Raw genomic sequence first — 124,004 nt, 5'->3', positions numbered from 1 at the left:
TCTTTCCCACCCAAAACACACACATACACACCCATCATTCAGGTTTGACAAAACGCCACACTCATGCAGAACGGGAAAATGACTATGTCACCCAGACAAAACAAACAATTGAACTCATTTCTTCAACGGTATTAAGAGCCTACTGTTCCAGAGCTTTGGGTAAAGCAACAATCAAAACAGACTGAGCCTCACACTGCCACAGCCCCTGTTCACAGGGCTTGACTCTGAAAGGTCTTGGGTGGGAGGGGCTCTGGCTCCGAGCAGCCTGCTAAGCCAGTAAGGAAGCAAGGGGAACTAAACCACACTTTCACCAGGTTCTGATCCCTTTCACATTAACAACTCTGACCATTAAACGGAGGAGAGAGTGGCCTTGGCTATGGCACAAGGCCTCTCCAGCAAGGCAGAAACAAACCTCTGAGCTGAAGTGCTCAAGGGACAGGTAACCACCACTCCTAACTCAGGAACGTGCTTTTCCTATCGCAGTCAGCAAGCAGGATTAATTCACCAACAATAACCCCTCCGTTCCAAGCTCATTCTGCCAGGTACTGGGCTGAACTCAGGATCAAGCACGACTTAGCTGTTCTGGCTGAGCCTTCAGAACAGCTTCTGATTCAGCAAGAGGGAAAGGCAAGGGAATGTGTTTTTACCAAAGCCCCGAGTTACTGGAGGAACCAGTGGTGTCCTAACTGGACAAGGTGGACTAAGTGGGCAGCTCCCTGCGATGACTGTTGGTGGGAGGAGGCCACCCTGGTTCCAGGAACTCTGCTCTTTCGTCCTGGAACCAGGGCTGGAGGAAACATGGTTCTCCAAGGAAAACAAGAGGATAAAATAAGCCCAGAAGCAATGACATGGAGACTGAGCTGGACTTACGTGAACTGTTAATACTTAGCCCTGAATCTTACTCACACTCTCACACACAAGTAAAGACTCTCTTGGCGTAAATAATCAACCCACCAAGCCATCACTAGCACAGGGCAAATCCAAGGCCTGCTGATTTCTTTCTTCCATCTGATGTTTCCAGGTTTGAGTCAGGGCCCAGTAGCTTTCTGCCTAGATCTGCCCGCTCAGTCTAAGCTGGCCCTCTTGCTTCCAGAGATATATGTTCCTCTACTTACACTAACACCATCTGTCTTTTTCCTCTGTCCCCAGTGTTTATGATGTCTTCCTCCACCACCATCCCGCCCCAGATTCTGCAAGATGGGATCCCCTTGTTCATGACATTAGGACAGACACCAGCCTCTCTTGGGTGATACAAAGAAGCACCTCCAGTTTGCAAATCACGTTGAAACACATCACGTGTAGGCGCACATGGAAAACCACACCATCACACAATACCAAAGACAGGGGAGACTTAGAGACCCCCCCTCCCTATGGAGAGGCTGACTCTTTCAATACATAAACGAGGAACCTGAAGCCCAAGCAAAGCATATTGACCGAAATCTCATGGCTAAATAGTAATGGAATTGGAATAAAAATTCCTAGTTCACTTCATTTTTTCAGATATTTTGCTTTTCTAATGGTAAATTTTAAAACATCTTACAAAGGAACAGGAAATAAATACACTGAACTTCTCAGAGCATTCGGGTCATGCCGCAGGGCCAGTCTATATCTTCAGTGCCTGGACTCCTCCGTGTTGGCACTAGGCTTTGGAATCTCCACCCTGTGATAGAGGTAAGGGCCACCTGAGGCTTGGGGCACAGGTGTGAAAGCAGACTCAGCTGGGGTTACCCTATTCTATGCCGGCAAGCAGGACAGTTAAGAGGCAATCATAGACCAATACGAAGTTCAAAGACAGGCCAAACTAAACCTTCTATTGAGACACACGCTCTGTCACACAAGATTCACTTAGAACAGCAGAACTGAATTTCTGAAAAGGAGAAGGGATTTGTTACAGGGATCTGACTGTAGCACTTGGGAGCTGGTTCAGTAGTCTAGAGTAGCTATTGACTTTGCTTCTGGTGCTGGGACGTGAAAGTGACAGGACAGGCAGGTGAGAAGGAAAGATGCACGTTAAGGCGCAAGGAGCAAGGACAGACTGAAAGATGAGTGGCAAGCTCTGGCTGTGGATGGCCCGCCTGCTGAATGTCGGTTGGTGTCTGCATCACAAAGGTCGCCTCCCGGGTGACTCAGTGGTAAAGAACTCGCCTGCCAAGGCAGGAGACACAGGTTGGATCCCTAGTCCGGGAAGATCCCCTGGAGAAGGAATGGCAACCCACTCCAGTATTCTTGCCTGAAGAACCCCATAGACAGAGGAATCTGGCAGGCTACAGTCATGGGGTCACAAAGAGTCAGATACAACTTAGTGACAGAACAACAACAGCGTGACAAAGGTCAGCACACTCCACTCAGGACCACTCAGAGCTGCAGACCCACTGCCAACCACGAAAGCAAGAGCAGCCAGAAGATAAGTGCCAGTGATGTCACAGCAGCGCTGACTTTCCAGCACATGAAATATGCAGCTTCTGGCCAACACTAACTTGGAATGATTCAAGGAAGGCAACTGTAGTTCCAGCTGAACTAAAAGGAAAGTGAAAAGTGAAAGTCACTCAGTTATGTTGGACTCTTTGTGACCCCCATGGACTGCAGCCCACTAGGCTCCTCTGCCCCTGGAATTCTCCAGGTGAGAATACTAGTGTTCCCTTCTCCAGGGGATCTTCCCAGCCCCAGAGATCAAACCCAGGTCTCCCACATTGCAGGTGGATTCCATTCAAATCTTTTGCATGAATATAGGTTACCTATGAATAGAACTCTAGAGAAAAAGGAATGGTTACCACAAAGGGTTGGATTATGCTTTTTGAAGTTTCAGTCCATCAGAGAGGAGCACACTGGGGTATTTGAGGGTCCTGATCAAATTTTCTTTACCTAGATCTTGGACACCTAGGGTTCATTGTACTCTCATTCTTTAAACTATAAACATAAGTTTTCTGCAAGCTGTTCACAATAAAAATACTTTCAATCATTAAAAATAAAAGAAAAAGCTATGAAGAAAGTCATCAAAACCACAAGCGGACATCTCCAGTCATTTCAAGGAGCCCCTACAGGGTGTTGGGCGGAGGTGTCTATTGCTCTGGGGTCCAGATTCAGCAGAGTAGAAGACAGTATCATCATCCACTACTTCGAGGAGAGTAAAGAGGTGAAACCTTTAGAGAAGGTAATTTGATCAAACCTACTTCAGTGTACATACCCTGTGATCCAGGAATGACACTTCCAGAAATGCACCCTATAGAAATACCCACATAAGTGGACAAATGTATGCAAGCTATTTGTTACAGCTTTGTTTATAAAATGCAAAGCTTAGAAACAACCTAAATGTCTATCAGTAGGGAAGTGACTAGTTCAACTGTGAAGGTCCATCCATACCATGGGCTGTACTGATGACAGTTGTTTAAACATAAGGTTACAAACATGATGTTAAGTGGTAGAAACCAGAACAAAAGATCACATATTGTACAAATCCATTGACATAAAATGTCTGGAAAAGGTAAATCTACAGAGGAAGAAAGCAGATGAGTGATTGCCTGGGGCTGGGAGTGGGAGCAGGGCATGATTGCAAACAGACACTATGGTTCTGTTAGGGGCAATGGAAATATTCTAAGTCTGGATTGTGGTAATAGTTGTATAACTCTGTTAATTTACTAAAAATAATTATATTGTGTACTTAAAGCAGCTGAATTTTATATTAAACAAATTATACTTCAATAAAACTATTTTTAAAAACCTTAAAAAATAATAATGTAGTTACAGTCAGCCCTCCACATTCACAGGTCCTGCATCTGTGGATTCAAACAACCATGGATTGAAAACATTTGAAAAAAATATTCCAGAAAGTTCCAAAAGGCCAAAAAATGAATGTCCCATGCATTAACAAATATTTTCATAGCATTTACATTGTGTTAAGTATTACAAGGAGTCTGGAGATAATTTAAAGTATATAAAAGTATGCCCAGAGATTATATGCAAAGACAATGCTATTTAATTAAGTTTCATATAAGAACTCAAACATCTATGGATTTTGGTACCCAAGAGCAGGGGATGGGTTCCTAGAACCAATACCCTGTGATGCTAAGTGTTGGTTGTATATGAATGGACATGGAAAGTTCTTCAAAAAACCATATTGAATGAAAAAGGAAAGTAGAACAGCATGTGTAGTAAACAGTTTATCCATTTGTGTAAAAACATTATAATTATATGGCTTTATAAGTGTTCAGAAAAACATCTGGGAGGAAATACACCAAGTTGTTCAAAGGAGTTCTTGTTAAAGAGAACTTTATTCTCTTTAGTCGTATTCATGATTAATTCATACGGTTTTGCATTGTTCTAATTTCTTTGGTTGGATCAGAGTTTTTGCAGAAACGAAGGAATGGAGGCTTGGTGTTTATGGATGAGACCCATGGGCTAGCAAGCACGGATATAGGCCTCCTTAGGGACAAAGAAGCTGAATTTTGTCGATGTGCCTGTTTCTGTCCCTTTATATTTTCTCATTGAGTAGTATTAGTCTTTTTTTTTTTTAACTTCATTTCCTGATAAAGCTGCTTTTTGAAAAACATCACCTTAAGTTGATGCTTTCATTTGAGATAAAGTTATCATCTCAAATAAGTTAAACACTAAGGGGCCAAAAAAGAACTAAGGAGCATTATAGTCCAGTGGAGCAGTATTTCTAATTTCCATCTCCGTGTTTAAAATGGGCTGTTTGCTTAAAATGCAGCTTTATGGACAAGCCCAGACTGGATCAGCATCCTGGCAGGAACCTGATGGCATAGTGGACTAGGCAAAGAGATAGAGTTTCATCAAACTTGTGAGAACTCAACACAAAGAGCTTTAACAAAAGTGTGGGAAGGATTTGGGGAAAGTAATGAGCAACGGTGCAAGCACCCCAAGGCCAGTAACTACTGGGAGCTGTTACTATCCCTAAGCCTAAGGAGTGAGGTAGGGGAGCTATTGCAGGAGCCCAGAAGGAAAGCTGTATGATAAGGCCTGTCTGACAAGAGTCAATTCTAGTATCCAAGGAAGAGAGCTAGGAGTATAAATGCCCTGACTTGTAGTTTTGCCCACAGATCTCCAACCAGGGCTCCCGTTAGACAAGCTCAGAAATCAGAGTATGGGGAACCCACTAAAGTCAGTATCCCAGGGCATAGAGTGTGGTAGAAAAAGGCAGAGAGTGGATCTGAAAGCACAAACAGAAGGTATTCAGCTTATGGTTAAGGTAAGGTGACAGTCCCAGGCCTAAGGAATGTGAAGATGGGTCCCTGGGAATCTGCAGCTAAGGTAAGTCTGATCAAGACTCAAGTTTATGTTGATGAGAATGTAAACTGGTTCAGCCACTATGAAGAACAGTATGGAGGTTCCTCAGAAAACCAAAAATAGAGTTACCATATAATCCAGCAATCCCACTCCTGGGTACATACCCGGACAAAACTATAACTGAAAAAGATACGGGTGCTACCATGTTCATAGCAGTGCTATTCACGATAGCTGAGACATGGAAACAACCTGTCTATCAACAGATGAGTGGGTAAAGAAGGTGTGGTGATATATGCAGTGTAATACTATTCAGACATAGGAAAAGAATGAAGTAAAGTCATTTTCAGCAATGTCGATACACCTAGAGATTATCATACCAAGTGAAGTAAGTCAGAAAGAGAAAGACAAATACTATATGATATCACTTATATGTGGGATATAAAAGTTGGGTGAAAATAAACCTATCTACAAAACCAAAAAAACTCACAGACTTGTGGTTACGAAAAAGGAGGGACTGTGGGGGAGGGAAGGACTGGGAGTTTGAGGTTAGTAGATGGAAACTATCACATATACAGCAGATAAACCACAAGTTCCTACTGGACACAAGGTACTATATTCAATATCCTGTGATAAATCTTAATGGAAAAAAAGATTTTAAAAGATACATGTGTGTAACTGAGTCACTTTGCTGTATAGCAGAAATTAACACAACCTTGTACATCATCACTACTTCAATAAAAAATAAATTTTATTAAAGTCATGCTATTAAGAAAAAGATTCAAGTTTAAAACCCATTGACCCAGAATCTATGGGGCAAATCTGCTCAAACTGGAGATGAGACGTGTCCTGTTGGAATTAAAACTGTCTGTGAGGATGAATCTGTTGTAATTAAAACTGTCTGTGAGGATGATTCTTTCCCTTCCAGATATGTGTTCTCCTTCCTCTCTCTCTCCTTGTACACTTCTGGTCTCTAAGACCCCCACAGCTCCCCTTAGCTGGCCTCTAGCCAAAAGCAAGGTGGCCTTGCAGGGAGTCTCCTCCTGACCATTTCATCCGTCCAAGGTGGGACAGATGTAGGGGTGGGGAGGGGGTGCAGAGAGGTGCAGACATCACTGCCCCAACCTAAGGCCCCTCCTTCAGCAGCTTCATAGCCATGAGCATCTTCCCAGAAAAGACAGATGCGTCACTGATTTCTCAACAGAGCCTTGCAAAGTGTGATGTCAGACACGTCCCCTTGGCCATAACAATGGGGTTGGTTTCCTAGCAAAGCTGGCTCTGTGCCAAGCTACCCAGAAGTTTGGTCAAACTCTTGATTCTCCCAAGGTGTCCTGTCCCATGTTTGTTTTCTATTCCCACCAGAGCAATAATTCCCACCAGCTAGCATTTCTAGAGGACTGGCTTGGAGATCCAGCATGGTGCTAAGGGATTTACTTCTAGAGTATGCAGTTGGCTATGGCACTTGGATACCTCTTGCTTCCCAGGTGACTCAATGATAAAGAATCCGCCTGCAATGCAGGAGATGCAAGTTCAGTCCCTGGGTTGGGAAGATCCCTTGGAGAAGGAAATGCAACATGCTCCAGTATTCTTACCTGGAAAATCCCATGGAGAGAGGAGCCTGGCAGATTACAGTCCGTGGGGTCGCAAAGAGTCAGACACGATTGAATGACTGAGCACAGACACACACACACACACACACACACACTCACATGCCCCCTGCCTAACTCCCTTGCCCAAGGATCCAGCTCAACTGCCAAAAATGAAAAGCATGACTCCCAGGGAGCTTCGAAACGCTTCCAGGGTCTCAGTGTCATAGCAGCTCCCAGGGAACAGGGTCAAGGTTGTACAAAATCCATCAGTTTATGGGAAGATTTTACTAATTCCACTTAAGATATACATGCAATGAGTGTGTTAGTCACGTTGTACTCTCTGCAATTGGCACTCCTTTAGGGCTGTGCATGTCAAACCTGCCCATCTATCAGTGGTGGCCTTGAACTGCTTTGCCTAAATCTAGACTGTCAGGATGGAAGGGAACTTAAAAGATTCACTTCTAGACTGAGCTCCCCTTTTCTCAGGTGAGCTCCTTGTTGCCCAGAACAGGTGAACACTTGCCAAAGGTCTTGAACTGTGAGTGACAGAGGCAGTGTTCGGCCCTGATCTCCAGAGTCCGCATTCATTCTCCTCTTTGCCATGTTGGGAAAAGTGAAGTCGCTCAGTCATGTCCCACTCTTTGCGACCCCGTGGACTATAGCCCACCAGGCTTCTCCGTCCATGGGATTCTCCAGGCAAAAGTACTGGAGTGGGTTGCTATTTCCTTCTTCAGTGGATCTTCCCAATCCAGGGATCAAACCCAGGTCTCCTGCATTGTAGGCAGACGCTTTACCATCTGAGCGAAGTCCTCCCCACAAGTTGCTGGGAAACCTAATTCCCACAGGATGAATGGCAGGACTCAAGACTGTGCTATGATATTTTACTTCCAAACCTGTAGATAAAGATTCAGGGAGAAAGAAAAAAATTTTTTGAGAAAGATTCAGAGGGCAGTTTCAAAGTTCCTCTGTCACTTATTCACTTATTTCCATCCATCATGTGAAGCAGGTAAACATTTGGAGCTTATTCAGTGGTAAACATTAACATGATTAAAGCTTCTTGCAAGAGATTTGAATGCCAAGAAGACTTACACTCACACAGAGAAGGTTTTTTGTCTTGTTTTGTTTTTTCACTTTTTTAACAGTTTGGCTGAAGTGTAACTGACATATCCAAAAAAAAACTGCAGGTGTTTATAATCAAGGTACTAAACATATCCATCCCCTCCATAAGTTTCCTTGCATCCCTTTGTGCTTTTGCTTTTTTGTTGTTTTGCTTTGGCTTGATTTTTTTGAATGTTTTCAGAGGTTTTGTTGTTGCTGTTTGTGATGAGAACACATTTGAGACCTACCCACTTAAAAAAAAATTTAAGTGCATGATATCGTATGGCTTAGTATAGGCACCATGTGCCCAGTCGTGTCCAACTCTTTGCAACCCCGTGGACTGTAGCCCAGCAGGTTTTTCTGTCCCTGGGATTCTCCAGGCAAAAATGCTGGAGTGGGTTGCTATGCCCTCTTCCCAGGGATCTTCCAGACCCGGGGATTGAATCCACGTCTCCTGCAATGCAGGCAGATTTTTTACCTCTGAGCCACTGGGGAAGCCCTCTAGGTACTATTTTGCACAGCAAATCTCTGTAAGTAATTCATCTTTGGGATACATTTTTTTAACCCAGCAGATTACAAAAGGTTAATTTTTTTTATTATGCCAATGTTAGTAAGAAAAGCAGGAAATTTAATTCCAAACATGATTTTTGTAAGGCACAGAGAGTTTTTTTAACCTAAAAGAATGAATACAAAAGATATTTTAAAAGAAAAATTCTAAAAAACAAAAAAGAAAAATTCCACTACAGCATGGTGAAATAAGGCATAATTAAGTAACCACCATTAACAGATAAGTATTGGAAGAGAGGTACCATACTGTACCTTGAAGGGGTTTAGCAGAGTGGTTGAGGGTGTAGGCCCTGGAGTCAGATCCCCGAATGCACATTCCAATTCTAGTTTAACTCTGTGCCTCTTTAACTCTTCCTCTGTAAAATGGACTAATAAGTAATTAATAAGAACCAACCTCATGGGATAGTCTAGTAATTAAATTAGCTAGTCAATACATATAAAGCACTTAACCCAGCAATAGACTATAGTAAGCTTCCAATAAATGTTAGCTATTAGGGAATTCCTTAGCTGTCCAGTGGTTTGGACTCAGCGGTTTCACTGCAGAGAGCACGGGTTCAATCCTTGGTTGGGGAACTAGGATTCCACAAGTCACACAGCTTGGCCAAAAAAAAAGTTAGCTATTAATATTTATGTAACTCTTTAATTTTGTTCCACTTTGTGGATGTAGTAATTTGGACTGAACTTTATGTATAGCAATTTTGATATAAAGTCCAAATGAGTTCCTAACTGGTGTTTATATAAAATACACACAGCACCATTGACATGCCTGTCGTATAAAGGTAGTGATGTTTTTCAAGTCTGTTCTAAATCTGATCGGTTCCACTTTTAGCCATTCATTTATTTGCATCAGCTACTCAGTCAAGTTAGGCAGTTTACATCTAGGAAGTCACAACCCTGTAAACTTGCAGAAAGCTAACCCTAAATTACGCAGTTTCCTGAGGGCAAGTAACTCATGGGACTCCAATGAACAGTGAGAAACATGCTGCCATCAGAGTCAGCCAACTGGGGTATTTTCTTTTTTCCCATCTTACACCTGAATCCAGTCCACCAAATTATCCGCAGGTGGTAAATGAAGGCTAATGGACTGTCCCATTCATTCATTTAAAAGCTGAATCTATCCTCATTTTAGACCTAGTTCTTCCTCCAAATCTAATGAGAGAGGTGAATAGATTTAGCAACCTCATGATGTAGTTTGAGATAGACCAGTAATCAATTAAAAAACCCAAATGTGATAAGCGTTAGAGATAAGTCATGCAGTGGTCTTATGTGAACATGTAGAGAGGGACTCATAACTCTGCCTGGGGAGGCTTTCTGGAAGTTCTAATTCTTAAGCTAACTTTTTTTTTTTTTTTGGTTGAGCTGAGTCTTTGTCAATCCTAAAGGAAATCAGTCATGAATATTCATTGGAAGGACTGATACTGAAGCTGAAACTCCAATACTCTGGGCAACTGATGCGAAGAACTGACTCATTGGAAAAGACCCTAGTGCTGGGAAAGATTGAAGGCAGGAGGAGAAGGGGGCAAGAGAGGTTGAGATGGTTGGATGGCATCACCGACTCAATGGACATGAGTTTGAGCAAGCTCCGGGAGTTGGTGATGGACAGAGAAGCCTGGCGTGCTGCAGTCCATGGGGTCGAAAAGAGTCGGACACGACTGAGTGACTGAACTGACTGATGACTGAGTCTTTGTTGCTGTGCATGGGCTTTCTCTAGCTGCCATGAGTAAGGGCTACTCTTGGCTGTGGTGTGTGGGCTTCTCGTTGCGGTGGCTTCTCTTGTGGAGCACAGGCTCTAGGCGGGCGGGCTTCAGTAGTTGTGACACGTGGACTCAGCAGTTGCAGCTCACAGGCTCTAGAGTTGAGGGCTCAGTACAGTAGTTCTGGCACATGGGTTTAGGTGCTCTGTGGCATGTGAGATCTTCCCGGACCAGGGATGGAACCCCTGTCTCCTGCATTGGCAAACGGTTTCTTATCCACTGCATCTCCAAGAAAGACCTTGAGCTAACTTTTGAGAGATTAATAGAATTGATCTAACTGGAGATGCAGAGAAGGACATACAGTAAAGGAGAATAGTACATGCAAAGGTTCAGCAACAGACCAAGACTCAGCCTGACTCAAAGCCGCCTGGGGCTATCACTCCACCCTAGGGCTTCTCCGTGTATAATAAGGAACTGAGAGCCCAGACTCTGAAAGCATTGATTCCTTCATTCGAACTCTGATTTGTGGCTTCTCTGCTGCTGTGCTACCATGGGCAAGATGCTTAATCTCCTTGAACCAGGTATTTAATCTCCTTGGACTTTATTTTCCTCATCTATAAAATGAGGATAATAATAATTACTACCATAAGGTCTTGGTAAGCATTCAATGAAGTAATCTCACGTAAAAAGTGCTTTTCACCGGTCTGGCCCATCTTAGGTCTGCAGTTACTAGCAGACACATCTGTTAGTAAGAGGCTAAGCTGATGTTTTGGACTGTAGTGTGCAAGTTTGCTCATGACCTTGAAGGTGCAGAAAGAGAGATTCTTCTGTTCAAGAGAATGGTTTCAAAAACCCATTATTTTTCTAAGCTAAATGACTGAAAGAAATGTAGTCCCCTCACCAGGGGTATTTGCTGTTTTTCCGAAGGACCTGCCTACCCCAAAGGAATGAACTGCTGACAGTTGAGGGAGGAAGGCGTTGGAGGGGAATGAGGGTGGATGGAAGAAGGAGGAAAGAGAGGGGGAAGGAGGAAGGTCTCTCTAGAACTTTTCATGTCATTCCTGGGCAGCAGCTGCACAGAAAGCACACACTAAATGGTCTTCTACGAAGCACCTAATTACTAAGCTTCATGTTCTGAGCAAAGATGGAAGTTTCATATCAAGTTCACTAAACATATAGATTCTCCAATTTAGAACATCTATACTTCAAACAAAAAAGGAGCTTACCTAATTCAACCTCATTTCATGAAAGAGGAAACTGAGATTCAGAAAGGTTTTTTGTTTTGTTTGTTTGTTTGTTTTTACCCCTAAAAGAGCAGACATTTATTGAGCTCCTATGTGCCAGCAGAAAGCTTAAATTAATATTCAAAGTCATACACCTACTAAGTTTTTCTTTCTCTATTTAATTAGAAACATTTTTTCCCCAAATTTTCAGATTAAGTTTGTGGTTCTCTAGGACCTCCAGATAATTCTGTTTGTTCTGATCACCTTGACACTACAGGAAATTTCATGAACTCTTTCATGAACTCAAGTTTCCTTGTGTCCTAAATTTCATTTCTATAGTACCCACCCTTATTTTAAGGGTCTAGCCCAAAGTTGGCTGCATAAGAGGCGTTTGATACATAATCAGCTAACTGGCTCTCTGATTCTTACTTATGAACACACATTTTCTACAACACCTTGGGGAATGGGCACATGGGCCTACAGAGTAGGATCCCAGCTAACAGGAGTGTGGAGTGTACAAGGATGCTGGTAAAAAGAGGAACCCTGTACTGTCTGGCCCTTAGACCTTACTTGCTTAGTCTCCCTCCACCTTCAGTGTTCTCAAAGTTGGAACAAAGCCAGCTCTTTCAGGAAAAGAGTCTTGTTTACGACATGGGAACCAAGAGAAGTACGGATGTGTCCTCATAGGTTTCTGTTGGGCAATACGATTTCTTCCCACGTCGGAAGTGACTAGATTTCTTCAGAAGCACCTCCCCACTTACCTTCTGTATCTCAATCCTTTCACCCTGCTGACTTGAACCTGGCTGAAAGAAGGGGTGATAATCCTGAGATACTGCTGGTCATTCACCTCCAATGCACATGTACACATGCACACATAAGTATGCAGCATACGCATCCGTGCTGTGAGTTAACTGGACATTTGGCCAACGTGTCCTCCAGACTGGCTATAAAATTCACTGGGAGAAAGTTTCAACAATAGCTGTCTTTAAGGAAAGGAAAGAAATAATGAAAAGAGACTGATCTATTTTATGAGCTATTTGAATTTTTACTGATATCCTGTTATGACAGCGCTCTGAGGATGCATGGGAAGATGTATGGGAACAACACACACACACACGCAAACACACACATCGAAATGCTAGATAACATATATTTTTAAAATTTTAAATAAATATCCGAGATCAAAAGCAAAAGGAGAGGGGTTCTCTGAAGGTCAGGCATGAAAAGAAAACTCAGAGATGTACATGCTTATCAAGAAGCAGAAGTTGAAGCCATGGGAATCCAGAAGGATGCTAGAACTGGTCGTACATCTTAAGGATGAGAATGATAACACCAGTGGGTCTACAGACCCTGTGTATGGATTCCCTGCAAAACACCAGGAACCAGGGAAGAACTGGTCCAGGCTTTCCTGGAGATAGAAAAACATTTGCCAGCTCTGAGACATGACCCCAAAGTGAGAGGCCTGCCCTAGCTATGGATAAAGAGGGCCACCTGAGGGACAATTCAGACTTACAAATCTTGAGTTAAAAATGATGAGGATCCAAATATGCCCTTTGTAATGATGTGGAAACAAGGGATCAAGCAATAACAGCAAAAATTACCAAAAATGCTATGAACCATACGACCCAGTAGGGCCCCAGCAAGGACAGCCACCTGGTTCCCAACAAAATGATTGAGAAAAGAACCGCCAACAAGGCACATCATCATGCATTCTAAAACTGAAAAGATGAAGAGAATATCCTAAATGTTTCTAAGAGAAAATTTGGTCACATACAATAGGTCAAGAATAAAATAACATCAGAAGTATTGACTGTAACCCTACAAGATAGAAAAAATTAAGAAAAGCCTGCAAAACTCTGAAGGAAAAGAAAGGCTAATCTAGAATTCAATACTCTGTCAAAATACTAATCACATGGGGGAATAGAATAAAGCCTTTTTTGAAAACTCAGGATCTCTAAAAGTTATCTACTATATGTATTTTCTCAGCAAAATCCAGTAGTAAAATGAAATAAGGGAGTAAACCAAAATTATAATGCCTCACATTTAAATAGCACCTTACACCTGTGGTATGGTAGGCATTCTTCTAGTGCAGTGTGTATGTGTAGTCATTTAATTTAATCCTCATGGGAAATAGTTAAACATCATCATTATCCACATTTTACAAAGTGCTAGAGGGAACTCAAATGATCTGCCACTAGTCATGAAGACGGTAAGCAGCAGTAATCTGGCTTCAGCAGAAAGAGGAAGATTTAATACCATTCACGAAAGGAACTTCCTCAACCTGAAAAGGGCCTCCATGAAAAATCTTTAGCTAACACCATATTATTAAAAGACTGAATGCTTTACCCCTAAGACTAGGAATTGAGCAAACTCTTACAACTTCTATTCATCATCATACTGGAGGTTGTAGTCAGTGAAATAAGGCAAGAAAAATAAATAAAAGGAAGAAATAAGATTGTCTTTATTCTCAGGTGACAAGATTGGGTACATACAAAGTCCAAAAGAATCTTTAAAATGAAACTACTAGAACTAATAAGTGAATTTACCAAGGTCCCAGAATATAAGGTCAATATAGATAAATCAATTGTATTTCTCTATAGTAAGAAAAAACTGGAAATTTTTTAAAAACTAAATACCACTTATGTGCTGTGCTGTACTTAGTCACTCAGTTGTGTCTGACTCTTTGAGACCCCATGGACAGCAGCCCACCAGTTTCCTCTGTCCATGGGGATTTGCCAGGTAAAAATACTGGAGTGGGTTGTCATGCCCTTCTCCAGGGAATCTTCCTGCCCCAGGGATTAAACACAGGTCTCTCGCATTGCAAGTGGATTCTTTACCATCTGAACCACCAGGGAAGCCCAAATACCACTTACAAAGCATTCAAATAACCATAAAGTACTTAGGGATAAATTTAACTTTAGGGATAAAATATGTACAAGATCTATGTACTGAAAGCTATGAAACATTGCCAAAACAAATTAGAAAAGACCTAGTAGTTGGGAAAAGATGCCAAGGTCATGGATTGGAAGACTCAATGTTATTGAGATGTCAACATTTTCCAAATTGATCTATAAATTCAATGTAATTCAGATAAAAATCCCAGCAGGACATTTTATTGAAATTAGCAATCAGATTCTAAAATTTATCTGGTAATTAAAGCTATTTAGAAAAAAGAACCAGGCATGAAGAATAACCTATCCAGATTGGAACAGGGGTATAAAGGGCTCCAGAGAAGGGGTCTCCAAAAAAGAAAAAATAATTATGGATTATCTCAAATTTATTATGTTTATTATCTGATTAATGTGAGTGTATTGAGGGAGACATTTGAGAGTGATGTAATGAAAAGTACATGGAAAAATTCTGTCATTAATTCTAAAGAAAAGAAAACTTGGAGGCCGGAAGCGGGCCTCCGCGCGCCGGTTCTCTGTAAAGACGCCCGTCTGGGCGGCCGCAAGCGAAGTTGGCCCAGGGCCCCGGCCTGGGTCGGACGGCGAAAGTGACGGACCTGTGCCGGTCCCAGTGACGATGGCGGTATTTCACGACGACGTGGAGATCGAGGACTTCCAATACAACGAGGACTCGGAGACCTACTTCTACCCCTGCCCGTGTGGGGATAACTTCTGCATCACCAAGGAAGATTTGGAGAACGGGGAAGACGTGGCAACGTGCCCTAGCTGCTCTCTCATTATAAAAGCGATTTATGACAAGGATCAGTTCACGTGTGGAGAGACAGTCCCAGCCCCTTCCACCAGCAAAGAACTAGTTAAATGCTGAAGAAGACTTTTAGATTCTAAAACCTGAACTTGGGGAATGAGGCAAGCTGGAAAAGTCTAACGCAGAGTCACCGGCTTCTTCACGGGGACAATCATTTTGTGGTTTGCTGTTCATGAGAGCCGATTCCTTCCATTGGGCGCCAAGTTCATCTCCTGTTGAAGAAGCAAGTCCACCACATGGCATACCTGGATTTTGTGCTTAAACTTTGAACTGGAAGTGTTTGCATCCAAACATAAAAGAAGATAATTTGAAATCAGTGCTTTTTTCCCTCAGTTTTATTTTTATATCTTTATGACTTTGTTATCTGACCACAGCATCATCTACCTCAAAGCATTAGTTTTCTTTAACTTAAAGATTTTTATTTTGGTCACTTACGAAGATTTTTAAAATCAGCCCTTTCTTTGCAGTTTAACATCAGCTTTGCTGCTGTAAGCTAAAGGAAGTCAGTTGCCTCTGGTCCGTTGGGACTGCACCTTCTAGTCGCTCACCACACGGACCTTCATCAGGGATATGTGTTCTGTTAAATATGCCATTTCATTAGGCTTCATATACTGGGTCCTGGTCGTGGTGCAAAGGAAGAATATACTGAGCTCACAAAGTTAGTGAGTTAAGAAGAAAAGTCAAAAAACAAAATGGTCAAAGAATATGGACTTTGCTTATCAATATTCTGTGTTTTCCTTGAAAATCAGGACATGATAAAAAACAGCCAAAGGAAGTGAAACTGGTAACAGAATGATAGGAGAAAACTGTGCCTACTTAGTTATTTAATTAAATGCTTGAGTGGTTTTGTGAAAAAAAAAAAAAAGAAAACTTGTACCAAAAAAGGAAGTATAAACATTGTACCCAACCGTGAATTATTTTTTATATAGTCATTTTAACTGAAACACTGAATGCTGATTTAACCAAAAAGTACAGATCTATGTCCTGGAAGAACAGAAGAGGCAATATTTGTATTTTCTGGGACAGGAATAAAAGCAAGAGAAAATGTGAAAGAGTGTTAAATCTTCAGAAGCCAAGATAGAAAGTCAATAGATGATATCCAAAACTCAGAAAAAAACTTTCACGAGCTAGCAGAATAAGCATAATATTTAGAAATATGTAGACCACTGTTGAGGATTCCCTGGTGGCTGAGTAGTAAAGAATATGCCTGCATTGCAGGAGACATGGGTTTGATTCCTGGCCCAGGAAGATCCCCTGGAGAAGGAAATGGCAACCCACTCCAGTATTCTTGCCTGGGAAATCCCATGGACAGAGAAGCCTGGCAGGCTACAGTCCATGGGGTCACAAAATAGTTGGACAAGACATCATGACTAAACAACAACAACAGACCACTACTGAATGAAACAGCTATGTGAGTTAAAAGTCACAGACTTTGACGTGGGGAAGTGGGACAGGAGGGCTGCTATTGGTTTTCATTATAAGCTTTGTAAAGCTATTTCACTTTTATAAACAATGTCAGTGAAATATTTTGATTAAAAAAAAACTAATTTTAGAAAGTTTGCGTTAACATATTCTGCTTTTTTTTTTTAATTTTCCAATTCATTTCTACTCTCAAGGTTGGAAGAATCTTGAGTTTAAAAACAAAAACCAGAATTTCCCTGGTGATTCAGTGGATAAGAATCAGACTGACAATGCAGGGGGCACAGGTTCCAATCCTGGCCCTGGAAGATTCCACATGCCTCAGAGCAACAACTACTGAAGCCCATGTAACACAACTACTGAAGCCTGCATGGCCTAGAGCCCGAGCTCCACAAGAGAAGCCACCACAATGAGAAGCCCACGTGCCACAACAAAGAGGAGCCCCCACTCGCTGCAATGAAAACTCATGCAAAGCAATGAAGACCCAGTGCAGCCAAAAATAAATACATAAAATACCAGGATGGAAAAACCAGCCCAGATATTAGCCACTTGCAGGTTTCTGGGTCAAACCCAGAGATCTTTGGCCCCTCCAGTCTCTGCATGGAAACAACAGCTGTACAGGCATATCTTCTCAGTTCATCGCACTTCACTTTGTTGTCCTTTGCAGATACTGTGGGTTTTTTTTTTTACAAATTGAAGGTTGGTGGCAACCCTTACCTGGAGCAAGTCTATTGGTGCCATTTTTCCAACAGTATTTGCTCAGTAGTGATCTTCAATGTTACCGTTGCAAAAAGATTATGACTCACTGAAGGCTCAGATGATGGTTAGCATTGTTTTGTGATAAAGTATTTTTAATTAAGGTATGTACACTTTTTAGACATAATGCTATTGCACACCTGATACACTACAGTATAAACAACTTTTATACGCACGGGAAAACCAAAAAAAAAAAAAAGCAGATGACCCACTTTATTTCTGTATTTGCTTTATTGTGGTGGTCTGGAACCAAACTTTCAATGTCTCCAAATTACACCAGTACTCTTTATGACTTCTTGATTAGTGGTCATGTCTGGGAAGACCTTTAGACCAAAGAGGATTTGGTCATTTAATTTCATCTTCATCCATAAGACTTCTCAGCCTCTGAAAGATCCTATAAAACACAAATTGCTGGAAAAGAAGCGATCTTAAACCCCTATGGAATAAAATACAGATTATCAATTAATATTTTTGCTAGAATCACTATGAATGGGCTACTAGATAGGGAAACAAGGGCTGTTGAGGAGGCTGTGGTTGGTCAGAAATGTAGGGGGAAATAGTATTATTCAACATTGTAATTTGAAGGCTGAAAACTTTTAACTAAACCCACAGAACAAATATTCAAAATTTAAAATCAGCAAGTGTTGGGACTTCCCTGGAAGTCCAGTAAGACTTCGTCCTTCCACTACTACAGGGACAGTGGGTTCTATTCCTGGTCAGGGAACTAAGGTCCTGCATGTCACACAGTGCAGCCAAAAAAATTAAAAATAATTTTAAAGTTTTAAACATCAGCAAGCATTGCGCAAAATATACATTCACATACCAATCTCTATCCCCCGTCTAATCCTTGGTGTTTGCCCCATCGCTAATGTCAATTCCATCCCTGACTCTCTCCCATCCCTGACCACTTCCTGCTTCCCTTGATCTTAAGATGCAACCCATCCTGGATGCCAGCTCCATTCTGGATACTGAGCTCCTCCCCAAGGTAAACGTCTCCCTAACCTTGAAAGTGAAAGTGAAGTTGCTCAGTCATGTCTGACTCTTTGCAACCCCATGGATTGCAGCCTACCAGGCTCTTCCATCCATGGGATTTTCCAGGCAAGAATACTGGAGTGGGTTGCCATTTCCTTCTCCATTTCCCTAACCTTGACCAGATAGCTAATCCTTACATTATCCAATTATTAGAACACCAGTTTCTGATATTTTCATACATTGTGTTACTTAAGTACCAACATCTTCCAAATTATTTTTGCTCTTTGCTTTCCACTTTGCAGGTTACTAGTGAGAGCAAGCATTTTTTCAAACGTGTATTAGTCATCTGTATATTTCCCCAGACCCAATATGTTTCCTTATTTACTTACTGAAGCCTCTGACGGAGTTGTCTTTAGGGCAGCAGAGGATGAAGGAAGGTGAACATTGAGTTACACAGTAGGTGAGGTGGAGAGAGGACTAGAGGAGGGAGGGAGAAGAAAGGGAGGTTTCCAGGCCCATTTCCTGCTTTCCTCCCTAGATTCTTTCTACATTCTTCTATCCTCTCCCCTGAATCAGAGGTATTTCTTAGGGCCTGAGCCCCTAACTCCTTCCTCACCAACCTACTTTTGGAGTCTCAAGCTGGACAGGCCAAGGTGTCTCCATCTTGGCCCCTGAGAGAGCATCATAGGCAACACTCCAGAGAAGATGGTGACCTTACTGGTGATGCCTTTTGTAGCAGTCTCTAACTAGATTAAATCCTAGTGGCCACTATTGTAGCCACTAACTCATCCTTGACATTCACTCTAACACCCCTCCCACACCCCCACATTCATCCCATTCCCAACACTTACTCCATACCTGGTCCCAACCCCATCTCCAACCTCCCTGAATCTCACCCTATCCCCAGCCTCAGTCTATTTGTGGATCTCTCCCTATTTCTGACACTCATTCTTCTCTGATCATATCACGAACTACAATCCCATCCCTGGTTTCCCTACACTTCATCTCTGACTCCAACCTCAACCCCTGATCCCAATCTCAACCTTGATCTAAATCCCATCTCTGAGCCTCACTCCATACCCAACCTCAGACCAAGTTATGCATTTTCCTTAAGTTTTTTCCCTAGGAGTGTTTTATAGTTTTAGCTCTAATTGTAGGTATTTGATCCATCCTAAATTAATTTTTGTATGTGATGTAAGGTAGGGGCCCAGATTCATTCTTTTGTATGTGGATATCTAATTTTCCCAGCACAATTGGTTGAAAGACTATCCTTTCCCCCTTAAATAGTCTTGACACCCTTGTTGAAACTCATTTGACCATTTATGCTTAGGTTTATTCTGGACCTTTTATTCTCAGGTCCTTGTTATCCCTTGGCTCCATCAGCCTAAGGCTTTTCCCCTCATTGTCACAAAGTGGCTGCTTCAGCTCCACACATCATATCCTGTAACCATAGTCAAAGTCAAGAACCAAGGATGTGTGTGTGTGTGTGTGTGTGTGTTTTAAACTAAGAATATTTCCCAGGAGTCCCCTGGCCCCATTAGACTTCCTCTTGAGCAACAGTGTGCTGAAGCCAGTTTGCACAAGCTTGTGAAAGCACATTATCACATTTTTTAGATTTTGTGAGCTTGTTGTTAAACACCACCATCCTTGAAATTGGCCATGATGGTAGCATTTATTTATACCATAGAACATAGCAAATGCTACAAATCAGAACTTCCCTCCCCCCACCCCCCAACCAGGAGAGTGATTTACCAGCACATCATTGTTTTTAAGTTTTACAAATCAGAACAAGATGATATGGCCACTCCTGTCTTAAGGGAATCTTGGAAAGACAGTGTCTGTCATTTTCAGCCTCTCTCAAGGGAAGGAGACTTTGCTGGCCGACAAGGAAAGGGAGAGCTAGGCAAGTAACCAACGATGTTTTACATTAATGGTTCTCATTAATGGGAACTTTTTGTAATCACTGAAAAGAATATCTTCAAAGGATGTCTGCCAGAAGATAGAGCACTGTGGGCTCAGTGGTAGGATGCACCAAGCTCTATCAGTTGACATGGCAATTACAGCAAGAGGCGGGGCCCAGGACAGGCTGTCTAATCCATGTGATGGGGGCCTAAGAGGGACGTGGCCTCAGCAACTTCCTGCAGCCACAGTGGGGAGCTGCCCTGACACGGGACTGTGCCTGGCCAGAGGACATGGGGCTTGGGATGATGCTGAGGGGAAGCGAGGAGCCTGCTGAGGGGTCTCAGAGGGTAGTAGACGTGTTCCCTGAAGAAGAGCCAACAAAGGAAGGCCTGCTGTCCTTGGCCAAGAACTCCTTGCTGATCAGGCCATGGATGGCCATGATCTTGAGGAGTCCGTGGCGAAACTTCTGGCCAATGAAGACGTAGATGAGAGGGTTGAGGCAGCTGTGCAGGAAGCCCAGGATCTCGGTGGCGTCCAGGGCCCGGCCAATGTCTTTGCGGCGCTGACAGGTCTCGGGGATCACCTGGGCCCTCATGAGGGTGTCTACAACCAGGACCAGGTTGTAGGGCAGCCAGCAGAGCAGGAAGACGAGCACGACCGCAAAGATGACCCGCATGGCCCGGTGCTTCTGCCCCATTTGGGCTGAAAACAGCGTGCGCAGGGTGAGTCCATAGCAGAACAGCATGACCAGCAGGGGCAGGAGGAAGCCAAAGGTTTGGGGCAGGACACGCATTATCATCCGCCATTTCGTTGTATTGGCACCCAGGTCCTCATAGCAGACTAGGTTGGAGGAGGGTGGTTGATAGGCCTCACGGAAGATGGAGATGGGCAGGGCCAGGATCACGGACAGGACCCAGATGCCTAAACATATGAACTTGACCCAGTGGCGCTTCTGGGTCAGCGTGCGTGTGGCATGGACAATAGCCAGGTAGCGGTCCATGCTGATGCAGGCCAGCAGTAGAATACCACTGTAGAAGTTGACTTCCTTCAGGAGTGAGACCACCTTGCACAGGGGTGTGCCGAAGATCCAGCCCTTTGCCTTGGAGGCGGCCCAGATAGGCAAGGTCATGGCGAAGAGCAGGTCAGCCATGGCCAGGTTCAGCAGGTAGACATCAGTGACAGAGCGACCGACCCGGCTGTATAAGATGACCAGCATCACCAGGGAGTTTCCCAGGAGGCTTAGCAGGAAGACCAGGGCATAGATGACGACCACAGCATGCTTGTTGAGTGTCTCAGTGCTTACATCACAGATATAATCATCATCTTCTGTGGGTGGTGTGCCGGTGTAATTTCCAAACTCATCCTCAAACCCCTCCCACAAATAACTGCTATTATAGAAATCGTTCAGGATGATTGTCATGGTGTGATCTGGTTGAAAGACTAGAAGGAAAGAAAGGTGATTTAGTAACTCAGATCCAAGTCACTCTCATCAAGGATGTGATAACCGTTACTAGGTTATCTTCTGCTTATCTGCTAGCTTGGTAACTGAAGATCCCTTCCTTCATCTCTGTCACGGGCTGCTTTAAGGATCAGCTTCATCGTGTTGTCAGCTTTCCAGAACCCCGAGGCCTAAATGTGGGATAAGATGAACACACACACAGGGAAAAGCATCTGCTGTTGGTTGGCCCCACGGTGGCATCAGCTCTACCTATAATACTGCCTCTGTGCTCTCTTTGACTTTCTCCATCCTCAGCCATGTCTAGGCATTCAGATGGGAGGACTAAGTTGTTCTACACATTCAGGGAAGAGCCAGCATCAGGCAAAATGGAAGAAGGCAAACCTGCTCTAGGGTTTCCCAGGTGGCTCAGTGGTAAAGAAACCGCCTACTGATGCAGCAGACGTGGGTCTGATCCCTGGACTGGGAAGATGCCCTGGAGAAGGAAATGACAACCCACTCCAGTATTCTTGCCTGGAGAATTCCATGGAGCCTGGTGGCCTACTGTCCATGGGGTGGCAAAGACAAAACCTGCTCTCAGATGCCCCTTCCTACACTATTTCCCCTCCATGGTCTTCCTGGTGTTTTGTTTGTTTGTTTGTTTGTTTGTTTTTTGCTGTGTTATGCAGCCTGCAAGGCCCCAGCAGTCAAAGTGCTGAATCCTAACCACTGGACTACTAGGGAATTCCCTTACCGATTCTTATTTAACCTTCTTAAAATCCACTGAGGGAAGAAAATAATAGTAATAAATTGCATTAAAGTGTATGTCAAGGGACTTCTCTGATGGTCCAGTGGTTAAGACTCCCGCTTCCACTGCAGGGGGCATAGGTTCAGTCCTTGGTTGGGGAACGGAGATAACACATGCCATGCAGCATGGCCGAAAAAAAAAAAGTGTATTTTAAGCCTTTTCTCTAAAGGAGCAATAAATGTTTGGGTCCTCTGTCTAAAGAAAGGGTAAGCATTTAAGAGAAACCCCCATTGTGGTCACCACTTAAATATCCACAGAATCATTCAGCACTTTTCAAATAACTTTTAAGGTTGTTAAACATTTATTGAAGCAAAATCTTACCAGAAGAAACAGGCGTGAAACAGATAAAAACCTCTTCTGCTGAGGAGGGTGGGTGTGCCCCTCTCTCCATCTAAGTAGTCACTACAGAAGAGGTTCCCGCAAAACCTCCAGGGCTCTTCAGAGAACAATCTGAAAACCTACAAACGGTTACCAAGACTGGAAATAAGGATATCTGGTATCCAGTGCTCATTCTCTCCTGATTCTGTCATTAATAAGCTATGTGACCTTGAGTGAGTCCTTTTACCTCTCCAGATTTCCATTTCCTCATCCAAATTGAGGGAGACAGAATAAATAACCCCTGAGATGCTTCCAAATCTGAGGTTCTATGAGTTCATTCAAACCCACACATTTTAATCTCTCTGACAGGACTGCATTTTCACAAAAGACTAAGACTCAGGGCAAAGCAATACACGTCAGATCAGAGAAAGCCATCCTCTTCCCTAAAAAAGGAGAGACGTGGAACTTCCCTGGTGGCACAGTGGTTAAGAATCTGTCTGCCAATATAGGAGACACAGGCTTGATCGCTGCTCTGGGAAGATCCCACATACCATGGAGCAGTTAGGCCCATGAGCCACAACTACTACTGAGCTCATGCTCTAGAGTCTGCAAGCTGCAACTACTAAGCCCCTGTTCCACAACTGCTGAAGCCTATATGTGCCTAGAGCCCGTGCACCTCAACTAGAGAGTAGCCCCCACTCTCTGCAACTAGAGAAAGGCCCCGTGCAGCAACAAAGACCAGCGCAGCCAAAAAAAGATTTTTTTTAATAAATAAATATTTTTAAAAGGAGAGGAGAGGTATGAAAGGTGAAGGTGAGAAGACTGTGGCCCCCTGGTCACCATCTGTAGCCATGTATAAAAACAGAACTGAATACACGGTCATGAGGAAGGAGGCAGGGAGTCAATGGAGTACAAATCACAGATCCCAGACAACCAGATGCATTTTCTGAAATACAGTCAAACTAAGTCACCCTGCCCCAGAAAAAGTCCTGGCAATCAGAGGTGGCTTCCTACCTGAGTCACCAACCATGTATGTCCAGCCGTAAGAGCCTGGAACTCAGAGACCAGAGTGCCTTAACACTGAGAGGAAACTTGATGAATAAAGAATAGGGAAGCCTCGTCACAGCACAGCTCCTCCCTGGGCCTTGCCCATGTCTATATTTGGAGAACAGGTTAAGTCAGGGGGTCACAGGGTATCAGAGACTCCCAGGGTCCCTGTGTCCAAGCAGGGGAACCCGGGATGAAGATGGAGTTAAGGATCCATTATCTGCAATCTCCATTCTGTGGATGGCTATTGTCATTCTCTTCCTTTTCTTGCTTTTATTTCCATTTGAAAGCTTCCAACTTGCCTGACCTGAATAAAGGGGAAAGAATTTGACTTTATATAGTACAGACTCTAGCAGTCCACAGTAGGAGGGCCTTGTAGGAACCCTCCACCAGCGGGGTGGGGTTGACGGCCAGAGGACAACCCAGTGGGAAGGAGGTAGAAGACTGAGTTGTGTTTGGACAGCAAACACACAGTGTTTACTTAAACTCTAGACTTCTTTGGGATGGAGATGTTGATGGAGCTTCAGAGGAAGAACTAATCCTCCTCCACCACCAACGAAGAACTGGTTGATTAGAATGGCCCTGATTCTGGGGGCCACTCCTGGAGTCTGGCTGGGCCACAGGGAGACCAGCAGAGCTGGGGCCGCTGGTGGTGAATGGAGGAGTGGTGGTAATGTCATTCTCCCAGCTCTCAGTCTTGACAGATGGCATCTCTGGGAACCTGCCTCAGCTGCTCCCAACAGCTAATGTCTGTCCCTTAGCTTTACCTCTGGTAAAGCTGGTACTTCAATCACTTCTTCCTTATAACAGGAACCCTATTGTCCTGTAATGATGCATTTACAAGTCAGTCTGCCCCACTAGACCGTGGGCTGCTAGACACCACTCCAATTCACCTTCAGAGCCTCTGCCAGGATACAGAGTAAGTGCTCACTTAATGGTTATAGGGTAAACAACATTAGTCATATCTCCTTGGATTGATGTGTCGTGGATCCTCCCCCATCCCGTTCCTGCGATTCAGGGTGTCTATCACTTTAAGGAACAGAGTCTATGTAAGCTGTGCCTGAAAGCTGCACTTCCATATAGCCGAGCTGGACTGTCTGTCCTTTCCAAACTATCTGCTACTGTTTAGAGCTGGTGCTAATCTGTGTTCTGCCTCTACCATGCATGCCGAATGTAGCATGGCACTGGTGCCTACAATTCTGCCCCTGGCAAGCATATTTCTTAAACTAAGTCATGCTCTCCTCCTCGGTTCTCTTATCCTTTGTAAGTAATAGCAGGAAGTGTAAGGAGACAAATGCCCTGGGGCTACCCATGCCTTGCTTTTACAGGTGTTGACCAATTGCGACCTGATGCCTAGACTAGAAAGGACTTGAAGAGAGGGTAGTCCCTGGAGAGAGCAGACATGTCTCCTATTAATCATCTAGGGAAAAGGTAGCTCCTGGGGCAGAAAATAGGGAACAAGGGAGAAAACAGACTGGGGTCTGGACTGCGCAAGTCAGTATGTACTCCAGGGCAAACAGAATATTCGCCACAAGGGGGCAGCAGTCACTGAGCGAGGAAGTCTGCAAGGAAGAGACCCACAGAGAAAGACCAAGAAAAGTCTCATCTAATCCTTGGCTTTAAGCTCCTCTTTGTGAATAATTCCCTTCTGCTTTCCCAGGCCCTCACTCAAGTTGGTTCGGGATTCCAGTATGTTTCAACTAATCACTGGAGTACTAGGGAAGAGTCCTCCCTCAAACCCAAGGAACAAAAAAGAATCAGCCCCTTGGGATGAGCATGGGGGTGGCAACAGTGGTAGCTTAGGTCTCCAGTGGAAAAACAATATGGGGAAAAGAGTTGAAAAGGACTTTCCCTTCATGGTAGGAAAGGGCATTTCACTGAAGGAGGGGAAAAGGCACACACAGATGAGCTTGGAATAAAATTCTACCCACTTGAAAAGGTTCCAGCAAGTTCGCCCACAGTACGTATCTTCTGTACGTCACTTTGCATTTATCACGGCTCCACCTTAAATGGCTCTATGATGTTCCTAATGGGAGAGCATGTTTCCATTCTGTGTAGAACATCCAGTGCCACAAAGACTGCTGTGACATGTGCAGCCCAAATGCCAGTCCTTGGCAAGATGCCAAGGCCTATTCTTGCCATTCTGTTCTAGAAGCGGCAGCTTCTATGCAGGACCATGTGGACGACACAATATGGCTATAAGGATATCTATTTTGTCCCCCTGTCAGCTTTGATACCGGCCTTAACATCTCTGCACAGCCCTGCAGAAGAATCCACTCAGACCTGGGGACCAAAGTAGAGGCAAGGGAGGTGGAGGGAGAGGGTTCAACCCTCTCCCTGAAGATGGTCCCTGTTGCCATCGTGACAGGTTCAAGGGTAAGTATGTGACCTAAGACGATCCCACTCAGAGCCAGGCTCAGGGTGGTTGTTTAATGACTGTGGAAAAGCAAGTATGTAGCTTTGTGGCTGCTGCAAGCCATTTTGCTACCATATATGGCAAACCAGTCCAAAGACAAAAACTAACACTTGGAGGAGACAGAACCGAGAGAATTGCAAAGAAATAGATCCAGGGTCCTGAACATACTATGCCCAGAGTTCATCTTCTCTGTGTATTTTTCAGTTATGTGAGCCAGTAAATTGTTTTTATTGTTGAAGACCAGTTCAAGTGGAGTGGTCTGGTGGTGGTGGTTTAGTAACTAAGTCGTGTCCGACTCTTTGTAAACCCATAGACTGTACCTGCCAGGTTCTTCTGTCCATGGGATTTCCCAGGCAAGAATACTGGAGTGGGTTGCCATTCCCTTCTCCAGGAGTTGTCTGTACACACAACCAAAACTGGGCCTGACCAAGACAGTTCTGGAAACCAACAGTGATCCAGGATGAAAGGAGAAGGGAGAGAATGTGTCTCACATGCAAACAGGTAACGGCAGGATGTGACAGGGGTGTAACCCAGGGATGCAGCTATGGTTGGACCTCCCAGCCCTGGTTATTATCAGCCTCTGGTGGAAGTTGGAGAGGAAACTTGGAGAGCAAGCAGATGAGATTCCTACTGAGGACACTCTCCTGAATGAACTCAGAAATCCTCACGAGGAACCCAGAAACCGCTGCTTTGGATATAGACAGCATGTGTGTGTGATAAGTTGCTCAGTCGCATCTGACTCTGTGTGACCCCATGGGCTGTAGCCCACCAGGCTCCTCTGTCCATGGGGATTCTCCAGGCAAGAATACTGGACTGAGTTGCCATGCCCATCAGATAGACCATGATTCAAATATTGGCTTTCCTTTAACAGTTTAGAACCTTGGACACGTTTCTTCAGTACAGTTCAGTTCAGTCACTCAGTCATGTCCGACTCTTTGCGAGCCCATGGACTGCAGCACGCCAGGCCTCCCTGTCTATCACCAACTCCTGGAGTTTAACCAAACTCACGTCCATTGAGTCGGTGATGCCATCCAACCACCTGTCGTCCCCTTCTCCTCCCACCTTCAATCTTTCCCAGCATCAGGGTCTTTTCCAATGAGTCAGTTCTTTGCATCAGGTGGCCAAAGTACTGGAGTTGCAGCTTCAACATCAATGAACACTCAGGACTGATCTCCTTTAGGATGGACTGGTTGCTGTCCATCTTGCAGTCCAAGGGACTCTCAAGAGTCTTCTCCAACACCATAGCTCAAAAGCATCAATTCTTCAGCACTCAGCTTTCTTTATAGTCCAACTCTCACATCCATACATGACCACTGGAAAAACCATAGCCTTGACCAGACGGACCTTTGTTCGCAAAGTAATGTCTCTGCTTTTTAATGTGCTGTCTAGGTTGGTCATAACTTTCCTTCCAAGGAGCAAGTGTCTTTTAATTTCATGGCTGCAGTCACCATCCGCAGTGATTTTGGAGCCCAGAAAAATAAAGTCTGACACTGTTTCCACTGTTTCCCCATCTATTTGCCATGAAGTGATGGGACCAGATGCCATGATCTTAGTTTTCTGAATGTTGAGCTTTAAGCCAACTTTTTCACTCTCCTCTTTCACTTTCATCAAGAGGCTCTTTAGTTCTTCTTTACTTTCTGCCATAAGGGTGTTGTCATCTGCATATCTGAGGTTATTGATATCTCTCCCGGCCATCTGGATTCCAGCTTGTGCTTCATCCAGCCCAGCGTTTCTCATGATGTACTCTGCATATAAGTTAAATAAGCAGGATGACAATATACAGTCTTGACGTACTCCTTTTCCTATTTGGAACCAGTCTGTTGTTCCATGTTCAGTTCTAACTGTTGCTTCCTGACCTGCATACAGATTTCTCAAGAGGCAGATCAGATGGTCTGGTATTCCCATCTCTTTCAGAATTTTCTACAGTTTATTGTGACCCACACAATCAAAGGCTTTGGCATAGTCAATAAAGCAGAAATAGAGGTTTTTCTGGAACTCTCTTGCTTTTGTGATGATCCAGCGGATATTGGCAATTTGATCTCTGGTTCCTCTGCCTTTTTTAAAACCAACTTGAACATCTGGAAGCTCACGGTTCATGTATTGTTGAAGCCTGGCTTGGAGGATTTTGAGCATTACTTCACTAGCATATGAGATGAGTGCAATTGTGCGGTAGTTTGAGCATTCTTTGGCATTGTCTTTCTTTGGGATTGGAATGAAAACTGACCTTTTCCAGTCCTGTGGCCACTGCTGAGTTTCCCAAATTCCCTGGCATATTGAGTGCAGCACTTTCACAGCATCATCTTTCAGGATTTGAAATAGCTCAACTGGAATTCCATCACCTCCACTAGCTTTGTTCATAGTGATGTTTCCTAAGGCCCACTTGACTTCACAGTCCAGGATGTCTGGCTCTAGGTGAGTGATCACACCATCATGATTATCTGAGTCATGAAGATCTTTTTTGTACAGTTCTGTGTATTCTTGCCACCTCTTCTTAATATCTTCTGCTTCTGTTAGGTCCATACCATTTCTGTCCTTTATTGAGCCCATCTTTGCATGAAATGTTCCCTTGATATCTCTAATTTTCTTGAAGAGATCTCTAGTTTTTCCCATTCTGTTGTTTTCCTCTATTTCTTTGCACTGATCACTGAGAAAGGCTTTCTTATCTCTCCTTGCTATTCTCTGGCAGACCTAAATTGAAGAAAGTAGGGAAAACCACTAGACCATTCGGGTATGACATAAATCAAATCCCTTATGATTATACAGTGGAAGTGAGAAATAGATTTAAGGGACTAGATCTGATAGACAGAGAGCCTGATGAACTGTGGACAGAGGTTCGTGACATTGTACAGGACACTGCTTTTAACCTATATCAAAATATCCTTATCCATCAAAGTGGGGCTACTTGCCTCATGCAGCTGTGTGAGGATGAACTGGGGTAAGATCATGGGCTCGAGAACCAAGCTGTGTGTACTTGCATGTTAAGTCACCTCAGTCATGTCTGATTTTGCTACCCCATGAACTGTAGCCCTCTAGGCTCCTCTGTCCATGGGGATTCTCCAAGCAAGAATACTGGAGTAGGTTGCCATTTCCTCCTCCGGGGATCTTGCCGACACAGGGATCGAACTCACGTCTCTCACATCCCTTGTGTTGGCAAGCAGGTTCTTTACCACTAGCGCCAACCAATCCACCTTGGTGCAAATCCCATCTCTGTCCCTGGCCAGCTCTGTGCCTTGGGAAGCTTAGATACACACTCTGCCCCTCAGTTTCCTCCTCTGTAAAATGAGATTAAAAGTGGGAGCTAACTCATAGGGCTGATATGAGGATCGCTGAGTTAATGAATGTAGGGCTTAGTATAGTATCTGGCAGATGATAAATGTTCGTGACTTGTAACTGTCTGTACACAATCCTGTTCAGTGATTGTGAACAGACTCACTAAACAATGCAAACCTTCTGACCCTGTGAGCCCACTTAACGTGAGGGAAGGAAGGAAGGAAAGAAATAGGAACAGGGAGGAAGAGGGGAAAGGGAGGGAGGATAAACTTTGTCTCAGAGTCATTTATAGCAATAAAATTTGGTAATATTTCAATGCCCTTCAAAACACTTAATTTACAAATTATAGTTGATCTGTAAAATGGAACACTGTTTCCACTAAACATAAGGTATAGCTACAATTAATGCTGTGACAAGGTATCTATAATAGAACCGCTGAGTAGAAAGAAACGTCAACAAGCAGAATGCACCAGATGATAAGATTCTGTAATAAATCTATGGATGTATGTGCACAGGGAGGAGAGGAGAGAGAGGGGAAATGTTAACAGTGGTTATCTTTGGATGTGGGATTATGGATATTTGCTTTCTTGCTTATATCCTTTGATGTGGCCCAACTGCTAAAATGAGCACTAATTTTGCAGTCAGAAAAAAAATATGCATTTAGCCATTTTCACTCAAAAGTAAATAAATAACACTCTGATGGTCATTTCCCTCTCCTCTCTCAGATCAGCCTGTCCAGCTAGGTCGGTGAGCAGATGTCCAAGACACTGAGATTCCCCCTTTCCTCAACCCTTCAATCTGCCACAGTCTCCTTCCCCTCGGGGCCCCGTGCCACCCATCCTGCTCTCGACTGTTGTACTTTTTAGACTGGATTCCATTTTCAGAACTCTGTCTCTCCCACTGAACTGTGAATAGGCGAGATTCTGATACAGAGTAATGATTAACAAAGCCTCTCTTCCTTTCCTCTTTGCCCCTCTGTAAAGGATTTTCTATTTTGCATCCTCAGTGCCCAGCAAAGTGTGTGACACACACTAGCAGAGGACACACGGGGAGTGGGCGTGTAACTGTGCAGTGTCCAGGGCCGCATGCTGGGAAGAGCACTGTGCTCAGGGTGGAATGCTCTGCACCCAGTACCATGAGACTCCTTATAAATTTATTTTAGAATTGGTGTTTTTTAAGTGAGGTCTGAAGAGACAATGGAACACACACAGGGCTTTGAGCTCAGCTCTAGTGTAGTCCCACCTCTTGTTGCCTCCCTGGAAGGGGAGAGCTCAGCCTGCTACTCCCCCACCCCCAAATATCCCAAGCCTCAGGGAGTGCAGCATTAGATAGACAATAAAAAACACTCTGTCTCCCCCACACACTTTTTTTTGCCACACCATGCAGCTTGTAGTATCTTAGTTCCCCAACCAGGGATCAAATCCAGGTCCCTTGCAGTGGAATTTCAGAGACCTAATCACTGGAAGGCCAGGAAATCCCCACTCTGTACCCTTAAGAGAAAGGCCATAAAAGAAAGAAACAAGCTTTTTCCTGCTTTCTGAACAAGGGACTCTGCATTTTCATTTTGCACTGGGTCCTGCAAATTATGCAACCAGCCTGGACACCAGATAAATATCTCCTGGGTGGGTGAAATATTGAAGGAATGGAGAGGACATAAATGCCAGACTGGACTTTTTACCTGAGCTCACTCAAGATGGCAACTCCATCCTTCCAACTGAGCTGGCCAGAATTCAGTGACACGTCTTTATCTGTTACACCCAAAATTCAATCTATCAGAAAATTCCACTGACTCTACCAAAAGAAATTCCAACTTGTACTTTCTCATCTCCCCTACTGCTATTGCGCTGGCACCTGCCACCAATCCTTCTCACCTGAATTACTAAGGCAACCTCCCAGTCTTCCCTGTGTCTACCAGGTTTCTCCTACTGTATGTTCTCATCACACCAGCCGGAGAGATCTGTTTATGTTTTAAGTCAGATCGTGTCATGCCTTCTTACTACCCTCCAAAGTTTCCAAAAGATGAATTTTACTGCTTTCATTTCCTGGGTGCATTTTAAGTGACTTCACAGTGTGGAAACCAGACAAACACCACCTTGACCTAGTGAAAAGGGCTGATGCTACCAGGGATGTTTGTGGGTTTCACAAACCCACGGGATGATGTGAAGAGAAGGGCACCTCACCTCTGGGGTAGTGTCTCTGAAAACCCATCACCCTGACTAGTCATGAGGAAAACATCAGACAAGCCTAGCCTGGGGCCCACTCTACATAACACCTGGCCAGCACTCCTCAACACTGTCGGGGTCATGAAAAGCGAGGAAAGAGTGAGCAAAACCAACACAGACTAAGAAGACTGGGGAGTTATGCCAACTGAAAGCCTTGGGGAACCCTGCATTGGATCCTGGTACAGAAAGAGAACAAGTGGAAAAACTGGAAAAATCCAGATAAAATCTGGAGTTTAGTTAACACTTGCTTTTAAAGTTGTTACCTATTTTATTTTATTGAGTTTTATTTTTTAAATCAAGAATAAGTATTGAATTTTGTCAAAGGCCTATGAAGATAATTATGTTTTTTTTTCTTCTTAGCTATATTAGCATAAGAATTATATTCATGGCTTTCTAACACTGAGTAATGTTTGCATGGGGGGGATATAGCCCACCTAATCATGAAAAAAAAAGTGAATTTGATAAAAGTAAAAGTTCTCAAGGGGCTTCCCTGGTTGTCCAGTGGATAAGACTCCCACTTTTAGTACAAGGGGTGCAGGTTCGACCTCTGGTTGGGAAACTAAGATCCCACATGCTACACAGTCAAGAAAATTTTAAAAAATATATATGGCTAGATTTTTTTAAATAAAAAATGCCTTCTCCATCACTCCTCCACCCCTTTCCCCCTGGACCACAAACTGGGGGGATTAACCAACAGAAAAGCATTTTCTCACAGTTCTGGAGGCTGGAAAGCCAAGATTAGGGTGTGAGCAGAGCTGCTTCCTTCCGAGGGCTACGAGGGCGAATCTGTGCCCAGCTTCTCCCCCAGCTTCCGGTGGTGTGCTAACAACTGTTGGCGTTCCTTGGTTGTGGAAACACCACTTCAGTCTCTACCTTCGTCTTCACATTGGTGTTCTCCTGATATGTCTGCATCCAAATTTCCCCTTTTTATAACGACGCCAGTTTGTTAAACTAGAGCTCCCTCTAATGACCGCGTCTTAATAACCTCTGCAAGGACTCTATTTCCAAATAAGGTCCCGTTTTGATGTAATGGACTTCAACATATGAATCTGGGGGGGAAGGGACACAATTCAGCCCATAACATCCTCTAATCGAATCCTCCTTTGTCTCTTAGAGCTCTGCTCTACCACACTGACCTCTTGGCTCGGCTCCTGTCTGGGGGCATCGCCTCTGCTGTTCAGGCTTCTGGGAATGGTCTTGTGTAGATGGTCCCCCAGGTAACCCCTCACCTCTTTAGTATTTGCTCAGATGCTGCCGTTTCACTGGGTCCCACCCTGTCCACCTATTTACAGTTGTATCTCCCTTAGCATTGCTGGTTATCCCTTTCCCCACTTTTTTGGGAGGATGACATATTTATTTATTTATTGCGATATTTATTGTTATTGGATTTTTTCCCCCAAAGATAATCACAAGCCTGGGGCTACATGGTGAGTGCCAGGCTAATAATATGAAAATGTTCCCTTTTTTACTTTACACATTTTTCTCTCCCCACAGCACTTATCACTTCCTAACATAATACTATACAATCCACTTGTTTACTATAGACACTATTACTTATCGTCTCTCTCTCCTCTCTAGAACATAAGCCTCACAGGGGCAGTGATCGTTATCTATTTTGATCGCTGTATCCCAAGAGCCTAGGAGACAGCTTGGCCTTTAGGGTGCCATAAAAAGTTGTTGACCAAAGCAAAGGAAAGAAAGATGGATTATATTTCTAGAGACTGGGAGACCCACAGAGGGTTTGTCTTCTGTTTAACTCGCCTCTGGCCTCTGGGAAATTACATTGGAGGGAAAGTTGACCGCACCACGGCTTCGGAAATCATGAGACCCCTAGCAATGCTGACAGCCCCTGAGCTCTAGCAGGAGAGGAAAAAAGAATCTACTCCTGGCGGCCAGGATCTCTGCAGTTGCAAGGTCAATCCAGCAGAGGGAAGCATTACCTTCAAATCAAACCAAATACAGGGAGGGGGAGGGCAGGCGGGGTGGAGAGGGGCGGGGCAGGCAGAAAAATAATCTCGGTAAAAATACTCTACCCGCTGGAAGTTGGGTTAGGCAGTCAACGTCTAGACCGTAACACCGTCCATTAAGGTGAGCAAGCCCTTTCACATGCATTCATTCTCCCCTTAACGTCCTCCCAGATGAGAGTTCTGGGGCTTCCCAAGTGGCGCTAGTGGTAAAGAGCCCGGTCTGCCAATGCGAGAGACTGAAGAGACGCGGGTTCGATCGCTGGATCAAGAAGATTCCCTGAAGGAGGGCATGGCAACCCTACTCCAGTAATCTTGCCTGGAGAATCCCCATGCACAGAGGAGCTTGGCGGGTACAGTCCATGAGGTCACAAAGAGTCGGACACGACTTGGCATGCGTGCAGATGAGAGTTTAGCAGTTCCCAGAGGGGCAGCGCGGCTTCGGATGAGCAGTTGAGATTTATCACCCATTTGGTCGTATCACACTCAACTTGTCACAGGCTTCATGAATAGTCCTGTCCCTGTGGCCATCCCCCTTCCTCCACAGACCCTTCCTCCACACCACCGGTTCTTGGCCTCTCTGTGTGAATTCACACTTTTATATTTTTTTTCCATTTATTTTTATTAGTTGGAGGCTAATTACTTCACAATATTATAGTGGTTTTTGTCATACATTGACCTGAATCAGCCATGGATTTACATGTGCTCCCCATCCTGAATTCACACTTTTAAACACAACATGTTGGCAAGGCAATTAAAAGGTATATTTCAGAGAACTGGAAATCTTTTCCCAGCTTCCTTACAGCTCACTTTTTGGTCCTCCAAAATTATCTTAGCTCAGGCTCCCATCACAAAATACTGTGGATTCAGTGGTTTAAACAACAGATTATTTATTTCTCACAGTTTTGGAGACTGGAAGTCTGAGATCACGGAGCCGGCTGCATGGATTCTCGGTGAGAGCTGTCTTTCTGGCTTTCAGACCGTTGCCTTTCATGCAAAGAGAGAAAGAGCTCTGGCTTCTTCCTCTTCTTCAGTTCAGTTCAGTTGCTCAGTCGTGGCCGACCCTTTGCGACCCCATGGACTGCAGCACACCAGGCTTCCCTGTCCTTATGAGGAAGCTAATCCCACCATGGGGAGGGCCTCACCGTCATGACCTCATGTAAACCTAACTCCCTCCCAAAGATACCCTCCCACCCCCAAAATACCACCACATTGGAAGTCAGGGCTTCAGCCAGTGAATTTTTTTTTTAATAATTATGTTTGGTTGTGCTGGGTCTTTGTTGCTGCATGGACTTTCTCCAGTTGCGGTGAGCAGGGGCTACTTTTCGTTGAGGTGCTCAGGCTTCTTTATTGTGGTGGCTTTTCATGTTGTGAAAAGGGCACCAGCTCTAGGGCACTCGGTCTTCAGTAACTGAGGTTCACGAGCCCTAGAGCACAGGCTCAATAGCTGTGACAGTCAGACTGGGGATGGAACCCGCGTCTCCTGCATTGGCACGTGGATTCTTTACCACTGAACCACCAAGGAAGCCCCAGCCCGTGAATTTTGATGGTCCTGACAGATTCTGGGTCTGGGGAGGACCTCCTGGTTTATTAGGACCTCCTTTTGTTATTTTTTTCTACTTCTACTAAAATGTAGTCATAGGAAGTGATAACCATTACAGTGATTTTTGGATTTTCTTCCAAAAAAAAAGAATTTTGCAGGGATACAGACATTATTCAGCCTATAACAAGCACCACGTCCCAGTTTGGGGAGAATGCCCTCCCTCCCTGATAGCACTCTCTTACATATTCATGAGACAAGATTCTAGCAAGTGTTAACAAACTTCTGTCTTTCCTGCAGCCTGGCTCGTTTTCTTTTACATGCCGCCCTCCACACCAAGCTCTCCCTGGTGTGGCTCAGTCAGCATAATCAACATTTTGCCTGACAGACGGGGCTGCCAAAGTGGTATCCTTGGTTGCGGTACAAATAAACAGCACAAATGTTTACCTGGGGGTGGAGGACTTGGAGATGGGAATTGGGCAGATGGGAGGCAGTTGGGAAGAAGACTTTTCATTAATCGCTTTTAATATTTTTTTTTAATTTTTGAAACATGTGACGTGGTTCCCATTATGTTTTAGATGTGAAATGTAGTCTTAGCATGTTTAGAACGAATAGCTTCATCATGGGGGTGGGAAGCACGCGGTGCTGCCAGGAGCCATCCTTGAAGCTCTGGGGCCCACACTTGTACTGTCTTCAGGCTACCAGCTCACCTTCCCCTTGACAAGCTGAAAAAGCCTCAGACCGCTCCAGGAAGCATTTTCCTGGGCCCCGGGGCCTAGCCGCCTGTCATTTCTCTAAGTCACTTCAGACCCCTCACTTCCAGTCAGGTCACCCTGGACTCTCTCAGTCCTTGCCTATTTCTTGTCCCGTCTGTCTGGCTGCCTGCACTCTCTCCTCGGCTGCAGTCCAGGACGTCCTGGCCTCTCCACATCTCCCACTAGGCCCTCTTGGTCTGTACGGCCCTTCCTGGCTCTCCTAGACGCCAAAGAAACCTTAGGCCCTGGGACTTTTTTTTATTAAAATATAGTTGATTTACACTGTTGTGTTAGTTCCTGTTGTACATCAAAGTGATTCAGTGATATATATCTATACATTCTTTTTTTTAATATTCTTTTCCATTGTGGTTTATCATAGGATATTGAATATGGTTCTCTGTGCTGTAGAGTAGGACCTTGTTGTTTCAAGACCTGGGTTTTAAACTCACACTGGCAGTAAATTCTCATTGACTTTCCCGGTCTATTGAAATCCATGTACTTACTCTGGCAACAGTCTCATTTTCCTTCACTTAAAACAAGGCCCTTGAGACTTCCCTGGCAGACCAAGTGGTTGAGACTTTGTCCCAGTGCAGGCGGCTGGGGAGCAAGTTTGATTCCTAGTCAGGGAGCTAAGATTCTGCATGCCTCACGGCCAAAAAACCAAAACATAGAACAGAAACAAAATTGTAGAAAATTCAATAAAGATTTTAAAAATGATCCACATCAAAAAGATCTTTTAAAAAATAAACAAACAAAAATTTCTAAAATAATATTTGACGGAAAATTGTCAGAAAATTAAATATCTTGATATACAAATTTCATAATAGCATATTTCCATATCTAAACTTTAAATATTATCATAACAGTTATTAATATCTTAAAGAAATAATAGTCACACAAACTTATACTACCTTGATTTATTCAAAATATAGTCAACTCTAAAAAAAATTAGTAATAAGGCCCTTGATTTATATTTGAGCATAAATAGTAGAACCAGCTTCCTGCTGAAATTACCTCTCCCAGTCCACATGCCACAGACCCAATCAGTCTGCAGATGACTTTCCTTGGCTACCTAGATTTGGTTTACTTGTTTGTTTATTTAAAGTAGAATTGATATTCAACTTATTAAAATTTAAACTTTTTCGCATTAAAAGAAATCTGGATTTCTATCCTCTCTCCTAACATTTGGAAGATGGGGCAATACTGAGCCCATGGCAAAAATCAGCTGAAGTTGATACATAAATGAGATGCTAGAAATAGAACCATGCTACCACCATCACTTGATTTTCATCAAAAGTGCCAAAGCAATCAAATGGGAAAAGGAAAATTCCATCCATAAAATGGTGGTGAAATAACTAGATATAGGAAAAATATGAACTTTGATCCATGCCTTATACACAAATATTATGTTGATGACTCATAGGTCTAAATGTAAAAGCTAAAACTGCAGAGCTTTTAGAGAAAAATGTGAATGAATATCATGACTTGGGGGTAAGCAAACTATTTGTTATAAATAAAAGGCTACAGTCCATAGGGTCACATAGAGTCCGACACAACTGAGCGACTGATCATGCTCACATCAAGTGCTGGTGAGGATGTAAAGCAACTGGAATTCTCATAGGTTATTGGTAGGAATGTAAAGTGGTACAACCGTTTTGGTAAATGACCTGGCAGTTTCTTGTAAAACTAAACATACTCTTCCTCTCCTAAGAATATACCCAAGAGAGGTAAAAATATATGTCCACAAACATATTTGTCCAAAAATATTAGTAGCTTTATTCATAATAGACAAAAACTAGAAACAGCCCAGGTGTCCATCCATAGGAGGATGGATAAACAACATGTGGTATATTCATACAGTCAAATACAATGGAACACCTCTCAGCAACAAAAAGGAAAGAGCTGCTTATACACTCAACAACATGAATGTATCTTTAAAACTTTATGATGAGTGGAAAGAAGCCTTATACAAAAGAGTATATACTGTATAATTCAGCTTTTACAAAGTTCTAAAATAGGCAAAACTAATCTCCCCTGATGCAATACTTTGGCCAGCTGATGCGAAGAACTGACTCATTGGAAAAGACTCTGATGCTGGGAAAGACTGAAGGCAGGAGGAGAAGGGGACAACAAAGGACGAGATGGCATCACTGACTCGATGGACATGAGTTTGAGCGAGCTCCGGGAGTTGGTGATGGACAGGGAAGCCTGGAATGCTGCAGTCCGTGGGGCTGCAAAGAGTCAGACACAACTGAGTGACTGAACTGAACAGAATCTGTACTGAAAAATAATCAGAACAGTGGTTACCTCATGGGGGATGGAAGCAGAGATAGTTAGGAGGAACATGGGGAGTTTAAGGGATAATGGTGATGTTTTCTAGACTGGGGGTTTATTCCACAATGGAAATTGAGATGACAGGAGCACATATTTTGTCAAAACTTAGTGAATATACACTGAAGATCTATGCATTTCATTGTATTAATACATAAATATTACATCAAAAGAAAAACTATTTTGATCTCCAGTTAATGTTGTACATACTGATGTATTCATATTTAGGAAGATATCGTACTGCTATCTGTAATTTCCCTTTAAATACATTTTTAAAAATAAAATGCATTAATGAATATAAGGATAGTCAAATGGATAGGTACGAGATAAAACAAGTAAAATGCTTGTAGTAGAAGCTAGGTAGTAGGTAGACATACACTATAAAATTTTCAACTTTGCTATATGTTTGAAATTTTTCACAATAAAATGCTGGGTAGTCAAATCAGCATTTGTAGGTCTCAGCTACACCTTTTTTTTTTTTTTTTTTTTTAGTTCTACCACTTTATTGCTACCAACCCATTTCCCTCCACCCTCGTGCACACATGCTCAGTCATGTAATCCCATGGACTTCAGCCCGCCAGACTCCTCCGTCCATGGACTTTTCCAGGCAAGAATACTGGAGTGGGTTGCCATTTCCTTCTCCATCAGCTACACCTTTATTCAGAGTGTACACCCTCCAATTGCCACACTCCTCAGCCCTCTTTATTGCATCACACCCACACTGCTTCACTCACTGATACTACCAACACAATACATGGATGTTTTATCCTAGACATATAGGCATATCCAGGGATGTGGTTATTATATACATTCCTGAAAGAGGCAGAATAGCGTTGTACCAATCCCACCACTTACTGGTTTTGCAATCTTGGGCAAATTAATTCACCTCTTGAGCCTCAGTTTTTTAAACTGTAGGATAAGTGAAGTGAAAGTTTCTAGAACACAGTGGGCACCAGGTAAATGTTGACTATTATTACATGTTTAATATTTTGACTTTGTAAATGTAAACAGAATAAGGACTGTTTTTCACAGTAAGAAACACTATTGAGTTTAAACTGACAGGAGAAAAAGCGGGAAGACTATTTTCATGGACATAGCCTTATTTGCTTTCACAAAAGTTCCTCTCACAGAGGAAAAGCTATTTATTCAGTAGTTGTTTACCAAGAACCTACAACTATTACAAATACAATCTGTAGCTGTGGGCTAACCACAGACTCTGCCGCAAAGATTTCAGTGAGTTAACTGCAATAATAAACATATGCTCAAGTTCTAAAGAGGGCAAGGAAAGCTTCAGGGAAGGGAGAACACTTGAGTTGGGTCTTGTAGGATGGAAAGGAATTTTCCAGGTAGACCTGGGGAAGAAAGGCTGTCCAGGCAGAAGGAACAGCATAAGCAAAGGTGGCAGTGAGCAATGAAAAAACAATGGGATCCTCAAATTAGATGAACAATTTGTATTATTAGAGCTCAGGAAGACAGGAAATGAGACTAGATAGAGCAGGAGGTAGTGACCACATCACACCCTGTTTATGATGTTACAGAGTTTGAGTTCTGTGTGACATAAGAGACTCTGGTACATTTCAGGAAGACACTTCTGCAGCAGAGCAGGGCTAGATTGATAAGGGAGAGATCTGAGGCAGGGAGACCAGCGAGGTCCCAGCAATGCCCACTGCTTGGAAAAATTGCCAGGAATGTCTGTTAAGCATACAGATTCCAGGCCTATTGACTCAGAGTCTAGGGGAAGAACCTGAGCATTTAGCTAATTAGCAAGCACCCCAGGTTTTCCAAAGAGCTTGGGAAATACCAAATCCAGGAGATGGCAGCCACCATCCTCTGAAAGGGAATGAAGAAGGTCTGAACTGAGACATTCGGGGAAGGAAAGAGGGGGCGTATTACAGTGTGATTCAGAGGAAAGAATCTGCATAATGTGGCAAGGGTTTGCATGTGGGGGTGATGACTTCCTGGCATGACTGTGTAGATGGCTGTACCACTTACCAAGACAGGAAATGCAAGAAAAAAGTCAAGTTTAGGGAGAAGAGGTGATGACTTCTGCTTGACCAGGCTGAATCAGGATCTTGAGAGCCACCTTTGTCTTGCTGGTGGTTAAAGTCATGGTCAGTTAAGGTCACGCACGTAGCTCCCAAACACACTTGCTTTCTCTTGTGCTTTTCACACAGACCTGGAACTTAAATGCCCCACATCCTCCAAATATGTTAAATTACAACCGGGACAAAAAATTACATGCATAAAGTTTGGAAATAGACTAGCAGAAAGCTAAACATCCCCTAGGTCTCTGAAACCCAGGTGTGTGACAGGGTCAGGCTGCCTCCTGCCTTCTGACTTAAGCCAGGTACAGACCTGATGGGTGATACTGAATAGCCCCAAAGGAAACTCCATCACTCATGTATTTTATTCCTTTGTCCTCCTGATACTACTTAAGGAATAAATACTTCCCTTTAAAGATGGTCCTCCAGAAGGAAAATAAATAAATAAATAAAAATAAAAAATAAAGATGGTCCTCCAAAAAATACAAAGATGGCATAAAGAATATGTTAGTTGTCAGAAAACCTAGGTTAAATTCACATGATGTTGAGCAACTTAACCTGAGTTTCTTTTTCCTCTTATGTAAAATAAGGATTCTAATAGCTGCTATAAAGAACAAACTAGAACACACACACTTTAACACATGTCAGAAACTCTGCTTGGAGCACGAGAAACTATACTCAGTATCTTGTAACAAACTATAACGGAAAAGAAAAAAATATGTGTATATGTATATAAAACTGAATCACTTGGCTGTACGCATGAAACTAACATAGCGTTGTAAATTTAACTGCTGCTGTTTAGTTGCTAAGTCATGTCTGACTCTTTCACAACCCCATAGACTGTTGCTCACCAGGCACCTCTGTCTGCGGGATTTCCCAGACTACTGGAGTGGGTTGCCATTTCCTCCTCCAGGGGATCTTCCCAACTCAAGGATCAAACCCGCATCTCCTGCATTGCAGGCAGATTCTTTACCCTCTGAGCCACCAGGGTACTTCAATTTAAAAAAAAAAAAAGAAGAAAAAAATTCTGCTTGGGGCTAGAATGAATAGAAACCCACTCTCACTAGCTCAAGTCAAAGGATGATTTATGGAAATGATAAAACAGGCAATCTTGCCAACTTGCAAGAACATGAAATGAAGTACAGTTTGTTACTTAGGGATTGGAGCTGAGAGCCTGACATTACTCCCACTGTAGCATCTCTTTGGGGCCAGATGGATTCCCATTTCTGCGTCTCTCTGCAGGTCCACGCATCCACACATGGCAGATACTGCAGTTTTCTACCTACCCATTGCCCTTCCTTCCTCACTAAGAGGACCTCAGTTTTATGAGGATGGTCTAAGCCAATTACAACAATCTATGGTCCACTTTCCCAGCCTCCTTTACACCTCACAGTGACCAGGTATATTCAGGCAAATGAGGCTGAAGAAGACTGCTGGGAACTCTGGAAAAGCTCTTACTTCTCCTGACAAAGGTCAAAGACACTGCTTGGTCCCACCTTCCTTTTCTTCCTTTCGGTTGTGATAGCCAGAGCAGCAGCAGCCATCATGGGACCATGAGAAAAAGGCCAAAAGAATCACAAAGAGGTCTTTCACCCTTGGACATCACTGAGTGCCTGAACCAACATAGTCCAACAAGTGAACATTATGTGTAAAATAACAAAACCAAAAAAAAAAAAAAAGACAAAGACAAAACAAAAAAAACCTCACCCCCTTGCTTTTAAGCCACTATGAGTTATTAATAGGTTTTTGTTACTTGCATCTGAGGGCTTCCCTGGTGGCTCAGCTGGTAAAGAATCTGCCTGCAATGTGGGATACCTGGGTTTGATCCCTGGGTTGGCAATATCCCCTGGAGAAGGGAAAGGCTACCCACTCCAGTATTCTGGCCTGGAGAATTCCATGGATTATCCACGGGGTCAGAAACAGTCAGACACGACTGAGTGACTTTCACTTCACTTCCATCTGAGGACACTCTTTTTTTTTTTTTTGTCACATCATTTGGCTTGTAGGATCTTAGCTTCTGGACCAGGGATCGAAACCGGGCCCTTGGTAGTGAGAGAATGGAGTCTAACCACTGGACGGCCAGGGGAAGGCACCTGGTGGCACTCTTGACTGATAACACTGTCATCTAACTTGAGATTTTCCAAACCTTCAACCATCCTCAAACCTTCTATAGCATTTTATCATGTCCACTCAAATACAGTATTCTTTAGAATGATTCACTTCTGTTAACTTACATACCTATTTTAAGCCTTGCGCTCTCATGTGTGTCTTATTTTTTTCTAATACTGATTAAAATAAATAAATAAATGTAACAATTATCATTAAAGCAGTTTCCAGATCGCTGAGTACATTCCCCTGCTGTGAGGGTGGTGCACCCCAACTCCACAGGGAAGCTCCTGTTCTCAGGATCCTTCTAGAAGTTGCCTGTTCATCTGGCTGTTCACTTGTATCCTTTACAAGGTAAGTAAAAAAGAATAATACTTTTAAATTTTAATTAAATTAAAACAAATTCACCCCCAAATGATCTCGTTTTTGTTTTTTGTTTGTTTTGCTTTACTAATGGAGCATTTTGTGAAAGTAAAGCCAGCTGGCTCGACATTCCTGTTCTAGATATACAGGAGGGAATATTACAGATAAGGGTGTTCCCCTGAACTGCATAGTACATAAGGCCTTACACACCTCAAGTCACTCAGGGGAGGTGGAAATAGGTGGCAGGTTTACCACAACCTTAAACAGGATGATGATGAAGGAGAAATGGCTACTAAGCTAAGATTTCTCTGTACACGGGGATAAAACAACTAGGGAATATTGGTTAACCCTGTATGTCTTTGCAGAGCAAGCTACATGGCCGGGGAGAAATAAGAATACCAGGCCAGCTGGTACATCAGAAACAGGAAGGCCTTCAAATGCCCCTGAATACTTAACTATGCCCATCTCCCAAAATTCTCAATCTGGTATTCATTCAACATATATAAAATAACATTTTAGGGCTTCCCCAGTGGTCCAGTGGTTAAGACTCTGAGTTCTCAATGCAGGGGATATGGGTTTGATCCCTTGTTGAGAAACTAAGATCCCACATGCTGCACAGTGAGGCCTAAATTTAAAAAGTAAAAAAAAATTTTTTTTAACTATAACTATAAAGTAACACTTCAAGTCAGTAGAGGAAAGATGGGTTATTCAATGCATGGTGTTAAGATAATTGGAAAATTATTGGGAAAAATTAAGTTATATCTCTAACTCACTACACAAACACACATTTTCAGATGAAGACAAATATCTTAACAGACCACAATTTATGGTACATTCATATAGTAAATTCATACAATAAACTATCATTCAGCAATAAGAAAAGAAAGAAATCAATACATAGGCACTGACAAGGAAATATTTAACCACTGTTCAATGAGAGAACAAGTTATAAATAACACATGCAAATGATGCCATTTATGTTGAATATGTCTGGGTATCTTCACATGAACAAGTAAGAGTCTAAAAGGATATCCCTTAATCAAATAGCAGTGACTACTTCCAAGGAAGTTACTAGAATGTAATCACATATTGCTCTTCCGATTAAAAACAAGCAGAAACAAACAAACAAAAAAAAAAGCAGAAACAAATAAAATTTTAACTAAAAAGTGGTAAACCTCAAAGTCATAGAGAAAACATAAGAATTTTTCAATAATTCTGATGTGACAATAAAGCTGATGTGATAATCAGCTTTATTAGCACTGTGCCAATGACAAAAACCATTTTTTTTAAAAAGATTGAGAAAACTGACATAAAACTGTAAAATCTCTGAGGTAGGTGGGAAAGAAGCTCAAGAGGGAGGGAATATATGTATACGTAGAGCTAATTCATGTTGAACAGCAGAAACCAACACAACATTGTAAAGCAATTATCCTCCAATTAGAAATAAACTTTTAAAAAATGCAAAATTGCTATATTGCAAAGCAAATCAACAGCAGAGCTAAACAACAAAGTGGAAAAAGCATTTGCAACATGCTGGAAAAAGAAGAGTATTACTAAAGTATGAAAAGTGAAAGTTAAGTTGCTCGTTCATGTCCAACTCTTTGCAACCCCATGGACTGTAGCCCACCAGGCTCCTCTGGGATTTTCCAGGCAAGAGTACTGGAGTGGGTTGCCATTTCCTTCTTCAAGGGATCTTCCCAACCCAGGGATCGAACCTGGGTCTTCCGCATTGTAGGCAGACGCTTTACCATCTGAGCCACCAGGGAAGTCACATTATTATTAAAGTATGGATTGTGCTTAATCGCTCAGTCATGTTCAACTCTTTGTGACCCTATGGACTGTAGCCTGCCAGGCTCCTCTGTCCACGGGGATTTCCAGGCAAGAATACTGGAGTGGGTAGCCTATCCTTCCTCCAGGGGATCTTCCCAACCCAGGAACTGAACTGAGGTTTCCTGCATTGTAGACGGATTCTTCACCAACTGAGCTACCAGGGAAACTCAGTTTCTGCAGAGGTAGAGGTAGATGGTTGTTACTGCTGTTTAGTCACTGGCAAATGCTCTTGGCAAGTGCCAAGTTGTAGTTGACAGGGCCCCCTTGTGGTCATAAATCCAACAATACTTTGGGGGGGCATTTCATGACCATTTTGTCCCGAGTTGCTAGGAAGGCTCATTCCCAGTTCTGAAGGTTTTTGCTGATAGGCCATTCAATGTTTATTCACTTTCTATCTGACTTGTAATTTAACAAGTCAGATAGAAAGTGAGTAAATGGCACAAAGAAGCACTCCATAAAAGAAGACTTGAAAATGGCCCAAATTCATATTTAAGATGTAGAACCTCACTAATGATTACAGACAAGCAAATTAAAACAAGATTAATTTTTTCCTTAGATGGACAGGATTAAAAAGATTTCTAACAGCCAATTGTTGACAAGAGTATGTGGAGACAGGTAACCTGACATCTTGTTGATGGAAGCTTAAATTGGCACAGTCCTTTGGAGAGCAATTTGGAGAAGGATATCAAAATTTGAAATGTACATATGTGCTGCCCTCCTTTAAATTTATTTTATTTTATTTATTTTTTGGGGAGTAGGGATTTACTCCACACGGCATGTGGGATCTTAGTTCCCACATCAGGGATCAAACCCATGCCCCCTGCATTGGGAGGGCAGAGTCTGAATCACTGGAACACCAGGGAAGTCCCTAAATTTATTTTAATAAAATAATGGTACAAGTATGCAAAGCTGTATTGAAAAATTAGCAACAACCTAAATGATTATCAAAAGAGGTTTTTGTTAATAAATGTACCAGACTAAAAGGTGTCATGGATACCAAGCAGGTGTTATGAAAGATAAGGAAGGTCTTTACATATTGACACAAAGGATACAATGTTAAAGTGAGAAAAACAGCTTACACAATTCCAGGTATAAGGTGATCTTTAGTTAATATGTAACCCACTGGGGCAAGGTGGATGCTCACCGTTAGCAGTTGTTATCTCTGTGGGGGAAAATTTCAAGGGAAATTTTCTGTATTATTTACATTTTTTGTAAGGAGCATGTGTTACTTGTATGATAACTAAAGTCAATAAGTATTTCGTTTTGAAAAATCAAGGAAGACGTACACTATTTATGCTGTTCTTTAAAGGATTTCTGCACCTATTCTTTTATTCAACAAAATTATTAAGTTTATTATATGAAAAACCAGTGTCTCAGGGATAGGGGTGGACACAAAAAATACTTGGACCTGAACCCTGGAAACCTCCCTCTACTTCCTGACACCAAACCAATACTCTAACTGGGCCCCCTGCACACCTTCCTCCTTGCTTGTGCATCAGAGTATTTGCATCCCTCAGCCAACTCAAAGCCAGTCTGTTTCCTAGAGTCCATTTCCCCATCATTTTCTCAGAAGCCTCACACTATTAATTACCATCTTTGCTTTATTTTCACCTTCTCCTTCTCTCTTGCAGTCTACTTGTCCTCAATGAAACTGGTCAAGTCTCTTCCATACTAATTTTGGAAGGAAGGGAGGGAGGGAGGAAATACATTCTGGACAGAATGATTTAGGAGGAGGAAGAGCGAGGGAAGAGGAGAAAAGGAGAGGAAAGAGACTTCTTGAGTGTATTTTCCAACCTTAACATTCTTAAAGAAAGGTGTTAGCTTGACTATAATAAAAACATGATAGAGAAAGCAGTATAAAGACAAGATCAAGAAATCAGCAGAGAAGATGTTCTCTTCCCCTTTGACCGAGAAGGCTGGTCCCGTCCCAGTGCCTGCCTCGAGCTGCCCTCTCTCGGCATCAGAATGTGGCTGATCTCTACAGTGGATGACTCATCTGTCTCCAGGTATCACTCAGTCTTTCCTCCCCTACGGCCAGATTTCTAGAAAACAAGGGTTGGCTTGCCCGCCCTTTCTTTATCTCCTGTCCACTCCTTAGCCCCGCCACTCCGCCAAAACCGGTTCTCCCCACGGACCCCTCTCAGTACTGACTTGGATTCTCAGGAGCATTTGACAACAGCCTCTCATGTCTGTCCTTTCTTGGTATCCTTTGACAGTGTTTCCTCCTCAGCCTGACCTGTTGGTGCTGCGGGTCCCAGCACTCAATCCTGAGACCCTTGCCTTCCTCTCTCTACCCTCTTTTCAAGGCAGTCTCATCCAAGGTGGTATGTTAATCAGTGTACAAACACCAGTGACCTCCCGGAGATATTGGCTCATTGCTGTCTACATTTGGATGTCTCATAGAAGCATTTGTTCATCCATTCATTCTATTAGCACTGACTGACTATATGTTAGGAATTACATGAGGTATTGGATAAAGAGTGAAGAACAGACTAGGCATGCTCCATGCCCTGAGCTCAGGAGCTGCCCTCAACCAACGTGCTCCTCCATGTTTTCATCCCAATAAACAGCACAATAGCCACCCACCTGCTCAAGGCAGAAATCTGAGAGTTAGGGCTGACTCTTTGCTTTCCCTTATCCTTCCTGTGGGGGACACACTCTAAACTGATAACCCCCCTCCACAGAGTTATGTTTTTGTATAATCCCTTCTCCTTGAGGCAGAATCTGTGACCTGCTTTCTAGTCAGTAAAATATAGCCAAGATGACCGATGCCAGCCTCTTGTTTAGGTTGTGTTATATGGCAAGGGTGACAGGATGTCAGCTCCATAGTTACATTCTAAGACTCCATCCTGCAGGCTGAAGTGAGAAAGACATCCTTCCTGGTTTTAAAGAATTAAGCGGTCATATTTGTCAAGGGAGTTGTGGGGATAAGGTGGTTTTGACGGCCAGAAAGAAAATGGAGGGCTTCCCTGGCAGGCTCAATGGTAAAGAATCCATCTGTCAATGCAGGAGACATGGGTTCAATCCCTGGTCCAGGAAGATCCCACATGCTGCAGAGCAACAAAGCCCGTGAGCTACTACTATTGAGCCTGTGCCCTAGAGCCTGTGCTCTGCCACAAGGGAAGCCACGGAGATGGATTCTGCCAATCACTTTGGAAGTGGATCTTTTCCCAGTTGAACCTCTGACGAGACCACAGTCCCAGTCAGCACCTGGGCTGAAGTCTGCTGAGATCCTGAGCAGACGACCCAGTCAAGCTATGCCTGAACTTCTGACCTATAGAAACTGTGAGCTAATAAATGGGTATTATTTTAGGTTGCTAAGTTTCTGGTAGCTTGATACTCAGCATAAAAAAACGAATGCAGCACCTATTCAATCCACCACCAGAACTTTTTGATTCCTTCACTGCAATAACTCTAAAAACATCTAATTCTCTCCATCTTCCCTAGTCCACCCAGAGCAGACTGTCATCCTCTCCAACCCAGACAAATAGAATAGCCTCCTGATCTCCCCTGTCACATTTGCGCATCCTATCAAAACAGGGCCAAGACATGAGAGAATCCAAGGCAAGTGAATAATTTGGCTTTCCTTCAATTCAACCTTTATTCACCAGAGATGAGGAGATATTGTCTATTAATAAGAGTAGTATGTCTCTCTTTTTATGCTAAAATGAGAGGCTCAATATATGTGATTTTTTTAAAGCAGATAACTTCTTGGGAGGCATATGAAACCACTCAAAATTTAAATAAAGCACTAATTTCCTGTGAATAGCACAACCTATTGCATTATTCATATTTAGCAGTTCAGCTAACTTTACTTAAATGACAGTCCTTGGCTGACTTATCTCAGGTTTAGAGGTACGGCTTGTGTATGTCTATCACAAGTTTTTAATTTTGGGAAACAATTTATTTTTCCTTTGTTGCTTCTGCTGTTAGTGTCAAGTCTAAGAATCTATTCATAAATCTGAGGTCATAAAGATTTTACACCTATGTTTTCTTCTAATAGTTTTATAGTTTTGACATTTATATTTAGGTTGTTGATCCAGTCTGAATTAATTTCTGTATAAATAGTGAGATAAGGGTACAACTCTCTTCTTTTGCATAAGGTTATCCAGTTGTCCCAGCATAATTTGTTAAAGAGACTCTTGTTTCCCCCACTGAATAGTCTTGGCCCCCTTGTCAAAAGTTAGTTGGCCATAGACGTTGGGTTTATTGGTGAATTCTCAGTTCTATTCCATTGGTCTATATATGTCTGTTTTTATGTCAGTACCGCACTGTTTTGATTGCTATAGCTTTGTAGCAAGTTTTTATTTTTGTTTGCTTTTGGTCATACTGCCTGGCATAAAGGATCTTAGTTCCCCAACCAGAGATCAAACCTGTGCCCCCTGTAGTGGAAGCAAGAAATCTTAACCACTGGAGCACTAGCAAAGTCCCACTTTGTAGTAAGTTTTGAAACCTCAAAGTGTGAGTCCTCCAATTTTGCTTTTTAAAAATCTCATTTTGGCTATTTAGAGGCACTTGCAGTTCTCTCTAACTTTGAAGATCAACTTCTTCATTTAGGCAGAAAGGCTACTGGAATTTTGCCAGGGATTATGTTGAATCTGTAAGTTGCTTTGGAGAATATTGCCAACTTAACAACATCAGGTCTTTCAGTTTGTGAACACTGGGATGTTTTTTCAATAATTCAGGTCTTCTTTAAATTCTTCTTTTAGCCAAGCTTTGTAGTTTTTAGTGTATGAATCTTTCACCTCCTTGGTTATTCTTATTCCTGGGTAATTTATTCTTTTAGATGCTATTGGAAGTAAAACTGTTTTAACTTCCTTTTCAGATTGTATATAGAAATGCAACTGATTTTTGTGTTGATATGGTTCCCAAAAGTTTTACTGAATTCTTTAATTAGCTCTAGCAGGGGTGTGTGTGTGTGTGTGTGTGTGTGTGTGTGTGTGTGTGTGTGTATTCTATGTGATTTTCTTTATATAGAATCATGTCATTCACAAATAAGGGTAGTTTAATTCTTGTGTTCCATTGTGGATGTTTTTCCTTTATTTTTATTGCCTAATTGGTCTGCTAGGACTTCCAGTACAATGCCAAAAACAATGGTGAAGGTAGACATCTTTGTCTTGTTCCTGGTGTGAGGGACAATGTTTTAAGTCTTTTAAAATTGTGAATGATGTTAGTTGTGGGTTTTTTCATAAATATCCATTATAATGTTAAGGAAATCCCCTTTTGTTCCTAGCTTCCTGAGTATTTGTATCATTAAAAAGTGCTCTACTAAAAAAAAAAAAAAAAGCGCTGCATTACATCAAATGCCTTTTCTGCATCTATTGAGATGTTCTTTTTTTTTTTTTTTTGCTGTTAATATGATGTATCACATTGATTGATTTTCTTACATTAAGCCACTCTGCATTCTTGGAGTAAATTCCACTCAGTCATGATATTCTTTATTCACTAAGTCGGGTCTGACTCTTTTGTGACCCCTGGACTGTAGCTTCTCAGTCCATGGGATTTCCAGGTAAGAATACTGGAGTGGGTTGCCATTTCCTCCTCCAGGAGATCTTCCCAACCCAGGGATGTAACCCACATCTTCTGCATTGGCAGGCAGATCAGTTACCACTGAGCCACCAGGGAAGCCCCGCTGGTGGTATACAATCTTTTTAATGTGCTGTTTGGCTTGGCTTGCTACCATTTTGTTCAAGATTTTTTCATATATATTCATAAAAGATAGAGTAGTTTGCTTTTCTTGAGGTATCTGTGTCTGGCTTTGGTATCAAGGCAATGCTGGCTTCACAGAATGTGTTAGGAAGTTTTCCCTTCCTCTTCTGTTTCTTGGAAGAGTTTGGATAGAGTTGGTATTAATTATTCTTTACACAGGGGGCTTCCCAAGTAGCTCACTAGTAAAGAATCCACCTGCAATGCAGGAGACGTGTGTTTGATCCCTGGGCCAGGAAGATCCCATGGAGGAGGGCATGGCAACCCACTCCAGTATTCTTGCATGAATACTGCAAGAATTGCATACTTCATGCATATGAATACTGCATGAATCCACGAACAGAGGATCCTGGCAGGCTACAGTCCATCGAGTCGCAGAGTCGGATACAATTGAAGAAACTACACACACAGATATTCTTTACATGGTTAGTATAATTCACTAGTTAAATCACCTGGGCCTGGACATTTCTTTTTTTATTTTTTTCATGATTTATTAGGTTCTTTATTAGGTTCTATTTGTTTTTTTTTCTCTTATTTTTTTTCCATTTATTTTTATTAGTTGGAGACTACTTTACAATATTGTAGTGGCTGGACATTTCTTTCTTGGGAGGTTTTTGATTATTGATTTAATATCTTTTTCTGGTTAGAAGTCTGTTGATATTTTCCATTCCTTCTTAAGTTTTGGTCATTTCCACATATCTAAAAATTGTTCATCTACATTATCTAATTAATGGGCATACAATTATTCATAATATTCTCTTACAATCCTTTTAATTTCTGTAAGGGCTTCACTTGTCTGATTTTAGTTACTTGTATCTTCTCTTTTTTCTCTTAGTTAAAAGTTTTTCAATTTTGTTGGATCTTTTTAAAGAAAAGAATTCTCCTTTTGGTTTTATTGGTACTCTGTTGTTTCTCTATCCTCTATTTAACTATGCTCTAGAGTTAGTTATGGGCTTTCCTTTCTTTGCCAGCTTTGGGTTTAGTTTGCTCTGTTTTCTAGTTTCTTAAGGTATGAACTTAAGGTGTTGATCTGTAAATATCCCCCTGAGGACTGCTTTCACTGCATCCCATAAGGTTTGGTATATTTTAATTTTCATTCATATCAAAGTATTTTCTAATTTCCCTAGTGACTTCTTCTTTGATGTATTTGTAGTTAGAGTATGTTGCTCAATTTCCATGCATTTGTGAATTTTTCAGTTTTCTTCTGTTACTGATTTCTAGTTTCATTCTCAAGTGGTTGAAGAAAATGTTTTGTATGATTTTGATCTTTTAAAATTCATTGAGATTTCTTATGGCCTAACATACGGCTTATCCTAGAGAATGTTGCATGTACACTTGAGGAGAATGTGTATCTGCTGTTGTTGAGTGGGATGTTCTGTATGTGTTAGGCTTACTTGATTTGTAATATTCTTCAAGTCCTCTGTTTCCTTACTGATCTTCTGCCTAGATATTCAATACACTGTTTAAAGTGAGATATTGAAAGCGAACTGCAATTATTATTGTAGAATTATCTATTTCTCCCTTTAATTCTATCAGTATTTGCTTCTTATATTTTGGGACTCTGTTGTTTGGTGTGTATACGTTTGTAATGACTGCTATTTTCTCAATGAACTGATCCTTTTATCAATACATAGCATTCTTCTTTGTCTCTTATAACAACTTTTAACTTAAAATATATATTTTCTGGTGCTAGTATAACCACCCCACCTCTTGTGCTTACTATTTACGTAGAATATATTTTTCCAATTCTTTCAACCTATTTGTGTCTTTTCTTCTTTAGTTTCTCTTAAGCAGTGTATAGCTGGATCACAGGTTTTTATATGTTCTGTCAATTTCTATCTTTTAATAAAGTGAGCCTATCAATTTACATTTTAAATGATTACTGATAATAAAGGACTTACTTCTACCATTGTGCTATTTCTTTTCTTCGTATCTTAAATCTTTTTTCTCCTTTATTTCCTTGAATACACTCTACTTTGGTGTATGACTGATTTTTCTAGCGTACAATTTTGGTCCTTCCTTCATTTTCTTTTCCATACTTTTTTTTTTTTTTTTTTAGTTATTATCAGTGGTTACCCTGCAGGTTACAACAGACAACCTAAATTTATAAAAATCTAGTTTGAATTGATTCCAGCCCCCCAACCCCAATATGACCTCCAGCTTCTGTCTTTAAGACTGAAAGCAACAAATTTATGGCTGTTTTAAAACAGTCACCTTCCCTATTTTGGCCATTGGGGTTCAGCAGGATGAAGGTTCAATCAAGAAGCTACTGTCTTTATTTTTAAATGCAGTGTTAGGTACAGCTTTTTTATACTTTGATTTTATTATACTCGAAACTAAAATGCAGAACTATCCAGTTCAGTATTGGATATCCCTATTACATGTCAAGAGGATGACATCTGGAGTCTAAATCCCAATTCAATGATCAGTCACATGTAGCTACACATACAGCTTCAATCATCAGCTACATTTGGATACATTTGGATACCTTTGGATACATTCTTAGTCAACTGGCATCTCAGTTTCATCATCTATAAAAGAACTAATGGTAGTTCCTACTTCTTACAGTTATCACAGGAATTCAATGAGATACATGTAAAGTTCTTAAAATAGCACCAGCACCTAACACAGAACAAATCTTCAACCTGAATAAATGTTAACCATTACTGTGTTTTCAGCTGTCTGCCTCCTGGCATTTCCCTCCCTCCCCATTCAGCTCTACCCCACAATTTACCAGTCTGCTTTTACTTTCTGCAAGATGTCATGGTCTCTTGCCTCTAGGCCTTCACGTATGCCTCTTTATCTGCTTGGCTAATTCTTATTTCTAAAACAGTCAGAGGTTTTTTCATATCCATCCATTTGAAGTTTGACAATGCCAAGGACAGGGAGTAATAAGAACCCTTGTATGTTGCAAGCGGGAGTATAAATTGGTACAATTTTTTGGAGAGCAATTTGGCAACAGCTGGAAAAGTTAAAGGTATCCATAATCTGCATCTCAATAGCTACACTCCTAGGGATATACGCTAAAGAAACCTTCACACCTGTACACAGGAAATATGTATAAGAATGTTCCATACAGCACTGCTTTTTATAGCAAAAATACTGAAAAGAACTTTAGTGTCCTTCTTCTACAGGAGAGTAGATAAATACCCTGGTGATCATAACACATAATCACATACTGGAATGCTGCTGTTGTTGTTCAGTTGCTAAGTTGTGTCTGACTCTTTATGATCCCATGGACTGCAGCATGCCAGGTTTTGCTGTCCTTCACTATCTCCTGGAGTTTGTTCAAATTCGTGTTCATTGAATCAGTGGTGCTAACCATCTCATCCTCTGCCGCACTCTTCTCCTTCTGCTTTCAATCTCGCCCAGCACCAGAGCCTTTTCCAATGAGTCAACTCTTCCCATCAGGTGGCCAAAGTACTGGAGCTTCATCTTCAGCACTGGAATGCTACATCACAATTAAAATAGCTTCATGTAACAACATGGGTAAATCTCAAAAATATATTGCTGACTAAAAGAAACAAGTTTCAAAAGGATATATTTATGATATTAATAACTAATAACAAAAAGTTTAAAATCATGTAAATTTGCTACACATTGTTTATGGATACCTGCATATGTAATAAAAGTGTAAAAACATGCCATGGGAAGAATAAACACCAAATGCAAGGTGATGGGTACCTTTGAGGAGGAGGGGGAAGAAGGAGAAAAGGGAATAGAGTTGGGTTGGGCTTCACAGAAAGTTTCAACTGTATTTCTTCTATTGAAAAAAAGCACTCATGCAAGTTTAATTATAAAACATTAAGATTCCAGAAAGCTGGGTGGTGGGACAAAGATGTTCGTTCAATTAGTCATAAGTTTAAATAAACCAAAAGCCAGATGAAGAAAATGGAAAGATTGGTTGAAAAATCTGTGTCATAAAAAGCATTTGGCGCTCTAGGTTCCCAAACAGTCAAATGATTACCCCTGTTTCCATCTGACCCATCCTATTTCCACCCCTTCCTCCATCTCTACCAACAGAGATTCATTTTCTATACATTCTAGCCCTAGGGAAGGCAGTGGGGAGGCACAGAGCTTACAATGGGATTAAGTGGAAGTGGCTTGGAACTTAGAATGCATTCTTAAGACTCTGGGAACACTCATAGCCAAGTTTATATGTCCCAAGAAACTAGAGGATGCTTCTCTGGAGAAAAGACCTCCCAATACTGACATTTGTGGGCCCTCTAAGAAATCTGGCACATCAGTGCTGTGCTTAGTCACTCAGTCGTGTCCAACTCTTTGCGACCCCATGGACTGTAGCCAACCAGACTCCTCTGTCCATGGGATTTTTCAGGCAAAAATACTGGAGTGGGTTCCCAAGCCCTCCTCCAGGAGAGCTTCCCAACCCAGGGATCGAACCCAGGTCTCCCACATTGCAGGTAGGTTCTTTACCAGCTGAGCTCCCAGGGAAGCCCAGCATGTCACCGGTACACCTCATAATAAGCCCACTCATCCAGTGCTTCTCACAACATAAGGTGCATTTGAATCACGTAGCAATCTTGTTAAAGTGCAGATTCTAAATCCACAGTTTATGGTGGGACCAGAGAGTCTGTATTTCCAAAAAGCTTCCAAAGGAAGCCAACGCTGCTAGTCCCTTTTGAGGAGTAAGGTGCTTGTCAACGCTTCTTGCCCACACACTCAGCCTCCACTCAGCTTTTTGGAATCTCATCCCTAAACATGAACAGGCTGCTAAAGAAATAAGACTTTTGAGGATGGCCATTAACATAAATGAGACAAAACAAAAATAAACAAGCAAAAAGAAAAACAACAAAAAAGAAATAGATCAAAGCAAAGAGAAGAAGAAAAACTAAAAAGAAACACACTGTAGTATCCTTAGAGAGAAGATATTCCTGTCCATAAAACATACAATATCCTCAGAAAGATAGAAGATACTCCTGTCAAATAAAACAAGGACAGGAACTTTCCCAGTGGTTTGGTGACTCCCGGTTTCATTCCCTAGTCAGGGCCCAGGTTCATCCTCCAGTCAGGGAACTACATCCCACATGCTGCAATTAAGACCCAGATCAGCCAAATAAATAAATATATAAAAGAGAAGAAGGAAAAAAAGAGAGAGAGAGAAGAAGGATAAAATAATATGGGAAGGGGAGTTGGGGGGAAAACGTCTTGGGAATTAAAAATAAAAAAACCTGAAACTTAAAATGGTTGAAGATAATGACAAGGAAATATCTCAGAAAAACAGAACAACAAAAACAAACAAACAATGGGTACAGAGTTTCAACTTTGCAAAATAGTTTTGAGACTGTTGCATTAAAATCCCAATAAATGACTTAACTAACTGAACTGTATACTTAAAAATGCTTAAGATGAGAAATTTCACATTATGTATATTTACAATTGAAAATAAAAATAAAACACACCAACCCAAAGCAACAGAAAACAGAAGAAAAAAATGAAAATATCAATCCAGAAATCTAACTTTTAAATAACAGGCATTCCAGAAAGTGAACAAGGAAAATGGAGGAGAAGAAATTATCAAGGAAATAAAGAAAATTGCCTCCAAAGATAAAGTACATGAGCTTCCATTTTGAATAAGTGCTCAGTTCAAAAAAATTAAGTCACAGCAAAGCAAATCATTATAAAATTTCCAACCCACAGACTAAAGAGAAAATCCTGAAGCCTCCAGAGGCAGAGAAGATGTAACATACAAAGGATCAGGAATATGAATAGGAATCAGGCTTTTCACAATAGTAACCTGAAAGGTAGAAGAAAATGAATAATACCCTCAAAATTATGACAGGAAATTATTTTCAAAACTTAAATTCAATAACCAGCCCAACTATAAATTCAACTACAAATCAAGTATTAAGATAAAATAGATTTTAAAATATGCGAAGATTCCAATATATCCCCCTATGCCTTTTCCTTTCAGTTACCAGAGGCGGTGCTTCAGCAAAACAAGGAAGTAAACTAAGAAAAGAGGAAGGCATGGGATCTGTGAAATGGGCAAAACCAGCCCAGGAAAATCCCAGAATGACAACTGTACAGCAAGTCTAGAGAGCAGTCAGTTCCGATTGAAACAAGAGGAAGGAGACTCTGGGACAAAGATTCTAGAGAAGAAATAGAACTTATGCATTTGAGTATACAGAAAATAACTGCCAGACTTTTGGACAGAGTCTTAAGAGCACTTTCAGGGGTGGGGGCAGCCAACTGTAGATAATACAAAAAACTAACAAGCAAGGGAAAAAAGGCAATAATTAACTCTAAGAAAAATTAAGGGCTGTATAAATTATAAGGCACAGTTGTAGTACACATTGGGTCATTGGTAAATAGTATTTGCATACATAATTTAAATGCTGATTATTGGTTTAACTAAAATTTTTACATAAATATGGGAGGTGGAGAACAGAAGAGATAGACTCATGTTCTTAACTGTCATGGCAGGAAGTCAACAAATAACCCTTAAAATGAACAAATCAAGAATTAGTAGTATATGGATTTATTTAGACATATGGATCTAATCTGGATGAATATGTAATAGAGTTGAGACTATTGCCTCTAAAGAGTAGGCCAGGGAACAACTTTTTTCATTACAAGCCTTCTAGTATATGTATGTATTTTAAAGTTACGTATCTGCATTATTTTAGTTCAATAAACAATGTTAAAACATTAGCATATAATTTGGGAGTAGTTTCAAATGGAAGTTTATCCATGGTCGGTAAGCAAAGAAATCCATTTTGAAGGGCTGTCTGGGCCTTGATGACAAGGGCTAGTTATTTGTTCATTTTTGCATTCCCCATCCCTCCCTTTACCAAGAGCACGTAGCAGAAAGTAAATCAATACATGTAAAGAGAATTCAACTACATTTGTTCGATTCTCCATGGAGAAAAAGACAAAGCAAGGCGCACAGGCATAAGACAGCCGCAGCACAAAAATGAGTTCATTTCCACATGCAGATAAGTTAATGTATGTCTCTGGCAGAGGCACTGGAATGAAACGGTTTCAAAGGCAGAGAAAAGTCACGTTCGGGGCACCTGGAGGCAAACTCTAGGCACAGAAATAGAGGCATGACAGGAATCCAGGCAGGCTTATTCACTTCGGTGACTTCTCATTCCTTTCCTTCCTTGACCTTGTTAACAATCCGTAGTTAGCTAAACTGAGAATGTGTTCGTTTCCTTCACCAGACTATAAGCTCCTCGAGGGCGGGACCTCTTGTGTTTCACTGTTATCTCCAGCGCAGAGCAGGAGCCCACCACACATTTGGTGAAATGAATGCGCGACGGTGCCGCTGGACAGCCATTGGTGTGGTACGAGGAAGGGTCACTGACAAGCGGAGAGCAAAGAAGCTGGCTGGGAGATGACAAGAGCGAGCTTCTTGCAGGGTCTCTGAAATTACAAGACCGAAAGAGTGGAGGTAAACATTTGGGGAGTACGGGACCGGACTGCCAGGTGGACCTTGGGGAAAGGCAGCAGCCCGAGAGGACTGTAGGGTTACTAGCCAAGAGGAAGGAGTTGGGACTACCGGCATCGCGCGTGCGCAAGCGCGGCACCCACTCCCCCTCCGCCCCACTCCTCCACCCCGCCCCACTCCTCCACCCCGCCCCACTCCTCCACCCCGCCCCACTCCTCCACCCCGCCCCCTGCCCGGCGCGATTGCGTGCGCGTGCATGAGGGGTCGGAGCGGAAATGGCGCCGCGGGGCCGCGCGTCCGGGCGGCGAGCGGAAGTGGGTGTGAGAGCGGAAGTGGCCGGCTAGAGCCGGGGGCTGGGCGGGGACCAGGCTTGTCGGTGAGGCGGCAGCGGCGGCGGCGGCGGCTCGGCAGGCGGGTTCAGGCTTCAGGGGCCAGGTCGGTCGGGTGGGTGGGTGTCTCCACAGTCAGTGCGTGCGCGGGCCAGCGCGCAGATTTTCCCCTTCTCCCACCCCGGTCCCTTTCCCCTTCTCCCCTAACCTCCTACCCCACCCAGCCCCCCTCCTCAAGGGGCAGCAGGGCCGCTCCCTCTGTCCTTTCCTCCCTTACCCACCCTCACCCGCCCTTGTTTCTCCTTCCCCTGTCCGGGGCAGCCGCCGCCATGATCCTGCTGGAGGTGAACAACCGCATCATCGAGGAGACGCTCGCGCTCAAGTTCGAGAACGCGGCCGCCGGGTGAGCGCGCGCCTGGGGCCGGTGGGTGGCGGGGGAGGCAGAGTTGACCCCTGATGATCGTTCAGTCCTCCAGACCCAGAGGAGGGAGGTGAGCGACCTGGCCGGGTGTGGGGACTGCCCCGGCGGGGTTAGACGTGGGAGGTGATTGGGCGCGGTGGGGTGAGGGGCAGAGATGCGTGGGGAGAGGCTCAGAGGAGGGATGCGGAAGCAGTGAGTGGACAGGAGTGCGCGTGCCAAAGGGCAGGAGACCTGTGGGATGTGAGGGGAGCTTGGGTCGGAACTCTCCGCTGGAGGATCCCATTCCCCTCTGGAACGAGCTGGGGACCACTTCGCTCTGTATTCCCCGTCATTGTTCAGAACCCAGAGAGAGCCCATTTGGGATCCGGTTGGAAGGAGTTTTCAGGAATTCCCAGCACTGGGGGAGGAAAGAAGGTGGCAGGCCCAGATTCACCACCCATCTTCTCGCTCCCCACCCCCATCTTCTCGTGTAAAGGAGCGGGAGAGAAGACTAAGGCAGGCCCTGCCTTGCAGCCGGAAAACCCGTTGGTCTCTCTAGTTTTACTTCCCCGAACCCTACTGTGAGAGAGACTGGTCGTTTTGTTATATTTCTCGAGCAAAGTTAATAGTCCCCCCAATATCCCCACTCCTTTCTTATCGCTCTTCTGAGGTCCTGATTCTTTTTTTCCCCACCCACTGTCCTCTATCTGGTTATCTTTTAAATCTTTGTACCGTACCCCTTGGTCTGTGATTTCTTCTGTAGTCATTCCGGCCCAGATACACACTTAAAAGCCTCCAGAGTCTATAATAAAGTTCTCAGATAAGACCTGTTTGTTAACCATTGGCCTTTTTAAAACTAGGCTTTAGGACGTGTTTCTAAGGCAACCTTCGCTGTCAGACACAAGAATCAGTAGAAGACGACCTCCTCCCCCAAAGCTGCTTTGCTTTTCTAATATAATATTTAATACATGAACCAAAGAATCGGTTTTAACTTCTAATTTTTGATGGCTTGTGGCCAGTCCCTTGGCCTCATTTCCCCATGTGTGAGGATGGGACTTCACATCTTGGTTACACAGTTGAGGAAATAGTGCAAACCGTTTCTGGTGAACTGGGAACTAATAATAGAGTAAGTGCTTGGAGAGCCACAGATGGGAGAGGATTGGTGGAGGGAATTTCTGAGTGGACATAATGAACTTGTGGCTTGGAGGCATTTTAAAAAAAATACTTATTACCTGCCTCTTAAATTGAATATATTGTCTCCTATCTCTGTTATAAGGCCACAGGTTTTATCTGTAGAACAAAGCACAGCTTTCCTTGAAGTCACACAGTGACCAGTAGTGACTGTTTCCTGCCAGGGGCTGCAGTTGCTTATATTTTAGGCTGACTTGCTTCTTGTCTTTGGCCTCACTTACCAGTTCTTTGCATTTTAAATGTTCAAGCCAGTCAGCTTAGTGGCTTATTTTCGGTGATTGCTGTGTACTTTTTTGAGCAGTGCAGCACATAGGAGGAAGTTAAAATAACTTCTGCATTTTCACAGCTGATCTCAAGTGAATTCTCAAGTTTAGACTAGCGAAAAATGAGACCTGGGTGGTTATAAACTGATCTACAAGATAAATGCCTGTGCATTTCAAGTAGAAGCATGCCTTGTAGTGTAGGAGTACGTTCACATCTGCTTGTTTATTAATAACTTGTGACTCTGAAATGTAGCCCATTATTCATAGCTTCAGCTCTTTTCTTTTTAGAACATTACTCTTAAAAAGAGCTACTCACTATTTCAGCTGGGAGTAAGTAATCACACAAGTCTGGAAGGCATAATTTAGAACTTCTGGACATTTTTTTTTTTTTTACAAAATATATGTTGTAACAATGTTAAATCTTAGGGCATGGCAGCAAATTTTGGGTTTTTTTCTGGCCTGTCTTCCAGTTGAGATGTGACTTTAAGTAAGTGGACTCAGAACATACTCTGCTGAAAATCACTTTGAAAAGAGACCGTGATATTCAGCCTAACAGGTAGGGTTTTCCTGGGATTGCAAATGTAACACCTAGAAGCCTAGAAGTTTCTAGGCATACTAGTAAGGTGAGGCAGCAGTAAAGTATTTAAGTATTTATCAAGTAGTTAACTATTTATCAAGGTGCATGCCTAGCCAGAACTTTTAGAGAATAACTAGTATTATTACATAATAACTAGATAACCATGAACATTTACAGGGTTCTCTCAGTGCTCAGCCCCAAACAGGAACAGGAAAGGGGATCTTTCTAAGAGTATGGCAGAGTTACAGAGGACCTAGGGGGACACATTTTGGGAAGGAGATCAGAGAAAGATTAAAGAAAGGCAGTAGCTCTAAGGAGAAACCTTGGAGATTGGAAAGGCTTGGCCATTGTGGGAACCTGCTGGGAGAGGTCTGCTCCGCCCTGCTTTTCCCAGTTGGGGAAATGAGGTTCTACGCAGCCTTCCCCAGAGTGAATCCTCCAGCTCCACAATGCCTGGTGATAACCAGTAACTACCTTATGGCTAGTCAGGTTGAAATAAAAATTAAAGTGAATTAAAATAAAACTCCTCAGTCACACTAGCCACAGTTCTGGGGCTCAGTTGCCACACATGGCTAGAAGCAGTCAAATGTGGGCAGCTAGAGGTAGAACATTTCCATTATTGCAGAAAGTCCCCTTGGACAGCCCTGTTGCAGCTACTGAAAACGTGAGCATGAGGTAGTCTTAAAAATAGCTCTGCAGTATATATTTCAGAACACAGTTATTTTCCTTTTAAAGTTAATCTTATTTTAAGTGATGCCTTTCGGAGCATGGTAATGGATTTATGGCAGGTCCTCCTCTGTGGGCCTCTCATAGTGTACCCATGCCAGAGTAAATTGCAGCTTCGAACCATTGGCCAGCCTCTTTACTTGTGGGCTGCGAGCACTGAAGGGAGTTGTACAGTGTGAAACAAGAGAGAAAAAAAAATGATGCCTCTCAGATTATCTTGCTGGATCTTCTTGCCTGTGACGTCCTTCTAAAAGTCTAAATTTCCTTCGAGTAAAGCAGTTCTGTCATAAGTTGTTTAAGAATATATTTGGTCATGAAAACCTTTTAACTTGGAGTCAGTTTTTGACAAAGCCTGAGAGCCATTCCAGGCAAATTACTCTTTTTTTTTTTTCCCACCACACTCCTGGAAAGGTGGCTTATTGAGAGGATTCCTGTGTCCCCACAAAGTGATAATTATTGGTAAATTGTCTTCTCAACAGCCTCCACTGAGACTGTGACACTGAGAGACTGTCCGTGATTAAGAAGCTGTGCACAACACTGCAGATAACCTCATGTGCAGGTCTTGTCAAGTTTTTTGGTTGGTTTTTTTTTCCAACCATTTGGGAATTCTTACTTAGGCTCCCAATTAAAGAAGTATTCTGGCAAATTAATTTAATTCTTTTGTTACTGTATATACACCAAGAACCTTTATAACCTCCAAAGCTAGGCTTGTCAACCTCACTCTAGTCTGGAGTGCAAAATTGAGGAAATGCTGTCAGATGCGAATTGCTGTTGATTTTAAGTGCATGCTGGCTTCTTGCCACAGCTGTGCATATTGTGGGGCGCTATGCTTCTGTGAGGGGGAGTGAAGCTCAGCAGGCAAGCCATGCCAGTTGGGGTGGGCGAGGACTGTGGGAGGAGAAATTTGAGCGAGGAATAAATTAAATCTTGCTGATACCTTCTCATTCCCAAATATGCTGCCTATGTCCTCAGGGAGACAGACTGCTGTGAAGTGGTTTGGAATTAGGACATTGTTTAAGCATTTAGAAGAAACTGGATGTAGCAGCTGACTTGCTGAGATGATCTGGTTGGTCTTTTTGCTGGTCACTGTAGTCACACACTACTGCCCACTCTGGCTGCTTCGGAGCTACTTTGGGCATGAGGCCCCAGAACTGTGTTCCTTTTGTGTGTACGAAACCTGCAACTCTGTTAGTGGCAGGGTCTATGGTTCTTTCATCTTTGTTTCCCCAGAATTCTTACTGTGTGTATAGTCAGCTTAGTACATGTTTGATGAAGCTAGATAGAATGGTTCTCAGTTTCTTTAGGAGTTTATCCTTCTTCTGACATTGTGTGAATCAGCTTTTAGACCCTCTTCGTTATTTTGAGATGTACCTTAAGAGAGTAGGACCACCTCTTACCTAATATGATCCATTTTTGTAGGCTTTGCTCAAAAAGGATGATGGGAGCCTTAGAGAGGACTTAAAGGAGATTAATCAAAAACTTTATGATGAGATAATGAGCAGTATTCAGTAATTCCTCTAATTCAGCTCATAGAAACAGTAACTAGAAGAGGGACTTATAAATGCACAACAAGGAACTGGATGTGTTCAGGAGTAAAAACTCCAAAATCCTTAATGAGGAAAGAGGATTGGATAATAACAGTTGCCAGGAGTTCTTTAGTGACATTTTAGAAACTTCCTTAGAAAAAGGAGAGGAAGAAATTTTTTCTAAAGGAATTTAAGAATGGCTCTTGAAACCCATCTGAATCAATTGAGTATGTTTTAGTGTCTTGTGCTGTCCTGTCAGTAACCCTGAGGACTTAGCCACCTGGCTTACTCTAGGATTGCAGACACTGCAGCAGTCTGACACTAATATGGTTCTGTTTCTCCTTGTTTTGCTGACCAGTTCCTGATTGTTTGACATGGTTTCCTTCCATTTCAGAATGTGCCTGGGTTACGGATAGCAGCTATGATTTACAATTTACAAAACTGGGGCTCTTGGGAGTTGCTGAGGGAGTAGATGGATTCAGCATTGTGTAGGCACCCTTCCCTGGTGATTTGCCGACCTTGTTATGGTATGTCACATCTGGGTAAATGGTCTAGCCTGGAGATCCTGCCACTGGGCTGCCTTAAGGGCCATGGGATCATTATCTCAGCATATCTGTAGCTGAGTCATAAGACCTTTGTTGGGAAACTTTGCCGTCCCGTAACTTCTCAGTTAGTCCTCACAGCAGCTTTGTGTGGTGAAGTGAAGTGAAGTCACTCAGTCATGTCCGACTCTTTGCAACCCCACGGACTGTAGCCTACAAAGCTCCTCTGTCCATGGAATTTTCCAGGCAGGAGTACTGGAGTGGGTTGCCATTGTGGTAGAGGCTTTTAATCTCCATTTTCTAGAAGAGGAACCTTTGGCTTGCTAACGAGTATCATTGCTGTGGCTACAGTAAGCGACAGAACTTGAGGTGAAGAGTCAGCTCTGAAAAAGCTTTTTCTGTGATTAAAGTTACTCTCACCACCTGAAACTTTAGCACACAGTCAAACAGAAAATAACTATTTGCCCTTTTGGCCTAGGGGCCTCTGTGGTAGCTCAGATGGTAAAGAATCTGCCTCCAATGCAGGAGACCTGGATTCGATGCCTGGGCTGGGAAGATCGCCTGAAGAAGGCATGGCAACCCACTCCAGTATTCTTGCCTGGAGAATTCCATAGACATAGGAGTCTGGTGGGCTACAGTCCATGGGGTCCCAAAGAGTCAGACATGACTGAGCGACTAACATTCTTTTGGCCAGTTAAGAGTACACTTGCTCCCAGACCAATCTTATTCCTGTCTGTGGTTGCTTGTGGTTTAGTCGCTAAGTCATGTCTGACTCTTGCGACTCCGCGGACTGTAACGTACAGGCTTTTCTGTCCATGGGATTTTCCAGGCAAGAATACTGGAGTGAGTTGCCATTTCCTACTTGAGGGGATCTTCCAGACCCAGGAATCCTGTGCTACATGTGGTCTCCTGCCTTGCAGGCAGACTCTTTACCAGCTGAGCCACCAGGGAAGCGTTTATTCCCCAGTAGCTCCGTGATTTTTAAACCACAAAACACTTGGTCTTGGACTTGAGCCACAGCCCTGTCATGGTGTATTTCCCACTCAGTGCAGTCCCCTTGTTAGGGACAGAGTTAGACAGAAGTCTAACCCCCAGGTGACTTCTCATGAGGACTCCTTCAGCCCAGTGCTCTCCTCAGCAGCCTGCCTCTCTCCTCTGCGACCTCTATGCAGCCATAAATAGCAAACTAAAATATTAATGGCAATGATTTGACAAATATTCCCAAGTCAAGCAGCAAACCACTTAGTATAGATCTTAGCGACTTCTCCCAGTGGGGATCAGTGCTCAGGGAACTTTATGACCTAGAGAAATTCAAAATTTCAGAGTCAAAATGTTGGAACCCTTAAGGTTTTTTATCTACAGTTGATCTTTTCTTGGTCAGTTGATGAAGTGAGAAAGTGAGGAACTGAGTCCTTCTGTGGCTGACTTAAAGCTTAAAGGTTAAAAAAAAAAAAAACAGCCTCCTACTAAGTGATACAACATGGGCTTTTATAAGCCTCCACCCTGCCTCTTTGGCACAGCCAGCCTTCTTCAGGAGAATGTGTTTCAGTGCTTCCTCCCATTGTGCAGCCTCTTAATGTTTCATTCAAATGGGCCATAGATTAATGTTTCTACTTCTTGCTTTGCTCTTGTTTTTTCTAGAAGTGAGAAATGGTGGTTGGTCATTCATCACCTTAGTCACCAGGCTACAGTTTCAAATGAAAGATCAGAAACAACTTTTAATTTTTATCCAGTTCTTTTCATCATATCCTGAATCTAGTTCTTTTCATCACATCCTGAACTCACTGCTTGTCCATAAACCCACTTGATGCTTCGATTCTCAGACACCCAAAGTACTTTTCCCTAAGTCACATATGGATGGCTTTGAAGAAGCAGAGTGGAACTCGATATGTGATTTGTATAGGTTGATTTTACAACCGGGCTAACATATGTTTAATAGAAGCCAGTTTCCTTGAGAGGTATGGTTTAGCTTTGCAGCAGCGTTTTAACAGTCATAAACCATGTTATTTATTCTGTTATTTCCCAGCAACTCTGAAGGGCAGCTCAGTCTTAGTTCCTTCTGCAGACGAGGAAGCGGAGATAGTAAAAGAGATACACATTTGATGGTGAGGTCTTGAGCAAGTTAGGCAAGAATAAATGTGAAAGTGTGTATATCTTGTCCGCTGGCCTGTAAAACAAAGTGGAATCATTTGAGTTATAGGGTGTTAGCTAATAAAACTATGGAGTCTTCATTGGTTTCCTACCATTGGGTTTTGAGGAGAAGTGAGGAAAGCATTTAAAGTAGCTTTTCACTGGAGGTTAATTGACCATTATTGTTTTTAACTGGATATATGTCATGCTTTCTGGGTTAATAACTCAGCAGCATTTATCAAACAGAAGTCCATGTACCAGGCTCAGCTGGGAATCACATTGAAAGTGGTAGACCATCAGTGCCCTCCAGGAAAAGTTCTTCCATGTCTGTTCTCTTGTTTTATCGTTAGCAGTTGTGTGAAGTAGGTAGGATCATTTGTGTTCTCCCATTTTAAAGATGAGTAGGTGAGAAAATGAAGGAATGCAGGCATTAATTTATCTGAAAACATGGTCCTGAAGAAAAGGCTAAAGTTGGAAAACAGGTGTCTTGACTGTTCTCAGTTATTTTGCTGTTACTTTGTGCTACATGTTGTATCAAAGTACAACACTGGAAAAAAAAAAAAAAGAGAAAGTACAACACTGAAATTTAAAAACACACCCCCCCACCCCCCGCAAAAAAAAAACAAAACAAACAAACGAGTAGAACCAAAGAGGGCTTCATGAAGGAGAGTGGTGAGTACTTAAGTGATGTAAGGGAGAGGGAAACACAGTGTAGGAAGACTTACAGATTGTCTTTGAAATGGAATAGGACTGCATCATTTTGTGGCCTGAACTCATCCTTTCATTTTACAAAAGAGGGCATTTTGTGAGTCATATATACAAACGTGTCTGTCATGGTCTTAAGGAGTTAAGAATTGAAGGTGAGCCCCAACCACAGCAGAGACTCAAGCTGCAAAACAAGCTTTATCTGTCTGTCCTTTTTTCAGTCTTTCACCATTAGTAAGCGCAGAGGTTCAGGTGCGTGAGAAAATGAATTGTGTACCTGGATCAAGGTTGTCTGATCTTAAATAAAGCTCAGGAGCCTTTTGCAAGTCTCCCTGAAGGCAAGTAGCAATGTTGTTACCCTTTTGTTGGCCACGTTGCATAGCACGCAGGATCTTAGTTCCCTGACCAAGGTTTGAACCCGTGCCCCCTGCATTGGAAGCACGGAGTCTTAACCACTGGGTCACCAGGGAGGTCCTAGCAATATAGTTAGCTAACTAAAGGACTTTTATTTCATTTTGCAGAAACAAACCAGAAGCTGTAGAAGTAACATTTGCAGGTAAGTATCCTTTACCTCGCCTATTAAGAGAAGGCACAATATAAAAAATAGAAAAGAAAATTGTTCCTAAAATAAACTTTGACGTTTGGGCTCCTATCTTGATTGTCAGGTTTATTTTTTTTTTTTCTGGCTTTTATTTTCGATCATTATTCATGGATTTAGTGAGCTATATAAAGTTGCCTGCTGATATCTTAGAAGTTTGGGTTTAATTTTGTGGTACAAACTAAGGTTTTTTAAATTTGGAAATATTATGTTAGTATCTTTAGCCATCATCTTAGTTTACCTAGCACTTAGAGGAGTAGGGAATCACAAAAATACTCGAGACTTGTTCAACAAGTCAGAGAGAGAGGTTAGTGCTTTCTTTTCCCTAGAAAGAATTGGGTATTGACACTACTCACTTGCTCTGTGAACTTTGAGGCGTTGGTCATGCTGTTTATTAATAAAATGGGGATGCTTGACCGGGTCATCTTGGAAAACTTTTTGCAGCTCTGATGGGCCAGGCACCATCCCCTTCCCTTCTGCTAACTGGCAATGCCAGAGCTGCCTAAAGTAATGACACTCAGCCCCAGGTTTCAAGAACTATGTAGAGGAGAGGCCTGTGAATTACAAGAACTTAAGAGCTAGCCAAACACTCTGTGTGAGCCTTGTTTGGATCCTAATTCAAATAAGACAACAATATTTTTTAAAAATTCTTGAGATAATATTTCAGTGCTTGACTGGATATTTAATATATTTTTTTTTAGGCATGACAGTGGAATTGGGTTTATGTTTTTTTTAGAGATGTATTCTGAAATATTTATGGGTGAACTGACATGATGTGTGAGATTTGCTTCAGAATAAATCATTGGGAAGGGCTGTGTCTAAGTGAAACAAGGTTGGCCATATATATGTTGATTAATTGTTGAAGCCATGATAAGAATAGGGGTTCGTTGTATGTTATATTTTTATACATGTTTAAAATACATCACAATAAAGGTTTGCTTGTTTGTTTTTTTTAATTCTTTCAGCACAAAGTGATGATTAAAGTAAAAATAGCTTTGTGATTTTAGAGAAAAGAGATGAGTTCTTGATAATTCTTATCTCAGTGTTTCTACTGATTTTCCACATGGATTTTAAATGAACGTCATTTTACTTACATGCCTACTTGTAAGGGAGATTTCCTTGTGCCTTGCAACAGGTAGACAGGCACTTTGAGATGTTATTCCCTATTCCCAAGTTAAGCAAGATTATTTGCCTCTCCTGGCAGATTTCGATGGAGTCCTCTATCATATTTCAAATCCTAATGGAGACAAAACAAAAGTGATGGTCAGTATTTCTTTGAAATTCTACAAGGAACTTCAGGCACATGGTGCTGATGAGGTAAGTTGCAGATCACTTTTCCTTGGGAATCTTGTTTCCTCCTCACCTTTTCCTGGCAATTTGCCGCTCCTAGAAGATCCACGGCACTGAGTCATCCACACTGGCACTGGCCACTCTGGGTGGCTTGCTCACCTAACCAGGGGCTCTTGACTTCATTTCCATTAGTCATAAAGAAGGGTGTTTCTCAGAAAAGGTTTTGGTTCTCTGCTTGACTGCTTTGTACACTGAAGAAGTAAAGATGTTCTCTAACCAGTGAAAACAAAAACAGATTTATTTCTCAAAAAATGTAGCAAAGAATACTTTTCCTTGACCAATACAAAAAGAGCTATGGCAAGACTGAGATGGATTCAGTTCTATTTCTGTTACATTGAGAAGCAGGTATATAACCTTGGTCTGTTTCAAGTTTACAGGCATAATTTCTCATTCTAGAAATTTAGGAACAAATCTGCCCTTCTGCTTTTAAATTTAATGCTCTTTAGAACTGGCCTCTGTAAGTATCTCTTCTTCCTTATGACTGTCTTAGGGGAAATAAGAAAGGGTGTCCATGTGTTCAGAAACTCTGGGCGGCCATGCTTTATTCACTGACTTCTTTCAATAGGTTTGGTTCCTGTTGAACTGTATTTGCTCTGGGGAGAGCCATTTATGGAAGAAAGAAAATGTTATTACACCAGTGTGTGCACGTTGTGGTTGGGTCTCAAAGCAGGAAGTATGACTCAGTTCCTGAATCAGTTTTCAAGTATCTTCTAGTTTTAACAGAGTAGGTTCTCCTTAATGTGGTAAATGAAGATACAGCCATTTCTATTTTCTTTCTGATTGAGAGTAATAGTAGTTTGTTATATTTTTTTTAAGTTTATTTATTTTTAATTGAATGATAATTGCTTTACAGTATTGTGTTGGTTTCTGCCATACATCAGCATGAATCAGCCATAGGCTTACATGTGTCCCCTCTTGAACCTCCCGCCTGCCCCCTACCCGTCCCCACCTTCCTGTGTTGTTGCAGAGCCCCATTTTGTGTTCCCTGAATCATACCGCAAATTCCCATTGGCTATCTATTTTATATACAGTGGTGTATATGTTTCCATGCTACTGAGAGTAGTAGCTTTTAACTTACTTAAAATTTATGTGATGAAAGAGCTGTTTAACAAAAGCATATGATCAAAATCTCGATACTAAAAACTAAAATTAATGTTAACCAAGCCAGATACCAACAGCCATACACGGTCACTTCCCTTACTTCTTCATATGCAATTGGTTTGCCCTGGAAGTTCAAAGGAACAGCTAAAACCTCTGATTTTGCCTCAAGTTCAAGAGAAGAAGAATGGTTTAGAGAATTTGCATTCAGGGTTATTTTAGCTAAAAAGAAAGAGCCTCGGGAGAAAGACTTAAGTCTTTTAACGAATTTGAAAGATTACTAATGTGAGACCGGCTAACTCTTTACCAGATGAAGATCAAGAGGAAATAAATGGCAGTTAAGGTGGCCCTGCTTTAGATGAAGTAGAAAACAACTACCTAGAAAGAACTGTTGAACATTTGAACAGATAACTGCAAAACTGTGCGATCATTCCCCCCAGACCTTCCCCTCTCTTTAAAGATCTTGATGCAGTAAGAACAATCCTTGGGAGGGAGAGAAAGTGTTAAGCTAGATTTCTTAAATCTTTGTTCCAGTCTGCTTTCCTTACAGTGAAATTCCAGAATACATTGCTATTCTTGTAGCTACCACAAGGGTCAGAGAACCAACCTCACCCACTCAAGTGGGTGGAATAGGTAACCATTGGCTGTGTTGCAGCAGAGTGCAGGGTAAATGGCTCCCTGGGTTGGTTAAACAGTGACCAGCCTGTGATAACCACAGGAAGCTTGTTACTTTGTCACAGGCCTTTTTTCAAAGCAAAAAGCCTCAGCTGCCAGGTGGGAAGGTCTGATTTCCTGGTGTCAAGTTGTAAGAGGGGGTGCAAAGTGAATCACAGTTAAAAGTACAAGTGAAGTGAATTAGGAAGCGTTGGCTGGTTTTGCCAAGAGGAGGGAGCAGAGGAGTTGACCGTGGTATAATTTTGGTTCTAAAAACTGCTTAGATCTCAGAATATTAACTTAGTATTTTGGGCTTTAACTGAATAACTTGGAACCTAAACTAGGAGCCGTGGTTTCTCCCACATCTGATTTTCCCTTCCTCTAAGTACACATAGTACAGAATTGTAGATAGTTAAAATTATTAATGGGACATGGGTACTACTTTTTTTACCCTGAAGTGATTTAGGAGAAGTGGTATATGGGGCACCTGAAGTCAAATCTCTGTGCCACCAATAGATTCTATGACCTTGAACCTCTCCCTTTAGTTCCTCTTCTGTAAGAGATACCTCACAGTGGGTGTATGGTCACCAAATAGGAACTGTGTGTGGCATTAGTTACCTTTTGCCTTTACATAAGTAGTCACTGATTCATGCTGTGAAGTCCACCCTACTGTCCAGGTTTTGCATGTTGAGACTTTGTTCCAGCTGTAGGATAACGGTTAAATAAATATGTGGAGTACTAAAAACTATTTAAGAATGAGGAGAAAGAATGTACTATATGATAATTCTTTAAAATGGGACATGAAATAAATGGCTCTTGGTTTGTATATCATATGTGTTTTTAAAACCTGGAGAGAACACTGAAAATAAGATTAGAAGAAAAGCATTGACATTTGCTCAGTTCTGTTATCTGAGTCCCCAGATGCTGGAGATGGGCTCTGAGAAGCACACACTACTCTTATAATTAAAGCAAGTTTATGCTCTTGTTCACTTTTATTTTTTTTCCCATTTATTTTTATTAGTTGGAGGCTAATTACTTTACAATATTGTAGTGATTTTTGCCATACATTGACATGAATCAGCCATGGATTTACATGTGTTCCCCTTTCTGAACCCCCTTCCCGCCTCTTGTTCACTTTTAACTTGGTAACTTAGATTCGAATACCTCTTTTTTTTTGGTATCCCAGAAAATGCAAGAGGATCATTGTTAGTATATTTGTGGTGACACCATTAAAAATTGGATGCATAGAGACAAAATCCCACAGCCTGTTATACGGCTGGGGGTTAGTATTGATATATTGGCCTCCATTCTGCCTTACTGTGGAATAATGCTGACTCCTTCCCTGCCTAAGTTCAAGATTTTAATGAGACGGAAATAAGACCTGTCTATGTCTTGCCTCTAAAACATAATAAAAACTATTAAATGCCGAGAAGTTATTGAATTCTAGTGACTTTAATTTTTCTCTCTCCAAATAACTGCCTTTTCTCCTGCTTAATGTGTCAATAACATTTAAGTCAGAACTGTTCCTTCCCAAATAAAAAGATTGATTCTTAAACCATCTCAGCCTCAGAGCGGTTCCTGCCAGGAAGAGCAATCACACTGGCAGAGAAAAAATAAGAAGGTGTAAAAGGGACTCTTGTTTTATCATTTACTCCAAAAAACCTGGAAAATAGCCAGCTGTAAGGATTGGTTTTGAGAAAAAAACATTTAGAGAGTACACCCTTCTGTGGACCCCCACAGTATAAATAACTGGCTAAGATTGAATTATCCATTGCTTTTTGCCTTTAAAAAAGCTGGTAGTAAAATAATTTTAAAGCATTCAAGATAAGCAGGCTAACCAGAATCAGTTCCTGACAGTTCTGGTTTTACCATTTCATTCACCTGAGTTAGTGGTTTGGCCTGTACTTGGTTGATAACTAACATGATCTATTCTCACTTGAGTTCAGCATCCTTCTACTCTCTTGGGGAAAAAGAAAAAGGGTAATTATGTGTAATATAAGATCTGGAGGAGAACAGACCATATAAAGGGGGTGACCAGGTGCTAACCTTTTGGAGTTAATTGAAGTTTTGTGAGTGATTTGCTTGATAACTCAGATAAATCTTCTTCCCTCCCTGTATCCTATTTCCCATTCGCCTTTTGAAAGTTAGGAACAATGCTGGCTTAGGAAAAACTTGGCATGCATGGTGCTTTGAAAATAATGAAATTCTCTTTTGAATTAACATACTTGTTGATATGTATTTGTATGACATATTTGTTTTTCTATTTTCTAGTTATTAAAGAGGGTGTACGGAAGTTACTTGGTAAATCCAGAATCAGGTATGTAGTAATGTGAATGGCTATGGAATGACTTGAAAAGAAATTCGTCCTGTTTGTGCTATGCTTTTTTTAGCCAACAGATTTTATGTAAATGTTACTTATTTATGAATATTTCTGCATGAGTTCAGGTCCCACTTTCAGTTCAGTTCAGTTCAGTTGCTCAGTCATGTCCGATTCTTTGTGACCCCATGAATCGCAGCACGCCAGGCCTCCCTGTCCACGGTCCCACTTTAGCTGTCTCCATAAACCTAGCATTTAAGCGGCTTTGCGTTGTCCAGTAATGGATACACGTTATTGGTGTAGTCACACAGAGAGTTGATGTATGCTGTTTTTAACATTGATTCTTTGTTAATGTTTCAGCCAAAGGGCCACCTTTGTTTGCCCATAGTGATTAACATGCCTTTTGAGAAGATTAAGCCAACATTGATTCTCCCTCCCAGCCCCCAGTAACACCTTTGTACACAGCACGTTTGGAGAAGGAAAAGGAATATTCACAGCTATTTTCACGTTTTCAAATAAAATTTTCAGCCCCTAATCAGTGATCTGTGCCTCCTTGATTAGAAGAGCTATGTTGTATAGCTTTAAAGGAAACTTAAAGAGGAAAAAAAGGGAACAATATTTTTATCCCTATGATTAAGTAGTAGTTTTGAATTTTGAGGCATCTATAGCCAGGCCCCATAGTGAGGACCAAGTTGTAAGACTGCTTGAATGTAATATTTGTTACTCAGATCCTATGACTGGTACCTTGACTTAACAAATCTTTCTAAAAAGGAAAATGTATCTGTCTCTTTTTAACAGCAGTTACTTTAAAAAGAAAAAAAAAGAAAAAATGATGGCACCTCACCATCCCCATTAGAATACTTTCCCCTGACTCTTATATGCTGCTCTGGAAACAAAGTAGCTAGTAAAGAAAAGTGCCTTTGGAATGTAACTTGTTACTTGGAGTATTTGCCTATGAGAACTTTGTGCTCCATAAAGAATACTGAAATTTATTCTTCCCCAAATTGATGGTACAAACATATCTCAGAAATAAAAGCCAAAAGATAAATAACAGTGTGGGCTCTGAGAGGAATCAGGGAATTTCAGAAAGAAAAATAACTAGAGCAGAAAAAGCATAAAGGAACTCTTGGATGTTCTTGTCACCACTCAGATCCTAAAATCTATCAGAACAAGCAGAGTGTGACCTGGATTTTTCTCTATGGGTTTATCTAGGCATGTTTGGAAAACTCAGCTAGCCATACTAGATTTTACTTTTTTCTTCATTCTCATCATGTTTTCTTTATCATATTGGAAGCCAGACTTAAGTCTGGCTTCAGTTATAGTTTTATTTAGTTTGTTTTATTTGGCTTTTTGAAACTAACAAACCCCAGCTTTAAATATTTTCTTTCTTTTTTTTTTTTTAATCTAATCTTGTGGTCTATTTGTTTATCTGGTTTTCAGGTATCCAAAACTGGAGGATGATTGATATTATTTAATTTTGGAGTGCCAGGAATGTGCTAAACCCTGTCTAGAACAGAGATTTAGATAGCCAGTTGATGCTGTCAGTGAGGATAGATCCCCAAAACACAGACCTCAGGAATGCTCTTAGAAAAGTATTAAATGGTAACAAAGTATAAAGGTCTAAGAAACTTGGAAATGTGAAGTCTGTACAGTTCTGGTAAAATTATTCCCATCATTTGTTTAGAATATGAAATCCTCAGTGATGGACAGATATTCTTGCAAAATCATCTACAGGCTTTTGGGCAGGTATATATCATTCAATTACATAATAAAGCATCCTAGGCACTTGGCTTCTTTGAACCTTTTTTTCCCTCTAAAATGAGAATAACTATATCTGGCCTATTTGATACAACTCATATGGAGATCAAATGAAGTAAAATGTTTTAAAACACTTGGAAAAATTTACAGTGTACACAAATAAATCTTTTGGGGTGTATACAGATTTTTTTTTTTCCCCTTTTAGGTTTTTGCCCTATTTCCATTCTCAGGGTTTGCAATGGCATGCAGGCAGGTATATTTTTTTTTATCAAAAAGCAACCAAGCTGCTCACCATGTTGGCACTTGGCATGATAAACCATCAGAGAAAAATATGAAACTCATTAATAGGTTGATAGCATATTCAGCCTGCTTTCACGATTGTGTCTGGAACATTAAATTTCTAAAAGTTCCAGGATTATGACTTCCTCCCATTCCTTATTTGTAATCAGTCATCTTTAATACTGATTTAGATTGTTGCATGGTATCTGTTAATTAGCTATATATATTTACAATAATTTTACAAGAATTAAGGTTTTATTTCACCTCATTTGTCCTTTGAGGAAGATGGACGTGGACTGCATTTTTTTTTTTTTTTTTTAATATACCTACTGGGTGTTTTTATTTTCCCCTCCAGGATACAATGTCTCTTTGCTGTACGACCTTGAAAATCTGCCTGCATCCAAGGATTCCATCGTGCATCAGGCTGGCATGTTGAAACGAAACTGTTTTGCCTCTGTCTTTGAGAAATACTTCCAGTTCCAAGAAGAGGGCAAGGAAGGGGAGAACAGGGCAGTTATCCATTATAGGGATGATGAGACCATGTGAGTATAGGTAGAATTTGGTCCTGAAACTTCATTGTGTCTGTCACATGTGCTTGCCAAAAGATGTTCAGCTAAGTCAGACCTTAAACTATATTGTGTGAAGCCCCGCAAAGTGTCTTTCTCATAAAATTCTTTAACCCAGGATGTAGATGGTATGGTGAAGGAGAAGGCCACTTCTCCTTGTCTACAGAAAGTTGGCAAAAGATAAAAAGAGACTCTAGCACTTCCTTTAAGGCACTAACATTTTGAGTCCCCTTCTATAATTTAGCTGGGTAATCAGGAGGCTGAGGGTAACTATAGGTTCTAAGAAATATTTTTTTTAAAGTGGTGTTCTGAGAATCAGCTAACTCTGGATTCCAAATCATACCATATAGACAAGTTCATAACGTCCACTTTGGGTGATTTTCATCTCTTGCCTCACGTAAAGTTTGCATTTATTGTACTGACTTCGTGGCCATAGATAATCAGTCTCACTAGCACACCTTGTTTTATGAATTAAAAGGTTTATGATGACTTTACCCTCCTGCCTCGCTTATAGATCAAGTTCTCAACAAAACCCTGTTCTGATTCTGTACTTACTTGTGAGTTTTGTTCCCTCAGGTATGTTGAGTCAAAAAAGGACAGAGTCACAGTAGTCTTCAGCACAGTGTTTAAGGATGACGACGATGTGGTCATTGGAAAGGTGTTCATGCAGGTATGGAGCAGACATCTTGGGGCGGGGAGATGTAAGCCTGGTGACTTACACCCTGCCATCAAAGAGACTTCCCTCGTGGTCCAGTGGCCAAGATTCCTCACTCCAATGCAAGGGGGCCCAGATTCGATCCCTGGTCAGGGAGCTGGATCCCACATGCCACAACTAAGACCCAGCACAGCTAAATAATAAATAAGTAGATATTTTTTTAAAAAGATATGAACTGGCAGCCCTATTGATGTTGAAACTTGATTTAAACAGTCCCCCATCAAGCTCACTGAATTTTTTTTTCTTAGTGGTTTTAGCCCTTTTCCGGGACTGAACTGGAGTTGGTTCAGACGGTAAAGAATCCACCCCAGTGCAGGAGACCTGGGTTCAATCCCTAGGTTGGGAAGATCCCCTGGAAGAGGATCCCCTGGAGTGGCAGCCCACTCTGGTATTCTTGACTGGAGAATCGCCATGGACAGAGGAGCCTGGTGGGCTACAGAATGGGAGTCACAAAGAATCAGACATGACTGAGCAACTAAGTATAGCACATAGTAACAAGATGACTGAATATGAAATATCCTTCCTGCCATGGGGTCTTTGATTTAAAGCTTGATCACGTTTCCTGCCCTCTTAAGTTTTCTTCAAGCTTCTAGCAAGGTTTGTTGGCTTGGCTTATTAGTCCTAAAGTCTTTTCAGAATGGAGTCTAGAAAAAATTCTTAGGTGGTAGGTAATGCATTAATAGCGTAGAGTTGTCAAACTGGCAGTGAAGAGAATGGGCCTGAGTTTGGCTGAGGTCTCCATGGAGCGCCTCCCTCAGAAGCAGCTCATCTACTAGAAGAGTAATGGGTGTTAGCAGGACATTTTGTAATTGGATTTCTGGTGTGGTTGGACTCAGGTCTGACACAATACAACCATTGTGGCTTTGTCATGCTGTCTGCTAACCAGTTGCTGGCTTTAGGACATGAGAGCTCACTGGTGAAGTGGTATCCTGGCTCGTTTCTTATGAGACAGCTCAGCATTCAAAGTCTAGTACAAGAGGTTAAATTAAAAAAAAAAAAAAACACAAAACTTTGTATGTTCATTCTGTTCCTTGGCAGGGTAATGACATTTAAGAATTCCAGGACAGAAGCTCTTTTGCCAGGTTGAGTTGAAAAATAATTGTGCTTAATATAGTGAGAATACTTTATGTGTAGGCATTCTAAGTGGCTAGGGGAATCTTCAAAAGGGATATTCTCCGTTTGACCATCTGTAGTGGCTTTTTGTGTTAAGCTAATTAATCAGAAACTAATTTTGTAGTCCCCATGCATAAGAATCAGAATATTGACACAGCGTTTGATAGTACTAAACTTTCAAAAGTGTGTGTATATGCGGACACATAGATATGTATGTCTTAGGTCCTAAATGTAAACCTCAGACAGGCATTTCATGTGTTTTTATGCAGAATTGACAGGGGAATTAAATGCAGTAGCTCAGAAATTGGGCTAAATCCAGACTGACAAGCTAATTTTAAAACCTATGAAGTATATATTTAGATTTGGCTGGGTTTTTTTTACCAGTCTTCTTCCACTTTATTCCAGACAATATCTTAACTTATTTTTATACTTTAAACAGATCTTGTCTTGGAGAGTGTACTGGAGATTTGTTCCTTAGGAGAATTTTGAGTATTCTTTTTTGCATGTGAACTTATGCTCTCCCTCAGAGTCCATGTGGTGGGACACTTGTCTAAAAGAGAAAAGAAGGTCTGCATTTTTGTACCGACAGTGTCTCCAGTGAGTGACGGCCTGGCCCCATGTGAAAAGGCGGTGCCCAGGAAGCCGTCTGCCCTTCCTCCCTCTCCAGACTCAGAGGCAGTGGTAATTTACTTGAAATGACCTTAGTAATGTGGACTTATTTTGCTGGTTTTCCCCTCCAAAATAAATCAAGCACTGTCCTAGGCCTAGTTATTTTAAATTTCTAGGAAAAAGGAGAGCAGTGAATGCCTAGCCTAGAATGCCGTGACCTGGGAAGGCTGGTCGTGGTCACTTGTCTGTCTGTTGTGGGTCCTTGTTTCCCATGCTGACATGCACCTCCAGCCTAGTCAGAATGCCATCCCTCCCTTGTCATTTGGCAGGCTGACTTGGAGGGATGCTTATTGCTGTCATTTGGAAAAAAACAGGGGCATTCCCCACTCTTATGGATGTGCTGGTGCTCACCTTTGTAGGTATATGAGCTGTGAGCATCAGAGAAAACCTGGTAGATATCATTTCAGCACTCATTACGTGAAAAGCAATAGTTACCCTTTCAGAGGTTGGTGAACTAGAATTGTTTATATAACTAGATCTTTAAGTTAGTTCAGTAGGTAAGAAAAATTAAGTGGAAACCACTGGTTACTATATGTTCAGGACAAGACAAGCAATTTGCCTCGTAGGCAGTGCTGAAGATGTTATTCTGAGGATCCTTGCTGCTTGTGTACATGTGGGGTTACACCTGTAGGATATTTTCCTGAACTGGAGACCCTGAGGCAAAGTGAGTAATTTTGGTAGCATTGCCAACCCCCTCTCCAGAGAGGTTATGCCATTTCCCTCCCACCTCCAATGCATGAGTGTCCATTTTCCCAAAGTGGAGCTGAACTTGTGGATTTCTGCCAGTCTGACAGGTTAAAAATGGTTTCTGCTTTCTCTTATGAACACGGTCAATCCATCTTTTTTTTTTTTCTTAACTCTGAAGGCTGTTTTTTTTTCTTTTCTTGTGAGATGTCTCTTGATGGCCCCTACCCATTTTTCTATTGGGTTATTGATTTTCTCAGTTTCTTCACATACTTGGGAGACTGGCCGTTTGTCTGTGATAAGAGTTGCAGATTTTTTTTTTTTCCAGTTAGTCATTAGACTTCGTGGGTTGTTTTTGTTGTTTGGTTTTCCCCCAGGTAGAACTTTATTTTCATGTAGTGAAATTGATCAACCTCTGTGGCTTCTAGGTTTTGAGTCATAGTTAGAAACGCCTTCCCTACTGCAAGGTTGTAAAGAAATCTACCTGCATTATTTTCCTGGTGTTTTTATAGTTTCATGTTTTATGTGTAAATCTTACTGCCTATGGGTAGTTTCTCTTGGTGCATGATATGAAAGGTGGAGCCGTCTTTTTTTCTAAGTGACTACTCCCTGTCCCAGTGGCAGCTGTTTAAAAGTCCATGTTTACACTACTGGTTTAAGATGCTGCCTTTGTCATATACTTAATTTCTGTGTATATTTGGGTTTATTCTGAGCTTCTGTGGTCAGTTGTGCTCTGATGGAAGAAAGAAATAATATTGTGATGCCCCACAGAGAAAAAAAGGAAGAAAAAAGAGGCAGTATTGCTGATACATATGTAACAAGACGCTTAAAGCAAAAAGCGCTGGGTTGGTGGGTTGATTGGCTTTAAGTGTTGTGTAAGAGAGAAAAACCAAGGAGAAACAAAGGCAGGAGATTGCCTGAATTATAGCCCCGAGACAGTATATTGTTAACCAACTCTGAAATGTATCACTCTCCAGGTACAAAACTGAGAAGTGCTGCCAAGTCCCCACGGGTTTACAGATACTCCCATCTGGTTGTGAACGCCACATGTACCAGTGAACTGGAGCATTCAAGAAACTTATGAAACACAAAGTGCTGGCAGGCAGTTTTTATCTGTTCTCCCCGCCGGGGCTAAAAGAGGGAAACTGATAAAAGTTAGAGAACCTCCCGACCCAGTTGCAGAATGAACGGTATTTTCTAGAGAAGGGCAATTTCAGCAGCTTTGCTTTAAGGATTTCCATTTTGAATTATCTTGGATCCTTCCCTCCCTCTTCAGATATTTTTCCTTTGGGGATCAAAGTTCAGAGGGGAGCTCACCTAACCCAGTGATGTTATTTCCCACCAACCTTTGGAAGCTACACAAGGAGTTCAGAAGGCAGGGGGTGAAAAAGACGAGCTCCCCGACTGGGCATTAGACCTCCTCAGGCAGCATCCTTCCTTCACGTTTCTGCTGCTGAGGGCTTGCCCACCAGTGTGTGTCCTGCTGCGGGTGGAAGTGTAGTCCCTGCTCCTTCCTTCACAGTGTGCTGGCTCTGTCAGCTAGGGGAGTGGTGCTTGCTTTCTCATTCTTGTGCTAGACAGCCTCTTTGAAGGGCAGAGGACTAGGTACAGAGATGAATAAAAGAATCCTTGACTTGAGGAGCTTAAAACCTGGTAGGGAAGACAGATGCATTAATGAATAGTGAAATATCACAGTAGAGGTTTGTAGAAAAGCTGCTCTCCCCACAGGAGAGCAGCCAGCTGTGCCCAGGCTGTTGGAGAGAACATTATATCTGGGCAGCAGTAGAAGGAACGTTGTAGACTGAAGGGCTATATGACTTGCTCTCAGTACGCTCAGAAAACTCGGGGACCTTGGAAAACTTTTGGTTCCATCTTTCTGTCCTCCAGAGAGTTTAAACCTTAGGTTTTACTGGCGTTGCTAGAAAGTCCAGTCCTGTTGTTACAGATCTGGGTTGAGACGGGGATGCCTCGTGTCACTTACCTGTTTATACAGGAATGTATGGATTGGGAACCCTTGAGATGTAGAAGTTAGGACGGGGAAGAATGGCTTGGTTTTGACATCCTTAGGCATTTTTCTGTAGTTTGCTGAGGGTGGATACATTTTGTCAAGGGTGAGCTCTTACTTGAGCTCCACTTGACATCTTAATCAAATTTCCTGAAAAATATAACCTCCTTTCATATTAAATCAAAAGAAACTAATAAACTGTCATCCTTATCCTGAACATAATCTGGTTCTCCGAGTACTTTGCAATTTGTTGTCTATTTAGCCTGAGAAGTAATTTTATCATGCATATTTTTCCAAAACAAAAGAAAGGGAAGAGGATTAACAGTGCTTTTCTTCGCTCTTTGAAGATCGGACTTGTTAAGTACTTTGTGATCTCTCCTCTTTGAATCTGAAGTGCACTGATGGCAGCCAACACTGGTAATATTTCATGTTGTGCTGTGCTGAATCACTCCGTCATGTCTGACTTTCCGAGACCCCATGGACTGTAGCCCGCCAGGCTCCTCTGTCCATGGGGATTCTCCAGGCAAGAATACTGGAGTGGGTTGCCATGCCCTCCTCCAAGGGAATCTTCCCAACCCAGGGATCGAACCCAGGTCTCCCACATTGCAGGCAGATTCTTTACCATCCGAGCCACCAGGGAAGCCCAAGAATACTGGAGTGGGTAGCCTATGCCTTCTCCAGGGGATCTTCCCAAGCCTGGAATCGAACTGGGGTCTCCTGCATCGCAGGTGGATTCTTGACCAGCTGAGCTACCAGGGAAGACCAGTGTTTCACATTAGGTGTCATTCATTTTTAGCCTCTGCCAGACAGAGGGCTCAAAGGTCACATCACAGGGCAAACCCCAGAGCATAGGTTGCTGTTCTTGCTGTTCATCTCACACCAAATCCTCTTCTGGCTGCTTTTTGCTTCATCCTGGCAGGAGTTCAAAGAAGGACGCAGAGCCAGCCACACAGCCCCACAGGTCCTCTTCAGCCACAGGGAACCTCCCCTAGAGCTGAAAGATACCGATGCCGCCGTGGGTGACAACATCGGCTACATTACCTTCGGTGAGCCGGGCGGGGTTGCCACATTTGCACACCTTGGTGGGTTCATACTGCAGTTGAAATGGGGCTGAGTGGTGAAAGCAGGTGTGCCAGAGTGTTCCGGTTGCCGGTGCCATGACTGTAGGAGGCATGTCATGGAGCACTAATACAAGTCATGCGCTGTTTTTATTTTTATACAGTAATCATTTTCCTTTTTTCCCTGTTTTATCTAAATCCTCAGGGGGGAAAAGGGTAGCTTCTGGTGTGAAGTAGGAAAGGTCAGGGCCACATAAGCACTACTAAGCAGCTAGATGGGGTTCTCTGTCCTTTGGCGCCTGTTAGGTTTTTTTTGCTCATCAGACCAGAGCTCCAGCCATGATTCACTTACCCACTTTCCCTCTGGAGAGATTCACATCCACCCCTCTCACAGCTTGCTTCAGCCTAGTGAGCTGGTTCGTCGTTAACAGCTGACAGTTTAGAATCGCAGCTCATACGCACACTGACCCTGATGGCACTAAAATGTCCCCTTTTGTGAAGTTCTCTAAGTCACCTGAGTGCTGAAGTTTCACCAGTTTATCGGCGATGAGCGGGTTGATTAACCAGGTTTCCTTAAGTCTAATCTACATTTATTTTTTTTTTAGCACGTTACTCTCTCTGAGGTTGGGACAGCCTGTTACAGTTTAATTAGCAGTGTCTCTCTTTGTGCTACATAAACTGATGGTGAACTTATAGTCATTAGCATCTCAGGACCTCTGCAGTATAGTTATCTCCTGGCCTGGCGCTCTTTTCTCTTGAGGGCAAGTTGACACACAGTGATCCCACCCCTTCTTAGGAGGCATTTCTTTTCATTTCAACAAAACTTGATACTCAAGGACTTTGCTGATGCCAATTCCACTGAGCAGGATAGATGCAGAAGATAGAGGGGATTCCCAGAACCCAGAGGGAGAGGCATGCAGGTCTGCCCAGGTGTGAAGCCGAGTGACTGACTGCACAGGACTTCACGGGGTCATGCAGTGGCAGGGGCTTTTCTCAGCCCCCATCCAAAGCAACTCCTCCTGCCATTCCCCATCAGGAGTGCTCAGGTTCTTGTCCCTTCCTGTTTGGTGTTCACCACAGACTACATGGTCCTCTAGGGATCTAGTTTCTCTGAACGCTTACTCTGCCTTGGCACCAAGGGCCTACAGCAGGCAGGCTTTCTTCTCTAATCCCCATTGCTCCAGAGTCCACCCAGGTAGCCAGTTGTGTCATCTTCTAGAGAGACTTCTGAGAGGCAAGAGCTAGTAGATTTCACAGTGCACAGCCGGAGAATGCAGACCCGGAATGAATGCCGGGACCAAGCCCTTCCCCTGGGGAGCCGTGGTTTTCGGCCATGGTCTCCTCCATTTGCACTCACTGGCAGAAAACCCTAATGAAACACGTGGACGGTCCCAAAGCAGGGCCAGATGGGCGCCGACGGCAGGCTGCTGGCCTCGCACCCTTTGGCGTTGGTGTCACTAGACCTTGACGCCTTGTCTGTGCCCCACCCAGTGCTGTTCCCTCGCCACACCAGCGCCAGTGCTCGAGACAACACCATCAACCTGATCCACACGTTCCGGGACTACCTGCACTACCACATCAAGTGCTCTAAGGTGAGTGGGGGCAGCCACAGCCCCTGTGCTCCGGGCCATTCCACCAGAGCTCGTGGCATAAAGTCCTCTCTGGTCCAGGCTGTTGGTAGGAACTCTACAGAGATGGTTCTGTAGGCTTTGAATCATGGCCTTTCTCCATCCCTCTCACTCCATAGCAGAAAGGTGAATATATGCTTCCTTGCACAGCCCTACGTCAACCCCAGGGTGGATGTTCCCAGACCTTTCTGATAATTTCCACTACTTAGAGCAAAGCCTTTCTGGAACATGACTGTGCTTCAGTACCCATTGTGTTTGCCTCCAGGCCTATATTCACACACGTATGCGGGCAAAAACATCGGACTTCCTCAAGGTGCTGAACCGTGCACGCCCAGATGCCGAGAAAAAGGAAATGAAAACAATCACGTGAGTAGCCAAGGAGGTCATGGGTGTCGGTGACCCAGGTGTCTGGGCAGTGGCTGCAGGTGAGACAGGCAGGGGGGTGCCTATAGCTGCCTGGCAGACTAAAGGTGGGACAAACAGGTTTTGACGTCTGAATGGGCCTCCTTGTCTCCACATCTCTGTGATCGAGGAGAGTGGCTGCTAGGAAGAAACACAGACCTTTTTACCAAGATGAACTATGTTCTCTTTGGGCCTGAGTTGAGAGGCCTATCTTAACTGTCTTGATGTCTTCTTGTAGAAGTGGAATAATCTGCTTGAGGACATATAGTTGCATAAATAGGCCTGGAACTATTCCAAAGCATTCTTTTTCCTGGTCCGAGTCTTGGCAGGAATTTTGCCTGAAGAGGAGGTCGACTTTATCTGAGGTGGAGATGATGAGGAGCACCCTAAAGGGTGCAGGACACTGTCCGCAGTAGAGCAGCATGGTCAAGGGCCTGGGGGTTTGGGTCTGTGCCAGGTGCCGACTCTTGGGACCCCCTCTGGTAAGGTTTCCGCCATCCTGTTCTCCAGGCAGAGAAATAGGTGCTCATCTCCTATCACTTGTTCCCATTGAATTAAACGTCCTGGGGTGAACTAAGCACCCCCACAACCCTCACAGCCATTTCCAGGACCCCACACTCTTGGGAAAACCTTCTATAGGTATGTTGTGCCTAGGCCTTCAGGCTCCTTTCCTTGGCCTCTTCTACCAAGCTAGTTTTTGCTGCCATTTAACAAGGTGAGAGAGGATCTGAGTCTTGGGCATTAAAAGCAGAGTGCTTTTAATCTCAGAAGCATCAGACATTTATAGAGAGCAAAATAGAGACAGTCACCCCTGCCTTCTAGACTTTAGAGGCTGCCTATCTCACTAGGAAATTGATACTAAGGACCTTTCTCTAGAATAACTCCTCGCACTGCCCAGAGCCAGCAGAGTGTTCAGTCCACAGCTGGATCCTCTGCTTAAAAGTGCCCACGTGCCATGGCAAGACAATGGCAGCATCATTCCTTCTACTCTGCAGCTTTGTGGCACAGCCTAAAATGGCCAGAACATGAAAGGTGGTGAGGCGGGGTGGGCGTGTCCTGGGGGCACGTCTCTCGCTGACCTGCAGACTCTTAACCTCCATCATGGAGTGGACAGGTCTCCCTTTGCTTGCCTGCTTGCTTCTCTCACGCACACCACGTTGGTAACATTGAGTGTGAGGCAGCCAATTTTGTGCCAATTTCAGGGCCTGGTTCAGTAGAGGCCAGGAGGTGAGCCGGCAGCCAGTGCAGCAGAAGGCAGCCTGACCCGCCAGCCTGTGGCCCACCAAATGGGGGCTGGGCATCATAAATAGTCACAAACTTCTGCTGTCGCCTTCAGCCCTGTACCTGTCTGTCCGTTAAGTAGAAACGCCCACCAGGCAGCCACTATCCAGTGTCTCCCCACAGGGCTTCTCCCCTGGCTCCGTCACACAGCCTGGCAGCCTTGAAGTGTGGGGTCACTGCAGAGCAGGTGCAGTGGAAGGGCAGGAGCAACTTCCTGTCCTGATGGGGGACTAAGAAAAGATGAGTCCTTGAAATGAGCCAGTTATCCATAAACTTCCTTCCTGGAATTTAAGGAGAGCAGCTTTGCCTTTTTCCGTCCTGTGACCTCTCTGGCAGAGGTGAGCCCCAGAAAGGAGAAGCAGGAGGTAAACAACCCTGAAAACCAAATTGAGTTGCCAAGGCTAGGCAGGAGAAGCCAGGAGCCCTCTTCTGCTCTGGGTTCTCAGAACCTGGAGCAGCATAAAGGAGGGTGGCATCCCTACTGTGACCAGAAGCCAGCCATCAGCACCCCACAGAGCTCTGTCAGAATTGAGCTTTCTGTTGGGGAATGGATAACAAAATATTTTAGCTTCATCTGTGGTAGGGTAAGACATTCCAGGCAGGAAAATCTTAGTTCCCATAGTCCTCCGCTGTAGCTTCCAGGCTTCTGTGCCAGATGGGTACCCTCCATCTTAGGGAACCATTCCCAAAGTTGGCCATTCTTAGAATGCTGGGTAGGACAGGACACCCCAGCTCAGGAGCCTTAAGTGAAGCAAGTGTTTTGTGACTGAGTGTAGTCACCGTATGACAACACAAAGCACCTTTAAACTTGGAAAGTTTGGAGGGTGCTTCTTCTGACATCCTGGCCCCATGGGGAAAGATTTAAGGAACTGCTGTCTGCTAGCCTGAAAAAGGTATAAGCTGTGTTAGGAGGACCCCAAATTCTTCACTCAGAAGAGGGTTGAGACCAGTCTAAAATGCAGGTAGATCTAGGCCATCCAGAAATTGTGGGCAGGTGATTCTCCTGTCTAGCTTGGTATATTTACTGTCCTCATGGGCTTATTACTTGGTACCCTGAAGTATTCAATAGGAAGAAAGAGCTGATGGGTTGTTTCTGTGAAAGCTGGACCTTAACCCTTGCCTGGAGTTCCCGCATATCTCTGCTTGAGAAACATTGACCCCATCTCAGTGCAAAGCGTGGGGTGGATGGGAAGGTAAGCAGAAACTAACCTTCGCATTTAATCTCTGCTTTTGAAGGGGGAAGACGTTTTCATCCCGCTAACTCTTGGGGACAGGAAGAGGAAGCGGCTGGCAACTGAAGGCTGGAACACTTGCTACTGGATAATCGTAGCTTTTAATGTTGCACCTCTTCAGGTTCTCAAGGGATTCTCCGTTTTGGTTCCATTTTGTACACGTTTGGAAAATAATCTGCAAAAACGAGCTGTGCTTGCAAGGACTTCATGGTTCCCAAGAATTAAAAAAAAAAAAAAAAAGAATTCCACTTGATCAACTTAATTCCTTTTCTTTATCTTCCCTCCCTCACTCCCCTTTCCCTCCCCTCTTTTCCAAGCTGTTTTGCTTTGCAATATGTTACTGGTAATGAGTTGCAGGATAATGCAATCTTAACTTGTTTTCTCTAAGTATTTGAGTTCAAAACTCCTGTATCTAAAGAAATACGGTTGGGGTCATTAATAAAGAAAATCTTTCTATCTTACATGAAAATTCACTTGGTTTCTGGACTGGGAGTCCCCCTCCCCTCCCCACCCCCCCAGAAAAAGGAAGGATGAAGGATGCATCAGTACTGCCCTTGAACCTACAAACCTGCACTGGAGAAGCTTAGGTTCAGGAGCCCCCTCACCCCCACCCTCCCTGTAGAGGGGAGAAGGGCTCACTGATAAGCTCTTAGTTGGCATTTCTAAGTAAACTTGAACATGCACTGTAAAGCTTCTTAATTTGTCTCTATCAAGTTCATTGTGTTTCAAATTGGTTTGAGACTGTCAATGAATTGTGAAATCTGACATTTCCTCAGCAATTATGAGGTATTTGTAGATTCACTGCAGTTGTAAGAAACAGTGCTAAAATCCTGTAATACAGTATAATTGCCAGGAGGAAGCTAATGTTGACACGATCACAGTCTTACTCATATTTCCCCAGTTTTACATGCAACTCATTTGTGTGTGTGTGTGTTGTTTCCTGTGTGTTTTTTTTTCACGTGTGTGACTTCATCTTCAACGTTTTAAAATGGAATAGTAGGTGCTGTTGTGTCATACACTGAGTACATCACTCCTATCATGGGTAAGTACTAATTCTGAAATATGTCTTAGTTGTGGACATAGTGACTAGGTCATAAAAATGTCTTTATTGTGGGTCATGGTCAGATTTGAAGGGACAGGTCGTTTAGTCATCAAAACTTCACTTTACTCTTTGTAAACGAGATCCTGGAAAGCTCAGGATCAGTTATGCTCCCATGCCCTCAACAAACAATTGCCCTGGAGAGTGCTATCCCCCTGGTGGGGCCAACCGTGACCTGCAGTGGAGAGAGCTCACTGCCTAGTCTGCCCTGTGTTATCCTGGGATGTGGCCCCTCATCAGCTACCTCTGGTAGATGGAAAACTGGGCTAAGTTAGATCTGTTGGGAGACAGTGACATAGATGTGTTCTGTACCCCTGTGTAAGGGGTTTGTGAAGGTAATTTTGCTAGAAAGTGTTTGCTATCCCGCTGAGTTTAGAACATACCTCCTTATTAAGTTGGAACTCAACTATATTTTGCCAATAATAGGGATCGGATTTCTGAAAAGTGCTGTAAATGGCAAAGCCAAAATTGCTTAGAAGATAGGGAGTTAGGAGAAAAAGAGAGGCATTAAGTATTTTTTACAGCAGTAAACCATAAGGAATTGTCTTAATTCCAAGACTTCATCAGCATAAAAACTCATACTGAGGAAAACCCCCTCCAGACGCTCCTTTGTCTACATCTGTTTCCAGGGCACACTTAACTCTTTCTCAAGGGTGGTCCTTCACCTTAGGGACAAAGGCCCACTGTAACTTCAGCCAAAGCCCATTGTAGGAGGACTTCAGCACGCTGAGGATGTGGGCTGGGAAAATGGGATCTAATGTCAATTGGTGCTAATTTGCTCCTTTGCCCAAAGGTCCATACCTGGGAGGTGTAGATAAGCTGGGATGTAAACTTGAGAGCTGCAAAAGTGTTTTTAGACAGACCTGGGTTTGAATCCAGGTTCCACTTAGTAGCTATGTGACTGAGTAGATTTCTTAATCTGAGCACCAGTGGCCTCATCTTTGGTTGGACATGACTCCACCTATCTCAAGGGGCTCTTAAAAGGAGTAGACAACAGATAAGTGCCTATCACATAGTAGGCATTTAAAATGAGTGAAAAAGTTGGCTTAAAGCTCAACATTCAGAAAACTAAGATCGTGGCATCTGGTCCCATCACTTCATGGCAAATAGATGGGGAAACGGTGGCAGACTTTTATGTTTTGGGGCTCCAAAATCACTGAAGATGGTGACTGCAGTGTGAAATAAAGACCCTTGCTCCTTGGAAGAAAAGTTACGACAAACCTAGATAGCATGTTAAAAAGCAGAGAAATCATTTTGCCAACAAAGGTCCGTCTAGTCAAAGCTATGGTTTTCCTAGTAGTCATGTATGGATGTGAGAGTTGGACTATAAAGAAAGCTGAGCACTGAAGAATTGATGCTTTTGAACTGTGGTGTTGGAGAAAACCCTTGAGAGTCCCTTGGACTGCAAGGAGATCCAACCAGTCCGTGCTAAAGGAAATCAGTCCTGATTATTCATTGAAAGGACTAATGCTGAAGCTGAAACTCCAATATTTTGGCCACCTGACTTGAAGAACTGATTCATTGGAGAAGACCCTGATGCTGGGAAAGATTGAAGGCGGGAGAAGGGGACGACAGAGGATGAGATGGTTGGATGGCATCACTGACTCAATGGAAGTGAGTTTGAGTAAACTCCAGGAGTTGGTGATGGACAGGGAGGCCTGGCGTGCTGTGGTCCATGGGGTCACAGATAGACACAACTGAGTGACTGAACTGAACTGACTGATGATGCCTATGATTATAGTTAATAATGCTTTCTAATAAATCTTAGTTACATTCTTACACTCCCAAGGGGATCAGAAGGCAGCATAAACCAAGGTTATTCTGCTGTGGGGTTTTTCAGATCCTCCCCAAAAATGGTGCTATTTTTTGCTGGTGGCCCTCATACTACAGTTTGAGGTGAGGAAGGTGTTGGTGGGTATCTGCAAGTCTGGAGAAAGTGGGACCTGGAGAAGCTAAAAACCAGGAGCTTGGAGGGAAGACAAGACAGTGTGGAACCAGAGGGCGGGAAATTGAAGCCAGGAAGAGGAAGTAACACCAGCTTCTGTGTCAGCCCACATACCCAGAGCTGCTGCTCTGCTGTTACCATTTCAGTTCCTTCAGTCTCATTCAAAGCAGGCCTGATGGAGCCTCAGCCTCAGCCCAGCAGCCACAGAGGCCCCAGACCCAAGCCTGGGTCCATTCTTGGGGCTATTCTGAGTTCAAGCAATGCTGCCCCCTTCTGGGGATTGCTAAAAGCACTTAAATTTCTGTGAGAGATCTGTCATTTATCCCTAACAGGAAGGACCAGTTTCCTCTGCTCATATAGCTGGCTTAGGGCTTCCTCAATCTTGGTCACAGTATTGTGCCCACAACCCTCCAAAGACTCCCAGGGGCTCATCTGCTGTTGCATCTGGGGAAGGTTGAACTGTTCGGTAGCCACTCATCACCACTTTGCCTCTGTTCATCCAGTCAGTGAGTACCCCCCGACCCTCACCACCCAGTCCCAGACACCCAGGGTCAACAGAAAAGTTAAATACCCAGGAGAACAGAGTGACTAAGGCAACCCAGGTGCATTTCCTGTCCCCGTCCACATCAGGCATCGTGATAACTGGCTGGACCTAAGGAGAGAAGGGGGACTGGGGCGGGGACTCTAGGGCCTGAAGAGTCATCTGATTGGAGCATCTGAAGACTGCCTGCATCAGAGTCCTCCTGTGAGCAAAGGAGAGAAGACTGCGGATGAGTCAGTCCCAGGGATTGATGGAACAGAGGAACCAGACGATCAAGTCAGGAGCAAACAGCTGAGCGGAGGACAGAACCCAGGCTGCCCGACTCCTGCTCCCAGAGTTGTTCTTTACACGTCATCCCACACACTGTTTAGACAGAGCAGCAGAGAAGAAACACAGACATCCTGGAGGCTGCCGGGAGGAGGCCAGGGCTGGGAACAGAGGGAGGTCTGTTTATTCTCGGCAGTCCAGTATCTGAGGGGCCCCACTCCCATTTCTGTCCAGACCCCAGTCTGAACTCTCCCAGAGCCTCTTGACTTCTGCCTAACCAGAGAGCATGGGGCTGGGAGCCATCCCCTGGAACGCTGCGTCCTCCTAGCCACCAGCTCCCTTGAGGACAGGCCTGAGACTGGATTCTTCTCCCATTTTTCGTCCAGAGGCCCTTCTCTCCAGGATCCCTGACTGCCTTGCAGAGTTGGCGGAGCCAGACCTCTCAGGCCTCCAACCCTTCAGGCCCAGATCTTCTTGGGAGAGAGCAGAGGACCCCTCGTTCCATCTTCATGTGCTCTTGAACGAGAAAGCTTTTCCTAATGTCTAACCTCCAGCTTTCTTGCTGAAGTTTTAGCCTGTTTTCTCCCATTTCAGGTCTCAAGAAAATGTAACTGCTTCTTCTCTTCCTCTCCCCAAAGTTACACTTGACACAAGATGGAAATCAGTGCTTCCTAGCCTTGAACTTGCCCTTCCTCTCACTCAGTGTCCTGTGTTTCCTTGTGAAGTGAAAGTGTCATTATCATCTTGCTATTCACAAGCTCTTCATCCGCTTATTTCAATGGAATTCTCAGAGGAGACGTGCAGAGAAGGCCAGAAGTTCCTTTCGTTGACTGCTTCTGTGCCAACCACTGACCCAAGTCCTTACTACACTTTTTTTTGGCCACACCACGTGGCATGTGGGATATACTCCAACTAGGGATTGAACCTGTGCCCCTGTAGTTGAAGGGTGGAGTCAACCCCTGGACGTCCAGGGAAGTCTCCCCACATTTTCTCATTTAGTCTCACAATAGATGAAAACAGTATGAGCCCCCATTTTACAGATGAGGAAACTGAGGTAAGAGAATTTAATAATTTGCTCAAGTTTACGCAGCCAGAAAAATAGGATCCAACTAGGATTCTTGAGATTTAAACCCAGGCCTTCTGATTCAAGCTCTGGCTGTTTCTCAGTCTTCATGGAGGAGAGAAGAAGCATGTCACTTGAGACCCTGCCCCCGTTAGGTGTCGTGTGTGCAGTTACACATATTATCCCATAAGACTCCTGGCAACAGTGACTGATGCCTTGCCTTGTTCCCGTTTTACAGGTGCGAAAATAGAGGCCCAGAGAGATGGCTGGCACAAAGTCACACCCCCAGGGCCATTCATGCCTCTGAGCCCAAAACATGACTCACAAAGCAAATGAGAAAAGTGTGGAATGACCCCAGATTCTAGAAGGCAAGGCTGGCTTTTATAAGCTGAAAGTTCCCATCAGGTGATAGGAAGGGAAGATAGCGAAGATTCTCGGGTTCCAAAGGCCCCCACCACCACCACCATCAGACTGTACTCAGCAGACTGGCAGAATTACAGAGCTGGATGTGCTATCAGCTGACTGGCCACTGATATATTTATAAAATGTAAATATATCAGCTGGGAGGTGGGGAGGATGGACTAAATCTTTGTTGGTTAACTGGAATGCATTCCTCAGATTAGCTAAGCAGTAGCAGGCCAGAGAGCTCCAAGCTGCCTCCTTGGTGGCAAGCTATGTCCAGTGGCTGGAGACAGGGCCCCTGGTACAGGAGAAGGACGTGGAGGGGGTGGGGGGGGGGGGGCAGCGGAGAAGGGAGGAAGCCTTCCCAGCGCAGCAGCTCAGGGTGTGTCAGGCCCCACCCCCAGAGGCGGGGCCAGGCTGGGTCCCACCAGCCTCAGCTCCATCCCAGGCAAGGGCAGAGCCAGGGCAGCAGAGAGCTGGGGGCCCCGCTGTCTCCACGCAGTGGAGGTACCATGACCTCAATGGTCAGGACACCAGACATCGCCAGAAGCCCTGCAGCGCTGGCCAGGACAGCTCCCTGACACTCGGAGGGGAGCCCAGGCTGGGCAAGCCACACCTGTCACCTACAGTCATGTGAGTAGCTACCTAACCCTAACCCTAGCCCCCACCCGGCCCCTGGACCACACCTGGAGACTTCAGCCTCAGGGCCTGAAGAGGCCATTGCACCTAGCCCAAGCCTCCAGAGCCTCCAGGTTGTGACTGCTGAGATGTACCCCCCTGCCCCCCAGGGCTGACCCTGCCTTTCTTGCTGCTCTGGTGGAGGTGGGGCGGGAGATTCACTCCCAGCGAAGAGCTGGGAGCTCCAGCCTGTGACTCCAGAGTCCAGGTTTGAAGTTTCAGGACCCTGAGATCTCCTGGGGTTTGAACAAGTTAACAGTGCGGGGATGAAGGGGAACAGAAACCAGAGGCCGCTGGAAGGGAAGGATGTTCCCAGCAGAGGGCACTGGGGGACACTGAGGAAGAGGAACCAGGCTGAGGGTAAAGGGGTGCAATGGCCTGGGGGAGCTGGGAATAGAAGGGGCAGCATCTCCTGTGCTCAGGGTGGCCTTGAGGCCCTTCGACCCTCTCACTCTAGGAAGGGGGCAGGTAGGAATCCTTCCTTTATTGACTTTGATCCTAGCAACAACAGCTGCTCCCCTGTTGACAGAAGCAGGAGTTTCCCACGGGGCCCAGGCAGGACACCCCCTCCCTCATCCCCTTGACGTGGCAGTAGGGCCAGGGCATGGGAGGCCTGGGACAGGTCGGAGCCACAGAGAGGCCAGGCCCTGCCCAGTGGCTCCCCCTCCATCTCTGGGCTCACTCCAGCCCCCCTTGCCCTCCACACTCACTGCCAACCCTCCCCGTCCCTCAGCAACTCTTCCCCTCCTCCAGTTCCCAGGAAAGGCCTCGTTGCTAGCTGCTAGCCTGGTGCGGACGTCAAGTTTATGGGCTGGAAGTCCTACCCGGAGGCTGCTCACTGAAGTGTAACCAGCCACAAGGCGGATGGAAGGGAGGTGCTGGGGATAGGGCAACCCCTTGGTGCTGCTAACTCAGTGAGCCCTGCCTCAGACTGACTTCTGCCCCACCCCACCCCCACCCCCAATCCCTGTAACCTACCACCTTTTAAGACACTGGTGCCAACCAGCCTGCAAGCATCTGAAGACAGGGACCACTCTCCATTTATATCCACCCTGCCCCCCGCACCCCAGCCCTAGCCCCTGGTCCAGGGCCCACTCATGACCCAAAGGAGACTGTCAGCTGTTGGCTGGCCAGAGGATCCCTACACACCAGGCAGATTCCATCCTATCCCTCTAGCTGATTAGAGGCCTCACCTGGTGGAGGCAGGGGAGGTCCAAATGCTGTGGGGATGGGTGTGTCTAACCAGAGACATAAACACAGCTGCCCAGAGAGGGTCAGGCAGGTAACAGAAATGGATGAAAGGGCTGGGTGGGGACTATAGGGAGCTTTCTGAAGGCAGTGACCGCTCAACTCTAGCTGGTTGCTACTACATAAGCCCTCATTTTTTTTAACCAAAAATATTAATTTTATGTAAATTTTAATTGGCAATTCATTTGGAGGAAAAATGTGTATCAGCAAACAGGATATGGTCCACAGTCCATTGGTCTGCAACCTCTGGATAGCTTCCCTGATGGTTCAGATGTAAAGAAATCTGCCTGCCAATGCAGGAGACTTGGGTTCAGTCCCTGGGTGGGGAATAGCTCAATAGTTCAATTGAGAAGAGACTAGCTACCCACTCCAGTATTCTGGCCTGGGAAATCCCATGGACAGAGCAGCCTGGTGACCTACAGTCCCTGGGGTCATAAAGAAAGAATCGGACATGGCTTAGCGATGAAACAACAACTTGCTGAGAAAGGACAGTGACCTGCAGCCCCATCCTAACTCCAGCCACCCCATCTTCCGTCCAGGCACGCCTGCTGCTGCTCCAGGTCTCCCCCATCCCCAGGCCCAAGATGACACCCAACAGCACCAAGGAGGTGCCCAGCCCCGTTCCTGCAGGGGCCCTGGGGCTCTCCCTGGCCCTGGCAAGTCTCATCGTCGCTGCCAACCTGCTCCTGGCCCTGGGCATCGCCGGGGACCGCCGCCTGCGCAGCCCGCCCGCCGGCTGCTTCTTCCTGAGCCTGCTGCTGGCAGGGCTGCTCACCGGGCTGGCGCTGCCCGCACTGCCTGCCCTGTGGAGCCAGAGCCGCCGAGGCTACTGGTCCTGTCTCTTCCTCTACTTGGCTCCCAACTTCTGCTTCCTCTCCCTGCTCGCCAACCTCCTGCTGGTGCACGGGGAGCGCTACATGGCCGTGCTGCGGCCCCTGCGGCCCCGCGGGAGCATGCGGCTGGCCCTGCTCCTCACCTGGGCTGCCCCCCTGCTCTTTGCCAGCCTGCCTGCCCTGGGCTGGAACCACTGGGCTCCTGGTGGCAACTGCAGCTCCAAGGCCGTCTTCCCAGCCCCCTACCTCTACCTCGAAATCTATGGGCTCCTGCTGCCAGCCGTGGGCGCAGCCGCCCTCCTCTCGGTCCGCGTGCTGGTCACTGCACACCGCCAGCTGCAGGACATACGCCGGCTGGAGCGGGCCGTGTGCCGCGGGGCGCCCTCAGCCCTAGCCCGGGCCCTCACCTGGCGGCAGGCCAGGGCGCAGGCTGGGGCCACGTTGCTCTTCGGGCTGTGCTGGGGGCCCTACGTGGCCACCCTGCTGCTCTCTGTCCTGGCCTTTGAGCAGCGCCCGCCGCTGGGGCCCGGAACTCTGCTGTCCCTCATCTCACTGGGCAGCGCCAGTGCGGCGGCCGTGCCTGTGGCCATGGGGCTGGGTGATCAGCGCTACACGGCCCCCTGGAGGGCGGCTGCCCAGAGGTGGCTCCAGATGCTGCGGGGCAGACCCCAGGGCAGTCCTGGCCCCAGCACCACCTACCATACCAGCAGCCAAAGCAGCGTGGACCTCGACTTGAACTAGAGGGAGGGCCTCTGCTCATTCCCACCAGAAGCATCCATCCATCTTGGCTGCCACCCGTCTCCACGTGTCCCCACAACTCTGGATCATGGATCAGAGAGTGTCCCTGTTATGACCCCACTCTGACTGAATAAAGCTCCCCTGGGCCAGGTGATGGTTATCTCATTCCGTGTCTTAGCCAGGGAGGGACAGGTGAACAGCTGGGGAAAGAACCTAGAGGATCCAGGGAGATTCCATGTCTTAGCCAGGGAAGGGACAGGTGAACAGCTGGGGAAAGAACCTAGAGGATATATATCCAGGGAGATTCCTGATAGGCAGGCAGTTGTAGGTGAGGGCGGTGAGTTGAGGAACCCTGAAACCCAGCAGAGGGGGAGGGTAGCAACACCCTGACATGCCCCTCACTGGTTCCTCCTCACGTCCAGCCACAAAATCCACACAGACACGTCTCTGGGAAGTATATTTTATTTACATTTTTAAAATCTGTTAACTAACATCTCTTCCTCCTTTCCACCCCCAGACACTTGGGAAGGGAAAGAACGGGAACTTCAAAGACCTACTCCCCACATACAAACACACACCCCCATGGCTCACACCAGCAAAGGAAGTGAAAGAGAAAGAGGTCTGAACCTCCCTCTGAAGTATCTGCCAGGTCTGGGCGAGGGGGAGGGGAGGGGGGGAAGGAGGGGCCTGAGGGGTGGGTTTCTTAAGAGAAGGAAGAGACAGAGAGGGAGCAAGTCAGTTTGAAGGGGTTGGAAAGTAGTCCGAGGCCCCTCCCCTCCTCTTCCCTCCTACCCGACCGCCTCTGCTGTGGGGGGTCTCCCTGTGCCCCCTCCACACCAGACACAAAGCAGATGCTGCAGCTGTTAGCGGTCAGGTCTCTGGACACAAAATACTTTTGCTTTGTGGTCTCCCGACGTGGTCACCACCAAGGAGGCATCTCTGTGGACAGAAAGCACGGTTGGAAAGGACTGGAGAACCTGAGGCCCACCCCAAGCCCACCACCCAGGGGCACTTTGGGGGGGCTCTTCCAGTGTATCCCCAACTCTAGACCGCTAGTGCCTGGAGCTGGGCTGACCAGCCCACATCCAGTGAACACTCCTGAAGCCAGCCATCAGCCTGGGGATCAGAGGAGAGCTGCCCGCGTGGGGGAGGCAGTCCCAGCCCCTGAGCCCAAGAGTGAGATGAGAGGCCACACCACCAACAGAAGACGACTCCCGCAGGCCCCCAGCACGGCTGCCTAGGCAGGCCCAGGCCTTGGGTCCCAGCTTCCTTTAGCAACCCTCCCACACTTTAAGGGCCCCCACATGCTACTCTCACCTCCCAAATATGCAGAGACCCCAGCCCTTGCCCAAGTCACTTACTTGCTGAGGGCAAAGTCCAGGATCTCGGCCGTGTGGCCCCGGTAGTCAGTAAGCAGGCGGCCAGTCCGAGCATCCCAGAGGCGCACGATGCCGTCCAGGCTGCAAGTGTAAACCACGGCGGTGCCTGCCTCCCACAGCAGCTGCACGATGCCCGACTGCAGAAGGGTACAGAGAAGTGGGGTGCGTCAGGGGCATCTGCCCCCAACTCTCAAGGAGGGAGGGAGGGGTAAGGGACCATAGGGAGGACTGGACAGGAGCCAAGTCTGGGGCAGATGCTCCCAGAGAACCTGGGCTTCCCCACAGCCTGTACCTGGTGCTGACACTGGTGCCTGAGGGTCTGTGTGGACAGGTCATAGATGGCCAAGGTCCCATCCAGGTAGCCAACAGCTGCCAGGGGCATCCTGGGCAGAAGAGAGCATCATGATGACTCGTGGAAGGACCTGCACTCGGTGCCCTCTGTCCTTCCTGGTCCCCCAGCCCAGCCTCCTCCCCCAACTCCCCTGCTCCTGTGTCCAGGCTGAGGCCACGCTCACACTCACACACTGCAGAAGCCCAAGGACTCCACGGAGTTGGACTCACTCTCCTCCCCTTCTCCCAGGCTTGGCTGAGAGGCCACAGTCTCGGGTCTGAAAACGCCCACCACCTATGAGCCAGAGGAGAGGATCAGAAGAGGGCCTGGAAACGTGGTTCTCCAGTAAGAGAAGAAAGGCACTGGGGTGAGGAGGCTGAGTGAAGAAAAAGAGAGGAAATGGAGGAGACGCAGAGAGCCCCACAGCCAGGCTTCCAGGCCCCACTCACCTTGCCGGTGGTGGCACTGACCAGCTTGGCCTGGCAGTCCACAGAGCCAGTGAGGATCAGGCTGCCATCCTGGTTGGCAGCGACACAGGTCAGAGGGCCCTGGTGACCCTCGGTCCCTAGGATGAAGCAGCGGGGAAAGTCAGGCTTCATCCTGACCCAGGTCTCAGCCCTTTCCCCACAAAGGCCTAGGTTAACACCTCCCCCACCTCCGATACCTTTTAGTACATGGATAGAGTTTCCCTGCTTCAGGTCCCAAATCCTGATGGTGCCATCTTCATAGCCGACCACAGCTCGCTTCCCTAAAGGATCAGAGATGCAGGTGAAGAGATGACAACCAGCACAGACACATCAGCGCATCAGGCAAGAAAAGAGGGAGGCAGGCAAGGAAGCGAGGGAACAGACAGTGCCCCAGGGAAGACCCAGTTCCGGGTGAGAAAGGGAGAGCTGTTTGCTCTGGTCCTGGGCGGTCAGTGCTCCCAACAGCAGACCTCGGAGTTTGCTGACCATGGCCCAGGAGGGTGCAAGGCAGGTGTGGAACCCAGACCCCACCTGTCCACATTCAGGGATGCCGCTCTCACCATCAGGGAGGACTCGGCCACAGGTGGCCGGGCAGTTGGGGCCTTGGAAGGTCTTGCAGTCACCAGTCGGAACCTTCCACATCCAGGTGTTGCCATCAGCCGTGCCCGCCAGGAGGACAGGTGCCCGAGGGTGCCATTCCATCCACTGGGCAGAGACAAAGGCTCAACAGGGGTTCTCCTCACCCCATCTCACCTAGGAGTCTGCCCCCGGGAGCCCCACCAAGCTCTCCCTGCTTCCGAGTCAGTCAGTGGGGACATCCCAGGGGATGGGCCCAGACACCCCTGCTGTCCTCTGGGAGAGCACTGGCTCAGAGCTGGCTTGATCTACTCAAGGAGGCATGGCCCCTGAGCTCTCCCCACTCTGCCCAGCCCTCATAGTTGAATCCCACTGTGACGATCTCACCTCTAGATCTCCTGCTTCAAAAGACCAGACCTCCTCCTTTGTGTCCACCTGCCATACTTTTAAGAGACCACTCATGTCCCCTGTGGCCACTAGGGTAGAGTCATGGCTGAAACCAGCACAGGTCACGGAGTCTTTATGGCCTGCAGAGATTGGGCAGAAAGAGAAGAAAGAGAATGTCAGGGTACCTGGTGCTGGGGATACAGGAGCTAGGTATCCGGCCCCCAAAAAGTACCTGCTGGGAAAAACAGGATGAGTCCCCACAGAACAGGTAACCAAACTCATAGCTGCTGCAGGAGCCAACACCCCCAGCTCTCCCCAGGTGAGACACTGCTGGGCCCCCAGTTGACCACGTGTAGCCCAGACCTATGTCTTCCCCATTCTGTCCACACCACACCTCTGCCTGAAACATCCACAGCCTTCTTCCCACCCCCATTCTCTGTCACTAGTGTCGCCTCCTCCAGGTCTTTCCCTGACTCCCTCGGCTAATCAGTGTCTCCCTCCCCCATGCCCACAACAGACTAGGATATCCTTTGGGGCTCTTGGGCCAAGCATAGAGCTGGCAAAACAGGGATCAATAAATGGCTATTGGATGCACAACCACTGCAGGCCAGCCCCCTAAGACCTGCAAAGAGGCAAGACTTCACCGAGCCCCCTCACCTGCACACTCAAAGAGCAGTTCCCCATCGCTGAGCCTCCACACAAAGGCTTTGTCGTCTTCGCCTCCTGTCACTGCCAAGGTGTTGGTCTTGGGGTCCAGGCTCACACAGAACACTGATGCTGTCCCGAGAAACATTCCAAGAGTAAGGAGGTGGGGCTCCCACCTAGAGTCCTGTCCTTCAGGACCTTTGGGGAGCCCACCCCCTTCCACCTAAAGCAACATGTCTTTCCTCCTGGAAAAGAAGGGTGCATCCAAAGTCTTCTAAGTTTCAAACATTCAGTTGTTGGAGAATTCCTCCCCAAGCTTGCCAAACTCTAAGTCCCTCCCCAGGACACATCGCTCTCCTGTGTTCTTCCCTTCACCCCACACTTATGTGGTGGACAAGAGGAGGGAATGTGTGTAGGGCTTACAGTTCTGAGTGGGATGTCACCAGGTTGGGGGCTGAGTGAGGAAAGCCTGCGTTACTGGTTCCTTATCAAGAGTTAACATTTAAGAGGATTATCCAAAAGATGAACCAAAAGGTACTATTACCCCTAATTCAGAGTAAAGGAACTTTTATCAATGACAACTTTTTAAAAGGAAACTAAAGCCCAGAGACATCAATAAAGATCATAAACAACCAAGTAGCAGAGACAGAATTTGAACCCAAGTGTGTCTCAACCGACTCCAGGAGCCAACAGCTCCTCCACCACAAAAGCAACATTTTCCCACTGCTACACAGTGGATGATGCTCAAATGTCCACCTGGGCTGAACCTAGGACAGATCTCCCCAGGGACCTACCAGAATGCAGTGCAAAAGTGACCTCACTGTCGTCAGGGCCCTCCATGCTGCCGACCACCCCTTCCTGGGGTTCCAGAACCCAGCCCTCCTCATTGCCCTCTTCTTCTTCCTCTTCCTCGAAGTCCACATCTTCCATCTCCTGGACCAGATCGTCTGCTTTGGGGAGAGGGTTAACAGACGGTGTGCGGCAGACGGTAAGAGGGATGGCAAGTGTGGGGAGGCCCGAGGCTGGGGTGGTCATGTGGCCAGAGGGCAAGATGAGGTCAGACAGGAGGGGTGAAGCGGGGGGTGAGAGGCGGCAGGGAGGAGGGGGCGTGCGGAACGGAGGACTGGAGGGCTCTGAGGACCTGGGGTTGGCCAGAGACCGTGTGGGAAGGGAGGACCGAGGGAATGATGGGAAGGGGGTGTGTGAGGGGAAGGGCCAGGGGAGGCGTCAGGGGAACCCCCACCCCGGACCAGGCCTGAGAACTAAGTGTGGGGTTAGGGGAGAGGGGAAGGGCGAAGGAGGTAGGTAGGAATGACAGGTGGGTGGGGTAGGGTGGGGAGCAGAGTGGGGGGAGAAGCCGGGGTCAAAGGCCAGGGGTAAGAGCCTCTTGTCCCATGGCCTGAGAATCCGCAGCTCTTACCCGGGTCCGGCGGACCAGGATCCAGTTCTACCACCTCGATAATCTCTTCATCACCATGGAAGCTTAGAGTCTCCAACGGGGGGGTGTCAGCAGCGGCCCCGCTCTCCGATTCGGACTCCATGCGGCGCAAGCGGCAGACCCACTTCTCTGGGCCCAAACGCCTCCCAGAGTCAGCTCTGCGCGACGACGCGGAACTCGGGCCCCTCCTCCCGGGAGGAAGTAGGTGTAGGCCACTCCCCCGGCAGGGAGAGCGACGGGCTCTTGACCAATAGAGAAGGGGGTGGACCGGCTGAGTCACCAATCACAGGACCGAAGAGGGAGACGAGGCCGAGGCGTGGCGAGGAGAACCCAAACTCCGCCCGACCTGACTCCGCCCCCAACAGGAGGGAAACATGCGAGGGTGCGCGCTTCCGGGGCTCTCCTGGGAAGGGTAGTTCTCCTGGGTCCGCTGCTTGGGCTTCTGGGAGATGTAGTTTCTGATTTGTAGGCTGGACGGATACAGCGGGGGAGGCCCCTTACGCAAACTACAATTCCCAGCGGGGACTGCGGTGAAGGGGGGGTGGGATCTGAACATGGCGGCGGTGGTAGCTGCTACGGCGCTGAAGGGCCGGGGGGCGAGAAATGCCCGCGTCCTCAGGGGTAAGGAGAGGGACCCCGGGGAGGGCAGGACTGCAGGGGATGCCCTTTTTTTTCACATCCCGCTAAGCTGTAGCAGGAGTTCAGGGCTGTCGATTGCTGCCCACATCCTTCTGCAGGATTTTAAAGAGTCTGGGGGCTAAAAGATGCTCTTTAAAAGTCACCCAGTCCATCCCTCAGCCTTCCGGTTACACGACACCTCTGGGGTCTTTCACGGAAAGGGAGTCTCAAGGAAGCCTTTTAGACTTCCGCGCTCCAGGTGTTTCACACTCACCGCAGTGCAGAGGAAAAGAGCCCTGGGCTTCTGGAGGCTTGGGTTCTAGCCCCGGATAATTAGCAGTTTGACCTTGGGCGAAGCAGTTCGTCTCTTGGGGCTTCAGTTTCCTCTTCTATAAAATGAGGGGATGGAGTAGACTACCTTTAAGCTCCCCCTCCAGTGTTAACGTTCTGCAGTTTGCAAGCCATTTCTCGGATTTTCTTCCATATGTCTCACGCGAGCCCCACTGCAGTCCCTTCACATCCTGAGGTCCGAGGAGATGAAGAACAGCGAAGCTCGCTCTCCCGGCACCAGGGTGATGAGCCCGCAGTGACGTGGAAGCGGCTTTCAAAGGTGCCACCTCGATGGCGATTTTCCCATTTCTCTCTGGACTCTCCCAGGCACCTGTTACTCCAAATTGCAGTCACTCCCCTTCCTCAGATCTCAGTCACTCCTCCCTAGGCTTTCTTCTCCTCTTCTCTTGACTGACCTTCCTTGCCTCCGTTCACAGGGATTCTGTCAGGAGCCGCTGCTAACAAGGCTTCCCAGAACAGGAGCCGGGCACTGCAAAGCCACAGCTCCCCAGAGTGCAAGGAGGAGCCTGAGCCCCTCTCCCCTGAGCTGGAATACATCCCCAGAAAGAGGGGCAAGAACCCCATGAAAGCTGTGGGACTAGCCTGGTAAGTTTTAACTAACTCTTTGCCCACCAATGGGGAGTGGCACCAGGGGCGGGTGGGACCCAGAAACTTCTCCAAGTTTCAGGTGATGAACTGAATCCAGGGTTGCCAGGACAGAATGGCTGGGTGTGAGGACTGGAATCTCAGAGGACTGGAGCAGGGGAGGGAGGTGGCAACGTCTGAAACTGGAGAGAGAGTGGGTTTTCTGTGCACTGAGCTGAGCTAATCTGATTCAGATTTGGGTCTATGGCCTCATCCTCTTTTGGGAGCTTGGGGCAGGACCCAATTGAGGTTTTAATTGAGGTCATGCAAGATTATGTTAGTAATACAGTAGTAGCACCTATAAGATGTTCAGTGCATTGTTATTTGGATTTGATTCTGATCTTAATACATTGTTGTTGTTCAGTCGCTCAGTCGTGTCCAACTCTTTGTGACCCCATGGACTGGAGCATGCCGGGCTTGAGCAATATTAAAAGCAGGGAGAAATTAATATTTTTTTTCCAGCACCCGAGGTGTGCCAGTACTTTACTGTGTATTGTTTTAGTCTTTCTGAGATAAATAGGACATCCCTATTTTACAGAGGGAACTGAGGCTCAGAGCTGGATTTTCACCAGGTCTTATAACTCCACGCCCTTTCCCCACGCTGAAGTGCCTCCCACATAGCAGTTGCTTAGGTTAAGGAGAGTCAGGGATGGCGTGTGGGTGGTTTAGGCAGAGGGAACTTTTGCCAAGACTTGGAGAGGTAAAGAGAATGGGCTGTCTGGAGAACCCTGCACAGTTGTTATGGCAGGCTGGCAGGGCTCATGCTGAGGAGTGTCAAACTAAAGGGAAAAGGAATGACAAGGTGGGCAGAGACCCAACCACAGGCCTTTTATGCCGCCTAGGAGTTTGAACTTGGCCAGGAAGTGATAGAGAACTGTTGCGGGGTTTTGAGCAGAGCAGTGGCAGGATCCGATTCACACGGGGCCTTCCAGCAGCCAACACTGAGGCTGAATAGATGCAAGTAGTATTGCAGTGTTGGTGCAGTTGAAGCTGGAATGAGGTTCTGCCCAGCTCCTCTGGCTGAGGCTCGGCCCCTCCCCAAATCCCATGCACATCTCCCCACCCCTAGGGCCATCGGCTTCCCCTGTGGTATCCTCCTCTTCATCCTCACCAAGCGGGAAGTGGACAAGGACCGTTTGAAGCAGATGAAGGCTCGGCAGAACATGCGGGCATCCAACACGGGCGAGTATGAGAGCCAGAGGTTCAGGGCCTCCTCCCATCATGCCCCATCTCCTGAAGCTGGGTCGGGGGTGCAGTCATGAGGAGCACTGCAACCCTCCCCTAAACTCTGGACTCGTGGCCTCCAGACTCTCCAGTCCTTTCTGGTCCTTGCCTCTGAGGCCCACCAGAGGGCGCATGAAGCCCAGGCTCCTGCCAACCCCATTCCTCCTGAAAAACCAGCCAAAGACGAATAAAGTTACTGTCTGAGTGGAAAGGAACCAGGACCGGGTTTGTGAGTCCCCCTGGGATGGGAGGGGTACAGGGTGGGGTTGGTTACTCCTCTGTACTCCCTCTCACAGAAGCCTCAGTGTTCTAGGCTGAATAGTTGGTGAAACCACAGAGACTTAAGTACAAGCCTAGGCTCAGGCCCTGGGGAGTGAGCCCTGAGCTGCTGGCCAGGAGGGTGGGGTTCCACTCAGCCTAAACAAATAATAAAGAGAATCAAAGAGGGTGTTCAGGGTGTGGAGTTTTAAAAAAACACTTAATCTTCTTGGCTGAGTCCAAATGACTCAACCTCTCTGGGCCTCAGTTTCCTTGTTTGTAAGAGGGATTGAACTAGTGACTTCTAAGGTAGGAGTTCTAAATCTGAACATTGTGGTCCATTCCCACCCCCACCCCTATATGCAAAATTGTGTGTACACATACAGCTTTGAGAGGAAGAGCATTTATAGCTCTCCTGTGCTTTTGTAAAGGGTCCATGATTCAGAAAGGTCATGTGCTATGGATCTGAGCAGTGCCTGCCAGACCTGGGGTTGAGCCATCCATCACTAGGAAGCGTTGGGACAAAGCATATTTAGTTATCGTAGAAGATACCAAGCCAGAATGCAAGGGTAGGATATGGATGCTTTGGGCAGAGCCAGATGTTCTCCAAGAACTGACCCCTTAAAGTGAAGAAAACCAGAGCCAAACAGGGGTTTACCTTCTAAACATAAAACTTTATTTCTAGTTACGTTCCTTTGTGGGATATATTTAGGACCACATACTTAATAAAGAAGTCCTAAATATATCCTTGGGCTGATTTGGTTTCCACCCCCACCCCATAGAGTGACCCTTGTCCCCCTTCCCCATTCCAGCTTGAGGCACTTGGTGTCATGAAGAAAGCGGTAGTTGGCTGGAGAGATGGGGCATCTTAAATCTCCTGGCGTGAGTTTACAGACTGAGAAGGGCTTCTCCTTCCTCTCAGGGCCCTCCCCTTAGCAGAAGGGAAGCCCCTTGGGTACCACGTAGGCTTCCATATCTCTCAGACAGGATGGGGGACCCTGCCCACATTCTAGGCTGTCTTCACCCTGGTTACTTCCTGGCCATAGTGATCCTACACACCACGCCATCTCCTGACTTCTGCCCTCACTTTTTGCTCTGAGAAGCCTGAGCACAGGAAGCAAGTGGTCCCACTGACTATAGAGATCTCAGAAGTACCAGAGAAGCCCCAGGCAGCTTCAGAGAACCAGATGACTGCCAGGGGGCCTGCTCTCTACCACACAAGCCCTGAGGAAGCCCTGGACAGATGCTGCTCTCAGTTGGCCTCGGTGCTTGACTTTGCTCACTCTCCTCTTCCTCCCCACCCCTAACCCCGAAGATCATTATATATATGCTATCAAAAGAAGGGGTTGAAGCAGGGAAGACAAACCCCCTCTACCTTCCTGTGTTGAAAGGTGCCAAGGGTTGCCAAAAAAGTACAAGATATGAGTCCAGGAGGCAGGGGACAGCTCTCTGGCTTTGTTGGGATTGAGAGAGGAAAAATGTTCCAGCTGTCAAGCCCAGAAGCCCATGGCAGGAGTGGGAGGGGAAACACCAGGAAGTCCCTTCTCCTTCTCATGTTCCCTTTTAGGCTACAGAACAGGCTGTTTTCACCCCACTCCAACCCCAGTTGTTAAGGCTTTGGTGCCCTGTAGTGGGATGGAGGGAAAACACACATCTTTGGCCCAGCTCTGTCCACTAAGGGCAAGAGTTAGTCCCTAGTTCCTCCAGCCCCATCAGATACCTATACATCCAATGCGAGAGAGGCTGCCCATCCCTGGACAGAAAGAAAAATGGGCGTATTACTTGAGGAGAAGGAAATGGGTGTAGGCCCAGACCAGGGTCACAGGGCCCAGCCCCCTAGGGAAGGGAAAGCCCCGGAAGTGCTCCTTAATCGCGACTCCCCACAAGCTGCAACACAAAGGTGAAGATGTAGACGATATCTGTGTAGATCTGCAGGGCGCCAGTGATGTACTCCTCTGGGCTGATGGTGTGCCTCCGGTTCCCTAGGACCAGCTGTGTGTCGTAGGCCAGGAACTGCAGGGACAAGAAGCCACGCATGAGGATTCAGGAGCTCGGTGGTCCACAGACCTGTCCTGGGAGCCTCAGGGCCATGAGGTGTGCTTAGGGAACACTTTAACAAATAGCAGAAGGCATGGTCTCTGTCTTTAAGCAGTTCACAGTCCAGAAAGGGAGAGGGACACTGGAATAGTGTCATCTCTGGAATACAGCTTGCTGAGTATTCTCATAGCAAGCGATGTGAATTAAAGACAGGAATGCCCAAGAAATCAGTGGAGCCTCCAGACAGTAGGGAAAGGCAGCTGTGGCCCCACTCCCTGCCTCTCAAGCAGCCTACATTCAGCACCCACCCAGTCCCATACCTCCCACTCCCCTTCCTAGAGTGGGCAGGGTCTTACCAAAGTGAAGCAAATGGCCCCCAAAGCAGCATAGACCATGTGCAGCCAGTAAACCTGGGGAGAGAGGACAGGGATGGCATTAGAAAACTTGGCAAAGCCCAGAGTGAGGCAGACCCTCAGGACCATCTTCCCCACTGGGATTCTGGCCAAGTGGGAAGATCCATGAGAGAACTACCTCTCCCTTCCAGATCCTGGGAGAAATTAAGAATGCTAACATGTTTGGCAGAGAAAACAGAGGCCATCATCCAGTCGCTATATGAAATCAATCACAGCATCTTTTACCCAAACCAATTTCCAGTTAGTCAAGGTACAGAGGTGTCCACTCTGCTTCTGGAAGAGTGGTTGAATTATGGCTCTGGGAGGGGCAGGCCCAGCCATGCACTCCTTGAAGAGCCCCATCACCTTTACCCTTAGTCATGTCAGCAGTCACTAGACCATGTTCCTGCAGCCCTGCCTAAAAGGGACACCCCCTAACCACCAGATGAATAGCGGAGTCAGGGAGCACCACAGGGCAGCCTTGTTCAACAGCCCTCCACGGACCTGTCCACAAGGCAGGGCCAGCCATGGTCACATGGGTAGGCTCCTGTCATGTTCACTCTCCTTTTCATGTGCTTCCCCTTCCCACCACAAAGCTTCCTTCAGCCTAGGGCCTCACATGCTGCCCCCTGCTGACTGGAAACAAAGAAGAGATACAGTGGTCCCTAAGGTCCCTTCCAGCTGAGCCCATCTTCTCTGCCCTCTGAATTCCTCTGCCAACCTGCCTCCGAGAGCCTGGTCTCAGCTGTCAGACAGATCACACTGCTGCTTCTCATAGGAATCCCATGATGCTGTCTGGGGCCTCAGGTGCTATGGCTCCCAGACCTGGGTCTCCAATGATACCCCAGTCCAAAGGATGGTGCTTTAGCACAGGTGCCTTGGCTAGCCAGTTGAGAGGTTCTGGTACCCAGAGCCGTCCAGAGGCCCATGGGGCCTGCTGCACCAAGATACACAGAAAGTCTGCCCTGAGCACTGGGTTCACCAACCAGCTCTGCCGGGACACTCACGTATTTGAAGGCCAGCACGATGGCAGTGATGATCCCAGTCACCATCATCACTATTCCCAGGACACAGAAGAGGCCTGTGCACGAGGTAAAGTCCACCTGCCAGGAAGAGAGAGGGAGGCACGTGTCAGACGGGCCACAGCCAGCAGCCCGGCCAGCCAGGCCCTGCCTCCTCCAGGGGGCTCAATGCTGCCTGCTGGGGCACTCAGGACTGACCATGGCATTCTAAGGACAGACACAGGAAGCAGAGTTGTGGATATGGATGTGAAGGGAAGGGGCTTCAGGTCTCTAAGGGAGACCCCTATATAAGGATCTGGGCCCTCTCAGGCCTGCTAAGTGCCAGGCCCAGAAGGTCAGGTCTGTATAAGAAAGGGGGATGGGGTGGCCAGGGAAGGGCCGGCCCTCCAGTGCTCTCACCTTGGTCTGGAAGCAGAAGATGGTGACTGAAATGGACACCACAGCAGTAATGATCACTGCGATGATGACGGCTCTGGTGTTATACACACTGCAGGGAAGGAATTAAGAGAGGCCAGAGGCATAAGCCACGAACAAATGACTTCAAAACTACAGCTTTCTGGAAGTACCATGCCCAGCATGCAGCCATACAGGGGCTGCCAGCCCAGGGGTGCCCCACTCCCCTATAAAACACACCACCGTGTACTGACTGCCGCTGAACGCACCTGGAGATGGTGCCGGTCATGTAGCCCATGGCAAGAGTCTGAGGGAAGAACAGAGACCAGAGTAAGACACTTAATAGAGCCTGTGGGACGTCCCTGGTGGTTCAGTGGTTAAGACTCCAAACTTCCAAGGCAGAGGGTGCTGGTTCGTTCCCTAGTCAGGGAACTAAGATACCACATGCCCCGTGGTGTGGCCAAAAATATATATTTTTTTAAAAAAGAGGGACTTCCCTGGTGGTCTAGCAGCTGGGACTCTACTTCCAATGCAGGGGCCCAGGTTTGATCCCTGGTCAGGGAACTAGATCCTACATGCCGCAATTGAGACTCGGTGCAGCCAAATAAATAAATAAACAATAAAATTAAAATCAATTTTAGAAAAAGAGGGGCATGCAGAGCCCTGGAGGCATGGTGGGGACACTACCAGAGCTGGTGGTACGTGTCACCTAGTTGGAAAGTGGCAGCCACAAGGAAACCGAGGGCAGTCAGGTCAGGGAGAGAGCCAGGGCCATCTTCCCCCACAGGGTCCCATTCCTTCCCTGGGCCCAGCCCTCCCTCACCATCTCCTCCCCCCTCCCCCAGCCCTTTGACTCACAAGGAGGGTCAGCAGGATGATGTTCCATGGGAAACGGCGTCTGGAAGAAACCATGACTTAGTGGCGTGTGGCCAGCCAGGTCTCAGAAGAAGTTCCTGGCTTGTGCACCTCGAGAATGAGGCCTGGACCTGAGGGAGGGGAGGCTGGCCTGGCCCTGGGGACCTGCTCGTGTTCTATGCAGAGACAGCAGGGGCAACAGGACAGACCTGGGCTGTGGAGCCACAGAGAACTGGATTCGTTTGCAGCTCTTTGACTACTTGCGTGACTGTGAGAAAGTCCCGTGGCCTCTCTGAGCCTTGGGTTCTTCCTATTTGTTAAAGGGTTAAAATGCCCCATATCTTGTAGGGTAGTTATAAGAATAACAGCTAGATAGCTAAATAGATCCTGCACACACAAGGCACTTGGCACCCAGCTGAGCGGTAGCCAGTAGCTGCCACCACCATCCTCTTCATCTTCACTGTCATCATCATCACTGCTGGTAAGTCTCCATTCAGATGCTATGAGGGGGCTTCCCAGGTGGGCCAGTGGTGAAGAACCCACCTGCCAAGGCAGGTAGACATAAGAGACTCAGGTTCGATCCCTAGGTGGGGAAGATCCCCTGGAAGAGGGCATGGCAACCCACTCCAGTATTCTTGCCTGGAGAATCCCATGGACAGAGGAGCCTGACAAGCTATAGTCCATGGGGTCGCAAAGAGTCGGACACAACTGAAGCGACATAACACGCGTGCACCACCTTGCCCCCCACCATCCCTTCCCATGGTCTAAGTCTCTGGGACTCACCTGGGTGCCTGGCAGCAGATAAGGGTCAGGTATGTGACCAGGAAGACAGCACTGGGGAGAAAAAGAGAAGTAGTCTCAGGCCCACTATGCCCCTCAGCCCCCTCCCGGCCCAGCCTGGTGGCACTCACCAGGCTGGAGGCCCAGAAAGGCGTCTAGAAGTCTGAGGGGAAGCTGCCCAGCAGGACAGGGTCACCCTGGCCAGGGGCACTGAGGCCATCAGTAACCAGAGGCCTGGCCTGGGAGGTGGGGAGGAGCCGCTAGAGAGAGAGGCGGCGGAGCAGGGGCCTGGCCAGGGCGGGGAGGCCGCAGGGAGAGGCGGCGGAGCGGGGGCCTGTCTCACAGGATGCACGCGGCCGTGGCTCCCCCAGCTCTGCTCTCAGGAGACCCCGACACTGACACTCAGTGGCACACACCACACAGCCCAGCACAGCTGGCAACTGGGCACCCCTCCCTCCAAAAAGATTCTGATCCCTGCTAGTCAGCTGTCACCCCTCCTCTCCTGTCCCCCAAGCAGAGGAGAGCACACACTCACTAGGATGCGTAGTAGATGCCCATGTTTGCCCTCACGAAGTCACCGACCGGCTTCCTGTGGAGCAGAGAAGACACAAGAAGAGTCATGCCAAGGCTGTCCGCCCCTGCCGAGGCCCTACCCGCCCCCCCATCTTCTCTAGTCACCCACAACCAAGCCCCTCATCCTGTCCATGGGTCAAGGACCCACCCCAGCCATGCTCCTAGCAGGGGACCCAGAGCCCAGGACCCCAGAGCCGCCTTCAGCTGTGCAGAGAGGCCCAGAGACTCACACGAAGGTGAAAACAGCAATGATGGCCACCGTGATGAGCAGCTGGATGGAGATGATGGTATAAACCTGGAACACAGACACCGGGGACAGCACGGTCACCACCCTCTGCTCCCGGCCTTCCCCCAGGAAGCAGCCAGCCCCGAGACCAAGGAGCCCAAAAGACCTGGGATTCCCACCCTAGGTCTGCTCCCACCTTCCAGAGGTAGGGAGGGGTTCCTTCTTCATTTTGAAGGATCTACTCTTACTTCCTTTCCGCCTGAGAGCCCGCCCCAGCTGCACTGCAGCCTGCCAGAGGCCAGCGCAGTGAGGAGTCTGGCTCAGATGCTGTGCGCACCGCAGGGCTGACCCCACCCCCGCTGCTCCTGACATCTCCCTCCTGGCCCAACACCTGGCCTTCACTGACACTCACTGCCCTGCCTTGCCACACTCCTGAGTATGGCCTCTGCGCCTGCAGCGGTTCAGCCTGAACGTTGGTCAGGTATCTCTCTACCCTGAGCAGGTGCTGGGGTGAGGTGAGATGGCGGGCAGGGGCCTGTGAGTGCGTGCAATCAATCCTGGCTTCAAATTGCTGCAGTCTAACAGGAGAAAGAAGTTTGCAGAGGGCAGAACACTTCAGCAGGGCTGTTCAAATTGAACTTGCCCCCCAAAGCGAGGGCAAGGAAGAGAGAAGCAAAAGTGGGCAAACATAGCTTAGAGGAGCTGGGGTTCCCTCAGGAGAGTGCAGGGCTAGTGTGGACCAGAGGACCGCCATTCCTGTTGAGGCAGTCCCAGCGCAGGATGGAAAAGAATTTCCAGACACAGAGTATTGCAGAAAGGAGTGAGTTTATTGAGAATGAAGAGCACAGATAAAGTGGGCACTGCAAGCTCAGCGGGCTGACAACTCCTGACAAGCCAGGGAGAGTCGACAGTTTTCATGGATTAATAGCCAATTTTTATAGCCTCAAGACAAAATTCCTGGAAGGTTGGCGTTCGATGACTAGTTGAGGCACTATAGGGTGTTTACTGCAGTGGGCATCTTTGCCTAATTGGGAGTCAGGAAGCTTGTTGGTAATGATCAGGGGGGCTTTTGGCAATGGGGCTCAATTAGTTTTGGAGGTGACCTTGGTTCTGGGCTCCACTTCTGTGGCCTTGGTGCAAAGCCTCCCACCTGTGGCTTGGGGCAGGACTCCACATTTGCCCCTCTTCTTATCAATGGGCCAAATCACGGCCCCAGTGGCCCAGATTCACCTGCCCACCAGCCCATATCTCACCTTTCGGATGAAGGCATGTCGGACTTTCCTGTCATCCCAGTCTCCAGATCCAAAATTGTCACTCACTGCTCTCTCTCCGCCATCATAGCCATGGCCTGGGCCTGGGGACAGATCACATATGACCAACAGGGGACCTGGGACCTGTGGCCTCAATCCCCAAGCCTCTGGAACACTATCTCAACAGTCTCAGGGATCTCCAGCCAAAACTCAGGAACTCCTCTCCCCAGCCAGTTCCTCCGGGTGCCCCCCGAGCGACCTGAGTGGATACCACAGGGAGTGGTGTGTCCCTGGCTGGGAGGGGGCTGAGGTGTGAACACTCCATCAGCATGATTCCACTGAGGAGTGTGAACACCCACTGCTCCTGCTGTCAAGGGAACACCATCTTAAAGAAGCCAGGCAGGTGTGGGTCAGAGGAGCTGGCAGGGTCAGAGCAGGGACTCGGGGATCGAAGGAAGGAAAGGGAGATGGAAACAGTGCATGCGTGCACTGGAGGACAGGTGTGCAGACAGTGGTCTCCATCAGGCGAGCATTAGGGTTCTGGGAAAACAGAAACGTCAGGGCTATCTGTGCACAGGGCAAAGCCTCGTTGTGAACGTGACTGATGTGCCGGCATTCGCACCAGAACACGAACGGCCTTATGAGAGCTGGCTGTGCTCCAGGGTTCCAAAGATGCTGCAGGGGCTCAAAGCCATTCCTCAAATGCCTCCCTGCGAACTGCTTTCAAAATCCAAGGCGAGCCACATAGGAAAATCGCACCACATTCTAATATTGTTTCTGACCAGATTTACCAGCCATGACGTTTATCAAACATCCAAACGAGTTCTGGATGTTTGCAAACCAGATGTTACCTTAAAAAATGAGGATCCATCAGCACTGAGAATATTTAAAAACAAAAACAAAAAAACTGCTTCAGGTTCCAGTGAAAAGTGAAAAGTGTTAGTTGCTCAGTCATGTCCGACTCTTTGCGACCCCATGGACTGTAGCCTGACAGGCTCCTCTGTCCATGGCATTCTCCAGGCAAGAATAGTGGAGTGGGTTGCCGTTTCCTTCTTAGCGGCAGTTCCTGAAGAAGAGAGGGCCGTGGGTGGGTGGCAACTGCCTAGCAGGAAAACAGAAGTGGCCTCCTGAAGTAATTCCTTCACCAGCCACTTTCTCATCTGATGTGTAAGTTCTGGTGTGTGTCTTACAGACTCAGTCTTCTCGCTGAATAAAGGGGCTGGCAGGTGGCCCGGGGGTGGGGGGTGGGGGGCGGCTAGGAGCTGAAGGAAAAAGCAGAGAGGTAACAGAGATGGGGAAACAGAAGGAGAGAGCTAGAGAGAAGATGAAAAAGGAGATGAAGGAAGTTAAGAAGGAAAGAAAGGAAGTGGCCTCATCAGTGTTGCCTCTTCCCACCCACCCTCAGCTGCCCTGCAGGGACTTACCATAGTTCATGGCCGTCGGGTGGACCGGGGGCATAGGCTGTGGGTAGCCAGCAGGGTGACCGTAGCCAGGCTGTGGGTAGGCAGGGTATCCCCCGGGCACAACAGATGGCTGCCCATAGCCCCCTGGGGGCAGAGAACCAGGGTACAGGGGGCTGCGGTCCTCATATGGAGGAGGGGCACTGGGATGGGACATGATAGCTCAAAGGCTGAGGGGAGACCCCAGCTGCTGAGACCTGAAGCAGAGATGAGAAAAGCAGTCATGAGTGCATAGGCCCAGCTCACTGAGCCCCAGTCCACGCTGCCTCTGCAGAGAGGACACCTTCAGTCTCTCCCCGCAGGCCACTGTTCCCACCCCCACAGTCCCGCCCACCCCACCAGCTCAGCCCCTGCCCCTCTGCCCTCACACCAGCCCCTCCTCACTGTGCAGTTTCCTGCCCTTGGAAAGCAGCGGGTGGGGATTTAGCTCAGGAGCCGCGGAGGGGCAGTCACATGGGTGGTATGAGAGCAGGGGGTTCTCTTAAGTGATCACTTCCAGTGACCAGGAAAGGAGCCCGATGACCCCAGCAAAGCCACTGGCGGGTCACAGAGCCAGCCGAGACCCACTGAAGGGAGCAGCCCAGCCCCCACAGCAGCTGGCAGCAGCTCCAGGCCTGAAAGGCAGAGCTGGGGAGGAGCCAAGGCCCCAAGTGGAAGACAACAAGCCAGTCCCAGGGCTGGAGCTGCCAGGCCCAGAGGAGGAGGGCATGGGGCTGTGGAAGGTGTCAGGCTGAGTCAGGGGCCGCCAGAGAGGCCTGAGCATGTGGGTACATGGGCTGACCCCTGGGGGCTGGGAGGCTGCACAGAAAAGCAGGTTGGAGACAGGACTTTCTGGTTCCTTCAAATTACAGCCGAGGAGGCGCTTCAGGCATGTGACAGCCTGTGGCTGCCACCAGTCGCTTCAGGGCCGTGCCAGGGAGCAGAATGCCAGGGAGTTCAGGGCCCTCAAACCCCCGGGGAGGGGAAAACGCCAGGCCCTGGCGGCCCTGGGATTCCTGCCTGTTTGCTCCCAGGGTTGGCGGCTGAGAAAGGTTAAAACGCTAAGGAGTTTTGCCAGAGCCAGCCAGTGCCCTCTCTGAGGCAGGAGAGCCCCACGGCTGGGGAAGGGCAGAGGAAAGAGGGGAAGGGAACCCCAGAAACATCCCGAAGGGACCCCCAGGCTGTACGGCCCCAAGTGCTCAGTTCCACTGGGGGACTCAGGCCCAGAGCAATAAAGTGACTCCCAAGATCACAAAACTAGCACATTTAATAGTACAAGAGCCAAGGTCTTCCGGGTCCTGGGTGAAAGTGAAAGTGTTAGCTGCTTAGTCATGTCCGACTATTTGCGACCCCATGGACTGTAACCCGCCAGGCTCCTCTGTCCATGGGATTCTCCAGGCAAGTATACTGGAGTGGGTAGCCATTTCCTTCTCCAGGGGATCTTCCCGATCCAGGAATTGAACCAGGGTCTCTCACGTTGCAGGCAGATTCTCTTTTTTTGCAGGCAGAGTCTACCATCTGAGCCACCAGGGAAGTCTAGGTGTGCTCTATATTATGCTGTGTTCTTTATGCCTCTTATGCCAGATAAATGTCCTCTGGACCTGGTGTCCCCCTCTGAGGTGACAGAGATGGGGGCTTGGGAAAAGTTGAGGAGGAGGTCCCTGGAAGGGTCCGAGCCCTGACAGAGTCTGGGCCCCTTCAGAGGGCCACAGCCGCCCCCTAGACCATCTCTCAAGGGCACACCTTCCTTCAGGTCCCCACAGGGAGGATACATGCCCAGGTCAAGGTCAGCAGACATCCCCAGAGGCTCTGCCAGAAGGGCAGAACAGACCCCTCTTTTTAGGGCCCCCTGGCCAGTTCAGGGAGCAGATAAAGGACTATCCTAACTAACTCTTCTGTCTCGACTGGGATAACACAGAGGGGAAGGTGGCAGGGAGGGGAGGAGGAGGGCTCACATGACAGGCCAAGTCTCTAAATGAGTTATTTTGAGGAAAGCCGTTCTCCATCTTCCCAGAACAAACGGACCAGACAGCAAGAGTGCGTCAGGTCAGAAATAAGGACAGTGAGGGTGTGACAGCAAACCATGGGCCATAGTGAAGGCCCCACAGGTTGGGGTAGGGCGCTCTGAGCAAATGGAGCGGAGGGAAACAGGGAGACCCAGCACTGAGTGGTGTGAGTTCAAGAAACAGAGCGAGTAACTGTTTTTTAAAACATTTGTGGTTTATGTCAGGGTAGCATAAACAGTTATAATATGCATATCTGCTTAACAGACTTTCTTAAAAAAGGAAGGAAGAGAAACTGCACCCTCCTGCCCTGAAGCAAGAGTCTCCTCCCCCTACCACCCCGTCTCCCCAAACACCCCTTTAACTCCACCAGGAAGACAGCGCCCCATCTGCAGGAAGCGGGAAGGGCAGGCCACCCGCGGAGCAGGGTTATCTGTCATTACTGCCCCAGGCCCCGCAGACAACAGGCTCAACACAGCCCATGAGACACTGGCAGGGAGGACCCTGTGGTCGGAGGCCCCAGCTGGCCGCCTGATCTTGATGTCACCATGACCTGGTCCTGTCAGCAACTCAGGGTGCCCCTCAGTGAAATGGAGTGAGAGGCCCAGATGATCCCTCAGCTCATGTCCAGCTCTAACAGACTCTGGGCCTGGGACTTATCTGAGGAGCCCAGTTATGTGGGGCCTGCCCTTTGCCCGATCAGCCAGCTGCCCCACCCCCTCAAGCCAAGCCAGACAAACAGGTCCCTCCCCAAACCGGCGGGTAAATCAGGGAGCGCGAGGCCGGCCTTGGATAGGCCCCCAGGACTCCACGGTTCAGGCCTGGCACAGCGGGCCGCTGACTCGTTGAGATGCCCTCTGCCCTCCCTCGCCCCTCCCTGTGATGCTTCTGGTTTCAGAGGAACCAGACCTGCGGGGAGCGCAGCAGCTCACAGTCCAGTTCTCTGGGGGCTCGGCCACCAGCTCATGCTCACCAGAGACCAGCACTAGCCAGTTTACCTCACTGTGTCTCAGTTTTTCCACCTGGAAAATAGATTTAACACTATAACAGTACCCTCCACAGAGTTGTTATAACAATTAAATGAGAAAATATGTGTAGAGTACTTAAAATGGTACCTGAACACTACCTGTAGTTGTTATTTCATTAAATCCTTATGATTCCCCAATAGGGTGGATATATTATTATTCCTATTTACAAATAAAGAAATAGAAGCTTAGAAGAATTAAGTCACTTGTCCAAGGTGACTTAGCTAGGGGGTGATAAAGGCCAGACTCAGCTCCCAAAGACTCCAGAGCTCTTAACCTCTCTGCTTTCATCCTCATCACCCTTTCGATCCACTCGTCACTTCTCAGCTTCCCATCTCAGCCCCTCTACTGACAAAAGAGGGCTCACAGCAAGTGCACACTGAACCATTCAGCCCCTTCCATCAGCCCCATGGTTCCCAAACTCTGTGCAGCCACCAGGAGAAGAGGGTGGTCAGAGACAGAGATTCTTAAAATGTCAGCACTGAAAGGAAACTTGCTGACCTAGGGCAGGCTGACCCCTCCCTTTAGCAGCCAGTCCACCGCGGTTCGGGGCAGGGAAGGGGGGAGTATGGAGGGACCTGTCCCTGGCCACAAAGCAGGGGCCAGGACCCAGGACTACATCCCAGCTCTCTGGTGTAGAGGCCTATGCGCAGGAGACAGAGAGAGTGTTCAGGCCAGTCAGGGGAGTGGCTAGGCATAGTCACACCCCCTGTGAGCAGGACCAGATGGGCAGGAACCTCGGACCCCAGGGCCGCCAGCATGGGCAGCTTCTGAGCCTGCTCCCTGGCCACGGCCTGACCTACATGAGGCTCTGACCACTTCCCCATCATCAAGGCCTCAGCTAGGGATGAGGTTTGGGGCTGGCAGGTGACCAGGAGTAGGGAAAGGGGGAAGCTGTCAGAGTTTACTTTCATGACTATGACTAAAGGCAGGAGCAGCAGGAGAAAGTGGAATCCAAAGGGAAGGGGAGGAAGAAGTGGGAAAAGATACAGAGATAGAGTGCAGATACTTAATGCCCACAGACTAGACACCAGGAATCAGGTCATTTGAATTCCACTGGTAGCTAACGGAGGGGCTTGGTCTCCAGGGGCTAAAACAGACCTTCCAGGCGCCCCATCAGAAGCCTGAATTTTCCTAAAACACAGTAGGCATTCGGTTTCTACTGAATACACTCCCACAACAGGAAGCAAGATTGTTTTGTGGCAAAGAGCTTGAATCATTACAACATGCTTCCTCATGATGTGTTTTATCAAGGCATTCAGGCTCCACAGCACTCTTGTCAAGTTAGAGCTAAGCTTGCTCCCCATTCTTGTGATCCCCATTCTCATGACCCATCGGGAAGGAGCCAGAACCTCTCCTTTCTCCTACACGCTCCCCAGACCCAGCCATCAGAAGTGGGAGGACCCAAACACAGGACTTGTTGGCTATCAGGTTTTCAGAGGCAGCCTCGGGGAAGCCAGCTCCTTCCCTGGTGCTGTCTCAGTGTGGCCAGTGTGCGCCCTGCCAGCTGGGGCCCAGGTTCAGGCTCCCTGGGAGGAGGGCATCTGAAGGGTTAAGGCTCTGGAATCTGCTGAGAGGAGGCTGGATCTACTGGGTTTACAGCAAAAGGGTGTGTGCTGGAGGGAGGGGTGGAAAGGAGCAGCTGACTGGTCCAGGCAACCCGTGCTGCTCTCTGCCAGGAACGGGTGCCCAGGGCCAGAGTGGAAAGAATAGCTCAGGGTGAGTATCTCAGGAAACCCCACCCAGCAGCAAAGCCCCTGGCCCGCTGTGACCAGGTCTCTCGTGACAGCCTCCTCTCCCTTTCCCTACCCCAACACCCCCCAGCTCTCCACTCCCCTCCAAGAAAACCCTTGGCCAGGAGGGCAGAGGAGTAAAAAGGATCCACCCAGGAGTGGCTGGGCTCACCACCAGGTCTGACGCACACAGACCAAGGGCCCAGAATCAACGTATCCTTCTGTCCGCCTGGCCTCTGGGGTCAACAGGATGAAACCAAGAGGATCTGAAAACTGAAAACGTCAAAGCTGGAACAAACTTTAGAAATCCTCTGGTCATTTGACAAACCAGGAAATCCCAGAACCGAGGAAGTTCCTGTCCAGGCAGTGACAGGCCCTCTTGGTCATGGGTTTGGAGCGTTCATTCCCAGCCCTGCCCACTGTCTGAGAACTCTGAGAGACAGACGCCAGCGCACACACCCCGGAGGCGGAGCCACAACCAGCCCCCTCCCCCAGTTCTCCTGGCCCTCCTGGCTCAGAAACAGATAAGGCTGCCAACTCAAGACCTCCCTCCCATCCCTGGTCTCCAACCAATCCGAAACTGAGAAGGTGGCTCTAGTCTCCCGGGAAGGGGAAGCCATGGGAAGACCCAGGCACCCAGTACTCCCATCACCCTTCAGCATCATGAATGTGGGTGATTTCCGAGACCCCAGTCAACCCAGAACAGCTAGGACGTCCAGATAAGGAAAGCAAGCAGCACTAACCGGGCCGGATGCAGCTTCAGAAACACAGCCCCATCCACCTCCTTCTTTGTGTTTCATCTTCTCCTGCCTTTTCAGTTCAGTTCAGTTTCAACTCCCAAATGAGGCAGGGAGAGGCAGACAGATAATTAACAACCCCTAGTGGAGAAGGGAGATATACCCCACTCTTGCAGTGGGCAGGGAAGGAAGAGAACCACTTAGAGCAGCAAGTACTGTCTGACTACTGGGTACCAAGGACGTCTGCTCCTCACAAGGGCCCCATGAAGTGCAATCCTTATCCCCACCCTACAAATGAGAAAACAAATTCGACAGAAGTTGATCCAAGATCCTGGAGCAGGCAAACAGCAGAGAAAGGTTTGAACCCAGATCTGAAGTCTGACTTAAGGTACCATTTGCTTTTACACCTGCCTGGAGGCAAAGTCCCTGAGGCCGCCACCAGAACAAGCCACAGAACAAGCCAACACCACCACCTGGGCGGACTGAGGACGTAAAGACCTTTCTCTCGTTGATACCAATTCCTTTCCCATTGTCGAAAGTCAGTCCTTGTCAGAGCCCTGGCTTACAACACAGGGAGCTGAGTTCTTGTCCTGGTTCTCGTCCTAACTCCACTGTGGGAGTCGGGATGGGTCTTTTCACATCTCTGGACTCAGTTTCCTCATCCATAAAACAAGTGTCATGTCCGACTCTTTGAGACCCCATGGACTGTAGCCTGCCAGGCTCCTCTGTCCATGGGATTTTCCAGGCAAGAATACTGGGAGTGGGTTGCCATTCCCTTCTCCAGTGGATCTTCCTGACCCAGGGATCAAACCTGGGTCTCCTGCATTGCAGGAGGATTCTTTACCATCACCAAATGATCAAAGTCCATTCAGACTCTGAGAATGTCTGCTTTTGAATGAACAGCTAAGAGACCAGAGCAGAAACCTTCAGGGCAGAATGTCTTGCTTCCTAAAGAGTCTCTGCCAGATTCAGCCTCATCCTCATCCGGTCTGGAGGAGGCTGAGGCACAGGGTCTGACCTGGGTGTGGGAGTGGCCACAACTCCCTCTCCTACCTCTCTGGACTCTAGAAAGCTAGAATCATCCAGCCAGGTATTTCCCAGGCTGCTCTAAAGAACACGAGGAGATGTTCTCCGCCTCCCAGGAGATGGTCATGGATGAGCTCAGAAACAGAGAATCCATATCCCCTTTTGGAAATTCGTTAGACACCATGGCATAGGAAGCTTCCAAGTTCTGCAGTGAGCAAAGCTATTCAACTTTGTTTCCTTCCAACTTTCTTAAGCCTGAAACATTTTTATACAGGCACACCTAGTTGCCATCCTGTGGGCTGCTGACCATGCCACCTCTGTTTTACAGATAGCCCTGGGAATGATTCATGTCCTAACTCATCATCTTGTTAAACCCCTGTCCTTAGCCAGCCCCTTGGAACAGCCACACTCAGTACCAGGTGTGCCCCCTCACTTGTAGGGCCAACTCAATGCCCTGATCCTCTGTGAGGGTTCTTCCTCTCTGCCACCCCCACACAGCTGCTCTAAACTCCAAAGTGGAACTCACTGCAAAGGGCTGGGGGCATCTCCAAGCAGCATAGAGCCAGGAGGCTGCCATTCCTAACATCACCTTCATGTAATAGGAAAAAACACCAATTATTATATATATAAACGGGCTTCCCTGATAGCTCAGCTGGTAAAGAATCCGCCTGCAGTGTAGGAGATCTGGGTTTGATCCCTGGGTTGGGAAGATCCTCTGGAGAAGGGAACGGCTGCCCACTACAGTATTCTGGCCTGGAGAATTCCATGGACAGAGGAGCCTGGTGGGCCACAGTCAATGGGGTCGCAAAGAGTCAGACACAACTGAGTGACCATCACTGTCACTTTCACACATATAAGAACAAGGACTTACATATATATATATATATATATATATATATATATATTGGTCATCCTCCTCCCTGACCAGTATACTGACTATCCTCCAGGTACCCAGCACTGTGGCCTGTGGACTTCTGGGTATCATTTCTACTTTAATTTGAGCCAGGTTTGGGCCCAGATCCCCAGAATCTTAGGGGTGGAAGAGTCCGTCAGGGCCTTCCCTTCCTCTGCATTCCCAACAGAATACTCCAGAAAGCCCACATGAGGATTAGCCATATGGTTAGCAGAGACCTTCTCTCCCAGTTGCTATACAAGTTTCTACTCCCGGCGCGGCTTTCTAAAGACACACAGTATGAGGCCTTTCCCTGGGGCTTCTGCTCTTTCTCAAGGGTCCAGCGTGACAAGTTTGGGGGATGTAAATGCTCTTTAGCGGAGCCATTCCCATGGGAGGAGGCAGAGCTGAGGTGGCTATTACCCCAGCTCATGACGTGAGGTTCTCCCCACACTGGAGGTGTACCCCATCATTACCTCTCTGACGTGCCCACTTTTACAGGTGAGGCCCTGAGCTCAGGGCACAAGAAGAGAGGAAGTCAGGGCCCCTGACCCCTTGTGTGGTCCCACCACTTTTTAAGTTAGAAACCGGGTCTCTGGGGCCTCATGGAGAGACAGAGCAGGCAGGTGAGGAGGAAGTATGGCTGCCCCCTTGCCCCACACAAAGCAGCCCCAAGGGCTCCTGGCTCCTCCTGCCACCACTGGCCTAGCCAGAGGCGCCAGCTTTGAAACCAAAGCTCACCAGTGAGATGAATATTTCAGAGCCCCAGAGAACTGGACACCCGAGGGACCTTCCGTGACATCTGGCTCTGACCCTAGTTCCCAGGCCTACCCCCACCTCCCCCGATCCCATGACCAGGTTCCTCAGGGCAATCCCAACCCCAGAGGCCACCATGGAGTCAGAGGGGATGGTGACCCCTGGGGAAGACAACAGCTAGAGCAAAACCCACAAGATCAGGGCCAAGCCTCCGAACAGCCTGCCTCCACTTCCCTCCTGTTGTCTCCACGGTTCTCCCGGCTCCCATTTTCCTGCTTGGTTTTCACTCCCACCCAAAGAGGCCACAAGGAAGAGAGTACTTCCCAGTACTTTTCAGAACCCAGCCTGAGGGAAGTGGCTAGACCAGTGTAGGGGAGAGGGGACTGAGGCAAAGGCCTGGTGACAGAGGTGACAAGTTCCCCACACCAAGGATGTGAGCTGCTCGGGGCTTCCCACCGGCTCTCTCCCTCACTCAAATACTCGGTCACCTGTCTACACCCAAGCTGGCACCAGGGCGTCAGAGGCGGCCGAGGCCAGGCCCGGGCCGCCTCCCCTCCCCCTCCCACCAGCTGAAGGCCCCTGACACCCTTTATCCCACGCACAGCTGGCCACCCTGGGGCTGGCCCTGTGGACACGCCCGGCGACAGATCCGCGATAGGAAGCAGGGACCCGGGACACCCTCAGACCCCGGTCTGATCGCCCGCGCCCACAACCCCGCGGCTGGGCTCCCAAAGCTAAACAGGCGCCACTCGCCCGCCCGGGGCGCGCAGAGAAAGAGAAACTCAAAAGTGAGGGCGACAGAGCCCCATTCCGGCCCGCCACGCACTCCGAGAAAGTTTGGGGCGCCGCCTAGTCCCGGTCCGGTCCCCGCCGGCCCGCCGGCCCCGGGGCCCCTGGCTTGCCTGGCGCTCCGGACGGTGCGTCGCCGGCCTCCTGGTGTCGCGAATCCTGCACTGCCCGCGCCGGCCTGGGCAGGGCTGGGTCTCCGCGCCCCGCCCCGTCGCGCCGGCCCCCGCGACGCGCTGGGGTCCGCCCCGGTCCCGCCCGCATCCGCCTGTTGCCGCTCCTCCCAAGTCCGCCAGGACTTACCAGGATTTTCCGATTTTAAAGCAGTACGTAGTCATTGTTGGAAACTCAAAATACAAAACTACAGGGAGAGATCACGTCTTTCCACTCCTCCCGACTCCCAGCGGCCAGCGCTTGCTGGTGATGCTTCTTTGCCTATCTATCTACATATTTTACTTGTTTTTTTGCGCGGTGTTTTGCATCAGTTTCCTACTTTAAAGGACATTTAAAAAATGCTGTTTCCCATTTTTCTCATTATTAGACAAAAACCAATGATGATCATCTTTGACAATTATGCTTTTAAGCCAGGTGCACTTTTCCAGTTTAAAACTTAAAATTTGCAAATGTAAAAAGAAAGTGAAAGTGTTAGTCGCTCAGTCTTGTCCGACTCTTTTCGAAGCCATGGACTGTAACCCACCAGGCTTCTCTGTCCCTGGAGTTCTCCAGGCAAGAATACTGGAGTGGGTAGCCATTCCCTTCTCCAGGGGATCTTCCCGACCCAGGGATTGAACCCAGGTCTCCCTTATTGCAGGCAGATTCTTTACAAGGAATGTAGCGATAGATGGAACTTAGAATTCCCTGAGAATAAGACATTTCCTGCCTGAAGTTACTTCGACCAGCAAAGTAGGTGTTTTAGAGTCAGAGATCCTGTAGAGAACTAAGTGCAGAACGTTGGGTTTGAGGCTTTCCACCAGTAGCCTGAACCCTCGAAGCCACTAATGGTAGAATGTGCTAGTCTTCCATTTTAGAGACAAGGAAATAGGTTCTGGGAAGTTTCATAATATTAGCAGAGATTACATAGTTCCAAAGTCCATGTTTTTGCCTTTTTTTTTTTTTCCATTAGGCCAAGACTGCTGGTAGAATGACTTATTTAAGGTGTTTATCTCAAGCTAGTAGCTGTAGGTTGACACTGCCACTGAATGTCATTCAGAGCATGTTGACACAGTTCCTTTCTGAATGGAGGTGGGATGACTTGACAAAACACAGAACACAGTTAGACAGTCAGGACAACCTGAGCACCTCCTGATTCCAAACCCAACAGGAAGCACTTTATGATCTCCAGGGCCTGTCCTCCTCTTTCACAGAGTGAGGCTTAAGAAACAAGAGCCCAAGGACTTATCTAGAAGCTCATCTGCATACTAAGCGTTAGTGAAAGCAATGTTTTTATTACTAGAAAGCATAATAAGGTTACCACTTGGACTGTATTTTAGACCAATTAAAGATGGTTTTTGTTTTTGTTTTTAAAGATGTTTTTAAAATCACCCCCTCCGCACACACACTATGTGTGTTTATTTGTATATAACTTAAATAGAAGGTTATTTAGGATGGTAGACATTATGGAGGGCTAACTCCCCCAGCCACCTTCAGTGTAAGTTCCATGTGAGATCAAAGAGCTCACTTGAGGAAAGTGAAAATGTTAGTCGCTCAGTCTTGTCCAACTCTTTGCCACCCCATGGACTGTAACCTGCCAGGCTGCTCTGTTCATGGGATTCTCCAGGTAAGACTACTGGAGTGGGTAGCCATTCCCTTCTCCAAGGAATCTTCCTGACCCAGGTATCAAACCCAGGTCTGCCACATTATGGGCACATCCTTCACCATCTGAGCCACAAGGGAAGCCCTAGACATAAGGATAGGGCTTCCCTGATGCCTCAGTGGTAAAGAATCCATCCACCTGCCAGTGCAGGAGACACTGGTTCAATCCCTGGTCCAGGAAGATTCCACATGCCTCAGAGCAACTAAGTCCATACATCGTAACCGCTGAGCCTGTGCTCTTGAGCCCGGGAGCTGCCACTACTGAAATCATGAGGAAGTCCTCTCCCAAAGCATGGGCACAGGAACAAGAACGCACTGGGGAAAGGACAATTTGGGGCAGTATCAATTTTTCCCTGGATCACAGAGTCCTTGTGAGCTACAAAACCCTGCAGCATGTGGCTGGGTCTCCTGACATTGTTTCATGCTCTCTGCACTTGGCCCCTTTTGCCAGAAAGTACCCTTCACTTTCTGAAACTGCCTGGATTATTTCAAGGGAGTTCATTTTCCATCTAGCAATCACATTTGCCCCCTGAAAAAGTGGACAGTAGGGATGCACACAGACAAGCCCCACACAAGCCTTACTGAAGGTTCTTTCTCCTGTTGACTAAAAACGATGCACAAGGTGAGAGTGGCAAGTTAAGTTTTATTTGGTGCAAAATGAGGACTGCTGCCTGGAAGAGAGCACCTCAGATAGCTCAGATATACTGCTCCAAAGAGGCAGCACGGAGCTTAGTTGCTCAGTCGTGTCCACCTCTTTGCAACTCCACGGACTGTGGCCCACCGGGCTCCTCTGTCCATGGGATTGTCCAGGCAAGAATACTGGAGTAGGTCACTATGCCCTTCTCCAGGGGATCCTCCCAACCCAGGGATTGAACCTGTGTCTCCTGCTTGGCAGGCAGATCCTTTACCACTGAACCACCTGGGAAGCCCAGCAAATTCTCTTGGCAGGTGCCAATTTGTAGTTGACAATCCTAAGCCCATTTATGTATTGTTGGCTGTGCTGGGTCTCCGTTGCTACGAGGGCTTTCTCTATTGCAGCAGCTTCTCTTGTGAAGCACAGGCTCCAGGGCGTACAGCTCAATAGTTACTGCACACAGGCTTAGTTGCCTCAAGGCATATGGGGGGATCTTTCTGTAACAGGAATGGGATCCATGCACCCCGCATTGGCAGGTGGATTCCTAACCACTGGACCACCAGGCTTCCCAAGTGGCGCAATAGTAAAGAGTCTGCTTGCCAGTGCAGGAGACTCCAGAGACTCTGGTTTGATCCCTGGGTCAGGAAGATCCCCTGGAGCAGGAAATGGTAACCCACTCCAGTATTTTTTAAAATTTTTATTTATTTTATTATTATTTTTTTGGCTGCACTGGGTCTTTGTTGCAGTGCCTGGGCTTTCTCTACTTGCAGCAAGTGTGAGCGGGGGCCACTGTTTGTTGTGGTGTGTAGACATCTGACTGTGGTGGCTTCTCGTTGCAGAGCACAGGCTCTAGGCACGAGGGTTCAGTAGTCCTGGCGAAGGAACTTAGTTGCTCTGGGGCGTGTGGAATCTTCCCAGTCCAATGATCAAACCCATGTCCCCTACACTGGCAGGCAGATTCTTACCCACTCTGCCACCAGGGAAGTCCC

At 46.2% G+C, this 124,004-nt stretch overlaps 7 protein-coding genes and 2 non-coding genes across 13 annotated transcripts; 5 read left to right on the top strand and 4 right to left on the bottom strand.

Moving 5' to 3' along the window:
- The first annotated feature begins 14,818 nt into the window (after positions 1-14,818).
- On the top strand, positions 14,819-15,898 carry LOC133060436 (diphthamide biosynthesis protein 3-like). Its single transcript, XM_061147918.1, has one exon. The coding sequence runs from the start codon at positions 14,935-14,937 to the stop codon at positions 15,181-15,183; it is 249 nt and encodes an 82-aa protein (XP_061003901.1). The 5' UTR covers positions 14,819-14,934; the 3' UTR covers positions 15,184-15,898.
- Positions 15,899-19,923: 4,025 nt separating this feature from the next.
- Positions 19,924-32,556, bottom strand: LOC133060884 (C-X-C chemokine receptor type 2-like). 2 transcript variants are annotated; one of them, XM_061148772.1, is made up of 2 exons: positions 32,402-32,556; positions 19,924-21,612 (listed from the first exon to the last, which is right to left on the bottom strand). In XM_061148772.1, exon 2 carries the CDS (start codon positions 21,590-21,592, stop codon positions 20,513-20,515), a length of 1,080 nt encoding a protein of 359 aa, XP_061004755.1. In that variant the 5' UTR covers positions 21,593-21,612; positions 32,402-32,556; the 3' UTR covers positions 19,924-20,512. The 2 variants fall into 2 exon arrangements, with proteins under 2 accessions (XP_061004755.1, XP_061004754.1); XM_061148771.1 differs by lacking the exon at positions 32,402-32,556 and adding an exon at positions 23,748-23,819.
- An 11,927-nt stretch (positions 32,557-44,483) lies between these two features.
- TRNAC-ACA (transfer RNA cysteine (anticodon ACA)) lies at positions 44,484-44,555 on the bottom strand. The gene has a single exon. It is a non-coding gene; the product is annotated as a tRNA-Cys (tRNA).
- Positions 44,556-58,045: 13,490 nt separating this feature from the next.
- On the top strand, positions 58,046-86,001 carry ARPC2 (actin related protein 2/3 complex subunit 2). Of its 3 annotated transcripts, XM_061148767.1 has the most exons (11): positions 58,046-58,171; positions 58,387-58,468; positions 66,647-66,681; positions 67,928-68,040; positions 72,097-72,142; positions 74,535-74,721; positions 75,322-75,415; positions 80,851-80,977; positions 82,481-82,581; positions 82,883-82,983; positions 85,537-86,001. In XM_061148767.1, the coding sequence occupies exons 2-11, from the start codon at positions 58,395-58,397 to the stop codon at positions 85,559-85,561; spliced, it is 903 nt and encodes a 300-aa protein (XP_061004750.1). In that variant the 5' UTR covers positions 58,046-58,171; positions 58,387-58,394; the 3' UTR covers positions 85,562-86,001. The 3 variants fall into 3 exon arrangements, with proteins under 3 accessions (XP_061004750.1, XP_061004751.1, XP_061004752.1); XM_061148768.1 differs by lacking the exon at positions 58,046-58,171 and having other exon boundaries at positions 58,336-58,468; XM_061148769.1 differs by lacking the exons at positions 58,046-58,171; positions 58,387-58,468 and adding an exon at positions 58,507-58,556.
- Positions 61,262-61,398, top strand: LOC133061074 (small nucleolar RNA SNORA42/SNORA80 family). Its single transcript, XR_009693907.1, has one exon. It is a non-coding gene; the product is annotated as a small nucleolar RNA SNORA42/SNORA80 family (small nucleolar RNA).
- Positions 86,002-91,268: 5,267 nt separating the features above from the next.
- On the top strand, positions 91,269-94,495 carry GPBAR1 (G protein-coupled bile acid receptor 1). Its single transcript, XM_061147917.1, has 2 exons — positions 91,269-91,482; positions 93,315-94,495. The coding sequence occupies exon 2, from the start codon at positions 93,360-93,362 to the stop codon at positions 94,347-94,349; it is 990 nt and encodes a 329-aa protein (XP_061003900.1). The 5' UTR covers positions 91,269-91,482; positions 93,315-93,359; the 3' UTR covers positions 94,350-94,495.
- A 295-nt stretch (positions 94,496-94,790) lies between these two features.
- Positions 94,791-99,753, bottom strand: AAMP (angio associated migratory cell protein). Of its 2 annotated transcripts, none has more exons than XM_061148761.1 (11): positions 99,552-99,753; positions 98,926-99,081; positions 98,144-98,263; positions 97,487-97,626; positions 97,084-97,228; positions 96,721-96,804; positions 96,506-96,621; positions 96,247-96,350; positions 96,018-96,108; positions 95,708-95,862; positions 94,791-95,285 (listed from the first exon to the last, which is right to left on the bottom strand). In XM_061148761.1, exons 1-11 carry the CDS (start codon positions 99,670-99,672, stop codon positions 95,210-95,212), a joined length of 1,308 nt encoding a protein of 435 aa, XP_061004744.1. In that variant the 5' UTR covers positions 99,673-99,753; the 3' UTR covers positions 94,791-95,209. The 2 variants fall into 2 exon arrangements, with proteins under 2 accessions (XP_061004744.1, XP_061004745.1); XM_061148762.1 differs by having other exon boundaries at positions 98,926-99,078.
- Positions 99,754-100,095: 342 nt separating this feature from the next.
- LOC133060882 (probable hydrolase PNKD) lies at positions 100,096-102,601 on the top strand. The gene is made up of 3 exons (XM_061148766.1): positions 100,096-100,190; positions 100,955-101,123; positions 102,232-102,601. Exons 1-3 carry the CDS (start codon positions 100,124-100,126, stop codon positions 102,422-102,424), a joined length of 429 nt encoding a protein of 142 aa, XP_061004749.1. The 5' UTR covers positions 100,096-100,123; the 3' UTR covers positions 102,425-102,601.
- Positions 102,602-103,297: 696 nt separating this feature from the next.
- TMBIM1 (transmembrane BAX inhibitor motif containing 1) lies at positions 103,298-120,802 on the bottom strand. The gene is made up of 12 exons (XM_061148765.1): positions 120,686-120,802; positions 111,597-111,829; positions 110,176-110,276; positions 108,927-108,991; positions 108,659-108,712; positions 108,127-108,177; positions 107,347-107,386; positions 106,758-106,795; positions 106,495-106,582; positions 106,081-106,176; positions 105,038-105,091; positions 103,298-104,657 (listed from the first exon to the last, which is right to left on the bottom strand). Exons 2-12 carry the CDS (start codon positions 111,787-111,789, stop codon positions 104,511-104,513), a joined length of 927 nt encoding a protein of 308 aa, XP_061004748.1. The 5' UTR covers positions 111,790-111,829; positions 120,686-120,802; the 3' UTR covers positions 103,298-104,510.
- Positions 120,803-124,004: the final 3,202 nt, after the last annotated feature.

Source organism: Dama dama, chromosome 8, assembly GCF_033118175.1.
Source record: "Dama dama isolate Ldn47 chromosome 8, ASM3311817v1, whole genome shotgun sequence".
In the NCBI taxonomy this organism is placed as follows: Eukaryota; Metazoa; Chordata; class Mammalia; order Artiodactyla; family Cervidae; genus Dama; species Dama dama.
Note: the sequence above shows the minus strand (reverse complement) of the source record. Positions and strands in the feature narration are given on the sequence as shown.

Excerpts from the sequence above, each read along its gene's own strand:
- TMBIM1 (XM_061148765.1), bottom strand. The coding sequence starts at position 111,789 with ATGTCCCATCCCAGTGCCCCTCCTCCATATGAGGACCGCAGCCCCCTG. Across the intron at positions 108,178-108,658 it reads GGCATCTACTACGCATCCTA|TGCTGTCTTCCTGGTCACAT; the intron begins GTGAGTGTGTGC and ends TTTTCTCCCCAG. Across the intron at positions 106,583-106,757 it reads ATGACCGGCACCATCTCCAG|TGTGTATAACACCAGAGCCG; the intron begins GTGCGTTCAGCG and ends CCTTCCCTGCAG.
- GPBAR1 (XM_061147917.1), top strand. The coding sequence starts at position 93,360 with ATGACACCCAACAGCACCAAGGAGGTGCCCAGCCCCGTTCCTGCAGGG.
- ARPC2 (XM_061148767.1), top strand. The coding sequence starts at position 58,395 with ATGATCCTGCTGGAGGTGAACAACCGCATCATCGAGGAGACGCTCGCG. Across the intron at positions 68,041-72,096 it reads AGGCACATGGTGCTGATGAG|TTATTAAAGAGGGTGTACGG; the intron begins GTAAGTTGCAGA and ends TCTATTTTCTAG. Across the intron at positions 72,143-74,534 it reads CTTGGTAAATCCAGAATCAG|GATACAATGTCTCTTTGCTG; the intron begins GTATGTAGTAAT and ends TTTCCCCTCCAG.
- AAMP (XM_061148761.1), bottom strand. The coding sequence starts at position 99,672 with ATGGAGTCCGAATCGGAGAGCGGGGCCGCTGCTGACACCCCCCCGTTG. Across the intron at positions 97,229-97,486 it reads TTGAAGCAGGAGATCTAGAG|TGGATGGAATGGCACCCTCG; the intron begins GTGAGATCGTCA and ends GTCTCTGCCCAG. Across the intron at positions 96,109-96,246 it reads TCCTTGGGCTTCTGCAGTGT|GATGCCCCTGGCAGCTGTTG; the intron begins GTGAGTGTGAGC and ends TCTTCTGCCCAG.
- LOC133060882 (XM_061148766.1), top strand. The coding sequence starts at position 100,124 with ATGGCGGCGGTGGTAGCTGCTACGGCGCTGAAGGGCCGGGGGGCGAGA. Across the intron at positions 100,191-100,954 it reads AAATGCCCGCGTCCTCAGGG|GGATTCTGTCAGGAGCCGCT; the intron begins GTAAGGAGAGGG and ends CTCCGTTCACAG. Across the intron at positions 101,124-102,231 it reads AAAGCTGTGGGACTAGCCTG|GGCCATCGGCTTCCCCTGTG; the intron begins GTAAGTTTTAAC and ends CCCCACCCCTAG.
- LOC133060436 (XM_061147918.1), top strand. The coding sequence starts at position 14,935 with ATGGCGGTATTTCACGACGACGTGGAGATCGAGGACTTCCAATACAAC.